A 133,466-nucleotide genomic window follows, 5' to 3' on the forward strand; every position below is an offset into this window, starting at 1 on the left:
CCACCTCCTCCAACTGGTGGTGTTCCTAGCCAGGACCCCCCCGGATTTTTGAGTTATGCACAGGCTGCCAGCATGCCCCCAGCAAGTAGCAATTTGTACTCGATGGAACAGCTAGCTACGCTGTTTCTTAAACTCGATCAGCAAACAAAGGCTTGTCGCACCAACCAGGAACAGATTGCGGTCATGATGACTTTTTACTACCGTCATGGAACCATTCTTTCGAATCCTTAACTGGAATGCCCACTCTGTGGCCAACAAGAAGTTAGAACTTCTACATTTTCTGAACACACAAGCCGAACATAAACTTCTGCCTGCCGGAACACTCGGTAGCCAGACTGGACCGCACAACCTCAGCTGGGGGCGGGGTTGCAATCGCCATAAGGAGAGGACTACCATACAAATCACTACCGAGTTTCAACACAACCTTTGTCGAAGCTGTAGGAATCGAAATTACCACCACTGATGGACGACTCACATTTATTGCGGTCTATTGTCCGAAGCAGTCTCGACGGGCAAATTGAACCACGGTGAAATTGAAGAACGACATCCAAAAGCTGTCTAGAAGAGGAGGCAATTTCGTCATCACAGGTGATCTCAATGCTCGCCACTCCGCTTGAGGTGACTCCAGGTGCAACTCAAATGGTAACATCATCGTAGAAGATTCCGAAGCTGGAGATTACTATCCCGCTCATCCGGAATTGCCAACTTACATCTCTCCTGGTGGTGTAGGCTCTAAGCTTGACATTTTTCTGACCAACATCACCGATCGATTTTCGATTCCGAAAACCATAACAGAGCTCTCCTCGGATCATCTTCCGGTCATCGCTGAGATTGGTGCTAACGTAAAGCGGCGTCAAGTTCAACAAAGAAGAAATTACCATCGTGCAAATTGGGTTCAGCTGCAGCGGTATGTTGAAAACCATCTTGATGCGGACATCACTTTGAACAGCACTGGAGACATCGATCGTACTCTACAGTCCATGATAGACGTCATCCAGGAAGCAGAGTGCCGCTACATCCCATCTGTTCCAGTGACATGTAAGTTTGCGCAAATCGACGATAACACCAAGCGCATAATTTCCTTGCGAAACTCGCTGAGAAGGCAATATCAACGTACCCGTAACCCAAGGCACCGATTCTACGCTAGACAGCTGACAAAAATCGTTCAAGAACGTCTGGAGAAAGTGAAAAACAGACAGTTTGCAACCGAATTACGTAATTTGCCCAACTGCTCACGGTCATTTTGGCGTCCCACATGCCCCAAAAGCTACCGTCTCATCAGTCTGCTTTCTGCCCTCAGCAAGGTATTCGAACGATGCATCTACAGCCGTATTCTGTGCCACGCAGAAGTGAACAACAAATTCCTGGACGAACAGTTCGGTTTTCGCAGAGGCCATTCAACAACATATCAACTGCAGAGAGTAACAAAACTCATCAATCGGAACAAGGAGCTATCTAAAACAACTGCCATGGCCTGCCTGGACATAGAAAAAGCATTCGACAACGTGTGGCACGACGGGCTTATCTACAAGCTACAGCGCTACAACTATCCCGTTTATCTAGTGAAGATTGTGCAAAACTATCTTACGCTGCGCAAATCTCAGGTCTGTGTGCTGGGTGGCCTGTCTGACCCATACGACGTAGGAGCTGGTGTTCCACAGGGCAGCATCCTTGGTCCTGTTCTGTACAACTTATTCACATCAGATATTCCTGAACTACCCAATGGAGGCATCCTGTCGCTGTTTGCTGATGATACCGCCATTATGTACGAGGGCAGACAGATCAACCAAATAGTTAAAAAGCTGCAAACTGGGCTTAACGTCTTCGTGAATTACCTCACCTCATGGAAAATTTGTGTGAATGCAGCAAAAACTCAGACCATAGCCTTCCCACATCGGAATAGTCAACGTTTGGTGCCGACAACAAAGATTCGGTTGAACAATGTGGATATTCCCTGGTCGTCAAATGTTCGCTACCTTGGTTTGACCTATGATCATAAGCTACTTTATCGCCCCCACATTGAGCAAACAGTAACGAAAAGCTTAGTGCTAATGAAGAAGTTGTACCCGCTAATCAACCGAAAATCGAAATTATCCGTCGTGAATAAATTGACGGTATACAAACAGGTCATCCTGCCGATGCTTCTATACGCCTCGTCGATCTGGAGAACCTGCGTGAGAACCCACCTGCAAAAAATTCAACGGATCCAGAACAAGTTCCTGAAAATGATCTTGAACGTGCCCTTCGGAACCCGAACATCAGAAGTGCATCAAATAGCTGGTATCGATATGACCGAAAACATAATCTCTGCACACGCTGAAAACACTAAAAACAATGCACTTAACTCTAGTGCGGTGCTCATTCGTGAGCTTTATTTATAAGTAGCTAGGTATATTTATTTAATAATTAAAACTCTAATGTCGAGCATTAAAATGTAAATCATGTACGTAGAAAAGGAAAAAGTAGTAACACTTATAGTACATTAAAAACATCAGAGTTGAAAAGTTGATAAAATTGAATCTCTCACAATGTTCAAAAAACAAATGTATAATGAAAAAACCGTAAGAAAAATAAAGAATATTGAATCCAAAAAAAAAACCGGAGCCGCTCATAATAGTTCTAGACAGCGACAACAGCAGTCGTTCTTCCTTAGCAGTAGCACCAGCTCTGTGGTTGGTCACCACGTCTCAGGAGCAGCGCGGTTTTTCTCAGCGTGTGTACAGCGACAACAGCAGTCGTCCTTCCTTAGCAACAGCACTAGCCCTGTGGTTGGTCACCACGTCTCAGGAGCAGCGCGGTTTTTCTCAGCGTGTGTCGCCAGACAGCCATTATTCCCCCCGTGTTGGGGCAGCATGAAGATTGCCATCAGGAAATCCAATTTTGGAAATCAAAATGCCTTTTTGAAGGCAAATAAACAAGTCATTGAAAGTTAATAATTCTGTGTTGCATCCTAACAATTTAAATTTGTCGCACCCGTCTAATTTACTGAATGTGAAATAGCTTCCACAGTGCATGTTGTCCGTGTATCTTAATTCCCCCAATGTTAGGGCAGCTCAAAGGTTGTAATAAGCAACCGATTTTGAACCGCAACATGCTTTTTTCAAGGCAAATAAGAAAATAATTGAAGGTTAATAATTTTCTGGCATCAACACAAGCAGACATTCTGTGCGGGATGCAATCAAATTCAGTTGTAGTTGTCTAATTTTCACTTTATTTAGTGAACCCCCCACTGTAGGGGCAGCGCAAAGGCTGCGATCAGCATAACCGACATTGAATAATAAACTGCCCTGTTAGTACGCATTCACAAAAGCAGTTAGTTCGACTATGCAGAGCTAATATGAAGTCGATTCAATCAATCAGCATAAACAGAATTTCGTCGTCTCCCAGCTGCCAAGTTGCAACATGATGCAACACGCAACAGCGAGCAAACGAAATCGCTTGATGTTACAAACCGCAATAAGATACGGGTTAAAACCGTTGCGTGTGTGAGAGCACCATCGGTGTTTATTCGCTGGATACACTATCTACTGTCTACTGAACGCAATAATCTGCTTACATGCGACATGGGGACGGGAGCATTTTCTTCAACCAAGCTGCACAGCACGACACAAAACATGTTATTTTGTTGCTTCAATGAGAGTGCTATCGGTCCGGCTCGACAGAATGTTCACAAGAAATCATTTTTGTGCATCCGTGCTACGAAACTGAGGAAAAACTTTAGAAACTGAAAAAAGAGGTGGAGCTTATCAAATGATCGCTCTGAACCAGAATGAAGTCACACATATTTTTCAAGTTATATCATTCCACCACGTACGTAAAATAATTCATTCCTATTTTCTTCCCTATATAAGAGCCTGTTTTAATCGAAGCCGCTCATAGTAGTTCTGAACAGCGACGACAGCAGTCCTCTCTTAGCAGCAGCGGGAGCGAGCAGTGGGTACCATCGATAGCGGATAGCGGCCACAACTGTGGCATGGCTGCGAATAAGCGTAGCAGTTTCAGCGGATCTCACCATCGATAACAGCAGGGCCAGCAGATGCAGGTACAGCGGATACCAATGGCGGCCACAACTGTGGCATGGCTACGGATAGCGTTGCAGGTGCTCAGCAGTTGGGCCAGCGTATGGCGGCCACAACTGTGGCATGGCTATGCATAGCGTAGCTGTTGCAGCGGGTATATCAGCATCGATAGTAGCAGGGTCAGCTGATGCAACGACACTCCCTTCACTAAAATGCTGTTTCAGTGTGGTAGCGGGGAGCATCAGCAGCAGGCTTGCATGAAGTGAATACATCAGCCAGCAACTTTCTCTAAGGCCTCTGCCATAGTAAACGCGAAAAGCGGCGCGAACCGATTCGCTCGGCCGTAGGTTGATGTACAGCTCTACTGATGGCTGTACATTAACCTACAGCTGAGCGAATCGGTTCGCGTCGCTTTTCGCGTCTATTATGGCAGAGGCCTAATGGGAAAGTTGTATCAGTTTGTTTAAAAGAATATTATTGTCGGTAATATTACAGAGATGCGATTGCGTAAATCCGATTTTGAATTGAACAATTGTTCTTTTGAGAACAAATAACACACTTATTTGAAGAGTTAAAAGCTTTTGGTACCAATAGCAGTATAGTGACAGCCTCAGCGGTAGATGCAGATGCAGCCGGTACTTCCCTGAGGCCAATGTAAAGGTAAATGGGAGCAGCACGGCGAAACAGTTCGGGTTATGCTTAGACGCGCGTCATTTTTCGTTGTTGATATTCCCCACATGAAACGACGCGCTTTCGTATGATAGCGGTGGTATTAGCGGTAGATGCATTTGCCAACACTTCCTCCAGTAAAGCCGTGTCTAGTTTTCAATGTGAAAACACTTTTCTCATTGTGTTGACCGTGCGCCTTAGTCCTCACTATCAAGGTAACACAGAGATGTAAGATAAACACTACATCCTATGATAAATTGAACAATTGTCCTAATAAGGACAACAAATGAATTAATGAAGATTTAATTTTGAATTAGAATACTTCTCTCAGGAAGTTCGGCTACATAGGGATGTAAAATGAAAATCTAAAACTGAAAAAAGTGAGAAAAATTTCAAATGCTAATAAATCGGTTAGTTTTCGATGGATTTCCATCGTTTTTGCAGCAATCGATTAGAAAATCTTCTACCAGATTCCTACCAAATGCATGAAATTGCAATTTTATCATTCGAACTATTGTACTATTGAAAACTCTTAAGCCTTGTCAAAACACAAAATTCGACCTCTGATTGGTCGTTATACCGCACTTTCCCAAGCACGGTCGGCAGAGTTATGGATCTAGTAAATTGGGAATGCATCATTTGGCCTATATAAGAGCTTCATCAGATAATAAACATTTGAATCATCATCATAATCATTCTCTGCTAGCGTGTTGAGCAGTACAGTTGTTTATTTTCGCTCCGTTCACTTTGTACGTTCGTTCGTAAGTTTTTATTTTCGCGTTGGAAACCGACGCTACGGTGAACCCTGACATGGGTAAATCGAAAACCGGTTCTAGTACGGGTAAACGGCCTCGACCTGGAAATGCCCCCGATTCGGCGGCTAAGAAGCTTTTGGCCAACAACAGATTTGCTGTCTTGGAAAACTCCACGGACCCCGAAATAGTGAAAAAAGAGAAAATTCCACCCTTCTATGTGAAAGGATTTCCAGAAGGTCTTCGTGAAGCAATTGTCTTTTACATCGAGAAAAGACTGAAATGCACTATCCGTATGTGCACTGACGGCTACAAACTGATGGTTCCGGCATTGAATCACTACAAGGCGGTGCAAGTAATACTGCAGCAGCGTAAGGTGGAATATTTCTCCCATGACATTGAAGCAGAAAAACCGCTCAAGGTTGTTCTCCGTGGTCTTCCAGACATGGAAATTGACACTCTGTTAGAGGAACTGAAGGCAAATGGACTCAAGCCAATACAGATCCATGAGATGTCACGCCACAACAAGACTCGGAAGTACCGCGACCAATTGTACCTTATCAACCTGGAGAAAAATTCAACATGTTTGGCGGATTTGCAGTCCATTCGTGCCCTTTTCCACATCATTGTGGCCTGGGAGCGCTACAAACCAGTTCATCGAGATGTGACCCAATGTTCCAATTGCCTGTTGTTTGGACATGGGACTAAAAACTGCCATATGGCCTCCCGCTGCATCAAATGCGGACAAACGCACGCACCCGACGCCTGCCAATTGATGGAAACTGCCGATCCTGTCTGCGCAAATTGTGGAGCTGATCATAAGGCGACCAGTCGTACCTGCCCAAAGCGGGCGGAATTCATTGAGATCCGCAAAAGAGCCTCAATCAACAACCAACCCGGTCGGAGAAAAGTCCCAGTGCCAGTGAATAACGAGCAAGATTTTCCAGTCATCACATCGCGACGTGCAATCCCAGTGCTTCCACCTCTCCCACTGAATAATCGGCTTACAACCTCGTTTGCCGATGTCGCAGCATCGAGCCGTTCCTCGCCTCCCCCGGGACTCCCAGGGCTTACAACTCCTGCCACTGGAATGAAGTTCACCCGCACAGACGCCGAAGAAAACAACGCAGATTCCCTTCTCACTACAGAAGAGTTCGTGCATCTCCTGGCCGAAGCATTCGTAGCCCTTCGCACCTGTAAAACCAGAGCTGAACAGCTGCAAGCAGCAGTTTCCATCCTCACCAAATATGGCCCGTGAATGCATCAACATCGCTAACTGAAACGCTTGCTCGTTAAAGAGCAAAGCCATCGAATTCGCTGATTTCCTCAACGAGCGGACTATCGACGTAGCTATCATCACCGAGACACATCTAAAACCTGGCGTCAACATCTACCTCCCCGACTTTCGAGTTGTTCGGCTCGATCGTACTCACTCAGCGGGTGGAGGCGTAGCCATCGCGTTGAGGAAGAACATCTGCTGTAAGCTGCTGCCCAGTTTCAACTTAAAAGTCATCGAAGCGGTTGGGGTCGAGGTTTCTACCCCTGTCGGCCCTATTATTATCATAGCCGCCTACTGTCCGTCGCAAGTCAGCTCAAGGAACGATTCATCCTCTAATCTGAAACAAGATCTCGTCAAGCTTACCAGACATCGGCAAAACTTCATCTTGGCTGGTGACCTCAATGCCAAACATCAAGCCTGGGGCAACACTCGAAGCAATCCAAATGGCAAAGTCGTCCACAATGACCTACAAGCATCTTCGTACATCATCCTGAGCCCAGACTCCCCCACCCGGTTGAGTCGCTCTGGTGTCCACTCGACCATCGATTTTTTCATCACCAACATGGCAAACCTTTCGAATCCGATCGTCTACCAGGAACTGAGCTCCGACCACTTTCCAGTGGTGGCCGAAGTGGGCTACTCCGCCAATCGATTTCGTGCTCGTCGTCGCAACTACCATCGTGCTGACTGGCCACGGTTCCAGCAGTTCATCGACGCCAACATCCGCTACAACATCGAGCTTGAATCGACGGACGACATCGATCAGTGCTTGCAGATCATCGACGAGGCTCTATCCTTAGCCCGTGACCAACACATCCCTGCTTCTGACCTGGTGAGTAACACTCTGAATCTAGACAGCCTAACTAAATCTTATATAAGACTTCGTTACACAACTAGGCGCCATTATCAACGTACTGGCCTGCCTCACTTAAAGTCTTACTGCAATCGTCTTAATAAAATCATTAAGGCCCGGTTGGTGGATCTCAGAAACAAAAGCTTTGAAAGTCATATTCGCTCTCTCCCAGATTGTGCAAACCCCTTCTGGAAATTAACTAAACTTCTGAAAAACAAGCCGAGACCCGTCCCTCCTCTCTCCCATTCTGATCAACAAGCTGGCCAAGTTCAGCTAATAACACCAGCTGAAAAAGCTAATGCACTTGGCCAGTATTTCGTAAATTCTCACAATCTTGGTCGTTCTCTGGTGAGCTCCTTTGAGCCTGATGTGGCAGCTAGAATGTCCAGAATCGCTGTGACCCCTCTAGTTGTCCCAGAGGAATCTATAATTTCTGCAGACGAGGTAATGGCAGCCATCAAATCATGTAAAAATATGAAGGCCGCGGGTGTCGATGGGGTGGTCAATCTCGAATTGAAAAATTTGAGCGTTGACTTCTTTCATCACCTCGCAAAGATCTTCAATAAGTGCTTGGAACTTGGCTACTTCCCGTCCCGTTGGAAGGTCGCCAAAGTTATCCCCATCCATAAACCTGGGAAGGATCCCACTGACGCTAAAAGCTACCGGCCCATTAGCCTCCTTTCATCTATTTCGAAATTGTTCGAAAAACTGATTCTGAGACGTATACTAGAGTTTGCTGATCAGAACAACATCTTCCTTAGAGAGCAATTTGGGTTCAGGAAGGGGCACTCCACTGTGCACCAGCTCACCCGGGTAACGAACATTATCAGGCGGAACAAGTCTGTTTCCAAAACAACTGCCATGGCGTTGTTGGACGTTGAGAAAGCGTTTGACAACGTCTGGCACGATGGTCTTGTTTATAAGCTGCATCGGTGCAACTTCCCGATCTTCCTTGTGAAAATCATCAAAAATTATCTGTCGGGTAGATCATTTAGGGTCTGCTTGAACAACTCCCAGTCTGATACATTTAATGTGGATGCTGGGGTCCCCCAGGGTAGCCTCTTGGGTCCTATTCTCTTTAACATCTTTACGTCAGACGTTCCTCCCCTTCCGGATGGTGGTGTACTGTCCATGTTCGCGGACGACACTGCCATCATGTACAAAGGGCGAGTGATCCGTTCGCTGACTAGAAAACTTCAAGCAGGCCTGGATGTTCTATCCGGCTTCTTCAACAACTGGAAGATTTGCATCAATGCGGCTAAAACACAGGCCATCTCATTTCCCCACTCAAACTCACGTCGACTTGTTCCGCCTGACGACGTCAGGCTTAAAATTAATAATTCACCCATCGAATGGTCGAGAGAGGTGGGATACCTCGGTCTTATTCTGGACAGCAAGCTTATATTCAGATCACATGTGGAAAAAACATCAATCAAAGGCAACATCCTAATTAAATCTCTATACCCACTGATAAACAGAAAATCCAAACTGTCCCTGAAGAACAAGCTTGCTGTCCATAAAATGATTATCCTGCCAGTATTAGGATACGGTTTGCCAATCTGGGAGAGTTGTGCCAAGTATCACCATGATAAATTACAGGTTATCCAAAATAAGATCCTAAGGATGATCCTTAACAGTCCTCCAAGAACGCGTAATTCTGAGATCCACCAACTAGCCGGTCTAGATACACTTTTGGTGCGCAAACAGGCAATTCTGTCTAGATTCAGGGATGCTTGCCAGAGGTCAATTCAGGAGGCAATTCGATCTTTGTCAATTTAGTTTTTAAGATTAAGAGTATTAGTTAGGTAGGTTATTCAATTTTATTTAAATTCATAAACTCACCGTGCCATTAAGGCAAAGATGTAAAATTAATCTTCAAGATAATTCAAAAAACCAATCTAAATGCACTACTACGAACAAAGATGACGAGCCTTTAGGGCTGACCAATTATCCTGTCATAAATTATACCTCTGTAAACAATTTCATAAATAAAAGACAATTCAGCAATAAACATTTGAACAACTGAAATTTGAAGAGCACAAATGATTATTTGAAGAGTTAATATTTTCTCGTTTTGCGCTATAATCCAAAGTTAATTATCTTCATTATCTCTGACTATTATTACGTGTTTGCGTCGCTTAGTGTTTGGCTACGGTCATGCAGAACGCAAATAACGGCGCGATGCGATTCGGCAAGACGAAATCTGTTGAAATGTATAGCTCTACTTCGCCTTAAAAAGAGCTGTACATTTCACCACGGTAAGGCGAACCGCATCGCGCCGGCATTCGCGTTCTGCATAACCGTAGCCTTTGTTCCGTTCCCGTTTAATGATGTCGTATTAAATGTGCATATTACAATTCGGCAGCACTTCAACTTCTCATTTGCACAAAATTTTAAAAAATCCAATGAACTTCATTCAAAATATCAGACAAAAAGAAATTACAATACTGCCAATGAACGGTCAACGTTTATTTACTAGAAAAAATGACTGACACGCAAGCAGCCAGGTTATCTGTCTTGTAAAAGTATTCTACTTCAACCTTGCGGTCGTGGCTTTGCATACAACCTTCTTGTGATTTTTTTTTAATAAAAGACACTTTCATCGCACATCAATAAATGTTTAATCAGTCTCGTTTTTTTCCAATAGGGCGCTTAGTACTCAGTATTATTGCAAAAGAAAAATTTTATTTCGATATCTTCCGTGTTATAGATTCAAGCTTTATTCAATGCAATGATGCAACCGGTTACGGAACACCGGAACCAAGCTGAACGCGAAAGACGATTCTGATGGAATTTATTGTAGTGAATACTTAACTGGGTATGGGGCTAACAGCAAAGGCATGAAAACGCTGTTAGATGCACCCAAATTTATGTTTCTTTAATTGGTTTTTACTGATTATGCTTTGATTTGAAATAATCCACCTTGTAACCAACCTGATAACCTGATTTTAAAATACCTAATCGTAACAAACTCGGTTGACTAACCGTTTGCTCAATTTATTTATTTAAGTTGTGTGCTTGACGGAGAATCCGGGTGCCTTTTCAGGTTCCAAAAAACAATATTTCATTTTTTTCACCTTAATCTATAGTAATAGAAATTAGTGACATCTCAGAACTCGTTGAAAGGCAACTCTGGATATTAGTTTTTAAACAGCAGTAGAGGGAGGGGGGAGGGTCTAGCATGAGGGACTTTTTTACTCCTAACGTGACCAGTGGGGTACCCGTGTACCCAGAAATTTAAAATTCTTGTAACGTTTGCAATTTTTATCCGATTTAAATAGTTTTAGCACTAAAAGATTCAGCGTCCGGGTTTCCCGTGGGTATATTCCGAAACAAAGGAGTTCTATGAATTTTTGAAAGGAATCTCACACTTATTGGTTCATTGTTTATGAAATTACTTCGACAATCTATTTTCATGGTTTCGGGTGTTTTTGGTGATATACCTCCAATATGGTCCTCGTTTTGTTCACTGAATGATTACTCTAGAAAAGCCCCATGGGAAATTTGTTCCCGAAATGGCTTGCTGGAGTTGATTCATGAATTGGCTTTCATAATATAGCTATAATATCGTCAATTTTTTGGAATAAAAAAAACTTTAGGGGGAACACTAACGACTTTGAAAGAAAATAAGTTGCCGAATCTTTTAGTGGTTTGGAAACAACGTTTATACTGCGTTAAACTAACTATATCATTCCGCGTCGAACACTCGACAGAAACGGACGTGCAAAGTGGTCGTTCTATTACAATCCGGTCCGTGTGTACGAATAGCCAATTAAAAGAGTGTATTATTCGCGCTAAAGGCCAACTAGATTGTGAGTTGTGTCGATACGTTCTGTACCCGGCTCACAACTTTGGCTGTATTGGTGCAAAATACCAGCTGCAGTTTTGATCTGTGCACCGTGAATAGATCTTTTTAATCCAAGCCCATCAGTTGACAGTCGAGTCCGTGTCGCTGTGCTGAGTGATCTCACACCCGGCTCACTGCTGGTGGCTGTATTGGTGCTGCTGTACTGGTGCTGCTGGCTGCTTTGGGTGCAGCTTCGAACGATCGGACAACCACTGCTGGAAGGAAGAAGTAAAGAGGTACGTGTTCTTGTCGGCGCTAGTGCGCTAGTGCGCTACATTTAGCGCAATGGATATAGATCCCTCGCCTCCCGTGCCACCATCCCCGAACCCCCCTGACCCTGACCCTTCTGTTACCCCCTCCCCTGTTCATTCTCCAGTCCCCCCTCGCCCCAGGCTTTACCCAGACGGATCTCAACAGGGCAGCTATACTGTTTATTTTCGTCCAAAGGCAGGAGTGAATTCAAAGCGTTTAAACATACTGCAAATTGCTAAAGACCTGACGAAGGGGTACAAGGCCGTGACCGAAATTTCCAAGGTCCGACCTAACAAGCCCGTGTCGTGGTCAGTGATCTGGCACAGGCCAATACTATCGCTTGCTCTGAGCTCTTCACACGCGAGTATCGCGTCTACATACCCGCACGAGACGTGGAGATCGACGGTGTCATAACCGATTCGAGTCTGTCTGTCGAGTGTATCCTAAAAAGCGCAACCGGTTGCTTCAAAAATACCGAAACACAGGCGAAGTTTTTGGATTGTAAGCAATTGCGGTCCATGTCTCTCGTTGGCGGTAAAAAAGTTTACACTCCGTCAGACTCGTTTCGCGTTACGTTTGCCGGATCTGCACTCCCTAGCCACGTCTCGATCGACCGGGTTCGTCTGCCTGTGCGATTGTATGTACCCCGTGTTATGAATTGCACTAATTGCAAGCAGTTAGGCCACACAGCCGCCTACTGCTGCAATAAGGCACGATGTAGCAAGTGTGGGGAGACTCATGCGGAAGATTCTTGCAGTATTAATGCTGAAAAATGTATTCACTGTGGGGAAAACCAGCATGAGCTCTCCACATGCCCGGTGTACATGCAGCGCAGAGATAAAATCAAACGGTCACTTAAGGAGCGTTCAAAGCGTTCTTACGCTGAGATGCTGAAGAAGGCCGTGACCACTTCTACCATAACATCGAACCCCTTTGATCTGTTGCCCTCTGATGAAACCGATTCTGACGATTCATCAGCGGGAACATCTTATGCCAATCCTGGGGAGTCTAGGAAGAGGAAAAATGTTTCTTCTCCTAAACTTCCCCGTAAAGGTCCTAAGATTTCCCAAAGTGTAATGAAAAGTACGAACAAACCAAACAGTGCTGCGGAAAAACCGAAGCAAACTCCTCCTGGGCTTGCAAATTTAAAGTCCCAGAAGGAGTTCCCAGCACTGCCAGGAACATCTAAAACCCCAGTTGTTCCTTTTGCACATCCAGTTGATGAAACAAACTCTGGATTAGTGAAATTTTCTGACATCGTGGACTGGATTTTTGAAAATTTCAATGTACCCGATCCAATTAAAATTTTTCTTACAGCATTCCTCCCAACAGTTAGATCATTTTTGAAGCAGTTGACTGTCCAATGGCCCCTCCTTGCAGCGATTGTATCCTTCGACTGCGTATATGAAGGATTCTATCTCTGTCTTACAGTGGAATTGTAGAAGTATTTTACCAAAAATGGATTCGTTTAAAGTTTTGATAAATAAAAACAAATGCGATGCATTTTCCCTTTGTGAAACTTGGCTTACTTCAAATATTGATCTCAACTTCCATGATTTTAATATTATTCGCCTTGATCGAGACACCCCATATGGAGGAGTACTTTTAGGGATTAAAAAGTGCTATTCTTTCTATCGTATTAACCTCCCCTCGATTCCAGGCATCGAAGTTGTCGCATGTCAAATGACAATACAAGGTAAAGAGCTTTGTATTGCCTCAATATATATTCCTCCCAGAGCACAGGTTGGGCAACGGCTGCTCTTTGATTTAATAGAACTTCTTCCCTCGCCACGTTTGATTTTGGGAGACTTCAACTCTCATGGCGTGGCTTGGGGTTCCCCATACAATGATAACCGCTCCTCTTTAATATATAACCTTTGCGATGACTTCGACATGACTATTTTGAACAACGGTGAAATGACACGTATCCCGAAACCTCCAGCGCGCCCAAGCGCTTTGGATCTATCCTTATGTTCGACGTCGCTACGGTTGGATTGCACATGGAAGGTAATCCTTGATCCTCACGGTAGCGACCATTTGCCTATTCTTATTTCAATTAATAACGGGTCGACTCGCATGCGACCAATTCACATTCCGTATGACCTCACACGGAATGTCGATTGGAAGTTATACGAGGAAATGATTTCAAAAGCGGTCGAGTCGATTCAACATCATCCACCACTTGAAGAATACAACCTCCTCGCGGGCTTGATTCTCGACGCCGCGTTGCAAGCCCAAACGAAGAAATATCCCGGCGTAACGATCAAAGAACGGCCTCCCACTCCGTGGTGGGACCAAGAGTGCTCCGATGTCTACACGCAAAGATCCGACGCGTATCTGACCTTCCGGGATACAGACGATGCTGACGACTTTAAACGTTATTCGGAGCTTGATACCAAGTTTAAAAGCTTGACTAAGGCAAAGAAACGCGGATATTGGCGTCGGTTCGTAAACGAGACGTCGAGGGAGACATCAATGAGCACTCTTTGGAACACAGCCCGAAGAATGCGGAATCGCGTAACGGTCAACGAAAGCGAGGAGTCTTCAAGTAGGTGGATATTTGATTTTGCCAGGAAAGTATGTCCGGACTCTGTTCCTGAGCAAAACATTGTTCGCGATGCGTCTCCGGGCCACGACGCGATTGAATCACCTTTTACGATGGCAGAATTTTCAGTTGCCCTCCTGTCCTGTAACAATAACGCGCCTGGGTTAGATATAATCAAATTCAACTTGTTGAAGAATCTACCCGGCAATGCCAATAGGCGCTTGTTGAACTTGTTCAATAAGTTCCTAGAGCAAAATATTGTACCGCAGGATTGGAGGCAAGTGAAGGTGATCGCCATCCAAAAACCAGGGAAACCAGCTTCTGATCACAACTCTTATAGGCCGATTGCAATGCTATCCTGTATCCGGAAATTGATGGAAAAAATGATACTCCGTCGTTTAGACCATTGGGTCGAATAAAATGGTCTACTATCAGATACTCAATTTGGCTTCCGCCGTGCCAAAGGGACGAATGATTGTCTTGCGTTGCTTTCAACAGATATTCAGCTGGCGTATGCTCGCAAAGAACAAATGGCGTCTGCGTTCTTGGACATTAAGGGGGCTTTTGATTCCGTTTCTATTGACATTCTTTCGGGTAAACTTCACCGACAAGGATTTTCTCCAATTTTGAACAATTTTTTGCACAATTTGTTGTCCGAAAAGCACATGCATTTTACGCACGGCGATTTGGCAACTTTTCGCATTAGCTACATGGGTCTTCCCCAGGGCTCATGTTTAAGCCCCCTTCTTTACAACTTTTATGTAAATGACATCGACGAATGTCTGGCAAACTCATGCACGATAAGACAACTTGCAGACGACAGTGTAATCTCTGTTACAGGAGCCAAAGCTGCCGATTTGCAAGGACCATTGCAAGATACCTTGGACAATTTGTCTGCTTGGGCTTTACAGCTAGGTATCGAATTCTCTCCGGAGAAGACTGAGATAGTAGTTTTTTCTAGGAAGCATGAACCTGCTCAGCTTCAAACACAATTAATGGGTAAAACGATTTCTCAGGTTTTGGTACACAAATATCTTGGTGTCTGGTTGGACTCTAAAGGCACCTGGGGTTGTCACGTGAGGTATCTGATGAAAAAATGTCAACAAAGAGTGAATTTTCTTCGTACAATAACCGGACAATGGTGGGGAGCCCACCCAGGAGACCTTATAAGGCTTCACCAAACAACGATATTGTCTGTTATTGAATACGGGTGTTTCTGCTTCCGCTCCGCAGCAAACACACATTTGATCAAACTGGAGCGAATACAATATCGTTGTTTGCGTATCGCCTTAGGTTGCATGCAGTCGACCCATACGATGAGTTTGGAGATCTTAGCTGGAGTACTACCATTGAAAAACCGCTTCTGGAGCCTGTCTTCTCGTATTCTTATCAAATGTGAGGTCTTGAACCGTCCCGTGATTGAAAATTTTGAAAGGTTAATCGAACTTAATTCTCAAACCCGTTTTATGACATTGTATTTCAATCACATGTCCCAAAATATTAACCCTTCTTCGAATATTCCAAATCGTGTCGACTTATCAAATACTTCTGATTCTACTGTGTTTTTCAATACATCCATGATAGAAGAAACTCGTGGAATCCCGGATCATTTACGCGTGCAGCAGATCCCCAAAATTTTTTCCAATAAATATCGAAACATCAACTGCGACAATATGTACTACACTGACGGATCACTTCTTGATGGGTCCACTGGCTTCGGTATCTTCAATAACAATTTAACCGTCTCCCATAAGCTCGATAATCCTGCTTCTGTTTACGTCGCAGAATTAGCTGCAATTCAGTACACCCTAGGGATTATCGAAAAAATGCCCACGGACCATTATTTCATCTTTACGGACAGTCTCAGTTCCATCGAGGCTCTCCGATCGATGAAAGATGTTAAGCACTCTCCGTATTTCCTGGGGAAAATACGGGAACATCTGAGTGCTTTATCCGAAAAATCTACTCAGATTACCTTAGCGTGGGTCCCTTCTCACTGCTCGATACCGGGTAATGAGAAAGCGGACTTTTTGGCTAAGGTGGGCGCAACAAACGGTGATATTTATGAAAGACCAATTGCCTTTAATGAATTTTTCGCATTTGTACGTCAGAATACGATCATCAGTTGGCAAAATTCTTGGACCAAGGGGGAACTGGGAAGGTGGTTACATTCCATAATCCCCAAGGTATCGACGAACCCGTGGTTCAAGGGGTTGGATGTAGGTCGGGATTTCATTTGCGTGATGTCCCGGCTTATGTCCAATCACTATAGATTTGACGCGCATCTCCGTCGTGTTGGGCTCGGGGAGAGTGGTATCTGTGCCTGTGGTGAAGGTTATCACGACATAGAGCACGTTGTTTGGTCATGCCCTGTATACCGTGACGCCAGGTCTAGATTAATAGCTTCCCTGCAGGCCGAAGGTAGGCAGTCGGCTGTTCCTGTTCGTGATGTCTTGGCAAGCCGTGACCTATCCTACATGTCCCTTATATACGTTTTCCTGAAATCCATCCACGCCCCAGTTTAGTCCTATCCCCTTCCGCCTACATCCAACCAAACAACAAGAACACGTTAAGACCCCGGAACCGGAAACAGCAACTAGACCCGCACGATACTCTCAGGCCCCGAGGGAGACAACCCAATATGCCAGTCCGTAATATCTTGGCCCAGCAGCGGAACATATTCAATATGCAGCTTACCTATGGCGATGGAAAACCATCCAACAACAAATCAGTGCTTTTCATGCAAAACATTCTAGCTTAAGTTAGATTTAGTTTCAGCTCGTAGTCGGCAGCGAGGATAAAAAATTTGCTTTTAGTTATTAAGATACTTTAGAAAGTAAGCTACCAGATATAATTGGCGCCGTTAAACATTGAATTGTATTTGTGCCGTGTCAAATAAACTATAGATGAGGAAAAAAAAAACTAACTATACGATGCGATTAGAAGGATGTTCCATAAAACCGGTAATCTAACGTTCGTGTCTATAAGAACTAAAGAATCGTTCCTTGAAAAACTTCAAATGCATATATGCAGCATTTGAACAACACGTGCAGAATAACAGTCGCCAGGCTGCCGTTTGAAATGTTCAAATCGCTCTTGTTAGGCGATAACGCCACTGATGAGCGGAGACCTTTCAAGCGCTTTAACGCAGCACATATTTATTAATGTTGCTAATAATCTCTTGCAAACGTTTGAACAACTTCTGTTAAGCTGGAGTTCCACTATTGGATTAATATATGAACAAAGAATGCGGCAACGTTTGTACAACAAATAATTCAACGCGTTGTTTATTCAGCACCGGTTGCATCTACACTGCTCTTATTCCACATTTGCTTTCATGAAGGCTTCCAAATTGTTCCTTGGGTAATTCGCGTTGACGGTGTTGCTGATATTTGTTTGGTTTTTGCATGCGAAAAAGAAGGAAGGAAATATTTTTGCTTTTGTCATCACGCACATTTTGACAATTACATATGAGTGTTCACGTAGGTGCGAACAGCCTTCAAAATCTCTTTCAACGCGAATAACCCGAATAAGTTGAATCATTGCCGGACTACTTCGTGATTAGGGTGAATCTTACAATGACTACAAAGCTCATAAAAGACAAACAAAGTTTTCAATCAAGAATTCAAACCCTAAACAACGGTGGAACAAAATATTTGTCATCCAAATACTCTAATAAAAGAATAATTGTTCTGGCTTTGTACATGGTAAACCTCAAACTTGAATTTCAGTCGCTTTACATTGTATATTGGAGAATTTGTAATTTCGCCCTTTACTATGCAACTTTTTCGATCTGCTCGAAAGTATCGCCATTTACTTTGCGCCTTATTTAGATCTGCTCGACAGTATCGCCCTTTACTATGCGCCTCATTTTCATTTGCTCGACAGTATCGCCCTTTACTATACGCCGTGTTTATGTTATTGTATTGGAATACGCCCTTTGTTTTTAATGTTTATTTTGTTGACAACTTTGATTCCGCCCATTCATCAAGACGAAGTCAAGTTTCTCCTTTTACTAACGTAAACAACAAAAAGGGCGTATTCCTAATTCTATTTCGTTTTGATATAAAGTAGATTTCGCCCTTAACAAACATCGTACTTTTTAATAGTTAGAAAACGAGGGAATGTGCTATGGGTTATAACATCGAGTACAACATAGAAACTTCAAATCTGATGTTTTTGCTCTTTTCTGTTTTTTTTTGCTTGTGTTTGCTAGAGATACCAAAATCTCGTCGCTCCTTTATTTTCGAACGGAAAGCTCATATATAAGTTATAAAGAGTTTTTAATAAAGAGTTTTATCACTTTTTTGGATAATAACCAGGTTCACGGTGTCTACTTAAGAAGCGCAAGGGCTAAGTCCCAACCGAAACAGCAAAATAATGAAAACAATCCGACCGATATTGACGTTTTCGTATCAGGTTTGACGTTTTCGTACCTTCGATGTTTTACTCTGTCAAATGTACAGCGAGGGATAGGAAAAGGCATTCCCTCGTTAGAAAAGAGATACATTATTCTTTCGAAGTCTGAAGGTAGATAGTAGCTCACTTCATACGTTTTTGGTAAAATATCTGTTTGCTTACAGTTTGTTAGATTCGTCCTCATCACGAAGTACTCCGGATTTGACAAAATAATTAATAAAATTATACGGATAATTAATCGTTGTCATCATTTCCCAGTGGAATAAAGAAATTCGCTAAGTATCGCTAGTGTCGCCGCTCATCTCCCGCTTTGAGTATTTCTATGCATCTTGTACTCTTGAACAGCCCTGAGTCTTTTTTCGTTTTTTTCGCTTAACTCGTTTGGTTCTCTGACATTGACAGTTCTGTTGTAGATTTAAAAAAATTGCAATACAATTTAGTACTGTAGTAGAAGTCTTTTTCTTTGTAAGTCAATAATCAACATTCAAATATAGTTTTACGACTGTGCACTCGTTTGGAAAATTTTGATACAACAAATGATTGTGAATTCAAAAATATTCTGAGTGTTTGTTGAAAGTGCGAAGCTGATAGTACTGTTATTAAAGATTGTGGTCTTGATATTTTTCAAGATTTTACTACCTTCGAGTGAAGTGAAAAAGCAACCAAGTGCAAAAGAGAGTCGGCCATTTTGTCAGACCGGCAGTATAACTGAACAAAATCATACAATTTGTATAAATCTACAGCAAATTTTTGCGTCCACGTTTGCGAGATCAAGTTTGCCCCCCATCATTAAATTTGTCTACTTCGAATAACCTCATTGACGGTGAGTTGAAATAATATGAGAAGAAAATGTTTTTGACAACACGAGAATGACCACACAGCTCCCACCCATTATATTGGCTAGAATACATTCAGTTCTTGCAAATAATTATAAATCCAGAAATTTAATAAATCGATGAAAAACTATTGTTTCGTGTGGTTGTATTGCTTTTGTGTCGCAGATTTTATAATCATTTGATCAGTTCGGACATATACAGCCGCACCCCAGGCTGTTTGTCAGATCATGAGACGATTTGAGAAAAAATTGCTACGTCAATGTTGAAATGTCTAGATAACATAATGTGTCTAATCAAGTTTAACAAGAGTAGCTTATGCGAAATCATAATTAAATAAGTATCATATAATAGAAATTAATGTTTATGCTGTGAGTTTTCATTCTGTCATGTGCAAATTGTGCAAATATGTGCATTGTATAAACATCCACAAACTAACAATGTATAAATTTGAGATTTTTTTTCATATCAAATACACGATGTTACCTTTTATTGTTTTTACTTCTCGTACTGTTTTTCTTTTTATTACCTAGTTACCTGCTCAACGATAGTATATTTTTTGGATTCTTTGCTTCTTCAAACATAATCCATACACAATACGCATTCCTATTCGATTATGCATCTTACTTAAAAAAATGGTTCTGTTTAAAAGTGCATTGCGATGATGAGTTATTAAAAAAATAAAATTGTAAGTTTTTTCAAATGAACTTTCCATTTTCTTTTTATGTTGCATCGAATTCCTTACATAAAAAATATAACCGGTAATTTCTTAATACCTACAGATAGCATGAACTATTCAAACATAGTGTGAAATCTAATTTCACTAACTAAAAAAATTCTACATTCATAATTCAACTCTTCAAGTCATAATTTAAATCGTGATTTTCTTGCTGATTTCCCGTCAGACTAGCTGTGTTAATCACCGACCCGGGGAGGTGACTGTATCCAGGGTCTCAATAACTTACTAACTACTTCCTCGAAAAAGGGAAGGCTTGATCTTACACCACTGGTTGTATGTGAAGGTGCTACGCCAATTAAACATTCGACCGCGTTAATTCGATTTCGTGTCGTTGATATCTTTATTACATATAATGAAATTGGTAAACTTCGAACACAAAGTTGGGTATTTCAGATAATTAAAACAAACTAAACGATGCTCTTCAAGACAATAGTTTTTTTTTTGTTCAAGTCGTGTTTCCTTAGATCTTGTACTACAAAAGTAAGTAGACATATATTCTGTACTTACAAAGTTTTCAGCTCAAAACTACATTAGACTTAATATTCATTGTTAATTGTAAATATTTTCTATTGAAACATCCTTATGATTCAACTATTCGAAATGTTTGTTATCACATTAGTTTAAGTCTATGTAGACTCATGAATGCTGAGGGCTTATGTTCCTGCTAGACCTTCGTTTTTTTTCAAGTGTCACTGTTTATTTTTTGCATGATATGTTATTTAAAATAAAAGAATTCTTAGTTTTTGAGTCAAAATATAATGGGTTCTTTTGTAGAAACCTATTTTTTCTTATCCGTTGTGAGAAAATGAACATACGCAGAAGTCGATTGCTGAAACATGTCCTGCAAATTTTAAAGGCAAGTGAAGTCTTGAAGATTCGAGATTTTTGTTAAACCTTCAATGACAACTCTAAATTGCGTTTAAAGGAGACAGCAAAGACTAACATGACTGAAAACAGACGAATAATTATATCTATATTGTCAAAAACATCATAACTGCTAGTTTAATTATAATAATAACTATTATCTAATGTATATTTCGATTATGAAGATTCGTTTATCAATAAATTATTACAGATATGTTTACTAAGCGCTGCTTTTAAAATAATCGAAATACACGTTTACCATAATGACGTATGACACCGGTGGTCGGGCGGTGGAGCCTCCGGTAGAACCAAACGATTCCCACACGACTAGTAATGCAGAGCAGCACGAGCCGTAAGTACACCAATCATAAGATTTTCATAATATTTTCGGTTTTTTTTTTCTATAACCCAGAAGCACCGAGGAACTGATTTCCAGTTTTCCGGAAGAAAAGCTATCATCGCTAAACATCAAAATTTCCAGCTCACGCTGGGTAGTTCCGGTGCTACCGAACCAGGAGTTAGAATGTCTATTAAATGCTGCTATCAAACTTTCGGAAGCTGGTAAGTTCAATTCTAATTACTGCTAGTGATGCTTGAGTTTACTATTAATTTTGTGCATACTCTTGTAGGAGTCGATAGCCAATGTGAGCCATGTGTAAAATTCTACCGTGAAGACTTGACAACATCGTTTATGAAAATTTTAACCGATGAAGCAGTTTCATCGTGGAAATACAATATTCATCACTGCATTCTTATGTCTTGTAGTAAATTACTGCATTTGATTGCATTACACATGAAAGACGACAATCTGCATTTGCTCAACTTGCTAGCGGTTGTCTTCGACCCAGAGAATAAATTCCATACTCAAAACGCTTCCCGCCAGTTGGAGCTACATTTGGCTTTAAGTGATCCACTTCCGGATGGACTAACTTTTGCCCAATCACCCCCTGAACCTAAAAACCCGCGTGGTTGGTTGGTAGATTTAATCAATCGTTTTGGAGAGCATAAGGGATTCGATAACTTTCTGGATCGCATGAACATTGGCATCGAACTGTTTCAGAAGCAACGCGTTGCAGGAAGCTCACTGAGAACATCTCAGATTGACCCATCGATTGAAAACGTTCCATCAGAAACAAATGTAGTAACTAGTCCAAGTAGCGCTGCATCGAGTAACCAAGGAAAACTGACTTTATCCATGTTGTACACATTGCTACGTCCATTTGGACAATGTGCTGAACTACTAACAGTGTCCACAGTTGAGACATATTTTCTGCCTATATGGGATGTGGTTTTAGAAATTTTAAATACATTATCTGACGACGAACTAAAACGTGAGGCAAAGTTTGATGGGAAAAATGATATCATTACGGGCATCGTAAAATATGCTCGTTCTTTAATTGCTCGCGTCCCAAATCAGGAAAACTTACAGCGTACTTTCGAGATGTGTCGTCTCAAAATAATCCTGCGCGTTTTACAGATTTCAAGTTTTAATGGTAAAATGAATGCATTAAATGAAATTAACAAGGTGCTCGGTTATGTATCATACTACCCGCATCGCCAAATTGCGGAAGAAGAAATAGATGCATTGAACGCAGAGAAAATGGCTGTAAGTATTACATACTGCACTTTCATGATAACTATATACTTAACACTTTAGATTCTTTAAAACAAAATTGCAATAATATCTATATCAGGTATAATGGTATAACTTTGATTGTTGAAGATACTATTCACTGTATTACTCTACTGATCAGTGTTACAGTATTTCTCATATATAGTTACATATAGTTGTACATATAACTAATATATATATATATATATATATATATATATATATATATATATATATATATATATATATATATATATATATATATATATATATATATATATATATATATATATATATATATATATATATATATATATATATATATATATATATATATATATATATATATATATATATATATATATATATATATATATATATATATATATATATATATATATATATATTGTTATGAGTAATTAAAGTTAGTTTTTGTTTTTTAGAAATGGATACGCGACAACGATGTTTTAGGAATAGTATTGAGAGATTCACTGCACCAACCACAGTACGTCGAAAAACTGGAGAAAATACTTCGTTTCCTTATCAAAGAAAAATCACTAACTTTCGATGATCTGGACGCAGTTTGGCGTGCGCAAGCTGGTAAACATGAAGCAATTGTGAAGAATGTTCACGACTTATTAGCCAAGCTTGCATGGGATTTCAATGCCGAGCAACTAGACCATTTGTTCAAATGCTTCCAGGCAAGCATGAAGACAGCAAACAAAAAGCAGAGAGAACGCTTACTTGAATTAAACCGACGTCTGGCCGAGGATGACAAGAACGGTGTTATGGCACAGAAAGTTCTTAAGCTGTTCTGGACATTGGCACACAGCGCAGACATTCCACCCGAAGTTTTAGATCAAGCTCTAGCCTCTCATGTGAAAATTTTGGATTATAGCTGTTCACAAGAAAGAGATGCACAGAAAACAATGTGGCTTGACAAGTGTGTTGAGGAGCTTAAGGCTGGTGATGAGTGGGCTTTGTCTGCTTTACGATTGATCCGTGAAATTTGTATGCTTTATGAAACAACATCAACTCATACACCTAGAGTCCATCAAATGCTAAATAGGCAACAGGTTATCGATCGACTTCAAAACGAGCACACACTTGTGATTTTAGTAACGATCAGTTTAACGAAATATATGGAAAAAGTACGATGTCATGTTAAACAAAACAGTAACCTTAATCCAATGCATTTAATGTTGGACAAACGCTACCCACATCCACAACAGATACAAGAGAGATTAGAGTTCTTAAAATTTCTTCTGAAAGACGGGCAGTTGTGGCTTTGTGCCGAACAGGCCAAACAAATATGGCAATGTTTGGCGGTGAATGCAGCGTTTCCAAGTGATCGAGAGGAATGCTTTCGATGGTTCGGGAAATTGATGGGTGATGAACCAGATTTGGATCCTGGTATTAATAAAGATTTTTTTGAAAACAACCTTTTGAAGTTAGATCCAGTACTGCTAACAGAAAGTGGTATAAAATGTTTTGAGAGGTTTTTCAAAGCTGTCAACTCCAAAGAGGAACGCTTGAAAGGTAAACAGCGTGGATATGTACTTGATAATGAAGATCTGATTGGAAAAGATTACCTATGGCGGATCATTACCGATGCAGAGGAAGATATAGCGTGTAAAGCAATCGATCTGTTAAAAGAGGTATCAACAGCTCTTGGTCCTAGGTTGCAAGCAAATCTACATCAGTTTCATGAAAGTTTCATCAACGAATGTTGTGATAAGCTGCAAGATTATTACGAAACTATAAAAACGTTAACTAACCTAATTGAAGAAAACTCCAAGCTTGTTGAGAATGATATTATTAGCAGAAGGCTGCAGACGGCAGAAAAGATGTGCCGCATAGTGAAAACACTTTTAGAATATATCAAAGAATGTGATAGAAATTATACTGGCGACAGAATGCTTTTACCTCTTAGCCGAGCTTCGCGTGGAAAACACATAAACTTGTACATACGTTTTCAAACCCCTAGTCGACAGTTGGAAGATCTGGAAATGATAACTCATAATAACGAGACAGTTTTTTCCTTTAAACGTAACTTGCTGAAACGAATTAAGGCAACCACAAACAATTTAAAAATTGACCTGTACAACTGCAATGGAGAGCCAATAGAAATAATTGATGATCGCCACCCTCTGTCTAATTACAACATTCGCGATAAAACATTAATCACGGTGAAACTCACTCCAAGTGGCTCAGGATTGGCCAGTTCTCCTGATAGTTCAAGCGATAGTAGCTCTGGATCACCACCTAGACCTTGCCCTGATATGCTTCGGTCGGAATCTGAGGATATGTTACCAGGGGTTATTATTTCACGAAAACCGACTTACACGAGTTTCTTCCTCAAGATTTATCAGCTGGGCAGCGACCTGCAGCACGGTTTACTTCGTGACAGTTGTATTCTCCTGCTACATCTTTTGCCTTTAGACAGTCTTACTATCGCAAACATTCAGGCCATGTGTAATCTCAACAACTCGGATATAACAAATAACACGATGGTCGAAGACATTAGTGGCTCGCGCACTCCTGAAGCTCTCTTTATCGACCCCAGCCCGGCACGCGTTCTATACAACCTGGAAGTTCTTCATGCCATGCTTATACCAGCACTGGATCCTATAAGCGATGTAACTCTTCATCTTCAATCAAGTTGGTTGCGTTGCGGAGCAGCACATTTTGTTTTAGATTTATTGACGAAAAATAATTTCCTGCCTACTGCAGATATGCACACTAAACGTGCGGCCTTCCATTGTGTGCTTAAACTAGTCAAATTTTTCCTCTATATTATTGGTTGCATTCTCAGCAAGGTTGGTAATGACCCAGCACATTTTCATCCTGAAGCAGACCGTTCGCAAGTTGAAATTGTAAAGCAGGTTATCCAAGCCATTCCTGGTAATTCGGAGTTGACCATCAGATCGATGGCAGTAAAATTAGCGCAGAATATCGCAGATGAGATGCTGTCGACAAGTCCCGAGGGCGATCGGTACCGCACACTTTTCAATTCCTCTCTTCTCTGGAATTTACCTGATATGCCCACTATTAGAGCTATTGTGAATCTCGCGTGGGCTGCGTCGGGCAATAACCTTCAATCAATAGGGTCTTCCGTGGACTTCAGCCAAAACATTACTGCCCCAGAGCTTGCCGATTACACGGTGTGCAAAGAAGCCTTAGAGGTATTTTGCATCGCTTTAGTTTTACATTACAATGCTTATGATATACTTAGTCGCGATTCGGCGTGGTCGAGTTTTATACAATCACTAGTACTCACAAACCCATCACGCCACATCAGGCAGACTGCCTACGAACAGCTGTTCCTTATTAGTACTTACTGTGCATCTGATAGGCGACCTTTTCTCTTCATGGTAAAATTGCTGGTAAAAATGTTACACACAGTGATTTCACAGCACCAAGAAACTTGTGCGGACTATTTCCAATTATTTTGTCGAATTCTCAGCTATGGAAGCTCATACAATTGGCCCTTACCTATATGCGAGGAACTGTTGGTGCAAGAAATCGATTGGCTGCGCGCTGTACGGGAAAGTGTAAAATCTACTGGTGGCACCCAAGTACATGATGATTTGCTAGAAGGACATCTGTGCCTGACGAAAGAACTGATGTGCTATTTAAGCCCAGAGACTAAATCTTCACGCAGTGAATTAATCATGGTAAGTTGATTCAAAATCAAATATAGAAAAAATTAAATTGTTTTTCCATTAAGTTCTGCTGTCAACTTTCAAGTAAATAATGAACCTACTCGTACGTAGATACGAATGTCGATTACCACTTGTAATGTTCTTCAGTGCATATTTGAACCAATGCGTTCAAAGATATTTTATCGATTTAAATTATACAGTCAGGTTTTCTTACGCGGGTTGCCTTCTTCAATAACTCAAAAACAACACCAGATATCGACCTTATTCCAGTCACGCTTTACGTTTTAGGAAAAAATATTAGTTTTCTAAAAAATACACAATTTTTGGTGAAAATGTTCAAACGTTTTGGACAGTTTTCGACGTCATTTTTATCAACTCAATGCAGTTTAGTTTTCCACGCGCTTCCATACAAATTTGGAATGCATTCCCGCGTGAAAAAACCTGCCTGTGTTAGGGCTTGTTGAGTTTCCCGCCATAAACTGTGTATCTTCCATTGATGTGCCGCGAAATCTGTATATATTCAACAGAAGGTCATGATCCGATTGCGGAATGTAGCACCAAGAAGAAGAAAAAGAAGATTTTCCGGAAATCTACTAACACTGTGTATATTCTGATGTGTACATAACCAACAACTACCCATTGCCGGTTCCTGAGAAAATTTTCGCACAACTGGCAGGAAGTCAAGTCTCAAGTATGATCGATCTGTCTGACGCTTACCTGCAGTGTGAAGTTGCCGAAGAGTCGAAGTAGCACGCATAGAGGTTTGTTTCGATCAACACCCTTGCCCCTGGAGTCAAGTCAAAAACACGGACGTTTTAATAAATGATGAACATTTTGTCCGATGGTATTTTTGGAGTTCGCCCATTAATCGATTATGTCATTGTTTTCGGCAATAACTGGAAGTCGCGTGCAGAGTCCTGAACAACTGTTCAGAAGGTTAAAAAAATCAGGATGTCATTTTAAAGATCAGAAACGTAAGTTTTTCGAAACTGAAGTACGGTATCTAGGTTACATCGTCTACTGAAACGGCATTCAAACCGATTCGTAGAAGGTGAAAACGATTGCAAACATTCCTGCACTGACAAACGTGTTCGAAGTACGGTAATTTCTTGGCGCTGTAAGCTACGGAGAGATGCCAGAAGGGACCGTTGTGCTAATTGTTAGTGTTGTTCAAAGCAATTCAAAGATGTGCTGCAATCAAACCTACTACAGCCTGGAACAATCGTCGTTGTTGCGGACGCATTTAAAACCGGTGTTGGCGCTGTCATTCTCCACAAGTTACCGAGCGGAAGCATGATAGATATTCAACACGCATCACGTTTTCTCACTCCAGCAGAGCATGCATACCAACAACCGTCTGCTGAACTACGTTCTCAGTCTGCTCAATTTCGATTTCGACAACCAATCAGTTTTAATGCTTTCCCGTCTTATCGACCACAAGTGCCAAAGTGAAAAAATGAAAATTCGTTTACCTGTCATTCCGCAAAGTTTAAACTGAATTTGATCGAACCGAAATTTTCCGTTCCGGATTTATCTAGGGGGACCGTGGGGTAAGTATCCTTCCAGAGACACAGGCTAGATTAAAAACGGTAGCGAAACCTTGCTTGCGACATATTAACCTTTAAATTTTTGCAAAACAACACTATTAACGATCGGTATTTAGCCTCGAAATCGAAATCGAAGACATCGTTCGAAGAGATGCAGTCATTGTTTTATAGCAACTTATGCTCTAATCAAGGCAGTACCGAAACCATGGCACATTCCAGACAAGCCGTGGTCCTAATCTGCATCGACTACGCTAAACCGGTCGATAGTCACTATTTCAGTGATCGTCGATCCTTTTACTAGATGACTTGAGGTGAAGCAAAACAAATTAACGAAAACCAAAACGACGATCAGACTTCTTAAGCAGATATCTAAGTTTGGCTTTACTGAAAATATTGTGTCCGACAACGGATCGCAGTCCACGAGCTACAACTTTGAGAAGTTTAGCGAGTCTTTGGGAATCCGCCAAGCGGTCAGGCGGTTTGACTGAACGCTTTGAGCAAAAAGACTAGTGGAAATTATACTAGCGCTTCTAAAACCTACAATCAACAACCTGGCAACTAGAAGAATGCCCAGGTGATACAGCCAGAAGAATGACCAGATGATACACACGCTCAAGCACATCACGCCAATTCATGAAGTTGGCTCAAGTACATCACGTCCATTCATGAAGTTGAGTGTCTGGTGTCATCGCCGAACTAAAATGTGCTATTGGGCGAAACTTGACGACTAACTCGTTCGCATACAAACCAGTTGCGAAGCAGGACTGTAACAAAGTTACAATCTTGTACCAAATCATCACTTAACGTTTTTACGACGCAGTTGGATTTCAATAAAGATAACGCAAATCTTGGAAATTCATGCTCCTGAAGATGCTGGACATGAAAAAGTACAAGGAACCGTTACCCGTACACACTTAGATTTTATTGCCGAGAACTCAACAGCTGATAAATTCAGCGAACTGTTTTACAAGTTTTCGGTAGAATTTTCATGAACTTCGGCAGACGAGATGTCGTAACTTGCTGGTTCACGGTAAATCGATATATTTGCTGAATGTTTGTCGAAATGTATTGCTGATATTTGTTAAAAAGTTCGCCGAGCTCGATCAGCTGTTGGGAAGTTTGCCGAGATGAATTAAGTGTGTAGAAGTTTCACAACTACCTATGACTGAAGAACAATAACTTCTCGTGGCTGCCGAAGAGCAACCACACGAAGAAGAAAATGTTCTACAGCAGGCTTTGATCGACCTAGACGGCTTACTTCGTTACCTTCCATATTCCAAGGGTACTGGTTGTTTAAAGGGGAGGTGAATTCAAGACAATCCGTGGAAAGTTGTTCCAGATAGCAAAGTAATAATTATCATTTTTTCTCATTCATTCTTTGTCCAACCTCGAAAAGAGATAGATGCTCCTCAGTAAAAACGCTCAAGTTTATTCATCCTTTTGACATACCAAGAAGCAAGGTACATGGGTCTCACATGTGATGAAGCTATATAAAATGGAAATATGAACAGCTGATCCAACGGCACTTAAGGAAAGAGGTTGTTGCATCGGATAGTAACTAAAAAAAAAATCTCAAGCGCAGAAAATCGTGGGGTTTGTTCGGTCATGCATCGACATCAACACCTTAGCAGCATATATATGTGAGAAAATGATCATAGTGGGCATAAGGTGGGATTAATTAACTGCTTTATTTTGGAGAAACCAGCTTCAAATAGAATCAATAACATTTTGTTCTGGCTCTGTGCTATCAAGTTTTAACTATTCCATATAATGATGAGCCACGCACAGTAACGACATATAGTGCGGATGTAATTGGAATAATCGATAGTTTCTACAATTCTTCACGGGATTAGAGTAATTCCAGAGTACCTAATATTAATTATTGATTCCAGCTTTTAATATCTAGAAAATTTGTGTTAGAACTAGCTATAAATATGTTTGTTTCAATCAATTTAATTTATACATTCAAGTTTGTTTTTAAATAACGTTTGTTTATTTTCGATATAGGAAATTACAGATGACTACCTCTTTAGTGCTTCGCGTCAGTACTTATACCTACGCCGTAATGGACAAATATTGGACATCAATGCTCCTCCGCCTGTGTGTCGCAATCCGCATACGATTTCTGCAGCGTGTGATTTGCTCGTAGCACTTTGTCAAAATTCTGCTGAAAATATGAAAATACTGGTTAAAACTATATTGGACATGTTTTGCACAGATATTGAACCGCTTCGCGAATGGGAATATTTGCCTCCGGTGGGACCAAGGCCACCCCAAGGATTCTGTGGGTTGAAAAACGCAGGTGCTACCTGTTATATGAATTCTGTTCTACAGCAGTTATTTATGGTGCCATCACTGCGAATCGGAATATTGTCAGCGCAAGGTGCTGCCACCGATCGGAATGAAGACTTTAGTGGAGAATTAGATTCTCAAGTACGCATATAATTTAATGAAAAAGATTTTTATTAATATTAGTGTATTATTTCAGACTGTTCAAGAATGTGATGACATCGTTCGAAAGAATTATCATGTAGGGATCTTAAAATATGTGCAAGCTATTTTCGCTCATCTAGGCCATAGTTCGTTACAGTTCTACACTCCCAGGGGATTGTGGAGCCATTTTAAGTGAGTAAGAATTATGAGACAAAATATACATGTAATTTATTACCTGTTCCATTATAGACTTCAAGGCGAACCAGTAAATCTTCGTGAACAACAGGATGCAGTTGAATTTTTTATGTCCCTCTTCGAAAGTCTGGATGAGGGCCTTAAAGCATTGGGCTATCCCCAACTGATGGGTGCTACGCTTGGTGGATGTTTCAGTGATCAGAAGATTTGCCAAGATTGTCCACATCGCTATAGTAAAGACGAGCCGTTTAGTGCATTCAGTGTAGATATAAGAAATCATAGTTCGCTAACCGATTCCCTAGAGCAATATGTTAAGGGAGAAATTTTAGAAGGCGCGGATGCTTACCATTGTGATAAATGTGATAAAAAGGTACGTTTTTTGCTATTACTAAATCACGAAAAGTTTATGATTCGATATATTTCAGGTGGTTACCGTAAAACGGTTGTGTGTGCGTAAGCTGCCACCTATTCTAGCTATTCAACTTAAGCGGTTTGAGTATGACTACGAGAGAGTGTGTGCGATAAAGTTTAACGATTATTTCGAATTTCCTCGCTCGTTGGATATGGAGCCGTATACAGGTAAACGGGTTTTGAAGTTTGGATTTGAATATACTTCCGATTTAATGAAAGCAATTGTACTGTCTTAGTTCCCATGGACTTTCATATTGACATGAGACAGCTAGCTATGCGTAGAGCGGCAGTGTATGAGTTAACCATTATAACTTTAAACTAATCTTTAGATATCGATCTACTGGCTGTTAAAACGTCAGAATTCCAAAACCAAACGATAACATGATTTCAAAGTAGGGATGTTACGGATATCCGCATCCGTAAATGCGGAACAACTACATGATGAATGACATTTGCATCTGCATCCGCATCATGCATCACGAAATATCATGTGGATGTTGTAAATAGGGATACCATCCGTCCTGATTTAGTAGGACATGTCCTAATTTTGAGATCATATTTGGGTGTTCTGATTTATTTTCATACTCTAGAATTTGTCCTGATTTTTTATAAGACATGCAATTATCTTCAATCACCAAGCTTAAGTTTTTAACAGAAACGTGAATGTTGCCTGATATTAGAAATAGTTGGAGATTGCCCAGTATTTGTTTTTTTTTCATTTCTGGTTGCCAGTTCGAATTCGTCGCTGGTAAAAGTAAAAACAAAAGGACATTTTTCTCCGATAAAAATCTTAAAGTAACATTTTATGAGGTAAAATTGTAAAATTTGAAGTGATGACCGTTTTGCGGGCTAAAGGAAATAAAAAGGCCTATTACAGTCAACAAGGTGAGCAGCGAGTTACTCGCCTGACCAGTTTAGATATAACAGATGATGAGTCGGCTGGATCTCGGACGAGTAGCTCGTGTGCGAAACTGCTCCACTCAGCTGTCACCAGCCAAGTTTCACTCGCGTTTCCTAATACAACATTTTGCTCGTCAGTGACTTTAGGCGAGGCAAATTGCTCGCCTCGTTACCTGTAATCGGTCCCAAAATCAGGAAAAATCTGCATTATTTTTGAAATATCTGGGAGATTAGACATTAGACCTGTCTATCTTGATACATGTTCAATAAAATTGTATAACAATTCCCCGAAAACCATTATCCCGAAACCCATTTTCCCGAAAGATATTTCCCCGAATGTACCGATTCCCCGAAGATCATTTCCCCGAAAGATTTTTTCCCGAATGTACTAATTCCCCGAAAATTATTTTCCCGAATGTAACACTTCCCCGAAAAATATTTCCTCGAATGTAACACTTCCCCGAAAAACGATTCCCCGAATGTAACATTTCCCCGAAAAATAATGTATCATTATCCGAATGTATCATTTTCCCAGAGAATGTTTCTCATACACACTTAATTTATTTCGGCAAACTTCCCAACAGCTGATTGAGCTCGGCGAAGTTTTTAACGAATGTCAGCAATATATTTCGAAGAACATGAAGCAAATATATCGATTTACCGTAAACCAGCAAGTATTAACGTTTCGTTTGCCGAAGTTCTTAAAAATTCTGCCGAGAACTTGTAGAACATTTCGCTGAGTTTATCAGCTGTTGAGTTCTCGGCGATAAAATCTAAGTGTGTATGACGTCGTACACAAATTACGTAACGCATGAAGAGGGGGAGAGGGGTTGAATCTGCATTACTTATTATTACGTAGGGGGGAGGGGGGGTAGTAAAAACAGTTACGTAATTGTGATGTTTGCTCGAAATTCAAAATTTCAGAGGAGGGTCAGCCTGATCAGCGTTACGTAATTTTAGATGGGGGGAGTCATGTCGAACGTTACCTATCGTTACATAGGGGGAGAAGGGGGTCTGAAATCTACATTTTTAGCGTTACGTAAATTATGTACAACGCCTATGTACTATTTTTCCGGAAACCACAACAGAAACGTTCTACTGTAATTTATGTTTTCCTTCTGTAAGGTTTGTAAACTAAGTTTGATGGGTATGATTTTAAGCCGCAAAACGGTCAAAATATGCTTAGTCTGTTACCCGTTTTAACGACGAAGACAATAAACTTTATGGCCCAAACAACTCGCAAGTCTATCTACACACTTTACTAAAAAACCAAAATTTAGTTAAAGAACTACCGTACAAAACGCACCAGCGGATTAAGAGCGCCCATACTATTGCTTTTGGTAAATATGCTGCATATTTTGATACGAAAACTGAAGAAAGATGGGTTTAGGGGCGTTTCTCGCTTGAAAATGCGTGGCGGCACCAACTTTGAAACCCCATATCTTTTGAACAAAAAATATCACCAACTCGAAATTTCCAGGACAGTTTCGAAATTTGGTCGAAAATACTTGGGATTTTTTTCAGATTTTTCAGTGCCCCAGAACATTGTTTTTTAACATATTGTTTCAAGGAGTTACTATTAAAAAAATATTTTTTTGTCCAAACAAAAATATTTTTAGAAACTGAAACTTAGGATGCATCTGCTGTGAAAATTTCATTAAAATCGATGCTTAGACAGCTGAAACTTATGGAATGCTCCTAACTAGTGGAAATAAACCATTTTCCACCATTAGTCTGTTTGTAGAAACAAGGGGGGTCGAAGGGGGGGGGGGGCTTCGAAATTTTTTACCGCGTAAGTACTCGGCAGGGTACCCGGGTACCCACAAAATGAAATGCTTTTTGCTTATTCATTTCACTCTATTAATTTTCTTGTGCCAACGTAAGAACAATCACATACCGCGACGACGCGAGACAGGACATAACACTTATTATTCTTACAAAACATAAAAAGGAGTAAATTTACCTTTTTCGTCGACCGGTTTCGGGCTACGATCTTGCCCATCAGCTGGACGATGTCCGACTAGTTACTTGTGGTAGTTTCCGATCCTGATACGCAGAGAGTTGTACTGTATTTACAGCTTCGTTAGATGGAAGAGAGGGGACGATATTGGGGGGTCCTCCTCATTCATTAGTGGGTGGTCAGTGGTAGTGATGTACATGGATTCCCATGCATTTAAGTGTGCGGTTTTTTGTACTTTTTTTATCAGTTTAACCTTTTCCCAATCAACACTATGTTTTTGGGATGTAGTGTGTGCTGCCACACTTGAGTCATTGACTCGATCGTTTTCTACTGCAGTTTTATGTTCTCGCAGTCTAGCTTTAAGTTTACGCCGAGTTTGGCCAATGTAAACAGCGGGGCAGTTTTCGCAGGGGATTTCGTATATGCCTGATTTTTCCTCCGGAGGCACTTTGTCTTTAAGATTAACCAGCAGATCTTTTAAATTGTTATTGCTTTTATATGCAGCGTGGAAACCATGTTTTTGAAGTACGGATTGGATAGAATTTGTCAATTTTGGATAAAACGGGAGGCTGATCCAACGCTTTTCTTCTTTCTCTGGCTGTAGTGTTGTGCAGTTCTGTCTGTGTTTTTTCCTTTCGTGTTTCCGGAGAATTTTGTCAACGAAAGTTTTATCGTATCCATTCAGTTCGGCAGCTTCATGTATTCTATTTCTTTCGGTTACAAAGTTTTCGCTCTCCATCGGTATGCTGAAGAGACGGTGTACCATCGAATGGAAGGCTGCTTGTTTTTGAGCACCGTGATGGTTGGAATCTGAGGTAATGTATCTGTCTGTGGATGTCGGTTTTCTATATATTTCGTACTTTAGTGTATCATTTTCTTTTCTGTTAATTATAAGATCCAGGAATGGTAGCTTCCCGTCGGATTCTTTTTCTACCGTAAATTTAATTGTACTATGGCGGGAGTTTAATAAGTCTAGCGTTTGTGAAAGATATCGTTCTTTTACCACTGAAAAGATGTCGTCGACATAGCGCCTCCAAACTCGCGGGAAATATTTTTCTTTGAGCAATCCCATTTCAAAGTCGCTCATAAAAGCTTCTGCCAAAAGTGGTGACAATTTATTGCCCATGCTGAGCCCAAATGTCTGTCTGAAGAACCTACCCCTAAATGAAAAATAGTTCTGGTTCATACAGGTTTTTGTTATCAAGAGATATGCTTCGATGTGATTGGGGGGTACACGTTTCTGTTCTAGATGTCTGCGCAGACTATCCAATGCATTATTCACTGGTACGCTGGGGAATAGAGCAGTTACATCAAATGACACCAAGATTTCTCCCCTTTTCGGCTCTATATCTCGCAGTCTATCCACTAACTCTACAGAATTTTCCACATTCATGCCATGGGTTATGGGGTATTTTTTCATCTCTTCCACCACCCAGGCAGCCATCTTTTCCATCGGTGTACCGATATTTGACGAAATAGGACGCATTGCTAATGGGACTTTGTGTATTTTTGGGAGGCAGTACAGCGCTGCAACTTTTGGATTGGGAACGTGAAACTTACGTTCCAGTTTATCCTCTCCCAACAGGTGCGCAACTTTCTGCCGAACGGCACTCGCTTCTTCCGTCATTGCATTGAGCGGGTCTCTGGGTTTGCCATTTTTAAATTTGTGTTCCTCGTACGGGCCAGTGTTGATCATATCAAAGACTCGAGCATCGAGCATCGTTATTCATTTCTTGACCGATTTTCGATCTTGGCCTATCAAAAGATTGGAAAATCTGTCTACTTTCAGAATCTGTAACCACATCTGGTTCCTGTAAATCCGGATCTACGGGAGCATGTTCCGGTGAGACAAATTAGTACAATTGTCAATAAAACCGAACAACATTGGTATCAAAATTCTTGAAATCACTCCAGGAATCGATCTACATCCATTTCGAGTCCAACTGGTGAGTTGTTCTTGAAATGGTCTTACCGGAGCAGATTCCCGTGGGGCCCTAAATGGCCACCAACATGAGTGGATAGAAACCCTAGCAATATGCATATGAGCAAGTTATTGTCAAAGAACTCGGATCAAAAACTGCAGCTGATACATCTACCTCGGTCAAACGAGACTCAACTGGAAGAGTCCCACAAGCTGGCGTCTGCCACATTTGCAAAAATTTGGACAATAAACGCAGGAAGACAAGGAAGACGTGTACAGCATGCTGCAAGCCAATATGCAACGAGCAAAGCAAGGACATTTGCAACGATTGCTAATTTTGTTATTTGTTATTTTTTTATTCATATTACTTTTTTTATATTTGTTATGTTTCAGACTTAAAACGACTTGTTATTCGTGCAAAAACTCGTGAAATAATAAATGATTTGCAATGGGCCAGAAAACTCTAAATAAAAATATAAAGCCTTTATCATTACATTCTGAACTGAAATAGCTTTGAATAAGTTTTTGAAATAGCCTTCTGGAGACAAATTGACAGATGAACTCAAAAAAGATTCCTGGAGTGATTCAGGAATTTTGATATACATATTGCTAGGGTTACTATCCACTCATGTATAGGGCCCCACAGGAATCTGCTCCAGAGTGGTCATTTCAAATATAACTCGGAAAATGGACTCAGAATTTATAAAAGTCAACTTCTGGAGTGATTTCATGGATTCCGATACCAATATTGTTTGGTTTTATTGCCAATTGTTAAAATTTGTCTCGCATCTTGAACCTGGCCCCGGAGATCCGGATTTGCAGGAACCACATGGGGATCAATGGCTTTTTAGGTCCCGTATACTGAAAATAGACAAATTTTCCAATCTTTTGACGGATCAAGATTGAAAATCGGTCAAGAATTAAATAAGTAAGAAGCATTTCATTTTGGTGGTTACCCGGGTACCCTGCCGAGTACTTACGTGTGTTAAAATTGCCGAGTACATAACGGTTAAAGATATGTTTATTTAAAAACATGTTGGCCTAAATTTCAAAGACAATAACAACTTTAAAACTTACTCAAATTCAGTAAAAATTGAAAAATCAACTTCCTGGGTGAAACTCTTGAAGTTTTTGATATTTATTTGAAAAAATGAGACATCGCGATTTTTAGTGATCCGTTTCACGAATTCTGACCCTATTTTATCTTCCGGTCTATGAGAACTTTCAATAGCTCAATTTCTTCATTTAAATAAGTGTACAGTAAAAACTACATATGATGCAACACACTCGTGGCCTTTGGCCAACTCGATTGTCCGGGGTGAATGCTGTCCTTACTCGCTACCGCTCGTTCGGACGTAAACTAGGGAATCACCCCTATGTTTGGAATAGACCTAGGAAATCCAACAGATCAGTTGTTTAAGTGCACGTGGCCGCCGCTTCCGACGGCGGGTCGGGGGCCGGCTCGGGCTGCGGGAGCAGTGCCGGCCTTGGGGGCCGCCACAGTCCCTTGCCCTCGATTATGCGGCAAAGCCGCATCAGGTATACACCTATGGGTACGAACATACCTATGAATAGTAGGGTGGGGAAAAGTGATCGACTTTACAAAACCAAGTTTTTTTGGTTCCTTTTGGGGCCCCAAACAACCCTAAACTTACCTGAAGTCGATTGGTTTTGTCTCCATCTGGCGCATTACATTTCAAATTTGTATAAAAATTTATATGGGAAAACCTACTTTTTTGTATTTACCCTCCTAGAGAGCTCAATAATGCTCTAACAATGCACTACATTATGTTAAATTATAGTATTTTAGATACCTAACAACTTTGCAGAGGACACTGAAGAGCTAGAATGTCCCTAAGAAGAGCTATAGCTGTTCAAAGTTGAGTATGTCGATTTAAATGCAGAAAATCTTGTTTTTGTGCCAACATTACCAATTGTCCGGCGTCAGTAGTATTCCCATCAGAAGTAACCTGTCGTTACGAGTTTGTACACTCAGCTGGATCAAGCAAACAAATTTAGGTCAATATTCTAGGCATAGAAAGAATCTACAACATGTTTCAAAGGTTACTTCTGATGGAAAGCTGACTGACGCCGGTACACTGGCAGTGTTGGCAGAAAAATGATTTGCAACATAAATTTCGAAATACTCAACTTTGAACAGCTCTAGTATTTTTTTGAAACACCCTAGCTCTTTAGTGTCTTCGGCCAAGTTGTTAGGCATCAAAAAACCTACCATTTGAAGTCATGAAAGCTGTGGTTTGGGCCATTTTGAGCTCTTTAGAATGAAAAATGCATAAAAGTTGGTTTTTCCATACAAATCTCCATACAAATTCGAAATGTAATGCGCCAAGCGGAGACAGAACCAATCGACTTCCGATAAATTTAGGATTGTTTGGGGCCCCAAATAGAACATAAAAAACTTGGTTCTGGCTTTCTGCTATCAAGTTTCGTTTTTCCATATAACGATTCTCCACCCTAATGAATAGGGACATACGAAGCGGTAAATTGCCTAGTTGAATCTTGACAATAGTTCGATGATTTATCTCAAACTGTCAACAAAATAAACAAAGCGCTGAAGAGTTTTAATTAAATCGAACACCAATTTTCGCTCTGGTTCAGTTTTTGTTAACCTTTGGATAATTTTATTAAAAAACACAAGATTTAAACTCTCGTTATTCAAATTCGTTTGAGCATACAAAACGCTAAAAAGTTTCAAGTAAATACATACATGAATTTTTGCCTTGAGCTTTTGTAAAATAGATGACTTTCTAATATTTCAGCTCAGCTTGGACGCGTTGCTCTCGCATCGATGAAATCGCGATACATATACTCATCATTAACATTTGTATGTCTCTCATACTCTCATACTCATAAATTAACTCTGGGGACGTGCGACCTTCGCTGCGCGGTTTCGTCATGAATTAATTCGTTAACATAGTTTTGGTTGGGTAGATGGTCACGCGGTGCTCTCGCATCGATAGAATCGCGCAAATGTCTTATATATCAAAGTCGCTTTTCACGCGGGCCGCGTCAAAAGAACCCGCGTGAAAAATACGTAAAAAACCGCATAAAATCCGGAATACGCGTGAAAATAGCCGCGTAAAAAAACCTGCGTAAAAAACCGCGTAAAAAGTGACCTTAGTGTATTACGAAAATTTCATGACCTATAAGAAAGCGTGATTAATTACTTACACATCATTTCGCACCTGCATCGTGAAACAATAAACCGAATTTCTTGGGGGAAAATCCTAGTATTGCTTAGAACGCGCTTTCGGGGAATAAATTTCGAGGAAATTTCACACTCGGAGAATCAAATTTCGGGGAAATGTTACATTCGGGGAATCGAAATTCGGGAAAACGGTACATTCGGTAAATCGAAACTCGGGGAAATGATACATACGGGGAAATGAATTTCGGGGAAGTGGTACATTCGGGGAAACAGTACATTCGGGGATATAACATTCAGGAAAATATCATTCGGGAAGTTGTGTTTCGGGAAAAAGACTTTCGGGGAAATGTGACACAACCGTTCAATAATGGTTTTGCTTTATTGATATAATGTTTTCTGACATATTATCGATACACACAAACACATCGTCTGAATCCAAGCAGAACAAAATAAAATTGATTAATAGGTAAGGGCAAATTATTATTGAATGATGCTTCTGTTTAAATGTATTTATTATATACACCTCCATGTGATTTGTAACGTCTACCTAAGTGGCTAGCATTCATTCATTAGCCTTATAATGAGTTATGAATATTGTCACAAGTTTTTTTTTTATTTTGAGAAAAATACCGAAAATACCGGTTTTTCGCCTCTCCAATACCGGTATTTCGGTCATGAAAAAAATATCGGTTTTACCGGTTTCCCCGGTTTTTGTTTTACCGGTAAACCACCCTATGCATAGGTTTCTGGGAGAAAACAAACACATCACTAGACTACATCAGCTCTGAGAAGCGATCCGCTCGTTGCGTTTGTCTCTCCATATGCCGGTCGTTAGTGGAAGAAAGGATATCAGCAGGAATAACATGTCGCTTGGAGCAGCAGTAGTGGTGTGGTGCGGTTAAAGGGAAAGTGTGGGGGAACGGACTACTTCGGCAGCGGTTGAGTTGAGCGAGAGTAGGAGAGCACACGCTGTAATTTTCTTTCTTTTTCTGACAATAAATCATATTCATGAGTCCAATGAATAAGAATATAACAAGATCTGATCGCTCTGTGTAACAGAGACGAATAACTTCATATACCGGGTTGTGCACATTGAGTACCACTTGTTGTGGTGTACACTAATGAATAGAAATATATCGTCGAAAGGAAAGCGAGGAGAGTGCATCAGCGCCGATACTTTGTTTTTTGCCTACTGACGACGATATCAACGCATCTTAGGCTTTTGTCATGCTGAATGCCAACGCGAGCGATCGGGCGAGAAGCTTGCCGTGGGTCAATGAACAGCTCTACCTACTCTACCTACCTACGAAAATCGGGGAATGTCAGGGAATCAATTTTTCGATCAGGGAAATCAGGGAATATCAGGAAAAATAGAAAAACAATCAGGGAAATCTTTTTAAGCGAGACGCGATTTGTCATTAAAACGACTCTTTAGCGCTAAAACGGATTTTTCCAGCATTAAAGGCTAATGCGGGACTTCTACTGTTTGGTTTCATATCCAATCGATGTTTTGCCTTTCTCCTAGAAAGGTATAGCAATCACTGGAAAAACCAAAGGTATAAAAGTGGTCCCAATGGCCGAATGTCATATACCACTCGACCCCTTTCGACGAACTGAGCATTTTCTGTATGTATGTATGTATGTATGTGTGTGTGTGTGTGTGTGTGTGTGTGTGTGTGTGTGTGTGTGTGTGTATGTATGTGCAACTTTTTTTTCTCACTCACTTTTCTTAGAGATGGCTGGACCGATTTTCATAAAATTAATTGCAAATGAAAGGTCTAGTTGCGCCATAGGTTGCTATTGAATTTCATTGTAATCGGATTTTTAGTTTAGAGGTTATGTATCAAAATGTAAAAATCACGAAACATCAATATCTCAGAAACCACACAACCGATTTCAATAAAACTGGTTTCAAATGATCGGGCTGTCTCCAGAACCCTTAACTTTTGAATGTCGTAATGATTGAACATATGGTTCAAAAGTTATGTAAAGAAAAGTTATCCTGAGGTTGTTTATACTCACTCATTTTTCTCAGAGATGGCTGAACCGATTTTCATAAAATTAGTGTCAAATGAAGGTCTAGTTGCCCCATAGGTTGCTATTGAATTTCATTGCAATCGGATTGTAACTTTGTCCGTTGTTCATGAAAATGTGAAATCACATAATGAAAGTAAACATATTGACTTCCTTCTAACGATCACTGGCTAATTAAAAGGTAGTAAAGTGATCCAAATGGCCGAATGTCATATACTACTCGACTCAGTTAGACGAATCGAGCATTTTCTGCATATAAGCATGTATAGGTGTATATGTTTGTGTGTGGGTGTGTACGTGTGTATGTGCACCTTTTTTCGCACTCACTATTCTCAGAGATGGTCTGACCGAACAGATTTCAATGAAATTAATTGCAAATGAAATGTCTAGTTGCTCTATAAGACCCTATTGAATTTTATTGTAATCTGATTTCTAGTTTAGAGGTTATGCATCAAAGTGTAAAAATCACGAAACATCGATATCTCAGAAACCACACATCTGATTTGATTAAAATTAGTTTCAAATGAACGGGCTACCTTAAAAACCCTTAACTTTTGAATTTTATGAAGATTGAACATGTGGTTCAGAAGTTATGGAAAGAAACGTGTTCTGGAGACTATTTAATCTCACTCATGTTTCTCAGAGATGGCTGGCCCGATTTTTATAAAATTAGTGTCATATGAAAGGTCTTGTTGCCCCATAAGACCCTAATGATTTTTTTTACAAACGGATTATTACTTTGCCTGTTATGTTTAAAAATGTGAAATCCAGCTATGAAAAGAAACATATTCCAAGACAACTTACGTGGACTCACTCATATTTCTCAGAGATGGTTGACCCGATTTCCACAGAATTAGTATCAAATAAAAGGTCTACCTACCTCATAACACCCTATTGAATTTTGCAGTAATCGGACTGTAACTTCGTCTGTAATGTATCGAAATGTGAAAATCACGAAACTTCATTATCTTAGAAACTACACAACCGATTTGAACAATATTGATATCAGATGAACGGGCTAGTTAAGGGTTAACTGATGAATTATGATTGAACACGTGGCTTCAAAGTTTGGCTGCCCCATACGTTACCTTTTCATTTGATTGTAATCAAACTTAAGCAAGCGTTATGTTTAAATTTGTAAAACAACGAAAGTCTTTTATCTCAAGTATTACACGACTTATTTGAACATAACTAGTATCATACAAATGAGTCATCTCTCAAACTTACAAATAACAAACTTCATAACAATTTGATATGCTGTTTAAAAGTTTTAGAAAGAAAAGAAATTCAAAGACTATTCAACACTTTACCTGCTTCGATCAATATATATGGCCTCAACATGATTTAAATGTGGTATCGTACTATCTGAACGTTCCCGGCATCGCTCGTGATTAAATTGTTCGAAATTAAGAGTCATTGCTTTTATTTCGCTATTTCTCAAGTACTAACATTACGTCAAATTTCATATTTTATACTTTAATTACAACATCAATATTTTAGAACCCAAAAAGTGGATAAGGGAATTTTATCAAGAGTTTTTTTCCTGCCATACTATACTATTTTTTTTGGTTTGAACTCTTTTTGTTTTTGAGCCAATATCACATATTGTATATTTTGTAAATCGCGATACCCATTCCAGTGACTGCATTCCGACTATGTTTATCCGACTAATACCTGTCCTCATACTTAAAATTGAATATGCGCATTGCGACCATTTTATTTGCATTTTGTTCAAATCACGATATCAATTTCTGTATCTCAATAAGGGTAACGGGGGTATTTTGGCTCGCTTCAGGAAGTGATTTATTGATTAAAAAAAATGATTTTTTGAACATGAATACATGCTCTATTATTTATTGTTCATTGTTGGTCTTGAATCATCTGTCTATCATACCATTGTTAAGAGCTATGTGTCTACTCTACTACACATCGTTCAACTTAGCAATCTATTTCTTAAAAATATATTTCTTAAAAATATCAAAATTTCTACGATATTTTGAGCCATCAAGTCAATAGCCCACCTCTATATTTAGAACCGTGTGCTGAAATATTTTGGACTGATGGACTATTTTAGATCATGATTGATCTTTTTAGAGTAGAAATAGTGTATTTACGATACCATCCTTCTATCGGGAAGTTTTCGCATTTTTAGGTATTTGAAAATAAAAAAAAACATCGGGCTTATATCAGTTTTGCAGGCATTTGCAGCTAGTTTCATATCGTTAAATTAATAAATAAAGGAATTATAACCTGCAGATTGCTACAAGCTGCTTCTCCGTTCAGCGCGCAACGGCCGACAAGTAAATAAAGAGCTGTCTACCTTGGCAAACATAGTCCGGCCATGCCATTTTTACTTTTTTCCACCTGTTAGAGTATAAAAACTGTTTCTATGGTATTCAATTGATATAGCTACAATAATAAATAGTTACAATAGCATATTTGTTACAATAGCTTTCCAAAGTTAGGCTGAATATCACCACTTTTTCTTGATTTTGGGTTGACTCAGGCATGATTTTTAATAACTAAATTCTAAATAATACTACCTAGACTCAGTGTCTCGACGAAAATGCATAGTGCTATATGCTTCTTAGGTATGTTATTTTAATGATGCACACATTGTTTCCTAATATTCATTGAATTTATCAGATAAAGTGCGTAAAAAGTTCACGAGTGGGTCAAATATGTAGGTGGACCAAAATACCCCCGTTGTCTTACAACAGCTACTACATTCGCATCTGCGGATGTCTGAAAAATCATATCCGTTGCATCCCCATTCTAAAGCCTGTATCAGACTTACCGTTGTAGCGGTTGACCGCTACCGTTCCGTTCTTTTTCGACCAACCAGAGCACAGCGGTCGACCGTCGCTTGTTGTTGTTGCAAAAAATAGAATCTTTTCTATTTTTGCCGCCGACCGTTCCCAAAGGTTGCCGGCTGCTGTCATTGACATGGCGAAGGCAAACGAATCTCTTCACACCTACACAAGATCACATACAGAGACTTGACAAATGAAAATGTGTGCTTCTCTTTTTGGCACACACGACAGCCAGTCAAAACATTGATAGCACCGGCAACGCTGGTTGGCGATGTCAATTTTCGACCAACGCACACTGGCAAAAATGAATCCAAATTTCCACTAATTAAAAGCCGCTGGGCTGGATACCTTCAATATAGCATTTCTTATGTAAAATTGGTCAACAAATTGATTGGCGATGGTTTTATTTTGGACAGGGCACGGGAAATGGTCTTTTTCGCCTCTTTTCACCCTATTTTTGCGTATTTTTGAAAATATAGACCCTTTCCCGTGCCCTGCACAGAATGAAAATATCATCTATCGATTTATTGGGCAATTTCACATGAGAAATGCTATATTTAAGGTATCCAGCCCGGCGGCTTTTAATTAGTGGAAATTTGGATTTATTTTTGCCAGTGTGTGTTGGTCGAAAATTGACATCGCCAACCAGCGTTGCCGGTGCTATCAATGTTTTGACTGGCTGTCGTGTGTGCCAAAAAGAGAAGCACACATTTTCATTTGTCAAGGTTCTGTATGTGATCTTGTGTAGGTGTGAAGAGTTTCGTTTGCCTTCGCCATGTCAATGACAGCAGCCGGCAACCGTTGGGAACGGTCGGCGGCAAAAATAGAAAAGATTCTATTTTTTGCAACAACAACAAGCGACGGTCGACCGCTGTGCTCTGATTGGTCGAAAAGAACGGAACGGTAGCGTTCAACCGCTACAACGGTTAGTCTGATACAGGCTTAAAGGTTTATGACTGTCCTACTACCATCTCAACCATCGATACTTGTTAATTCATGAAGTAGGCAATGTATGTGATTTTTTCGAGGATGCGAGGGTGTGATTAAGACTTAGAAAATTTTTTTGCGGGTTTGAATCCTGTCTGGACGAGGATAAATTTTTTTTCGTAGCCGCAAGGTTACAGAGTCCGCTTTGATAAGCGGGTGGTGGTGGTTGTTGAAAGGACTTTAACATGGGTTTATTCTCAGGCTTTCCACTACATACCCTTCCTTCAATCAGAATTCTATACTACCCCTGCTGACTTTCATCCTAACAAAAAATAAGTCCCTCTTATAATAAATCTGGTTTGGGTAACGCATAAATAGTTCTCTTTAGTGGATTGTAATTATGGCGCGGTCTTGGTTGGAGGAACGAGGTTTCGAAAATACTGCTTTCTCTTGACAAAATAAGTTCTTCTTATAATTAAACTGACCTCAGGAATATTTATTCCCTCCAGGGAATTTTGATTGGCGATACAGTAACTGTTCGCTAACTGGGCACGCTTTAACTGGGCTTCTATTTAACTGGGGGCTCGCTAACTGGGACGATTCCCAGTTAAAAAAGACAACCAACGTCAATGATCAAAACGATCGGGTGGCATGCGAATGGGGAACACTAAAAGATGATGATGCACCTTAATAGTTTCGCGGTCATCTTTCTAGTTTGGCCTTCTAGTTTGGGATTTAATAGCAACATTAACAATAACAAAACTGATAGAACTTTTTGTTTGGTGACCAACTTTAACATGAAAATCTTTTATTAAAGTGTCGTGAAGCAGTGTTAGCCTGCTGTTCATCGAAATCCCCCTCAACGTTTATTTACGTTTGAAATGACATCCCAGTTAGCGAGCCGATTTACTGTATTAGCACGGGGAACGAGGTTTCGATAAGACTTCTTCCTCTTGACATAATAGGTCCCTCTTAGAATTAACCTGGCCAGAGAGGAACGTTAGGTGTAGCCTCACTCCAGGGAATTGTAACTTGGCGATATAGGTAGGATAGAAAGAGGCTCGGTATAGTAGAGCAGTAAGATTGAAACGAAAGGTTAAACTCTCACACACGCATGGATATAAATAAAAAAGATTATCATTCACTTCAATAGTGATACTGATAATAATATAAAGTGCGGAATACAGAAAACACCTGTCCACACAGGAAAAAAAAGTCATAGGACAAAAAAATGTAATTACAGTAACTATTCGCTAACTGGGCACGCTTTTTTTTCGTGTTGGGTATTTTCGTCACTGCGACCAATTTTTTGATATTTTGTGACATATTCCCCCTTTTTAATTTCGCTAAGTCAGGATAACGTATCACTATTGGAAGTGGTCGTTACAGTCTGGCCAATAGCATTAGTCCAGTCCGGTATTATACTTCGTATGAAGCGTACAACCGTACTGGGATTTGTTCTCCAGATTTCAGAGGGTTCCAGAAGACCTCTCTCGAAGAACTTATATCTTTTGATAAAAATTGCCGGACATCGGCATAACAGATGTTCCGAGTCTTCTTTTTCCATGCCACATACTCGACATGTATCATCTTGAAGTTTTTTCATAACCTTCAAATGATAACGGCTCGGACAATGCCCTGTTATTAAACCAGTATACGTGCTTAGATCTTTTTTTGAAAGATCCAGTATTTTACGAGTCATAGAAACGTTCGGAGTGATGAAACGTTTCGACTGCCCACGGATGAAGGTGTTTGTCCAGTTGGATTCCACTTTCAGTGGGAAACGCTTTTAGTTCCATTCTAAGGGAACAAGCGGATAGACCACAGGGTCGCATGGGCACGCTTTAACTGGGCTTCTTTTTAGCTGGGCGCTCGCTAACTGGGAGAATTCCCAGTTAAAAAGACCGCAACCGTCAAATATCAAAACGAACGGGGGGGCAGGTGGACTGGGAACGAAGATTAAAAAATTCAGTTTTTTTGAATCGAGCATATTTAAAATACTAAAAAAATAATATTGCTGACAAATGTACCCGCTATATAAAAGTAAAGTTTAATATCTTTATTTGAGAGATAAATTTGTAGGCGTGGCTTCCCTATTTGGTGATCAACTTAAGAACGAAAATCTTTTATGAAATTGTCGCGAAGCAGCGTTATCCATCGAAATCTCCCTCGGCGTTGAGATGATATTCCTGTTAGTGAGCTGATTTCAATAACTGGGAAGTGCTCGTCGCTTAGTTAGCGAACAGTTACTGTAGTTCATGAATAACCGATACTTGGTTGGTGTCTCCCAACTCGTCTCGAGATACGATGCTGGTCTTACAGACCAGTCCTCGTATGGCCGAATACTGGCTCGGGGTAGATTATTAGTGTCATGAAGGATTGTAGCGTTATCCCCGCAATTGTTCTGGTCTGTGCAAAGTTTAAGTCCAACAGAAAGCTCAAGCTCCGACAACGGAATGTGAGCACCTGGGCTTGTAATTTTTCGTTATATTACGATGATTTTTCTTTTGCAGTTTCTGGATTGGCCAAACTTGAAGGCGAAGTGATAGACATTGACGACAGCAAGCCTGATGATTCAACTGAAACATGTTATCAATTAACAGGGATTGTTGTGCACAGCGGGCAGGCTTCTGGTGGACACTATTTCAGCTATATATTTCACAGGTTCGTTTCGAATACGCTATTATAACAATTGCTTAAAGAAATTGTTTCTTAGGGGACCAGATGGTTCTGAAAAATGGTATAAATTCGACGATGGTGAAGTATCAGAATGCAAAATGCACGAAGACGAGGAAATGAAAGCCCAATGCTTTGGCGGTGATTATATGGGTGAAGTGTATGATAATAATTTGAAAAGGATGCAATACAGGCGTCAAAAAAGATGGTGGAATGCGTATATGTTGTTTTACACGCGTTGTGATCATGCACCGATTACGTACACAAACTGTGTAGAACAATTGTCCCTAGCTGAAAGCAAACATTGTATCTTACCAATGCCGGCACCGATAGAACAAAGTGTAAGGTATGTATATCTATTTCATACGTTTCATGAATTGCTTTCATCCAGAAGCTTTTGAACACTAGTGAGTTATCCAAGAAGTTATTTATATTACTAGTGAATTATCCAAGTTATTTTGCAAGACACCTGTTCAGTGACGAGAGAACGACAATGGGAGCAAAGCGTGGCGTGCGTGAAGACATTTCACAACTTACAATATTCGTACCTCTATGTTGTACCCAAATCCGGACTTAGCAGCACTCCAACATCTTCAACCAACTTGAAATGTATCGTGTTACATGCAGCGTTGCCAACCTTCCAGTGTTTCCTGCATATCTCCATTTTTTTTCAAGATCGCCAGCGAAACAGCTGAAGGTTGAATATTTCCAGTTTTTTGGAAATTGTTCTTGTTTTATCCAGTTTTCTGTTCATTACCACATTTTTTGAACTCATTCCCATTACATGTCTGGTCTTTTCAGTATTTTGTGCATTCATACCCCTCGGTTTAAGATTTTTACGAAATCCAATTTTAAGTACGCCAGTGACTATAATCTCCATCAGCAAAAAATGTTCTTTCAGCCTCTTTAATTACATGCAATAATACGGTGCAGCATTTTTCAACCGAAAATCAAATAAAAGCTTCAAATTTATATGTCCAGTTTTCTCCAGTTTTTTATTTTGAATTTCTCCAGCTTTTTATAAAAAAAGGTTGGCATCGCTGGTTACATGAATTATTAGTTCAGGTTTTTAGAGTCCATGTCCAGTGATAGAACTCAAATCTTTTTGACAACTTACACCCAATCATATGCCGAATTCGTTTTTGCGGCCGGCCTACACCGAAATTACACCCCACGTGCTACTGTTATTTTTTTATATGTGATTTGACAGCTGCAACACGTGGGGTGTAGTTTTGGTGTAGTCCTGCCTCAAGAACGAATTCGACAATAAAGTGTGCAGGTTTTATTGCGCAGAAATCGTTGGGATTGGGATCTTTTGAAATAGGTGTGAGTGAACGCGAGTTTGGAATAACCTCGATTTTACCAAAAATGTCGTTCTGTTTTCATATCTTTTGGTTGCTTTTCATCTTGAATTATGGTGTCGTCTTTGGCACTTTTTGAAAGATTTTTCTTCGCTACGAGGTTCTTCTATTCAATAACCGCATTTAAAAAATAAGAACTGAAATATTTTTGTTTATTTTCCAGCTTTTTTTTTAATTTTAAAAATTCATTGAAAATGTGCAGATTTTTTTTCATACGGGGTAATCCCGCCCACCAGCGGAGTAAGATCGCCCACCATTTTTTTTAGGATTTTTAGGGCCAAAACGGTTGATTTGATCGGTATAGTGTCTTTGACAAAGTTGTAGATGATATTTTTTTTCTTTTTAAATAAAATATACACTGTGAAAAATCGGAAAAAAAATTTGTTTTTCTAAGTTTTAACTTATTTTGTTTTTTGATTATTCAAGTTCAAACCAATGTTTAGATAATTTTTTGTGGTTTTCTAAATAAATAGATTTTTTAGAATTGGAAGATATTCAATTTATAATATATACCTGTCTTTGAGCTAAAAATAAAAACTCATTAAATATGTCTGTATGATTCTTTTGAAGACTTATTATGTATAGAGCAATAATAATAATAATTAATTTTTTATTCATATTTTCAATTCTTTTATGTTTTGTTTTTCAAGAACAAAATTACCAACGACTCTATACATCAAAAAAACCGTCCAAAAAAATTTATCACAAAATTTGAGCTATTAATATTTCTATTGCTCCATGATCCGAAAACCATCAATAAATTTAAAAAAAATATTTTTAATTTTAGTTTTATATCTTTTCTTTAATTTTTTTTACAGTGTATACTTTTTTCGGAAGTAAAAAAACTACTATTTTCAACTCTGCTTGAGACGTCATACCAATCAAATCAACCGTCCTGGCTCTAAAATTCTTTTTGATCATTGATATTATTTTCACACAAGTTTACAATTTTCAATTATTAGTCTTGTTAAAAAAATATTACTAGAAAAGCTTCAACCAAATCGTTAATGGCCGATTAACATCGATGGCTTATGTGGCTTGAAATTGCTTCACTGATCCTGTAAATAATCCCTTTGTAGTGTTGAGGCATTTGGATCTTGAAGTAAAACAACAAATGGTTGTATACGTGGCAGTTTTACCCCATGTATAATGGGAACATTTTCATATTCCACCGAAAAAGTAGTCAAAATTACAATATTACTCACGGCCTTCGATATTTCCATTTATTTTGACACGTTTTTCATGTTCTATTGTTAAACAATTAATTGAGAATGCTCCAAAGTTGCTTCATCACAGTGATTATTAACTGGTGGTTCACAAATCCTTTATACGGTCTACAAAATAATGATGATAGTATATAAAATTAAGCATAAACATAAAATTTGACACCTTCACTGTCTTTGTGTTGCACTTTATTATGTTCTAGGACTTCCACCGTCACCATCAGTTATACGAGTCGAATAAAAAAGTTGCAGGGGGCTCTTGTGGCTGTTAAATTCCATACATTTTCCATCTACCTCTCATTGATTCTGGTACCAGCGTTTCTGGTACCCACTTTTTGGTTGGTTTGCCCTAAAACAAGTGGAATAGAGTAAACGTCCCATTTTGTCGGTAGACTTATTCTCGAGTAAATGTCGTTTTAGATGCGAAAAAACAAGAGCTCAACATTTGGTTTTAGTACAATGTGCACTTTCAATGAATAAGATAAGTTTTGTAAGCATTTGAAATGAAATATTTTTCCGCCGTGAAGAATTTATGATTGGTAGGCAAAATGTTGACGTTTATAGGCCCCTGGCTGGTTGGCTGAATCTGACATTTTGAACCCTTGCAACCGTTACGTAGAAAATGCGACGAGATTATTTTCTCCTAAGACAAGACGCGACAGCTGGCTTCTTATTTTTCTTTTCGTAACGGCCGTCATCCCCGTCGAAATTTTTTTGAACGTTCCATACCGTTGATGCCAGAATGATTATTTTTTAAAAACTTCTCTCGGTCAATGAATATAAAACAAATTAAAATTGCAATATATAGGCGAATAATACTCAATTTTTAATCATTATTTTATGTTCAACAAAGCATACATCTACTATCGAATTTTTTCTTCCTGAGTTTCTTGGTACCCAAATTTTTTCTTCCTAATTTTCTTGGACTTCAACCGAAATAGTAAAAACCGATTAGTCAATGCATTTTTAAAGTTATAACAGTGAAATATATTACTCGTTAATATCATGTACCTTGCATACTTTTGCATCATTATTTATGAACAATTATAATAGCTAAATTATGACTCTCTAGCATCACTGCTTTACAGTGAAAAGTAACCTCGTTGTATTTTCTACCTGACGATTGCGTTATCGGTTCAAATTGGTTGCATGTAACGGTGACCAGCTGTCGCGTCTTGTCTTAGATTTTCTCACTGTAACGCAGTGTTGCTGGAGACGCATTATTTGGCTTTTATAAATGTTCATGAATAATAATGCAAGAGTATTCGAAATACATTCCTGAGCTTATGTTTCGTGTGAAAGTGTTGAAATAACAGTCTATTATATAAAAAAAAGTTTGGGAAAGAAATAAATTCTATACGCACCCACTAGGAAGAAATACAAGTGCCGTTCCGATATCGTTTAAAGGAGCAGGGTTGAAACGTGGAAAAAAATATTCAAACGAATCCAGCCGATGTATAGGGGTAAGCGGGGTAAGACCGCCCCCTTAAGCAATTCTGTTTATAGAAAAAAAAGTTGCGGCTGCGATTTCATTTTTTCTTCGCTAAGAGGTTCTTCTTTTCAATACCCGCATTTAAAAAATAAGAACTGAAATATTTTTGTTTATTTTCCAGCTTTTTTTTAAATTTTAAAAATTCATTGAAAATGTGCAGATCTTTTTCATGCGGGGTAAGCCCGCCCACCAGCGGGGTAAGATCGCCCACCATTTTTTGAGGATAAACAATATTTTTAGGGCCGAAACGGTTGATTCTATCGGTATAGTGTCTCTGACAAAGTTGTAGATGGTATTTTTTTTTCTTTTTAAATAAAATATACACTGTGAAAAATCTGAAAAAAAAATTTTTCTAAGTTTTAACTTATTTTGTTTTCTGATTATTCAAGTTCAAATCAATGCTTAGGTAACTTTTTTGGTTTTCAAAATAAATAGATTTTTCAGAATTGGGGTTTTTCAAGATATTGAATTCATAATATACCTATCTTTAAGCTAAAAATTAAAACTCATTAAACCTATCTGTATGATTCTTCTGAAGGCTTATTATGTATAGAAAAATACTAATAATTATTATTTCTTTTATTTATATTTTCAATTTTCTATGTTTTTTTTTGAAGAACAAAATTACCAACGACTCTTTACACCAAATACACCGTAAAAAAAAAATCTTCACAAAAATTGAGCTATTAATATTTCTATTACTCCATGATCCAACAACCATAAAATTTAAGCTTACCTTTTGTAGATTTTACAGGCAAAAACATGTTTTTTTCAAAAAAAAAATTGAAAAAAAATATATTTTTAATTCTATTTCTATATTTTTTCTTTAAATTTTTTTAGAGTGTGTACTTTTTTCGAAAGTAAAAAACTACTATTTTCAATTCTGCCGGAGACGTCATACCTATCAAACACACCGTCCTGGCTCCAAAATTATTTTGGTTCATTAACACCATTTTCACACAGGTTTACTTTTTTCAAAAATAAGTCTTGTTGAAATATATTACTAGAAAAGCTTAAACCAAATCGAAAATGGTCGATTAACATCGATGTCTTATGTGGCTTGAAGTTGCTTTACTGATCCTGTAAATATTCCCTTTGTAGTGTCGAGGCATTTGGGTCTTGAAGTAAAACAACAAGCAGTTGGATTCGTGGCGGTTTTACCCTTTGTATAGTGGGCGACTTTACTCCCAGTGGAACATTTTCATATTTGACCGAAAAAGTAGTCAAAATTACAAGATTACTCACGGCCTTCGATATTTCCGAAAGAAGATAGATTCAGGCGAGCGATTAAACGTATATTCACGAACAAAACAATAGATTTTTAGACTGAAAAACCTTAAGTCCCGTTGCCGCAAAACAATAGCTCATTGACTGGTTGCCAGCTGAAAGGTTGTTTTTGATTATTTCTGCGACCGTTCATGCACTATCAAAACAGAAAAACGTGCAAAATGTTATGTAATTATACTGTAATAGACACGTTAATAAAAAAAAAATTCAATTATTTTATAACTTGGTAGTAAAACTACGGTGGGCGGTCTTACCCCGCAGGGCGGTCTTACCCTTTGTACCCCTACTTGAAAGTTCTGCAGGATGTTGTTGCCCCGTGGATGAAGAAGGTTGGTGCTAGCTATCATTTCAACCTCTAACAAAAGGGACCATCACTTCGAAGGCGATAGCAGCCCTAGCTAAACTCTAGACGTTAGACAGTCGCCAACATATCGAGACTATATTTATTCATTATTCTACCATGTTTCCAGTTTTCAAAAGTGGTGATCACAGCAACGTCAAAAATAACCGTGGCATTACTAATTTATCTGCTGGCTCAAAACTTTTTGAATTAGTCGTAAGTGCAGCTATTCTACGTAGCACTAGACACTACATTTCCTCTGACCAGCATGGTTTCGTGACTGGCCGCTCGGTGACTACGAATCTTCTAGACTTCACCTCTAGTTGTATTAATGAACTGGAATGTAAAGCACAGGTGGACGTGATATATACGGATCTGAAAGCTGCCTTCGACCGTATTAATCATCGAATACTGTTGGACAAAATCCTGCGAATGGGTACTTCGCGACAGTTCGTAAAATGGCTAGGCTCATATTTGTGCGATAGAGTTATGCGAGTAAAACTGGGATCACAATTATCGCCTCCTTTCACCAATAAATCGGGTGTACCTCAAGGCAGCAATTTGGGACCACTGTTGTTTATTTTATTTTTCAATGACGCTGCAGCTGCACTTGGAGTGGGCTGTAGGTTGTTTTATGCTGACGATCTTAAAATATTTTTGACGATTCGTTCCATCGAGGATTGTCGACGACTACAGGATATGTTGAATTCGTTCGCGTATTGGTGTAAATTAAACTGTTTGACAATCAGCATTGCTAAATGTGAAGTAATGACTTTTCATCGCATAAAATCGCCTATATTATTCAGCTACCAAATAGATGGTCAAACACTGAATAGAGTTGAATACGTAAAGGATCTTGGCGTGACTCTCGATCCTAAACTGACTTTTGATCGTCATCGCGCGATAGCTATTTCGAAAGCTACCCGTCAGCTAGGATTCATTTCAAAAATCGGACGCGACTTTAAAGACCCGTACTGCCTAAAATCACTGTATTGTGCTCTTGTCCGTCCTGTCCTCGAAAACGCAAACCTTGCGGTACATTTTAGCTTAGTCCGAAAGACAGTAAGCCTTCCGTTGAAAGAAATGAAAAACAGGTAGAGTATAGAATCGGGACACGGCCGTCCGCCGTTGTCCCCCAAAAACAAGACCATTTGTAAAGAAAGCAGGAAAGATCTTGAAGAAAGACCGCGAACGGTTCTGCTATGCAAGCGTTGACGAAAACACTTTGCCTTCCGCGATGAATAGTCACTAAAGCCACCAAGACATTGAATAAACAAAAAAGAACCCGACAAACGGTAGCGTCGCTCAGCGTCGCCCATGCTCACGCGCGGGTTCTTAGCGCTTACGCTGGCGCACGTGTTTGGAAACACATGCTATGGCGCTCTCAATCAGAATGCCCAAAATATACTAATTGTTAAGCACAAGAAAGAGACAGGCCAAGAAATGCCATAGGCCAGTATAGAACAGCTAGGTATGTGGTGACCGGATCGAAGGGGAAAAGCCTTTCGCTCTGAGTTACCTGTAGGGTACTATTTAAGCTTTTGTGTAAATAAAGTAAGTTTAATCTACCGCTCAAGTCTCGAGTTGTAATTCCGTGCCGACGGCACGTACAGGGTTTTCTGGAGAAAGTCCTGGTAGGTTATACCCAGGATATAGGTATACCTACACAGATGCCTCACCAGCTCCATTGGATTCTACGTATAGAACGTGTGCAGCGAAGATTCATACGTATGACTCTTCGGGACCTGCCTTGGCGACAACCCAACAATCTGCCCCCGTTCTCAGACCGTTGCTGCTTGCTCAACCTAGATACTTTGGAACGTCGCCGCAAGATGCAACAGGTGTTGTTTGTGGCAAAGCTGCTAAATGGTGAAGTAGATTCTCCCAAACTTCTTTCGTTGTTGAATTTCCGTGCACTACATAGAGCCTTACGACCTGCATCACTATTGACAAACCGTTATCATCGCACGAACTTTGGTCGCAATGAACCCATTGCCACATTCATTAGTATGTTTAATCGAGTGGAGGAATATTTTGAATTTGGTGAACCTTCGTTTAAACTGAAGAAGAAGCTAGCACGCATATGTTTTTAACATCATACATTAGTTTTATACTAGTTCATTAAGACTATCAGTCAGATGAATTTTATACACAAATAAACAAATCAATGATCAACTAGTATTGCTCGCTGTGTACCATTTCTAGTGCACAAAATGAAAAAATACATGTGACCCACTCTACCATACGTTAACTCTGGAAATCAATGAGTGATGCGAACGAGAGGCATAAAACAGATCAAAAACCTCTCTGCGCAGTACACAATATTGTTATGTATCTACATACAGAGCGTGTACGCGTGTGGCCAGTGGATTTTGTTTGCAAGACCGATGTGTTAGTGTTGATTCCGTGCACTCCCGTCAGTGAACTTGAAGAGATGAGAACAAACACGGAGAGCGTTGAAATTTGACAACATTGTACACTCTCTGCAAGTCGCATGCTGCTTCATTCAAGCATTGAATGCAGCATTATTAGAGAAGGGGTAGGTGGGAAACTGAGTGGGGCCCTCGCCATGCAGTATGGCGCGACAAGTGTCTTTTTTCACGGTGAGGAATAATATTGACAATGAAAACGATTACGCGCGTCCAAGCACATCCCCGAACTGTTTTGACGCTATTCGCGTCTCGCCGCATTCTGCATGACAAAGGCCTAAGGCTACTGACATACTGAGGCGTCAAATGAAGCGAAGCAAGAAGCGTCGCAAAAGCGTCCGAGCTACCTCTTCGAACGTCTATATGAAACGCTCAAACCGGTCATACTGGAGCGGCAAAGACGCGTCGATAGAGGCGGCGAAACAGAACGAGTAGTGTTTTGACGCGCGTATATGTACGCGGTAATACCATATTCAGACTAAATCTTTTATCGCCAGGTGCTTTATATTTGCTTTGTTTTGGTTTGGTAATTGAAAAAAAGCTAATAAAATACATTTTCGTTTAGAAAATGTTAAAATGTTTAGAAGAGGGTTGTGCAGTAAATCCATGTTCAGACTAAACCTGATATCGCCAGGTACTTAATATTTGCTTTATTTTGGTCTTAAATCTTAAAAAAGAAAAAAAGTAGGATAGAAAATACTATCGGGAAAAATTTTCGTATATAAGGGACATGTAGGATAGGTCACGGCTCGCCAAGACATCACGAACAGGAACAGCCGGCTGCCTACCTTCGGCCTGCAGGGAAGCTATTAATCTAGACCTGGCGTCACGGTGTACAGGGCATGACCAAACAACGTGCTCTATGTCGTGATAACCTTCACCACAGGCACAGATACCACTCTCCCCGAGCCCAACACGACGGAGATGCGCGTCAAATCTATAGTGATTGGACATAAGCCGGGACATCACGCAAATGAAATCCCGACTTACATCCAACCCCTTGAACCACGGGTTCGTCGATACCTTGGGGATTATGGAATGTAACCACCTTCCCAGTTCCCCCTTGGTCCAAGAATTTTGCCAACTGATGATCGTATTCTGACGTACAAATGCAAAAAATTCATTAAAGGCAATTGGTCTTTCATAAATATCACCGTTTGTTGCGCCCACCTTAGCCAAAGAGTCCGCTTTCTCATTACCCGGTATCGAGCAGTGAGAAGGGACCCACGCTAAGGTAATCTGAGTAGATTTTTCGGATAAAGCACTCAGATGTTCCCGTATTTTCCCCAGGAAATACGGAGAGTGCTTAACATCTTTCATCGATCGGAGAGCCTCAATGGAACTGAGACTGTCCGTAAAGATGAAATAATGGTCCGTGGGCATTTTTTCGATAATCCCTAGGGTGTACTGAATTGCAGCTAGTTCTGCGACGTAAACAGAAGCAGGATTATCGAGCTTATGGGAGACGGTTATATTGTTATTGAAGATACCGAAGCCAGTGGACCCATCAAGAAGTGATCCGTCAGTGTAGAACACATTGTTGCAGTTGATATTTCGATATTTATTGGAAAAATTTTTGGGGATCTGCTGCACGCGTAAATGATCCGGGATTCCACGAGTTTCTTCTATCATGGATGTATCGAAAAACACAGTAGAATCAGAAGTATTTGATAAGTCGACACGATTTGGAATATTCGAAGAAGGGTTAATATTTTGGGATATGTGATTGAAATACAATGTCATAAAACGGGTTTGAGAATTAAGTTCGATTAACCTTTCAAAATTTTCAATCACGGGACGGTTCAAGACCTCACATTTGATTAGAATACGAGAAGACAGGCTCCAGAAGCGGTTTTTCAATGGTAGTACTCCAGCTAAGATCTCCAAACTCATCGTATGGGTCGATTGCATGCAACCCAAGGCGATACGCAAACAACGATATTGTATTCGCTCCAGTTTGATCAAATGTGTGTTTGCTGCGGAGCGAAAGCAGAAACACCCGTACTCAATAACAGACAATATCGTTGTTTGGTAAAGCCTTATAAGGTCTCCTGGGTGGGCACCCCACCATTGTCCGGTTATTGTACGAAGAAAATTCACTCTTTGTTGACATTTTTTCAGCAGATACCTCACGTGACAACCCCAGGTGCCTTTAGAGTCGAACCAGGCACCAAGATATTTGTGTATCAAAACCTGAGAAATCGTTTTACCCATTAATTGTGTTTGAAGCTGAGCAGGTTCATGCTTCCTAGAAAAAACTACTATCTCAGTCTTCTCCGGAGAGAATTCGATACCTAGCTGTAAAGCCCAAGCAGACAAATTGTCCAAGGTATCTTGCAATGGTCCTTGCAAATCGGCAGCTTTGGCTCCCGTAACAGAGATTACACTATCGTCTGCAAGTTGTCTTATCGTGCATGAATTTGCCAGACATTCGTCGATGTCATTTACATAAAAGTTGTAAAGAAGGGGGCTTAAACATGAGCCCTGGGGAAGACCCATGTAGCTAATGCGAAAAGTTGCCAAATCGCCGTGCGTAAAATGCATGTGCTCTTCGGACAACAAATTGTGCAAAAAATTGTTCAAAATTGGAGAAAATCCTTGTCGGTGAAGTTTACCCGAAAGAATGTCAATAGAAACGGAATCAAAAGCCCCCTTAATGTCCAAGAACGCAGACGCCATTTGTTCTTTGCGAGCATACGCCAGCTGAATATCTGTTGAAAGCAACGCAAGACAATCATTCGTCCCTTTGGCACGGCGGAAGCCAAATTGAGTATCTGATAGTAGACCATTTGATTCGACCCAATGGTCTAAACGACGGAGTATCATTTTTTCCATCAATTTCCGGATACAGGATAGCATTGCAATCGGCCTATAAGAGTTGTGATCAGAAGCTGGTTTTTGGATGGCGATCACCTTCACTTGCCTCCAATCCTGCGGTACAATGTTTTGCTCCAGGAACTTATTGAACAAGTTCAACAAGCGCCTCTTGGCATTGCCGGGTAGATTCTTCAACAAGTTGAATTTGATTCTATCTAACCCAGGCGCGTTATTGTTACAGGACAGGAGGGCAACTGCAAATTCTGCCATCGTAAATGGTGATTCTATCGCGTCGTGACCCGGAGACGTATCGCGAACAAAGTTTTGCGCAGGAACAGAGTCCGGACATACTTTCCTGGCAAAATCAAATATCCACCGACTTGAAGACTCCTCGCTTTCGTTGACCGTTACGCGATTCCGCATTCTTCGGGCTGTGTTCCAAAGAGTGCTCATCGATGTCTCCCTCGACGTCTCGTTCACGGACCGACGCCAATATCCGCGTTTCTTTGCTTTAGCCAGGCTTTTAAGCTTGGTATTAAGCTCCGAATACCGTATATAGTCGTCGGGTATACCTCCCTTCTGGAAGGCCAAAAACGCGTCGGATCTTTGCGTGTAGACATCGGAGCACTCTTTGTCCCACCACGGAGTTGGAGGCCGCTCTTTGATCGTTACGCCGGGATATTTCTTCGTTTGGGCTTGCAACGCAGCGTCGAGGATTAAGCCCGCGAGGAGGTTGTACTCTTCAAGTGGTGGGTGATGTTGGATCGACTCGACCGCTTTTGAAATCATTTCCTCGTATAACTTCCAATCGACATTCCGTGTGAGGTCATACGGAATGTCAATTGGTCGCATGCGAGTTGACCCGTTTGTAATTGAAATAAGAATAGGCAGATGGTCGCTACCGTGAGGATCGAGGATTACCTTCCATGTGCAATCCAACCGTAGCGACGTCGAACATAAGGATAGATCCAGAGCGCTTGGGCGCGCTGGAGGTTTCGGGATACGTGTCATTTCACCGTTGTTTAAAATAGTCATGTCGAAGTCATCGCAAAGGTTATAGATTAAAGAGGAGCGGTTATCATTGTAAAGGGAACCCCAAGCCACACCATGGGGTTGAAGTCTCCCAAAATCAAACGTGGCGAGGGAAGAAGTTCTATTAAATCAAAGAGCAGCCGTTGCCCAACCTGTGCTCTGGGAGGAATATATATTGAGGCAATACAAAGCTCTTTACCTTGTATTGTCATTTGACATGCGACAACTTCGATGCCTGGAATCGAGGGGAGGTTAATACGATAGAAAGAATAGCACTTTTTAATCCCTAAAAGTACTCCTCCATATGGGGTGTCTCGATCAAGGCGAATAATATTAAAATCATGGAAGTTGAGATCAATATTTGAAGTAAGCCAAGTTTCACAAAGGGAAAATGCATCGCATTTGTTTTTATTTATCAAAACTTTAAACGAATCCATTTTTGGTAAAATACTTCTACAATTCCACTGTAAGACAGAGATAGAATCCTTCATATACGCAGTTGAATTAGGCATCGAAGGATACAATCGCTGCAAAGAGGAGCCATTGGGCAGTCAACTGCTTCAAAAATGATCTAACTGTTGGGAGGAATGCTGTAAGAAAAATTTTAATTGGATCGGGTACATTGAAATTTTCAAAAATCCAGTCCACAATGTCAGAAAATTTCACTAATCCAGAGTTTGTTTCATCAACTGGATGTGCAAAAGGAACAACTGGGGTTTCAGATGTTCCTGGCAGTGCTGGGAACTCCTTCTGGGACTTTGAATTTGCAAGCCCAGGAGGAGTTTGCTTCGGTTTTTCCGCAGCACTGTTTGGTTTGTTCGTACTTTTCATTACACTTTGGGAAATCTTAGGACCTTTACGGGGAAGTTTAGGAGAAGAAACATTTTTCCTCTTCCTAGACTCCCCAGGATTGGCATAAGATGTTCCCGCTGATGAATCGTCAGAATCGGTTTCATCAGAGGACAACAGATCAAAGGGGTTCGATGTTAAGGTAGAAGTGGTCACGGTCTTCTTCAGCATCTCAGCATAAGAACGCTTTGAACGCTCCTTAAGTGACCGCTTGATTTTATCTCTGCGCTGCATGTACACCGGGCATGTGGAGAGCTCATGCTGGTTTTCCCCACAGTGAATACATTTTTCAGCATTAACACTGCAAGAATCTTCCGCATGAGTCTCCCCACACTTGCTACATCGTGCCTTATTGCAGCAGTAGGCGGCTGTGTGGCCTAACTGCTTGCAATTGGTGCAATTCATAACACGGGGTACATACAATCGCACAGGCAGACGAACCCGGTCGATCGAGACGTGGCTAGGGAGTGCAGATCCGGCAAACGTAACGCGAAACGAGTCTGACGGAGTGTAAACTTTTTTACCGCCGACGAGAGACTTGGACCGCAATTGCTTACAATCCAAAATCTTCGCCTGTGTTTCGGTATTTTTGAAGCAACCGGTTGCGCTTTTAAGGATACACTCGACAGCCAGACTCGAATCGGTTATGACACCGTCGATCTCCACGTCTCGTGCGGGTATGTAAACGCGATACTCGCGTGTGAAGAGCTCAGAGCAAGCGATAGCATTGGCCTGTGCCAGATCACTGATCACGACACGGAGCTTGTTAGGTCGGACCTTGGAAATTTCGGTCACGGCCTCGTCAGGTCTTTAGAAATTTGCAGTATGTTTAATCGCTTTGAATTCACTCCTGCCTTTGGACGAAAATAAACAGTATAGCTGCCCTGTTGAGATCCGTCCGGGTAAAGCCTGGGGCGAGGGGGACTGGAGAATGAACAGGGGAGGGGGTAACAGAAGGGTCAGGGTCAAGGGGGTTCGGGGATGGTGGCACGGGAGGCGAGGGATCTATATCCATCGCGCTAAATGTAGCGCACTAGCGCCGACAAGAACACGTACCTATTTACTTCTTCCTTCCAGCAGTGGTTGTCCGATCGTTCGAAGCTGCACCCAAAGCAGCCAGCAGCACCAGTACAGCAGCACCAATACAGCCACCAGCAGTGAGCCGGGTGTGAGATCACTCAGCACAGCGACACGGCTCGACTGTCAAATGATGGCCTTGAATTAGAAAGATCTATTCACTGTACACAGATCAAAACTGCAGCTGGTATTTTGCACCAATACAGCCAAAGTTGCGAGCCGGGTACAGAACGTAGCGACACAACTCACAATCTACTTGGCCTTTAGCGCGAATAATACACTCTTTTGTTTGGCTATTCGTACACACGGACCGGATTGTAATAGAACGACCACTTTGCACGTCCGTTATGTCGAGTGTTCGACGCGGAATGTCTCACATGGGTTATTGAAATCCTAACAGATATTATAAACTAGTTGAACGTTGCTCGGGGTCAACGGGTTTAAAATTCAGAATAATTTCTTATATTTTTTACTACGTCTGTAGCGCAACTCACTTCAGTAATATTATTTTATTTCATGAAAAAATCTCTATGTTTACTAAAACGTAATTTTCCGTGCTTGAAGAAGCAAAAAAATCTTCATTAGACGAATTCATATTTCCTTCAAACAAAACCGCTACTGGAATCTAGGAATATGACAACACAACGCATTTGCGACGCTCGCTCCAGTATGTCATAGGAAGCTTCACCCAACGCTTCTGTTTATTCCGCTTCTCAAACGCTCAACGCTTCGCTTCATTTGACGCCTCAGTATGACAGTAGCCTAAGGCCGGTGTTAGTATTGGCTACTGAAAATACGCTCGGTGGCATTGTATGTAACACACACGGGATGTTGTATTGCCTACCACCCAGGCATGAAATGATTTTCTTTCAGTACTTTTCAAGAGGAAAATGCAGTACGTTAAAATAAATATGGAGCCAGATCTTGTTGAAGACATTCTAGTCAAGCCATTCTTAAGACGAACTGTAAAAGAAAAGCTTTTGATCACAAAAATTCAAGTTCCTCGACCAAAGCTAGAAAATCTCAAGCAGTGTTGCGAAATTTCGACACAGAAAAATGAAAGTGATTCAACAGCAGTTTCACTCTCACTCACTTCAAACTGATATTGAGTGTCACTCAAGTCAACTATCAGTCAATAATCATGTCAGTCATATAAAAGATATATCTTAATTAATATCGAAATTATTTTATCTGAGCCAATCTATTGCATGAAGTCAATGGAGTAGGTAGGCACCTTCATCCTACACCGCATAAACATCGCTAGAGCAACATAGCGTGTGCGAAATCGCAGTAATGCTGCTAGTTAGCATTACCACTGTCAACTGATTGGCGCTGGAAGCAATTATCACTGTCAGCTCGTTCGTGTTGATACTGATATTCGTAGTATTCAGTTTCAACTGAGAATTTATCACTGACAGTGAAAATTTGCAACCCTGATCTCAAGTCAACGTTTGTCAGCGGTGGAAAGACCATTACACGAAAATTGAACGTGAACGCTTATGATGCAACGTGGCTGTGCGGCTCACAGACACGCGGTAAACAATTTTGCTGGCCGTGTCTCTTGTTCCAAAATCCTAGTGACAAATGCGTGTGGATAAAGGATGGATATGGGGATTCGAACCATCTTTCCTCGGCCATAAAGGGGCATGCAGCGACTAAAGAGCATATCAACAACGCTATGGCACACCGCAAGAACGAGAATTGATGGGGCGCTGGATCATGCACATGAAATTGCAAGGAAAAATCATAACGCTCAAGTGAAAAGAAATAGGGAAGGAATGACAACATTGATTGATTTAACATGTTTCCTTGGCTCGCATGGTCTAAGCTTTCGAGGTCATAACGAACAACACGATTCCGTCAATAGAGGCAATTATAAGGATCTCTGTGAATTCATAGCATCCAGAGACGTGGCATTCGCTGATTTCGTCAACAACAATTCAGTGTTTTCGGGAACATCCGCTTCCATTCAGAACGAGCTTATAGAAGTCATTGGATCTTATATGATTGAAGAAATCTTTCGGGAAGTGCAAAATGCTGAATTTATTTCTGTGATGGTCGATGAAACCACTGATGTTGCGAGAAATTCTCAGTTGGCTACGACTTTTCGATATTGTTTGAAAGATGGTAAGTAAAATTAATAGTATTTTTCGTGTAATGAAAAGGATTGAGTTGAAATGCATTGTTATCTTTGTGAAACCCGTCTGTAGGTACGCCCGTTGAAAGTTTCGTGGATTTGTGTGATGTAAGCAACGACAAAACCGCTGTAGTCCTTGCCAGAGAAGTAGTTTCGTTGTTGGAAAAATTCAACGTGACCCCTGAAAAATTGGTAGCACAGACATACGATGGAGCTCATATTATGTCGGGTGTTACTGGCGGAACGCAAGCGATCGTCAAAAAGTCATACCCTAATGCCGACAACATACATTGTAAGGCCCATGTTTTAAATCTTGTTTTGCTGCACGCTTGCAACCACCAAGATACAAGAAAGTTTTTCACTACACTGGCTTCGTTCTTTACTCAAGGTCCTAAAAGAGATTCAGAATTGAAAAACTATATCCAGCGTAAAATTCCAAACGTTTGTAAAGTGAAGTGGTCATATACATCCAGAATGGTTAATATTGTAGAAGCTCACTATTCTGAACTAACCACTCGACTAGGACACGGTTATATGGGTAAAAAGCGATGGTGTTATTTTTTCGCTGCCATGCACTTTTCGTGTTCCTTATGGGTCTTATAACAACTGTGTAACTTTTCAGATCGATCGGTGAAACGCCCGATTTGCGCCCGATTTTTAAAGCTTCCATACGATTTTATATGGAAAAAACCACTTTTGCAAAACTTTTTCTATGGAGATGTCCAGTTGGCTCCTAAAAATATATCAATACATGTTATTTATAGAAAATTTTCCAGGGAAAAACTCTTCTGAAGACCGCAAGGCGCTACTTTGCTTGTGAAAAAAGATATTCACCCCAGACTGAATGAATATCTAACGAACGGCTCACCATTGAATTTTACTAGCAATACTGCTGAAGCATGCTGCTGTTGCAAATTCAACCATGTGATAAGAAACGATATCGCTTAAATTTATCTTGGAGGCTTCCCCGAAGATACTATGGGCAAAAATCACACTTTGAAAATTAATTCCACGCGAAATTATTTCTCATACTTAACCCTCTAGTGCCCAAATTAATTTTTAGAAGGACTTCGAAGAAATCACTATGAAGCTTTATGAACATTTTTAAGTTCTATTGAAGATTTGTAGAAGTTCAACTGAAGACCGTCTGAAGGCGGCACTGGGCACTAGAGGGTTAAGCAAGTTTGCAATAGCAGCATGCTGTATTAGTGTTGCTGGAAAATTTCAATGGTAAACCGTCCGTCAGACATTCAATCAGTTTGGGGTGAATAGCTGTTTCTACAAGCATCGTGGTTCCCGTGGCTCTGTGGTTAGCGATGTCGGTCGGCTAGCTCTCCCACACGGTTGTGATATCGGGTTCGATTCCCGATCGAGTCAAGGAACTTTTCGAGCTGGAAATTTTCTCGACACAGCACTGGGGCACGGTGTATCGTTGTACTTATCCTACACATGCAAAATGTGCCAAAAACAATATCGATAACGAATCTCTCAACTATAATCTAGTTGATCGAGACCGCTATTAGCCCCAAGGCTAAGCGTGCGATATTGTTTTTACAAGCATCGTAGCGCCTTACGGTCTTCAGAAGAGTTTTTCCCAGGAAAAATTCCTACAAATGTCATGTGTTGATATACAGTGCTTTTTCGCTTTTATCAACAGTCATTTTTATCACTACTCGCCAAATTCACGCTCGATTTTCTCACGATTTTTTTTTTTTCGATCAAGAATAATATACTTCCAGTTGCAGAAAATGTATTCGAGACATCATTGCCATGTGTGCCTTGTGTCCTTGCATGTGTATAGTTTTATGAACTCAATTTAGTTGATCAATTTTCTGAGGCAATCAAGTGTCATATCTGTTACAAATAGTTTGTGCCATAATTATGAGAAAAATGAAGCGTGAAATACGTATTTCATTGACTTTGAAGAAAAAACTACGTATTATTCGAGCAGTTGAGAAAAAAGATCTGTTAACAACTGAAAAATCCCTACAGTTTGGTCCTCATAGAGCGTGGTTTTAAAAATTATAAAATCTAGTGGTTCCACAATTTCACATAAACAAGCATTAGACTCTGCTGGCTATGCTAAAACATGAGCAGTACAAATCATATTGATATTGCATGTATAATAGCCATGAAAAAGTCCGCGAAAATTCAATGGAGAAAAATATCAAAAACTAACCTTTTCTTGTTTATTCATTTGTATCTTGAACTTATATTCCATTTAACTATGCAAGTGCATCATTTTACTTGAAATATCATAAATTTCAATTGAATCCAACACAAAAAATTCAATTTTGATCATTTCGCTAAATTCACTGTTTCGTAAAAATTTTTTTGACCGTGATAAAATCGAAAAAGCACTGTATTTTTAACAGCCAACTGGACATCTCTAGAGAATAAGCATTGAACAAGTGGATTTTCCCACATAAAATCGTATGGAAACTTTAAAAATCGGGCGTTTCACCGATCGATCTGAAAAATTATACAGTTGTTATGGGACCCATAAGGAACACGAAAAGTGCATGGGAGCTAACATTTATTTTTTTGTCCTGCCCTGCTAACCACATGTTTGGGCGAAATGTATCTCGGAGGCGTTCAATGGGACGGCGAAACTTGTTCCCTAGCAAGGGAGTTACACAGTTTCATGCTTGAATTTGACACCATCTTCTATTTGAAAGTATTTTCGGCAGTATTTTCGTTCACTGATATTTTATATCAAACTCTTCAAATGAAGGAACTTGACTACATTGAATGCGTTAAAAGCGTGTGAAATACTCGTGAAAACTTTAGTAATTTACAGACGGACAAGAAGTACAAAGCGATCTGGAATGCTTGGAAATTACTGGTGAAACATACGACGGAAATCGATACGACCAATACTTCAAGAAATATAACGCAGTGATCACACGCATAATTTTTGAATTGGACCAACGTTTTGATGACTTAAACAAGCGGAGCTATTTGAGTCTGCTGGACTGTTTTAAGTTTAGCGGATATTGCGAGCAGTTCCATAAGGATTTGGTTGATGCTATCTGTTCTCGGTACACTGATTTGGCAAAATGAAACTGGGAAACGAACTTAAGTGCAGTTGATGTTTCGATATTTATTGGAAAATTTTTTGGGGATCTGCTGCACGCGTAAATGATCCGGGATTCCACGAGTTTCTTCTATCATGGATGTATCGAAAAACACAGGAGAATCAGAAGTATTTGATAAGTTGACATGATTTGGAATATTCGAAGAAGGGTTAATATTTTGGGACATGTGATTGAAATACAATGTCATAAAACGGGTTTGAGAAGTTAGCGGCGTCGGTAGGGAGACGAGAGGAATACAATGATCTCCGTTGCCTGCAATGTGTGCACAAAAAGTATTGATACTGAGAGTGATAGAGCGCTTTTGGACATTTGTCGACAGACGCAGACGGCATATGCTCCATTATGTTTCCGGCGTTCAAAAAGGGGGATAAGCGTGATGTATCTAACTACCGTGGTGTGACTTCACTAAGTGCAGGATTCAAACTGTTTGAGATCCTTGTTGGCGATGAATTGTTTCGGTCAGCAAAATCATATGTTTCCCAAGACCAACATGGTTTTTTTCCGGGGAGATCGACAGCGACAAATTTGGTGCAGTTTACTTCTATCAAAAGTCAATGGAACAGGGATCTCAGATCGATACAGTCTACACGGACCTAAAGTCAACATTCGACAAAGTTAATCATCGGATTCTCTTAGCAAAACTGGACCGTCTAGGCGTGGCAACGAATGTCATTAAATGGATAGAATCGTATTTGACTAATCGACAACTGAAAGTCAAACTAGGAACTTCCGGGTCAGCGCCGTTCAGCAATGACTCCGGTGTCCCCCAAGAAGCATCCTGTGGCCATTACTTTTCTCATTATTCTTCAACGACGTCTGTCATGCTGTTCCTCAAGGTTGCAGGTTAGTTTACGCCGATGACTTCAAAATTTATTGGCTGGTGAAGACACTAGACGATGGTCGAAAGCTGCAGCAGATCATCGATATCTTCGCAGACTGGTGTGAGCGAAACTTTCTAACCATAAGCGTGAAGAAGTGTATGGTTATATCGTTCACTAGGAAAAGAATACCTGTCCACTGGGACTTTCGCATTGGAACTGAGGGGCTGGAAAGAGCTAAGGTCGTGAAGGATCTCGGTGTCTTGTTGGATTACGAGATGAGCTTTCGTGAACACTACGCCTACATTCTCAGTAAAGCCAGCAGAAATTTGGGATTTATTTTCCGATTAGCCTCTGAATTCCGTGATCCCTATTGTTTACGCTCACTGTATTTTAGTTCAGTGCGCTCCATACTTGAAACAGCAGCTATAGTCTGGACCCCTTTTCACAACGTCTGGATCAGCAGAATCGAGAGAATTCAAGCGAAGTTCGTAAGGTACGCCTTGCGATTTTTACCCTGGCAAAACACTAGCGATCTTCCATCTTACGAAAGCCGTTGCCGCTTGCTGGGTATGGATACGCTGCAAAAGAGGCGAAAAACCCTGGGGACCATCTTTCTGGCCAAGGTCCTCCCAGGAGACGTAAGTGCATCATGAATTATTGCTCAGATTAATTTAAACATTATTCCTCGACCACTGAGACAGCGAAGCTTCCTGCGACTCCAACAACATCGAACTGACTATGCACAGCACGAACTAATAAGACATATGTGTTTTCTGTTTAATTCATGTTATCATTTGTTTGATTTCAATATTAGTGTTAGAGTGTTTCATGATCGTGTAACAAATTTTACCTTCTAACCATTCTTAGTACGTAAGTGTTCATTTAGACAAATATGTCCGTGAATGTAAATAAATAATAATAATAATTTGTTCTTTGCGAGCATACACCAGCTGAATATCCGTTGAAAGCAACGCAAGACAATCATTCGTCCCTTTGGCACGGCGGAAGCCAAATTGAGTATCTGATAGTAGACCATTTGATTCGACCCAATGGTCCAAACGACGGAGTATCATTTTTTCCATCAATTTCCGGATACAGGACAGCATTGCAATCGGCCTATAAGAGTTGTGATCAGCGGCTGGCTTTCCCGGTTTTTGGATGGCGATTACCTCAACTTGCCTCCAATCCTGCGGTACAATGTTGTGCTCTAGGAACTTATTGAACAAGTTCAACAAGCGCCTCTTGGCAGTGCCGGGTAGATTCTTCACCCAAGTAACACACGTTGTTATAGAACAGTTGGGATAACTCCTCTAATACAACCTTCAGTTATAGATTTTAGTCTCTGGCATCTCTTTCTTACATGCGTAGTAAATCGCAATGTCGTTCTTTTTTTCTTGGGTAGATCTGCACTGACCCAGTGCAATAAAGAAATTCGCGATTTCGCGGGTCAGAATTCTCGACTTTGTCGACTTTGTGATAAGGTCGTATGTCTAAAGGTAAATAAAACGAGTGAGAGTTATATCCCTTATACTTCATAAGCACAAATCATATCTCACTCGTTTTGTTTACGTTTAGACATACGATCTTATCACAAAGTACTCCAGAATTCGCCATAACAAAGCGCATGCGTAAATGCGTTGCTATGCCATCATTTACCCAGCGCATGCACAAATGTATTGTTACGCGCAGTGCAACTAGATCGATAATCGTCTCGTCAGTGGCACTTTCAATCAATTATAAATTGATTATAAAAAGCAATGTACAACCTTTGAAGATGGATTGATTCTGCAGCTTGAATATTTAAGTTGTTTTCGCATAGTTTCAACGTTATCTAGACTTAAAATATAACAAAGCTAGAAAACATGGTTAAATATACGGTAACACAAAATGAAATGATATTGGTTGCACTGCAAGCGTTTTGTTTATCTTTTTATGGCACATTTTGACCCACCTCGAATAGTTTTATTGAAATCGTTCAAATAATTTAAATAACAATTTGATCAAGTAATTTCAAGTCAAGTAATCAAGTAATAAGGAAAGAACTTTGCAGGTACGTACTATTTGTTATTAGGCGTGTAATATTGAACTGGTGCGGCTGTCCTGGCTGGGCATTTCATACACAGTTTTTCTAATAGTGTAAACATCTGGAAGATAACTTGAAAACAAGTGCCATCATGTAATAGTTATTGTTCGCTTGACCCATGCTTTTGAAAAACATCTCCAGAACCAGGAAAAACCGAGCTTTTTTTCGAAATGTGGTTGAATCACTGATGAAAAACAACTTCTCGCAAATGATGTATTTTAAGTTGCTTTCTGTGCAGTTTTGATAACATCATTAACACAAGTTACAGACGAGCAGCGGCAGTTTATATTCAATAATCTATATAATACAGTTATGCTGTAAGAGAACATCACGAGAATAAGAATAAAACAACACAAGTTTTCAATTGCGCCTCTAGTACTCTTATATGTCTGCTGTCATTGAGAATTCTTTTCTAACATGTTTTGTGTGTTACTTGGGCAGCATGTTGAATTTGATTCTAACTAGCGCAGGAACAGAGTCCGGACATACTTTCCTGGTAAAAACAAATATCCACCGACTTGAAGACTCCTCGCTTTCGTTGACCGTTATACGCGGCTTTCGTTGACCGTTATACGTGGCGTCGAGAATCAAGCCCGCGAGGAGGTTATATTTTTCAAGTGGTGGAAGATGTTGAATCGACTCAACAGCTTCTGTAACTATTTCCTCATATAACTTCCAATCGATATTCCGTGTGAGGTCATACGGAATATCAATTGGTTAGTAAGTAGTAATTGAAATTAGAATGGGCAAATGGTCGCTACCGTGAGGATTAAGGATTACATTCCATTTGCAATCCAACCGTAACGACGTCGAACAGAGGGATAGATCCAAAGCACTTTGACGTGCTGGAGGTTTTTGAACACGTGCTATTTCACCGTTGTTTAAAATTGTCATGTCGAAGTCATCGCAAAGGTTATCAAAGAGGAGCGGTTATCATCAGGGCTGCCAGGTATACAGATTTTTCTGTATTATATAGATTTTTTGACCACGATACAAAAATGATAAAGAATACAGAATGTATACAGAATTTTGATTTTTAATACAGTTTGTACAGAATTTCAGCAGTCGATTTTTTTAAGTTTCGGTTTGGAATTCTGATGTTTCATAAAGTGTTTGAACTAAAGAACTGGTAGGTCGGCCTAATAAATATTTCATCCGAACAATTCCGAGCATTGGTCGGGATTTCATTTGCGTGATGTCCCGGCTTATGTCCAATCACTATAGATTTGACGCGCATCTCCGTCGTGTTGGGCTCGGGGAGAGTGGTATCTGTGCCTGTGGTGAAGGTTATCACGACATAGAGCACGTTGTTTGGTCATGCCCTGTACACCGTGACGCCAGGTCCAAATTAATAGCTTCCCTGCAGGTCGAAGGTAGGCAGCCGGCTGTTCCTGTTCGTGATGTCTTGGCGAGCCGTGACCTATCCTACATGTCCCTTGTATACGTTTTCCTGAAATCCATCCACGCCCCAGTTTAGTCCTATCCCCTTCCGCCTACATCCAACCAAACGACAAGAACACGTCAAGACCCCGGATCCGGAAACAGCAATCAGATCCGCACGATACTCTCAAGGCCCGATGGAAACAACCCAATATGCCAGTCCGTAATATCTTGGCCCAGCAGCGGAACAAATTTAATATGCTGCTTACCCATGGCAATGAAAACCATCAAACAGCAAACCTGTGCTTTTAATGAAAAATATTCTAGCTTTAAGTTAGATTTAGTTTCAGCTCGTAGTCGGCAGCGAGGATAAAAAATTTGCCTTTAGTTATTAAGATACTTTAGAAAGTAAGCTTCCAGATATAATTGGCGCCGTTAAACATTGAATTGTATTTGTGCCGTGTCAAATAAACTATAGAAAAAAAAAAAATTCCGAGCATCAGTTTTCAGTTTTTAGAATGCGTTTCCCACATAGCCGCTAAACTGCCCGATTCGCATAAGGCAATCCACGGTTGGCGTTTCCCTGCTTGTAAAAATCTAAAGTAATATTTTATTATTTAAAGGATTGCCACTGCAATTCTAGAGCAACTGATCGGACAACGTTGGTTTTTTCACGCTTTTCGATCCGGGTTGCATCCAAGTTGCGATCTCTCGAACATACCTGAGGCTGTCAAAAGTTGAAAACAAACTGAAATCAGCTGATCGCAACTGTCTCGTGGATTGTTTTCGTGAAAGAAAAAGAGAGCAATATTTTTTCGGTTTTCACAAGCAGACTGTTCCGAATAGGAATTTGTACAGGTGCGAGCAGGCTTCTGTTTTCTTCGTCCAACGTGGAATATCAGCCGCAATGATTGTATTTATGTTGTATTTTTGTATTGAGCTATCATCGGATATCACCTCGACTACATGATATCGCGGATATCATGTCCGAAAACCAATAAAAACCAGATTTGTAGCAGTTGGCAACACGACCCAAAGACATTTGACGCAACCCTACAAATTTCAAAATTCGCGTTGCATGCGAAAAAGAGCGGAAATATCTTTGCTCTTGTCATCCCACACATGTTGACAATTCCATATGAGCGTTCGCGTTGGTGCGAATCAGAGCTGACATCTTTACCCTACACTGAAAAAAAAAAATCGCAAACCGAAGTGTAAGACACTTGATTTTGTGCTGTGGAGCGAAACGCAAGTTAGCCGTGAGATAAAGAGGCGGATAGCAGCCGCAAACAGGGCCTTTTACGGACTACGTAACCAGCTAAGGTCCCGCAGTCTGCAAATCCGTACTAAACTTGCACTCTATAAAACACTGATTCTTCCGGTGGCTCTCTACGGCTATGAATCATGGACGCTGAAAGAGGCTGATCGGCGAGCTCTTGGTGTTTTTGAGCGTAGGATTTTGCGTTCAATCCTTGGCGGCAAACTAGAAAATGGTGTTTGGCGCAGACGCATGAACCATGAAGTGTACCAGGCATACAAATCGGCGGATATAGTCAAGCGGATAAAACACGGCAGGCTTCAGTGGGCTGGGCATGTAGCGAGAATGCCGGATGAGCGTCAAGCGAAGGCTATATTTAGCAGGAATCCCGATAGAGGTCGTCGACTTCGAGGTAGACCCCGCACTCGTTGGATGTGTGCTGTCGACGAGGATGCACGCGAAATAGGTGTTAGGGGCGATTGGAGGATAGCAGCCCAAGACCGAGGGACATGGCGACGCATTCTGGATTCGGCACTGGATCGATAATCGGTCTGTCGCCTTAAAACTAAAAACTAAACTAACAGCGAAACGCAAGTCCACTTAGATATGAAATGTTTCATCTATTAGCACAGAAGTAAGTGGAATCCACTAGGCAGTAACGTGTCGATTTTTTATAGTGTAATTGCATTTCTCTTGTTGTCTTGTTTTTACTTTGACCTGTTTTTGTTTTCTTCTCTTTTCAATTATCGAAGCAAATGTCTAACCATATCACCTCACTGTAGTGTGAACTCTCGAGGTGATATCCGATATCATCTGGTGATATCAGGTGATATGCTGCGTAGTCAGAACAAGGCATAAGCGGGAAATTGTCTTTTTTATTTCTTCTGGACATCCAACATTTGGCTAAGCGTGAAAACTGTGGAACAAAAATACCTGATTCGATTGCTTCCGAAGGAAAAAAACACGGTTATAGACCTGAGTTTTCTTTCAGAAATTTCAATCAACCTTCTTACGGTTTCAGGCAAGGTTTAAGGTTGGATTCCAAGCCCAGTTACTCCAAATCCGAGCACTTGTAGGCAGACGAACAAAATACAGATTTTTTTAGGGGTGCATACAGATTTTTTAAAATAAAATCTGGCAGCTCTGCTCGACCAGCACAGTTCATCGTTTTCACCATGGGTGCTCTTTTGTTCTTGTAATAAAATATCTTGCGTAAACATTTGTACGTCTTCTAGGGTTGATTAGATATGGACACGCGTCGTCGCTCTCGCTATCGATAGAATCCCCTTATATACACCCATAGGCTATATGATCGCATTACTTACCATGGTGAATCCTGAACCAACGTTTTCTCTTCCCGACTAACAAAAAAAATCTTCCTGTGATCTTCGTGGAAAAGCAGTAGTATACCCGGTCTCCGAACAGCAATTGTACCAATTAAATATCTCTTCCATCTTCCCACCTGATTGCAAAGACGTGGCCAGTGTCATTGAAAAAGTATTGAGTCACTTAAACTTGTACAACGAGAATAGTTGGTCACTCCCAGTCCCGCTCAGTTCACTGTGGCATTTTACTGATTCGGATCAATCACGGAGTAGCAACCATTGATATGTGCGATCAGTCAAGCTAAGCTAAGCTTAATAGAAACTGATTGGGAAACTCTTGATTATCTTCAACACAGTGAAAAAGGATGAAGATACGTATATTTGGTTTTATTCTAAACGAATACTCTAAAAGCTGGAAATATGTTTCTTCTTCAAAAACAATTTTTTTTTTGTCAAAAACAAAATTGGAAAGAAAATCTTATATAGGGGTACTGGGGGTAAGCCCGGCCCCCTAAGGAAAATGATTCTTTAGTAGCACTTGATGGCGAATATTGTTATATTTCTTCCACAGAATCATTGCCCAGGTTGTTTCCTACAAGATATGAAGGTTTTCAGTACTTTCAAACTGTTATTTTACAAGGAGTAGTGAAGTTTTGAAACTAGGATAAAAACGACGTTTAGCAATCAGTGCGGATGAAACCGGCACCCTTTGGGGGTAACACCGGCACCTAAGTTTGTTCATGAATTAACTCAAATAACCTGAACCAATTTGAATACGGAAACCACTGAATGAGAGATCTTACATTTATGTATGTTACTGTTGAATTTGGTTGTTGTCGGTTAGCTGGTTCTGGGCAGATTGCCGAACAAGTTCCGGTGAACATTATGTATAAACAATGAAAGAATTTGATACTCGGCAAGCCTATCATGTGGCACTTTAAATCATATTATTAACTAGTTTCATTGAAGCCAGGATCACATTGACCACACCCGAGCATATTTCAAATACCACCGAGAAAGCCGTCAGTTTTGTGACTTGATTCAGTACATTTGACATCTCTAATAACCCTTGGAATCATTCATAAATCACAGAAGAGCTTGAGTGCATGGTTCTAAGTCGATTAATTAATTTTTTTATCAGCGAGACATCGGTAATAGATGAGAAATATGTGTCAGTAACATTCAACTAGCCTCAGACCATGTCAGGCTTACCTCACTCACTGGGTGACGGTGTTACCCCGACAGCACACATTTTTTTAAAAAGAGTATTTCTACAAATTTATCGCTTTAATTTACCTCATATCGAATTCCTGTGATTGCTAACAATACAGGCAATAAATTGTAGAGCAACGAAAAATTATTTTAGTCTTTTCAAATGAATAAAAGCTTAAGTTTCACTCACGAAAAATTACATCCGTTTACGCATCAGCATCAGTAGCGTATGTTTTGTTTATTATTTTGACGTTTGACGTTTCACGGTGGCTTTGATGTGTCTTAAAATGTCTAAAATATTAAATACCAACACTTCACATATTTTAAAACACAGTTAATTAGCGTTTTGTAGTAAAATTCTAGGGGTGACGGTCTTACCCTCAGTGCCGGGCTTACCCCCAGTACCCCTAGGCTTTTTAATGCAAAATTGTTCTAAGCCTCATCATGGAGGACTGCAGTCTACATGAGCACTGATGATGGTTATATGTAGCAGCCGAAATACGTACGTGTCTGCGGACGGTATAAGAGGGTATTCGATCTTTATGGCAGTAGAATTAAATGGATACATGCCCTATTCTCAATATTCAATTCTATTTTATCATTTTATCGTTTTTATACAGGTTTAATATTTAAGGCACATTAGTACGAGAATTACGTCTAATGACGAACTAAACACCGATAGCACAAAGGATTTATATCCATAGCTGAAGATCACAGAAGGACTGGCAAGTCATTTCTTTTTATACAAATGAAAAGTAAAATGACCTGCTCTTGTCTATGGTCTAATTAACAATGACGGCTCTGCCGTCGTTTTATTGTCTTTATCTATATAGCGTAACTTAGGGTTACGCGGAATAATTTTTCAGAAAGTCGTATACCACACTACTAATATGCTAGAGAAGAGATTTATTTTAGAAATAACATGATATTGCATAAACAGTAGCGGAACTAGACCGACGGAAAATAAGCGAGAATAAAAAAAAATGATATTGCATAGTTTTCATCGATGAAACGATTTGGTATAGTTTAGAGTATGTATATGACGTAAATGTCATTCACAGATTAGCAAACCAATGCAAATCTTTTTTTTGTTGATACGTTTTCTGGCAGTGGTGGGCACTATTCCGCTAATTCGCTAATCACTAATTAGCGACGCTAATACTCAGTTAGCGATTTAGCGATTTCGCTAATTTTTGAGCTGGTTATCGAAACTGTTAGCGTCGCTAAAATTTTGGTCTTCGAAACGCTAATTGCTAATTCGCTAACTTTTGTAGAGAAGCGACAATTGAACTATTTAGAAAAACTGTGAATTGCTCATGGCGTACGTGCTTCGAAAGATGAACATACTTTACTGCGAAAATTATTTTTGTCAGTTTTTTACCCTAGAATGGAGTTCCAATTATCGTACAAGCCACAGCAGCATTTTGAAGAACAAGCTCAAGGTCGGGATTGAGTTTTGGGCGCACCAAGAACTTTTGTAAATTGTAATGCGCTTGAAATTATGACAACTTTGGTTCTACTGTTTCGATTCAGATAATAATTGAAATTCCTAAAATATCTACCGTAAAGCGCCCTATTTCTGCGCGGTTCCTAATTCTGCGCACTTCATATTAAAATGCTAAAAATATATCAATTTAAAGCAGATTTAAAAAAAAAATGATGTTTGGGAGTGATTTCCTATATATCAATCGTAAACTTTCTGCTTATGTTTCCTTTTTTACTAAACAACATCAACATTTTGATACTATGTGCGCAGAATTAAGAGCCGCGCAGAATTAGGGCGCCTCATGGTTCTTTTAATGCAAGCTAAATAACTTCTGTTACTCCTTGTTTTTACAAAACCAAGTAGGAACACCGTTTTGTGAACCTCTTATTGTAAATAACTCTAGAAAGTAACTATTTTCGTTTGTTTTACTACAAAAGATCAAAGTGGTCCAATAGATGAAAAAAAAAAAATTTAAAGTGGTCCAAATCTTACAAAATACGAGCAATATATATAGCGATACATACATATTTAGAAGTTAGCGATAAGCGAATAGCGAATGTTCCGCTAATGTGGGTTTAGCGTTTAACGTTTAGCGCTTAGCGAGCTAAATTTTTCGGTTAGCGGCTTAGCGGTTAGCATCGCTAAATTTTCAGTTGGCGGTGCCCACCACTGTTTTTTGGCAATAATAATGTTTGCAAACTAGAGTTAAATTTCAATTGAACGTTGCATTTATACTTACACTATTTAGAATTTAGTATTTATAATAACTTAACATTTCTGCACTGCTGAATTCAAATAATATTGTTTTCAACTTTCTTCAGGACACAAAATATACGCTTTCTTCATGCGAAAAGTCTATTTTCGGTAGAGTTTTTTACATTCATCAAAAAACTAGTTAGTTTACCACAGCTGCAGAGAAGTGAAAAAATTGAAAAACTGGTAAGCTATACAATGGATTAATTTTGAAACATGTTTCTAAAGACTCACCTATTTCAGCCACCATCCGCTGAGGAACTCTCCCTACAAAGTATACAGCTAGCATCACAATTTTTGTTTCATTCAGGATTTCGCGCGAAAAAAACTATTCGCGGGATGGCTATTGACTGGTAGGAATGCACTGTATTTCATTTTATCTTCAATTATACTGTAGAATGTGAATAGCACTGAGATACTGAGATAGGTTTTTTAGTTTCTGATTTACTCATTCTATCTTTTGGTTACTCAACACGATATATTTTAGCGTTTTCAGGCCAAATAATCTGAAAATATCTATATAATATTGATCTACCATTTCTGATTTGACGTGGGTTTTTGACGTATTTGGCTTAGTAAACTAAGGGATCATTCATATAATACATAACGCGCTTAGAGGTGGGGGAGTATTCATCGAAGCGTTACACTGCGTGTGGCAAACATGTAAAATTGCGTTACGTGGGGGTGGGTGGTATTGAAAATTGCCAAATTCCGCGTTATGTAATATTTGAATGGTTCCCAAGTAGTTTTCACAGGTGATTTTTCTAGGCTCAAGAGCAATCTTTCAAACAGACGTATGCATTTTGGTATAGGTTTTCATTTCATAGCATTCAATGTAGTGTAGCTGTACCTTTGGTTGTATGACAAAAAAAGCTGTCTGAGAATGAATTATAGGGAATAATTCGAGCCTTTGGCATCCCTATACCGAGTAACAGTGAATGACAATGAACTCATGTCCTGGGCTCAAATTAATTTGTGCCCGCTGTCAGCAGTAAGATGAAGATGTATGAAAAGAAGCGGTGATGTGCTATCTCGTTTACACATATGTTGAGATGTTAGTCCTTGAAACATAGCGTGATGCCAAAGGGGTGGAATAAGGCAATCCACGACACAGTTGCGATCAGCTGATTTCAGTCTGTTTTCAACTTATGACAGCTTTATGTATGTTCGATCCGTTCGATCGGTCTCAACTTGGATGCAATACGGATCCAGAAGCGTGAAAAACAAATGTTATCCGATCGGTAGCTCTAGTATCGCGAGTGCCAATCCTAAATACAACAATATAAAATCACTTTTGATATTATTGCCGACATTAAAAGATTTCGGTTTTGGTCGTGTTTTGATTTTGCAGCTTGAAAAACAGCAACAATAACAAACGTACAAGCAAAAAAACGTCACCCGTGGATTGCCTTATAATTGCTTTGTGAAAATAATACACTATACATTTTTTCAACTGCAAAATTTTCAAATAACACTAAATTTTAATTTACAAAAAAAAGAGTTGAATTTTTTTATAATTTTTTTCTCAAGAAACTTGAATTGTTATAAATTCTTTTGGTAAAAAGTTTACAAATATTCTCGAAATATATGCATTTTAAAAAATTGTGTGAAAAGCAACTTTTAAGTGAAAATTTATGAAATACAACTTTTAAGTTCGAAATTGATCCTTTTCTAAACTGAATTTTTAATAAGAAAATGATTTTTATTTATCCTTCCTGGACTTTTAACCAAAAATTTTGCTATAACTTCAAGTTAAAAAAAAAATTAAAAAACTTCAACTTTTTTTTTGTAAATTACAATTTAAAGTTTATATAAAAAAAATTATAATATTTTGGTAAAAATTGTTCTTTCACGGTATATATATATTTTGTAAACCATTATTAATCCCTACAATTCGTTTCCAGACAGCTTATCTGTACAACCTTCTGAGCTACATTACTTTGAATACAACTTTACTAAATACTTACGCGGTCGATTAATCTTTGCGTATTTTTAATGCATTTGACATGGAAACGCTTTTGAGTGTTCCTTATTTTTGACATTCTTAAATTTGTAGTTTACATTTTCGGTCTTCGAAAATCAGTAAAATGAGTTAGGTATTTTTGTCTTAGTGCATTTTTGTGATCGTATATTATTTCATAGATTAGATCACGATTTAAAGATCACTATCTGGTTTCTTTTTCCAAGGTATGAAACATTGTGTCAGCATTTCCGAACATCAGCGGTTGTTAGGCAATGGTTCGCGGGAAATGTACTACTCGACCCGCCCACAAGGCTAAGTGAATACATCCTTGCAGCACCATCGCCGGAAATTAGATCCGTGTTTGGAAAGTTAATCGTATTTTTCTGTCACTGTGCAGCAGAAGACGATCCTTTACCTGGTTATGAAGGTACTAACCTATGTGAACAAGTGCTCATTGCCGTACTATCATTGCTAAAAGGGGATGTTTCGGATTACGGCAAACATTTACCACAATATTTTAATTTATTTAGTCTGTTTGCCGGGCTTGGAGTACACGAAAAGCAGCAATTAATTAGGGTAACTAAATTAGCATTTGATTACCTTGACCATAAAAAGAAATAAATGTATTTTAGCTTAATGTTCCTGCCATTTTCATGAAAGTAGTTCTGGATGAAGGTCCAGGTGGTCAAATAAAGTATCAGTATCCGGATCTGAGTAAACTGCATCACGTCGTCTCGCTTTTAGTTCGCTCATGTGATGTATCGAGTAGATGCCAAAATTCCGTCAGTGCTGCAGCCGTAAAACCAAACATCTATATTGATCCGCAGATTACTTATGATACGTTAATGCCGCTTTCACCAGAGTGCAATGAATATCTCTTTAATAGAGTAAGGTAGGGTTGATTCGTCAATAGAACTTAAATTTGTTTGTTAAAAAACTATCGCTTTTATTGTTCAGCTATGTCAAACGACTGATTGAGGACACCAATATTGGTGAAGAAGGTGTCAAACTTTTACAGTATTGTAGTTGGGAGAACCCTCATTTCTCTCGGTCACTACTTGCGGAATTATTATGGCAATGTGGATATGCGTATTGGCACGATATGAGACATCACACAGAACTGCTACTTCACATACTGCTTATTGAAGATTCTTGGCAGAACCATAGGATACACAACGCTATCCTGGGTAAGTTTTTTGCTGTGTACTTGGAATTTACAGATATATCATCGGAAATTGACTTTCAATCATTCAAATTGTTGAACTAATTCCATTTCTCACTATCCTTTAGGTATCTCAGACGACAGAGAAGGATTGCTAGATATAATTCAGCAAAACAAAATGAACTACCAAAAACGCGCTTATCAGTGCATAAAATGTATGGTCCAACTTTTCAATCGAAGCCGGATTGCATTAAACATGCTTCATAACACGGTACAGTTGGGACGTCAGTGGGCTCTTGCTGTAGAATGGTTGCAAGATGAGCTCGATCGGCACAGGGGATCAGGCGGACAGTATAATTACAATTCATGGTCACCCCCAGCGCAGAGCAACGATAGCACAAACAGTTTTGTTCTTGAAAGATCTCAATCTGCCAAAAGTGTACTACAGATGGCTTTTGAGCTATGTCCCGAAGAAGTATAGAAATTAATTAGCATCAAATGGTTTCGCACTAACTTTTTTGGCTTGTTCGCAGGACCAGGAGGATCAGAATGAACATGAACTGGAAGAAAATGTCGAGGACGATCAAGTGGTTACATTGGCAGTAACCTCAGCCATAAATGACACAACGAAACATGTTTGTATACAGAAGCAACCGTCGTCACTAAATGCATCCCGTGAAGGAAATCAAAATTCTAGTCCCTCTTCAGTAACTAATGTCAGTAAGCTATTATCTAAAGTAAACATTCATGCGGATATGGAGTGCGATTCGACGGTGAAAGCAAACCCTCTTAATATGGTAAGATATTTCATATAATGTATATAGTTTGACATATTTGGCGAAGAGCTATAATTTCGTTTCGAAAATAAGCTTATCAAATACGGTGCGTAGAGCAATGTTGCATTTACAATTCGTCTGAGCTTCAAAAACTGAACAGCAATGATCCGAAAAACCAAAAACATCTATTAGAGCATCAGCTGGACCGGTTTAAATGCTCTTCCGCACATTCCGAGAGGATCACATTCCATTTCATCGCTATTGGATGTTATCCTCGTATTTTGAATCAATTTTATACAAACCAATTAAAAATAGTTATGCATAAAATTTGTGTTTTTTTTTTTCTTCATCTATAGTTTATTTGACACGGCACAAATACAATTCAATGTTTAACGGCGCCAATTATATCTGGTAGCTTACTTTCTAAAGTATCTTAATAACTAAAAGCAAATTTTTTATCCTCGCTGCCGACTACGAGCTGAAACTAAATCTAACTTAAAGCTAGAATATTTTGCATTAAAAGCACAGGTTTGCTGTTTGATGGTTTTCATTGCCATAGGTAAGCAGCATATTAAATTTGTTCCGCTGCTAAGCCAAGATATTACGGACTGGCATATTGGGTTGTTTCCATCGGGCCTTGAGAGTATCGTGCGGGTCTGATTGCTGTTTCCGGATCCGGGGTCTTAACGTGTTCTTGTCGTTTGGTTGGATGTAGGCGGAAGGGGATAGGACTAAACTGGGGCGTGGATGGATTTCAGGAAAACGTATATAAGGGACATGTAGGATAGGTCACGGCTCGCCAAGACATCACGAACAGGAACAGCCGGCTGCCTACCTTCGGCCTGCAGGGAAGCTATTAATTTAGACCTGGCGTCACGGTGTACAGGGCATGACCAAACAACGTGCTCTATGTCGTGATAACCTTCACCACAGGCACAGATACCACTCTCCCCGAGCCCAACACGACGGAGATGCGCGTCAAATCTATAGTGATTGGACATAAGCCGGGACATCACGCAAATGAAATCCCGACCTACATCCAACCCCTTGAACCACGGGTTCGTCGATACCTTAGGGATTATGGAATGTAACCACCTTCCCAGTTCCCCCTTGGTCCAAGAATTTTGCCAACTGATGATCGTATTCTGACGTACAAATGCGAAAAATTCATTAAAGGCAATTGGTCTTACATAAATATCACCGTTTGTTGCGCCCACCTTAGCCAAAGAGTCCGCTTTCTCATTACCCGGTATCGAGCAGTGAGAAGGGACCCACGCCAAGGTAATCTGAGTAGATTTTTCGGATAAAGCACTCAGATGTTCCCGTATTTTTCCCAGGAAATACGGAGAGTGCTCAACATCTTTCATCGATCGGAGAGCCTCAATGGAACTGAGACTGTCCGTAAAGATGAAATAATGGTCCTTGGGCATTTTTTCGATAATCCCTAGGGTGTACTGAATTGCAGCTAATTCTGCGACGTAAACAGAAGCAGGATTATCGAGCTTATGGGAGACGGTTAAATTGTTATTGAAGATACCGAAGCCAGTGGACCCATCAAGAAGTGATCCGTCAGTGTAGTACATATTGTCGCAGTTGATGTTTCGATATTTATTGGAAAAAATTTTAGGGATCTGCTGCACGCGTGAATGATCCGGGATTCCACGAGTTTCTTCTATCATGGATGTATCGAAAAACACAGTAGAATCAGAAGTATTTGATAAGTCGACACGATTTGGAATATTCGAAGAAGGGTTAATATTTTGGGACATGTGATTGAAATACAATGTCATAAAACGGGTTTGAGAATTAAGTTCGATTAACCTTTCAAAATTTTCAATCACAGGACGGTTCAAGACCTCACATTTGATTAGAATACGAGAAGACAGGCTCCAGAAGCGGGTTTTCAATGGTTGTACTCCAGCTAAGATCTCCAAACTCATCGTATGGGTCGATTGCATGCAACCCAAGGCGATACGCAAACAACGATATTGTATTCGCTCCAGTTTGATCAAATGTGTGTTTGCTGCGGAGCGGAAGCAGAAACACCCGTACTCAATGACAGACAATATCGTTGTTTGGTAAAGCCTTATGAGGTCTCCTGGGTGGGCTCCCCACCATTGTCCGGTTATTGTACGAAGAAAATTCACTCTTTGTTGACATTTTTTCATCAGATACCTAACGTGACAACCCCAGGTGCCTTTAGAGTCGAACCAGATACCAAGATATTTGTGTACCAAAACCTGAGAAATCGTTTTACCCATTAATTGTGTTTGAAGCTGAGCAGGTTCATGCTTCCTAGAAAAAACTACTATCTCAGTCTTCTCCGGAGAGAATTCGATACCTAGCTGTAAAGCCCAAGCAGACAAATTGTCCAAGGTATCTTGCAATGGTCCTTGCAAATCGGCAGCTTTGGCTCCTGTAACAGAGATTACACTGTCGTCTGCAAGTTGTCTTATCGTGCATGAATTTGCCAGACATTCGTCGATGTCATTTACATAAAAGTTGTAAAGAAGGGGGCTTAAACATGAGCCCTGGGGAAGACCCATGTAGCTAATGCGAAAAGTTGCCAAATCGCCGTGCGTAAAATGCATGTGCTTTTCGGACAACAAATTGTACAAAAAATTGTTCAAAATTGGAGAAAATCCTTGTCGGTGAAGTTTACCCGAAAGAATGTCAATAGAAACGGAATCAAAAGCCCCCTTAATGTCCAAGAACGCAGACGCCATTTGTTCTTTGCGAGCATACGCCAGCTGAATATCTGTTGAAAGCAACGCAAGACAATCATTCGTCCCTTTGGCACGGCGGAAGCCAAATTGAGTATCTGATAGTAGACCATTTGATTCGACCCAATGGTCCAAACGACGGAGTATCATTTTTTCCATCAATTTCCGGATACAGGATAGCATTGCAATCGGCCTATAAGAGTTGTGATCAGAAGCTGGTTTCCCTGGTTTTTGGATGGCGATCACCTTCACTTGCCTCCAATCCTGCGGTACAATGTTTTGCTCCAGGAACTTATTGAACAAGTTCAACAAGCGCCTCTTGGCATTGCCGGGTAGATTCTTCAACAAGTTGAATTTGATTCTATCTAACCCAGGCGCGTTATTGTTACAGGACAGGAAGGCAACTGAAAATTCTGCCATCGTAAATGGTGATTCTATCGCGTCGTGACCCGGAGACGTATCGCGAACAAAGTTTTGCGCAGGAACAGAGTCCGGACATACTTTCCTGGCAAAATCAAATATCCACCGACTTGAAGACTCCTCGCTTTCGTTGACCGTTACGCGATTCCGCATTCTTCGGGCTGTGTTCCAAAGAGTGCTCATCGATGTCTCCCTCGACGTCTCGTTCACGGACCGACGCCAATATCCGCGTTTCTTTGCTTTAGCCAGGCTTTTAAGCTTGGTATTAAGCTCCGAATACCGTATATAGTCGTCGGGTATACCTCCCTTCTGGAAGGCCAAAAACGCGTCGGATCTTTGCGTGTAGACATCGGAGCACTCTTTGTCCCACCACGGAGTTGGAGGCCGCTCTTTGCACGTTACGCCGGGATATTTCTTCGTTTGGGCTTGCAACGCGGCGTCGAGAATCAAGCCCGCGAGGAGGTTGTATTCTTCAAGTGGTGGATGATGTTGAATCGACTCGACCGCTTTTGAAATCATTTCCTCGCATAACTTCCAATCGACATTCCGTGTGAGGTCATACGGAATGTCAATTGGTCGCATGCGAGTCGACCCGTTATTAATTGAAATAAGAATAAGCAAATGGTCGCTACCGTGAGGATCAAGGATTACCTTCCATGTGCAATCCAACCGTAGTGACGTCGAACATAAGGATAGATCCAAAGCGCTCGGGCGCGCTGGAGGTTTCGGGATACGTGCCATTTCACCGTTGTTTAAAATAGTCATGTCGAAGTCATCGCAAAGGTTATAGATTAAAGAGGAGCGGTTATCATTGTATGGGGAACCCCAAGCCACGCCATGAGAGTTGAAGTCTCCCAAAATCAAACGTGGCGAGGGAAGAAGTTCTATTAAATCAAAGAGCAGCCGTTGCCCAACCTGTGCTCTGGGAGGAATATATATTGAGGCAATACAAAGCTCTTTACCTTGTATTGTCATTTGACATGCGACAACTTCGATGCCTGGAATCGAGGGGAGGTTAATACGATAGAAAGAATAGCACTTTTTAATCCCTAAAAGTACTCCTTCATATGGGGTGTCTCGATCAAGGCGAATAATATTAAAATCATGGAAGTTGAGATCAATATTTGAAGTAAGCCAAGTTTCACAAAGGGAAAATGCATCGCATTTGTTTTTATTTATCAAAACTTTAAACGAATCCATTTTTGGTAAAATACTTCTACAATTCCACTGTAAGACAGAGATAGAATCCTTCATATATGCAGTTGAATTAGGCATCGAAGGATACAATCGCTGCAAGGAGGGGCCATTGGGCAGTCAACTGCTTCAAAAATGATCTAACTGTTGGGAGGAATACTGTAAGAAAATTTTTAATTGGATCGGGTACATTGAAATTTTCAAAAATCCAGTCCATAATGTCAGAAAATTTCACTAATCCAGAGTTTGTTTCATCAACTGGATGTGCAAAAGGAACAACTGGGGTTTTAGATGTTCCTGGCAGTGCTGGGAACTCCTTCTGGGAATTTGCAAGCCCAGGAGGAGTTTGCTTCGGTTTTTCCGCAGCACTGTGTTTGTTCGTACTTTTCATTACACTTTGGGAAATCTTAGGACCTTTACGGGGAAGTTTAGGAGAAGAAACATTTTTCCTCTTCCTAGACTCCCCAGGATTGGCATAAGATGTTCCCGCTGATGAATCGTCAGAATCGGTTTCATCGGAGGGCAACAGATCAAAGGGGTTCGATGTTATGGTAGAAGTGGTCACGGTCTTCTTCAGCATCTCAGCGTAAGAACGCTTTGAACGCTCCTTAAGTGACCGCTTGATTTTATCTCTGCGCTGCATGTACACCGGGCATGTGGAGAGCTCATGCTGGTTTTCCCCACAGTGAATACATTTTTCAGCATTAACACTGCAAGAATCTTCCGCATGAGTCTCCCCACACTTGCTACATCGTGTCTTATTGCAGCAGTAGGCGGCTGTGTGGCCTAACTGCTTGCAATTGGTGCAATTCATAACACGGGGTACATACAATCGCACAGGCAGACGAACCCGGTCGATCGAGACGTGGCTAGGGAGTGCAGATCCGGCAAACGTAACGCGAAACGAGTCTGACGGAGTGTAAACTTTTTTACCGCCAACGAGAGACATGGACCGCAATTGCTTACAATCCAAAATCTTCGCCTGTGTTTCGGTATTTTTGAAGCAACCGGTTGCGCTTTTTAGGATACACTCGACAGACAGACTCGAATCGGTTATGACACCGTCGATCTCCACGTCTCGTGCGGGTATGTAAACGCGATACTCGCGTGTGAAGAGCTCAGAGCAAGCGATAGCATTGGCCTGTGCCAGATCACTGACCACGACACGGAGCTTGTTAGGTCGGACCTTGGAAATTTCGGTCACGGCCTTGTACCCCTTCGTCAGGTCTTTTGAAATTTGCAGTATGTTTAATCGCTTTGAATTCACTCCTGCCTTTGGACGAAAATAAACAGTATAGCTGCCCTGTTGAGATCCGTCCGGGTAAAGCCTGGGGCGAGGGGGGACTGGATAATGAACAGGGGAGGGGGTAACAGAAGGGTCAGGGTCAGGGGGGTTCGGGGATGGTGGCACGGGAGGCGAGGGATCTATATCCATCGCACTAAATGTAGCGCACTAGCGAACTAGCGCCGACAAGAACACGTACCTCTTTACTTCTTCCTTCCAGCAGTGGTTGTCCGATCGTTCGAAGCTGCACCTAGAGCAGCCAGCAGCACCAGTACAGCAGCACCAATACAGCCACCAGCAGTGAGCCGGGTGTGAGATCACTCAGCACAGCGACACGGACTCGACTGTCAACTGATGGCCTTGAATAATACACTCTTTTGTTTGGCTATTCGTACACACGGACCGGATTGTAATAGAACGACCACTTTGCACGTCCGTTTCTGTCGAGTGTTCGACGCGGAATGAAATTTGTGTTTTGGCGTAGGTAAATATATCACTCTTTTTAAATGCATATTATCTTGAAACCGCTGAACGAATTTTGAACGCCGAAGTTTTTGAAAAGGTGAAGATTGCCATAAACTTGTGGTTTTATGATTGCTAAATTTTGCAGAAGTGAAATAATAAAAAGTAAAGTTGAAACTCAACTATTTTTAGTTTAGTTTTGTAGCATTTTAACCAATCACTGGCTCGCTTCCACAGAAACAGAACAAAATGGTATATATGTAGTACGTACTAAGGCGTGGTACACAAATTACGCGGCACGAGTAGGGCCCTTTCTACTTACTGTTAAACGAGAATGTGCGAAAGTTTAGTCGTTTACTTCATTTTGGTAAACTTAAGATAAATAAAAAAATATCGTTCAATAAAAATTCGGTTCTTTGAAACTGCAAAGGTGGCACATTTCCCCTCGGTTAGTAACGGAAGGCTGAAACTCAAAAGGCTGAAACACAAAAGGCTAAAAAGTGTGTATCATATACGAAAGGCTGAATGCACAAAAGGCTGAAGTCACAAAAGGCTGAATCATAAAAGGCTGAAAGTTTTGTAATCGACGGCCTAGTCTCCAAACCTCACCACCCCTAGACAATCTGCCACTTCGTATGCCCATACCCATAGGTATTCGTATTCTCGTACCCATAGGTGTTATACCTGATGCGGCTCTGCCGCATAATCGAGGGCAAGGGACTGTGGCGGCCCCCAAGGCCGACACTGCTCCCGCAGCCCGAGCTGGCCACCGACCCGCCGTCGGAAGCGGCGGCCACGTGCACTAAAACAACTGATCTGTTGGATTTCCTAGGTCTGTTCCAAACATAGGGGTGATCCGTCCGAACGAACGGTAGAGAGTAAGGACAGCATTCACCCCGGACAATCGAGTTCGCCAAAGGCCACGAGTGTGGTGCATTATATGTACTTTTAATATAATCTTATATTTAAATGCAGATATTGAGCTATTGAAATATCTCATAGACCGGAAAATTTTCGGCGGTAATCATCGCATGTTGGCGACAGTCTGATAATCAACACAAATAGTTCATACAAATGATGAAATCGAAAAAAAGAAACTATTTGAATTTTCAGCCTAATGATTTTCAGCCTTTCGTGTTTTTCAGCCTTATGTAGTTTTTAGCCTTTCGAGTTTCAGCCTTACTTGTTTCAGCCTTTCGTAGTAGACCCTTTCCCCTTGGTGATTTTTTAACTAATACACACCTCGCGAGAATTTTACAATACCTCACCCAGTGACCATAGACTCAGAAAATTCCTGTGGTGAGTCAGTGCGGTTCGAGCTGTCCGATTTCGGTTGCTTGCGGATTGGTCTTTGACTACCTTTAGCTTGGTGATATATGATAGTGCGTTTTCAAAGACTACCTTAAGGTTAGTTCACCTAAGTCTTTTTCAACATTACCTATTTTGAATTTAAAACTTTTTTGGTGTTACCAGATATGACAGGGTGAAAAAAAAACACGCATCGCTACGAGTGCTGGGACTATCCTGATATCAGGCCTCGGATACTGTGGAAAAAGCCATTTTTCGCGTTACATTTTATTCGAATGACCTTTCAAAGACAGAAAAAAGTATAGTAAATATCCGGATATCCGACTGTTCGATAATCCGTATCCGAATATCTGGATAGTATTCGTTTACCTATTCGTGATTCGAGCTTCGAATAACCGGATCACGAATATATGCGGTTAAAAGTCCCAGCACTAATCGCTACAAACAGAAAGAGGGAGATATTTCTTTCTGGCTCTAGAGTTTGCAATGAGAATCTATTTGATATTTTACCTGAACAAAAAGCCGGCCAAATTGTTATTGATAACAGTTTAGCATGATATCACTTTCAAATAAGAGAAAGTTCCACATGTTGCGGTAAATATTTCGTCCTAATTCTTTTTTTTTTTTAAAAGAAACTTTCAACATTTGTTCGACGTGAAAGTAACCTTCTAAATTGGTCGTTGAGGCGTATGCTGCTTAGTGGCCGAAACATTGAAGGATTGGAATCGTTTTATCAAGTAATCAACTGATAAGATGCACACAATTTTCATCTATGACACTACAAACACCAAGTAGTTCAAGGTTATTTTGAAAGAACTTAAAAGCAAAACCTTGGGTGCTACATTCCGATTCGGAATTTGACCTTCTGTTTGTTATACACAGACTTCGCAGCCACCTGTTTAGTGTAAAGGCCCATTGCGGGGCTAGCGCTACGATTCCACTGACACTAACATTCTCTCCCGAGTCGAGAATCGAACATACGAAGACTGGCTTGCTAGGCCAGCATCGTACCTCGAGACCATCTGGGATAGATAGAACTTACCAACCATTAAACCATTGAAAAGATCAAAACTACATTGACAGAATATAACTTTATAGCCCTTCCCAAGTGTTTCTTATGAAACAAAAATCACGAAGTGAAACCAGTCAGAGAACTGGGGTTTTCCTGGTTAAATATATAATTTATTTTGACCGTACTCAAGTTAACAATTCAAAAACATAAAAGGCATATTTTATGTACTTGTTCGGGTGAAGTTGGAGTTATACAGGAACTTCGGCGGAGATTGATTTTTAGAAATTTTCACAAAAAGGACATATAGCCAGTGGGAGAGAACACCAATGGTATGCCAACTGCAGCCACAACCAAACATGGCAAGTTTAAAAAAATGTCCGTCCCCCGCAGTTTAATTGCTCAAACCACCATGCCAGAGACAGGGAGATTGCGGGTTTAAATCCTGTCGGGATATATTTTTCCAAATTTGTATCATATTTCCAGTTCGCTTATTATTCGCTTCCCCTGCTGCACACATTGTCTGCTAAATGAACTTGAATGTCCGGTTCATTTAGTTATTGTTTATGTATAGTTAAGAAACTAATGTAACCAGTCTACATATTATTGACGAAATAAATAAATAAAATTAATTTGTTTCATAAGAGAAGACAGGGTAAATAAAATTCTTCCGAAATCAAAACATACCGCCAATTATTTGCAAACGTAACGTAATAGGTAGTGCGGACGTGTTGCCAGAAAATCCAGGTAGTTCGGAAATGACCGCTGATGCAGGTAATTAAAATACTACAAGGTATACAGCCCTAGTGTTGTATGAAATGGTGACGTGGGATCGAACACTGTAATTTGAGAGATTTTTTGTTACAAAGGTTACAGAATCTGCAGACAAAATTAATTCGTTTGTTCAGTGACTTGCGTATTTTCTATGTCATCTATGTTCTATGTATAGTTGTTGTTGAAGAAGTTCCAAGAATTTCGCGTATTGCGTCTAAATCAAAATTGACTCTATTTCCTCAAAAATCAAATCCAGTAATAATTACGTTATCATAATGAATGGTTTTGTTTTATTTAACCAGTGATGGCATGAACTCGTGCAAAGTTGAACTGAGTAACACTTCCAGATTTGAATCCAACTTGAATCTGCTTCCTCTCGATAGTTTGAGTTTTTTTGCACCCCACACTCTGATCGATTGAGTTTAAATGCATGCAGTGCACGATGTTTCCAACGATGTAGGCGATTATGTGACGCGATAAGTTTTGCTTTTAGATCGAAAATATGCTTTCAAAGGACAATGCAACAAACTGTTGCAGCCGACGCGGCGCGAATTTCATTGCAATTCGATTTTTATGCAATTGTTATGCAGTATTCAAACTCAAATCTAACTCAAGTGTAATGCACTGTTAGTAGGGTTAAGGTGCAAACCGAAAATAAATGTGCAAGCAAGTTTTTAAACTCACTTGGATACAGGGGCGGACGAAGGCTGATTTGAGCTGCAGGCGAAGACTGATTTTGCCGCCCCCCCCCCCCCTCAAGTTTTTATTTTATATGAAACGCATTTTCTATAGACCCGAAAATTTGATTAGACAGCATGTGTTGTGTTAACAATTCAAAAATTACCTTTTCATGCTTTCAATGTTGCAAATTTTTTAATCGTTTCCGACATATCAATTTCTTGAAGCACCTGTCTTTCTATCGATATTATCGCCAAGCCACACAAACGTTCTTGCGACATGGTCGATCGTAGTTACGTCTTTATAAGTTTTAATTTTGGAGACTTCTCTCGCCACTTGTTACTTACTTACTTTACTTTGCTTTACTTTTAAGGCGACAGACCGATTATCAATCCAGTGCCGAATCCAGAATACGTCGCCATGTCACTCGGTCTTGGGCTGCTATCCTCCAATCGCCCCTAACACCTATTTCGCGTGCATCCTCGTCGACAGCACACATCCAACGAGTGCGGGGTCTACCCCGAAGTCGGCGACCTCTATCGGGATTCCTGCTAAATATAGCCTTCGCTTGACGCTCATCTGGCATTCTCGCTGCATGCCCAGCCCACTGAAGCCTGCCGTGTTTTATCCGCTTGACTATATCCGCCGATTTGTATGCCTGGTACACTTCATGGTTCATGCGTCTGCGCCAAACACCATTTTCTAGTTTGCCGCCAAGGTTTGAAAAAAAAAACCCTACGCTCAAAAACACCAAGAGCTCGCCGATCAGCCTCTTTCAGCGTCCATGATTCATGGCCGTAGAGAGCCACCGGAAGAATCAGTGTCTTGTAGAGTGCAAGTTTAGTTCGGATTTGCAGACTGCGGGACCTTAGCTGGTTACGTAATCCGTAAAAGGCCCTGTTTGCGGCTGCTGTCCGCCTCTTTATCCACCGGCTAACCTCGTTGTCACATGTCACTAATGTTCCCAGGTAAATAAATTCGTCGACTACTTCAAATGTTTCCCCATCTAGCACCACCACAGCACCAACCTCCAACGGACTACCACGCACTCTGCCAGCCACCATGTATTTCGTTTAGGCAGAGTTTATGACAAGCCCTAATCTCGCAGCTTCTCGCCTGAGAGGTCCGAAGGCCTCTTCCACTGCACTACTATTAATACCAATAATGTCGATATCATCCGCAAAACCTAGAACAAACAACAATATCGCACGCTAGCCTGGGGCTAATGCGGTTTCGATCAACTAGATTAGTAGAGAGAATTCGTTATCATTATTATTTTTTGGCACATTTTGCATGTTGTAGGATATGTACAACGTCACACCGTGCCCCAGTGCTGAGTCGAGAAAATTTTCGCTCGAAAAGTTCCTCGACCTGATCGGGAATCGAACACAATATCACAACCGTGTGGGAGAGCTAGCCGACCGACATCGCTAACCACAGAACCACGGGGACCACCTAGAAGCATGTGCCATTTCGTAATGATGGTGCCGCTTCTCTGCACACCAGCTCTCCGTATAGCACCTTCCAATGCGATGTTGAACAATAAGTTCGACAGCCCATCACCCTGCTTCAAATCATCTAACGTCACGAATGGGTCCGATATCTCACCGCTTGATGTAGAACCTTCAAGGGTGGCACGAATGAACCTAATCAGCTTTGTTGGGAAGCCATGTTCGAGCATGATCCGCCATAACTCATTTCTCTTAACTGAATCGTACGCTGCCCTGAAGTCTATTAACAGATGGTGCGTCTGTAAGTTGAATTCTCGAAATTTATCGAGGATTTGTCGCAAGGTAAACATTTGGTCCGCCGTGGAGCGTCCTCCTCGAAAACCGCATTGGTACTCGGCAACAAAGGTCTCCTGCAACGGCCTCAGTCTGTGGAACAGGATGCGGGAGAGAATTTTGTACACGGTATTGAGAAGAGTTATGCCCCGATAATTTCTACAGTCCAGGCGATGACTTTTTTTGTAGATCGGGCATATGAGACCCTCCAACCAGTCCGAGGGCAATTCTTCATTAGACCACACTCTCAGCATGATCCGATGGATGGCACGATACAGCTGTTCGCTCCCGACTTTGAAGAGTTCGGCGGGAATGCCGGCCTTCCCAGCTGCCTTGCAGTTTCTCAGCTCTTTCACTGCTTTCTTAACCTCGTCCATGGATGGTGGATCCACAGCTTGACCATCATCCTCAATAGTCATCCTGCTCCATTCGACTCCACTGTTTCCCTCACCGTTCAACAGCACACTGAAGTGTTCCTTTCAACGCCTGGCCACCTCTGTTTTATCGGTTATCAGGTTCCCCTCCCTATCGTTGCACATGACAGGAGCTGACACGTTTCGATTAGTAATTCCGTTGACCTTCTTGTAGAAGCTCCTCGAAAAGACAACTTTTCTCTAACTGATCTGTACTACAACCCATTAAACTGTGAATATCATACAAGAAGCTGAAATTGTCACTGTGATTTTTCATTAACTGGAATCGATCATCGAACGATGCAATAGCTACATCCAATACGGAATAGAAGGAATTCACTTTGAAAGAGAGTTTTTTCGATGTAATTGGTTCATCTGACTGTTCGTATGCAAACTGTTTCTTTATCATTCTCGGCCGATTTCGTGTTTCTGTTTGAAACTCCGGATTTACTTCTAAAATGTCGGCACGTTCTTTAGCATCAGTAATGACGCTATTCAAACCTTCATTTCTCATATGTTTCAAAAAGTTTTAAACGCTTCCTATCAAGTCTATAGTGTTCTCGAGACTGCTATTTATTTTTTGAAGGTACTTACTAAATTGATTTCAAACAAAATTGAATGCCAAGCTACTAAACTGCATAAGAATTTGATTTTTTTATATTTTTTTGCTAGGCTTTTTGCAGTATTTCTTGCAAACGCATCTTGCTTCAGATCCTCGATTGCTTCATATAGGGCATAATAAATTTCTCCTATATCAAACCTCAAGGGAGTGACAGCATCAATTCGACTTTCCCAACGCGTTCCACTCAGAGGCTCTACCGTAAGAGAAGTAATGTGTTTTTTAAACGATGAGTTGAAGCAGAAAAGAAGTTGAAAATTTCTCGCACGAAACTGAAAAAGTCTATTGCATCAAAACATGACTTGGCACCATCGCTAACAACAAGATTGAGAGAATGGTTGCTGCATGGAACGGATTGATTTTTACAAAAATTGATTCTCACAAAAAAAGTTTAAAATAATTAGTTTAAGAGATTATGACAGATCTCGACGTTCATGCATTTCTAAGACCATTTTTTTTTTCAAAATCGAACATTTTACGAACTACCTCTGCATTTTTTATCGGCCGAAAAAGTGAAACTTTGACCGCTTCGAGGCACCACTTTTCGAAGTCCGACTGAGCTGAAATTTTGCAAGAAGACTGTGGCATGTGGAGTGTTAGTACAACGTTAGTACATGAAAATGTGTATTGTCGCGTCGCACGTGAATGGAAATCCTGCTAGAGAGAGAAAAAATTTCATCGTCGCTTAAAAAATAAACACACGCATTAGCCGTCTGTTTGCCGCCCCTCGATGATTGACGAGCAGGCGACCGCCTGCTTCGCCTACGCGTTAATCCGCCCCTGCTTGGATACGAGTGCAAAGTCACACTGCCTACTCTGTATTTAACCCTTATCAAATCAAATTTATTATAAAATCTCACTCTGAAAATAATTTCGAAGCTGTTACATAGGTTCACTAATAGGGAAACATAAGAAGATATGTTGAATGAAATAATCAACAGCAGAAAATCGTAGCAATCAACAATTAAAACGATGGTTAAGTTCAAATTTTTGTTTTTCGCTCGACAAGTTTATTTCATTTACAATTACATTCACATGTATTATTTGTTTAGTTAAAAATGGAAAAATATTTTCGAACAATGTTCAAATGTAAAAAAGGGGTTTTAAATTAATCTTGGTAAACGGATAAAAAATTCACAAGCATTCGCCGGCTTTTATTCTTCTCCAAATTTGTATTTTTAATAATTTACTATTTCGATATTATGCCGGTCACGATTATTTAGTGAATATCGAAGATAGAATGAAATAAAAATAACCATAACCGGTGCAAAAATGTACAACTCTTGTTGAGTAATGGTAATTATATTCATGAGATAAACTTTAAATCACAATCAGCAGCAGCATCGCAGTTTTTTCTCGATTGCATATGAATAGAAATGTACGAATATAAGTGAACCGCTGCAATACGAATAGTACTGCTGCAGTACGAATAAAAGTGTACCGCTAAAATGTACGAATAGAAGTGTACCGCTGCTATCATACACGACGAGAGACCTGCGGTACTCTGCTCCCCATTTACTGAACGGTATTGTTGCTTTCACCAGTATGTTTTCTTTCAAGACATCAGTTTTTATTACGCTCTAACAGCAAGTTCAGAAATTGTTCAAAGAAATGGGTTGTTTCAAACTTTTCGAAAGATCTTTACCTTCGATACATCAATTTAGGCTAAGTTCATGGAAGCAAATATAAATTGACCTGTTGGGATGGGGAAACTCTGTCATTTTTTTATATTGATACAGAGAACATCACAGGAAATGGTTGGTGTCCATTCACATCGTCTGTGCTAGGAACGCTCGCATGTGATTGGTTCATTGTTCGCGTATATGTATCATTGAAACTTTTTATCAATTTTTACCGCATAGCAAAGAAATAATAATGATAACTAGCGTATTACAAAATTAATTTATTTAATAATTTATCTATCCAACAACATATTGGTTATTGTTATCTATCATGCGGTTATGCTGTTATCGTTTGAAATGTGACGCATAATTTGCCAGTTTCATTTCCAATTTTACATAATGCATATCAGTATAGAAAACAAAGACGTAATCCTACGCAAGTAAGAAAGAGATGCCAGATAATTGTTTACGAACTTACCACGTGCGGTGGTGGGTTGAAGCTGACAAATTTTACAGTGCGCTTCGGGCAGCACGGCAGGTCAAAACTGGGTCAAAATCGAGCGAATAAAGAAGGGTTTTGACAGCAGTTAGTGCGCTTCCAGGTCAAAACGAGGTGAGCTGGTGGAATAAAGAAATTCGCTATATGACTATTTGTTCTAATATTAACCGCCTGGGATCAACTACAGCAGGTAAACTATGTTTTCTGCAACAGGCAATGATTGATTTTATGACACAATGATGACGGGTGAGGCAAATTGCTCGCCATTGGAACAAGTTTTAACAAAAGCTTTAAACCTAAGCATTAAAAATCATCTAGTCAGATTCTGCGAAGATTTGTACAGAGTACTCTTCTTAAAAAAGAAACAGTATATGTTTGGACAATTCGGATTTCAAAATTGTAAATTAGAATTGCACACTGCAAGATGTCCGCAAAATAAAAAGATGACTAGTCTAATAATAACATTTCCAAACATTCTAATATAATCAATCACACTTTTTTATATATTAAACGCAAAGTCGCTCATTTCGAAGAACAAGCTGACCAAGAATGTGTCTAAATTTCATTACTTTATTTTCAGAATTCCACCTCCAATACTCGACCAGAGACAGTAGCCGAAAACGAATCTATGGTGATAACACCCGAAAAGCATACATCCGAGTTTAGTATTCTCACTAAAAACGCGTCATCTCCAGCTTCACCAACCACTAGCACAACACCTAACAATGCGTTAACGTGTAGTATGGATTTGCAGACCTAGGATTTACTAACGCTTTCATTATGTTTCTATGTCCATATTACGATAAATCACACTATTATACCTACGCTAAGAGAACGAAAAAACCCGAGACAAAGAGAATGGTGTATAAATAATCTTATTTATATAAATTATTTAAAATTCAAAACCAAAAATAAAAACAATGTAATTTAAAATCATTTTGTTGGTAAAATTCGTAAATGGTTGAATCTTCCTGTACAAAAAAAAAATAGTTTGATTAAAAAATTCTTTAATCAACAAATTTTATTGGTAAGGGTAGGTTACGCTTTTATTAATCAAAAAACGAGAAAATTCAGCTTATTTTCACAGTTTGGCTCTTTTCACATGTTTAGTGAGATTTTCCAACCTTTTTACTTCGAAGTTTGAATTAAACTACAGTAAGGTCGTTTTTTACGCGGGTTGCTTTCCTCCATTACTCAAAAACGGTACAAGATATCGACCTCATTTCAATCACGTTTTCCGTTTTAGGCCACGAGTGATCATAAATCAGTTTTCAAAAAAAATCACAATTTTTGGTGTAAATACTCAAAATTTAAAATATTGCATTTTGGTCTCTAGATTGGCCACTATCATATTCAAACGAGGTTTAAACGTTTTAGGACGGTTTTCTTCGTTATATTTGCAACTCAAAAAAGTTTTTTACGCGTAAAAAACGACCATAGCGTAGATGCAGCCTTTTAATTTAGTTTGTTGTTTCGCTATACTGTAGTATTTCTCGCCAAAAATTCGAAAAGGACTTTTGTGACATGTAAGTATGCGGTTCTACATTGTTGCTATCCAAATTTATTGTTTGCTTTCTCGAAGATAATTGTACTCAGCGTTGCCAGGGATCCAGATTTCTCTGGATTATCCAGATTTTTGAACATGTATCCAGATAGATTCGATGTTCAATTTCCCAGATTTTTCATAAATGCTCCGGATTTTATCCAGATTTTATTGTCATCACTTCAAATTTTACGTAATGTCTTAAGTCGGTGCATACTTGTGTTTTCATACTTGAAATGGTCATTAAATAAGAATCTAAATCTGAGCAAAATTCTAATTGAGAAAATAATGGTAGCGAAGTATTTTAAAAGTGTTTAGTAGTTATTTCGTGAATTTCGCCATAGAAAATTTTAGGGCTTTTATTTTACAAAATTCTTCGCTGGCATTGCTGAGAAAAAATCAAGTAGGGTATCGAACGTTTTCGTCAGTGGTTTTCTTCGGCCCCCTTTTGCATAATATTGCTGCAGAAAACCACTGACGAAGACGTTCGATACCCTATGTAAATAACTTTAAAAATATTTTAAAGCAATTTTGTGGGATTTTTTTCCTTCTGTAGTACAAAGAAATGTTTTAGCATTGTGACTTTGTTTGGATATTTACTAGCTGAAGTATACATATATTCCGCTCTCTACTGCAAAAATCTCCAGACAAGATATGAATATCAGGTGGCAATCCTAGCTCGAATATTCGGCGCAACTCTACTAAGAAAAACGAAATTTAGCATACTTATTTTAACTTCTAATTTTCAATTGAACATTTCAGAACCGGAAATTAGTCGCTGCTACAATTCAATAGTAATCGCGCCAATCATCGACGCGCGGGGAGATCTGACATCTAACTGTAGGAGATCGGCGCAAACGTTATTATTTTCTCGCATGATATTGCCAAAGAATTTTTTGTCCCAGGAAATCTGGTATCGACTAGGATTGTTGAATGTATGTTGGTATTGGGATTCGCGAATTCTAACCCCACCATCGTGTTAACAATAAATACCAAGTCGAGTTATTCGCTGGTATGAGCACACGAAATTCTGTAACATATATGAAATGTTCGACCTTATCATTGTACCGTTCTGGTCCAAACTTCGAACACATTTTACTATACATTAAATAATTGCAGCTAATGTTATAAAAAGTATGATTATTATACGCCGGTTCCTTCATTGGAATGTACTTTACTGACTTCACCCAACGATGTACAGAAAGGTCTTTTTTACGTTTTTTAAATAATCTGTTTTTTACGTCACACTTACAGTAAGTAACAATAACGGTAATAGACTACAGTAAGGTGTTTTTACACAGTTACAATTTTACACGTTTGTTTTGCACCGTTCGTATCCCTCGTGTAAAAAATACTTAACTGTACACATTTTTGCTATATGATCACTTGCAGGAAATGGCAGGCGTTGAAAAAAGAAATTAGGTATAAGGGTAAAAAATATTGAGACGTTTCTCTTATTGGAATTGTTCGGAATTTGAAACAAAGCCGAATTCTAAATCCTCCTTGGTTTACGTACCAAACTGTGAAACCTACACAAATAACACTTTATTATAGCAGCGAGAAACGTTTTAGTTTACGTGTTCGAAATTTGATACAGTCCGGTGGTTGTGTGTGAGAACTCCCGAGTTTCTCTATTTAGATAGATTAAGAGACCGTCTCATTTAAAATGCATGATTGAATCGACTCGACTCGTATTCCGTGACAGAGCTCATATTTTACAATTAGTGGTAAATGTAAATCGGATACGTATATTGTAAATAATATCATAGAAACTGGTAAAAGCTATCAGTTTGAACTGAAGCTTTGTTTATTCATATTGGTTCTTTTGTCAGGCAGCTTACAATAAACACATCAATTTTAAGTGTCGCCGAAATTGGACGCATTTATCATGCAACTTCACGAAAAGAAATTTTTTTGACATAGTATTCATTCGACGTGGTTTTAAGTCACCACATTATTTCGAGCTGCAACATTATGCTTGCTAAAGCGTCTAAGAGAACAAACATGTAATGGGGAGTTTAAATGCTTCGATCGAGATCACTTGTATAATGTCGGTTATAAGAGCTATTAAGTACTGTTTCCCAAATCATAGCTGTTACATAGGTATATGATTTGGCATGAACCGTATACAATAAGGTAATGTTCTTTGGTTAACAGTGAAGTTTGTGAATAAAAAGTTTTGAAAAGGTAAAATATAAGAATAATAGCGAACGATAAAATTAAACAGGTAGATATTTCAAAATGCATGACGTTCCAGCGGGCCCTAAAAGGGTGTGATGCAGTGTGCTTTGCTTATATATTTTAGAGCTTTAAGCTAGTTTTTACCATAAACCTGAAGAAAAACCACCGGGAGGAACACGTCCGCGTCCTCCTGCGGATTGCGAAGCATCTTGTTCTTTTGATTGATCCGAATGATTCGCCTTCAATTGTACAGAATTTACGGAGGCTTCTGCTTCGACCTGGTAATGCTGTATCTGCTCTACTTTGATATTTGGGTCAACCGTGCCCATAACGCAATTCATATTGGAAGAATTCTGTTGATTGTATTTCGGCCGTGGAGGGTTTGCTTTAACTTCTGGAGAACCGAAAATATCAGAATGCCCACCGCCTGGAGGCTTCAGAACTCTGCTCGATGTTTTTTCGTCGGTGATTCCAATGTTAAATTCGGTGGAACTCATGTTTCAACTGTAAAAGTCAAATAAAGTCAGATTTCGGATAGACAAACATTTAAGAAAAATTTACAAATGAATTTGGAAATAGCTACCTTTTTCTCGTAAATTCACAAAAACTAACAAACGGTGTCTACCTATGAATTGCGATTAAAGTTGTCAGAAAACTTCAACCCCACCTTTTGTTAAAGCGTTAGATGTAGATCCTCTCAACAGAATAAAGCAGGGATGCCAGGTCATTTTCCCGTTCACGTTCCAATAAAAAATGTCTTCACATGTCTTCCAACTCGAGATGGCTCGTTAGAACCACGGGGATGGCATTACTGTCAGCTACCATACATTTGACGCGTTACCAACATCACTGGCACTGGCACCCGAAAAATGGTCAGATTAAACCCTTCTCTTATGTTTTTTTTTTTTAAACTCTAATATTTATTTAGGCCCAACCGCGAAGCATAACGGGGCCGAATATCTTTTGGAGTAGGGAAAAGCCAGCTTGAGTAGAGCCTGTATCCCGACTGCTCCTCCTCAAACGCATAAAAACCCTCTCATCTTTTCTCTTTCAAAAATACAATTTAAAAATACATGTCATTTAAGCCTACGACTAACATTAACATCAAAGTTTTTCTCTTTATAACTAAATACTAATCCTTACTACTATTCGTTGAGGGTGATGGTTCCTTATCTCTTTGAAATCAAAACATATCTAAGTTCGGTGGATCATGTCTCTCAAAAAGAAGCGATGATTCATGTTTCTATAAAAAAGATGAACGAAAGAAAAAAGAAAAAAAAACAGAATTAGTGTGAAACTTTTTAAGATTGTTGTGTTGGGAGAAATTAGGAGAAAAAGCATAGAGATAATCAAATTCGATACTTGATATCTCTTAAAAAGTCGTAAATGAATATTACAAGCGCGGGGTTGCGGCTAGCAAGCACATCCCGTACTTGCATTGTAAACGTCACTTTCTGTTTCCGGAGAGAATCTATAAGCTTGGCCCTTGCTCTGTGGTACTTAGGGCATACGAAGACTATGTGGTCAATATCTTCGTACCCTCCACATTCGCACAGATTACTATCGACTAAGTTTATTCGATAGAGGTGTGCGTTTGCAACATAGTGATTGGACATTAGGCGCGAAATAACTCGAATGAAGTCACGAGTTAAATCTAACCCTTTGAACCAAGCTTTTGTAGACACTTTGGGCGAGATCGAGTGCATCATCGCCCAAGGTCGTCTTTATCCCACTTTTCCTGCCAGTTTTCCAGAGCCAGTTGTCAGGGCAGATGAAAATACTCGGTATGGGTGATCGGTCTATCAAATATCTCTCCTTTTATGGCACCCCTTTTTGCTAATAAATCAGCTTCTTCATTGTCTGGGATTGAGCAATGAGAGGGGACCCACACAAAGCAGATAATGAAAGACCGATCAGCCAGCACTTCTAATATCCGTCTAATTTCCGGAAGGAAATAGAACGGGTACTTGACCGGTTTAATCGATCGGAGAGCTTCGATAGAACTGAGGCTGTCCGAGAAGATGAAGTAATTGTCTGGTGTCTTGAGCTCGATAATTCGCAGCGAATTGTGTATGGCAGCTAATTCAGCTACGTATATGGAGCAGGGCTGTGCCAGTTTGCGAGATATGCGATGATCTGTGTTGAAAACGCCATATCCGGATTGTCCATCCATCACAGATCCGTCCGTGAAAAAGGAATTCTGTTTTGGGAGGTGGCCAAATTTTGCCGAAAATATTGATGGCACAACTGTTGGTTTGAGGTGATCGGGAATTCCATGGATTTCTTGTTTCATCGTCAAATCAAATACAACAGAAGAATTGTTGAGCGATGTTGAAATCTCATGGGATGGAGCAACAACCGAAGGGTTTATCTCCATGGACATGAACCGCTGGTATACTGACATACAGGGTTTCTGAACAACTTCCAAACATTTCTCATAGTTCGCAATAAGCATTGGATTTGCTATTTCCGATCTAATGAGGAAACGAAAAGCCAACTCAAACAGCCTCTCTTTGAGTGGTAGTATTCCAGCTATGACCTCTAGAGACATGGTATGTGTCGACTGCATGCAGCCTAGAGCGATACGCAAACAACGGTATTGTATCCTCTCGAGTTTCAGCATGTGTGAAGCTGCGACACCTCTGAAGCATATGCTGCCGTATTCTATTACGGGCAGAATCGTGGTTTGATAGAGTCGTATCAAATCCCCTGGATGGGCTCCCCATGATGTTCCTGTTACCATTCGAAGGAAATTGATCCTTGGTTGTCATCTTTGCTTCAGGTAATTGACATGTTTTTCCCATGTGCACTTAGAGTCATACCATACTCCGAGATATTTGAAGCTAGGTGACTGAGTGATGGGTCTTCCGGACAGAACTAGCTCAAAACGAGGTGATGGTCGCTTTTTTGAAAAGACTACCATCTCCGTTTTTTCAAGCGAGAACTCGATTCCAAGACAACTGGCCAAAACGGTCAGATTGTCGAGCGTGTTTTGCAGGCTGTTCTTCATGTCTGCGGCTAGAGACGCCGTGACTGAAACTACACAGTCGTCAGCTAACTGGCGCATCGTGCAGCCGTCCGTCAAGCATGTGTCGATGTCACTGATGTAGAAGTTGTACAACAGCGGACTCAGACAAGAGCCTTGGGGGAGACCCATGTAGCTTGTTCGTGTTATTGTTGAAGAACCGTGGTTGAAAAGTAAATGCTTTTCAGACAGCAGGTTGATCAAAAAATTTGTCAATATAGGGGAGAATGCTCTTTGATGCAGTTTCTCGGAGAGTATTTCGATTGAAACTGAATCAAATGCGCCTGTGATATCCAGGAAAACCGAGGTCATTTGTTGTTTGCTACCAAGAGCCATTTTCGCTTCTGTGGCTAGCAATGCCAGGCAATCGTTAGGGCCCTTGCCCCTACGAAAGCCGAACTGGGTCTCTGATAGTTGGTTAGTTGACTCTGCCCAGTTGTCAAGTCTACGAAGGATCATTTTTTCAATCAATTTGCGTATGCATGAGAGCATCGTAATCGGCCTATACGAGCGGTGATCTGCGGCAGGTTTATCTGGCTTTTTGATTGCGATAATCTTAACCTGTCTCCAAGCTTTCGGGATCATATTGTTCCTGATAAGCTTATTAAACAGTTTAAGAAATCGCATCTTGGCCGAGTCCGGCAGGTTTTTCATCAAATTAAATTTGATCCTGTCCGGTCCTGGAGCCTTGTTCTTGCAAGACGCGAGGGCAATTGAAAACTCCAACATGGTAAATTCTGGTTCTTCAAAAGCCGTTGTATCGCTGAATCTTTGCTGTGATGGGACAGCGTCTGGGCATACATTTTTTGCGAAATCATAGATCCAACGTTCAGAGTATTCATTTGCCTCATTACTGTCGGACCTATTGCGCATTTTTCGAGCCGTATTCCAGAGATAGCTCATAGAAGCATCTCTGGGTAACGTGCTTATGAAACTTTGCCAGTATGATCTTTTTTTCAGTTTGTGCAGCTTAGACTGTTTTATTTCCAGCTCCCTAAACTGATCATAAAGCTCAATTGAACCACCATCCCTGAATGCTATGTATGATGCTTTTAGAGCTTTTTTCATCTCGGTGCATTCTTTGTCCCACCATTGCTTGTTGGGACGAATTTTCAACTTGTTCTCAGGGGCAGGTCTCTTCTGAGATTGCAACGCGCTATCTAGCACTAATGTTGCAAGGAAGTTGTATTCGTCGGATGGAGTAAGCTCATCCGTTGTTTCGAGACCCTGGGATATTGTGTACGAGAATTTTTCCCAATCAATATTCCGGGTAAGATCATACTCTACTTCGACTGTGGTAGCAGAATGGAGCCTGCTCATAATCGAAATACTGATTGGCAAATGGTCGCTACCGTGGGGATCATGAATAATCTCCCATTTGCAGTCCAAAGCCATTGAGGAGAAACACATCGACAAGTCTAATGTGCTCTCTCGTATTGGAGGCCTTGCAATTCTCGTAGCTAACCCAGGTATGTTCAATAAGGTCATATCGAAGTCATCGAGAAAGCTTTCAATAAGAACAGCGCGGCTATCATCCCTGGATGCGCCCCACGCCGTACCGTGAGAATTGAAATCTCCCAGGATGAGGCGTGGAGTCGGAAGAAGTTCCGTTATTTGCGACAGCTGCAACCGGTTAATAACCGCTCTAGGCGGAATGTAGACTGATGCGACAGTGAGGCCCTCCCCAGCAATTGTTATATGGCAAGCAACAATTTCTATTGCATCAATTGCTGGGAGAGGAATACGGAAGAATGGGTAGCATTTTTTGATACCAATGAGCACTCCGCCATAAGAGTTTCCTCGGTCTAAACGGATTATATTGAAGTCTTGAACGGCTAGTGTCGTATCAGTTGACAACCATGTTTCAGATAGCGCGAAAATATCGCATTTGCTATCGTGAAGTAGGAGTTTAAATTTATCTAATTTGGGGATCAAACTTCTACAGTTCCATTGTATGATCCTTGTTGTCGATTCGTCACTTCGGCTGTCTGAATTAGACATCGAAGGATACGAACGCGAGGAGGGGCCATTTGGTGCTTAGTTGCTTACCCAACATGCAAATTGTTGGAAGCCAAGCCGAAATCATACTCTTGAGGGAATCAGATAGACCAAAAGTGGTAAATATCCATTCAACAATCATTTTGAATGAGATACGTCCATCAGTGGTCGGTATTTCAGATTCCGATGACTGTGTTTTGGCGGAAGCAGATTGTTTTCCTGGTAATTTGGGAAACTCTTTATCGAAATTGTTAGCCTCAGCATTAAGTTTGAATCCTGGAGGTGACGATTTTGCGTTGTTTTGCTTAGGAGGGGTTCCTCTTGGAGTGTCTGTAAGCGTCTTTTTCTGCTCCTTTCTAGGAAGTTTAGGAGAGGACGCGTTGGGCCGTTTTCGCACTGCTCCGCTTGACGGAAGCGGTTGATATGTCTCTTCATCATCATTGGATTCGTCATTTTCCAAGCTGGAGTATGGATTTTCCTGTTGCTGTAAGGCAGTCTTTAGCATCTGTGCAAATGACTGCTTACAGCGTTGCTTGGTCGCTTTTTTCAACGCTTCTGAGTGTGATTTATATGTTGGGCACGCTTCTGTTTTATGTGGTTCACCTCCACATAGACAGCATTTTACGTCCCGTTCGCTACAAGTGTGGTTAATCTCGGAGATTTCATCACACTTGGAGCACTTAGATTTCTTATTGCAGTGGGTTTTCGTGTGCCCTAACTGCAAACAGTTCGTACACGTCATGACTTTCGGAAAAAAAAGTCTTACGGGTAGTCGAAGCTTGTGGAGCTCGACAAAATCCGGGAGTACTTTTCCCTCAAAAGTGACTCTAAACGAGTCATTTGGGGAATATTTGCCCGTATTATCCTTGGAATACATTCTCCTGCATTCAAGGATCTTTATTTCAGGAAGGGATGGATTTTTAAAACATCCAACACCTTTCATGACATCTTCTTCAGTGAGGTCAGCCTCGGTAATAACCCCTTCTATTTCAACAACGCGTGCCGGTATATAACGCGGTACTCGATGTTGAAATTTGGATCCTGGACGACAGCATTTGCTTGTCGAGGATCGGAAAAAGTTGCCTTCAGCTTGTCCGTTTTGACTTTAAAAATCTCAGTCAAGCTGGTGTAATCTTTCTTCAGAGTTTTGCATATCTGCATAACTCTGAGAGGTTTATTTTTGGGTCGGAAAAACACGACCCAACGAAGACCGGGTTGGTTCACCTGGTACTTTTTGACCCGTATTGGCACATCATCAGTGGATGGGACAATCGGGGCAGTTTTACGGGGCCTTTTACGCTTCTTTACTACGTCAAAGAAAGCGTTGTTGTCATTTATGGGAATCTCGGCAAAGTCCATGCCGGACTCTTCAGCCTCTGAGGAGGATGAAAGGTCCGGTGGGGTAGCCAGACCCCCAACCGCCATTCAACGGCTGCGCAATGTATCAAATATAATAATATGTAATATACTAATGCTAACAAGGTAAAAAAAAGTGATTATATGTATGTATAAAAAGAATGAAAGATGGATCAGTTATATATATACACAAGTGGGAGAGAGAGAATAAATAAAAAGTGTCACTTATCTTTGTATGTAGTTGTAATCAGCACTAGCGGTTCGAGTTGCATCGACTGCAAAACGGCGCCGCCGGTTTTTTCCTCTGTCAGCGTACGCGCCAAAAACTAGCACGACACCTTCCAGCACAGTTGCGATGTTGCACCGTCTGAGAAACGGCGTCACCGCCTCCTTTACCTCGCCGGAGCTTCGATCGAATCGCCCTGTTCTTCTGGGAGAAGAAGCAAACCAAAAAACAAGCGCCGCACCTTCCAGCACACGCGCCAAAAGCAAGCACTTCACCACTACCACACACTGTTCTTCACCAGCGAGCGCTAGAAAAAACGGTAAATTAATTTAAGCGAACTGCGGAGCGCACAAGAAAATGAACTTTCCTCTTCGGCTGCCGAATAAGCAATGATCTCTTATGTTGATTCGGGCATACCGGCTAAATGTTGACTGCAAATATTGATAGCATATCAGACTGTTTTGAACAATTTCTTAAGGTTTTTACATGGTATGTGATATTCTGAGTGATATTTAGTACATTAATTGTTTCCCAAAACAAAGTGAAGCAAGCTGTGACAGCAGAGAAAGTAGTTTTGGGATAAACGGTACAGAAATAGATGTTCGTAACGCTTGAAGGCTACCACAACATTCCCTTGGTTAGAACCGACCAAAGACTAAAAAAATTACCGGCAAATCGAGAGCTGTCGAGCAAAAAAAAGGTCACCATATGTGCAAAATGCGGGTCATATTCACATATTTTCTTATGTCTTCACAATGTCTTCCATTTGTCTTCACAAACAAGGATGTCTTCATCGCAGGATAAAATTTAATGTCTTCCATTTGAAGACATGTCTTCCAATCTGGCATCGCTGGTGATATTGCATTGGTATCGAAAAATCGATACTTTTGAAGCGATATTTCGATTGTTTAGATAGGGGTAAATTTGTATATTACATAACGCACTCCGGGCAGGGGGGTATTCAGCGAACTGTTACACTGCCTGAGGCCATGCATGCGAAATTCGACAGATTACAGCGGACACAAATGAGTTTGAGCCCAGGACATGAGTTCATTGTCATCCACTGTTAAGCCTGTAGTACACTCTTTGTCTAATGGTCAAATATTTGACCTTCTGACATAATGGTCAAATTTATTTGACATCATGGTTGTTGTTTGCCCGTGTTTGCCCCATGTTGAAATTGGAGAGTGACAAACAATTATCTTTGACCAAATTTTTATCTGTCAAAACGTGACAAATATTTGACGCTCGGTCAAAGAGTGTAATACAAGCTTTACTCGGTATCATCACGGTAAAAATTTCACGTTTATATCAAGAGATCTTACATTCGACTCTATTTATAACAAAGCATTACGCATTAAAGTGATTTCGTGTTGATTTCCATTCCATTTACATTTTGCAGAGAGCAATTCTCGCTGAAACTAGGCCACTAGGTGCACAAGGTCTTTCAAATTTAATATAAATGCACATAGTTATTAGAAATAGAAAAAAATGATAGTGCCATTTTTGTTTGATCGAATTTGTCGACCCCTTGGTCACCAAGGGGCAGAACAGTTTTCAGAAAAGTTGAAATTTTAGCAATTCTTGATGTATTATTCGAGCTATATCTCTAAAACTCGTTATGTAAAGTACTACAAGTAGCACTTTTCTGTAAAGAGGAATGATAGGGCTTTCATTTGAAGTGATCAGAATTTAGGACGCCATCTTGAATTTGGCCGCCATCTTGGATTATATCAGAAAAATGCAATTTTGACCGTGTTCGCAACTACCGATTTTCGCTCTGAGACCAGCATTGGAAAGCTGAGAAAAAATGCTATAAGATGCAAGAAAAAATCAGTGAGCATCAGTGTTAACCCATCAATTGAAGCTATTTTCCATACTGAGTTTCAAAATATTCATCGTACATCGCGCGATCAAGGTAGTAACCTGTCTACTGAGACCGAGTGGATGCACATGTTATGTCCATATTTGTCCATATATCATAATCGATTGATGCTATAACTAGTACGCAACTACTGTTTTTATTTTAAGTTTAGTGAGAATAATGAGTACAACACAAGCATGTGTGATACTAACAAAGCGATAGGTTTTTTTTATTACTGAGCAGTTCCACAAAAAATGTCCTAGTTTAAATATTTTATTTAAATTGTCATTTTTAATTTGGCAGAAACTCTGCATAGACGTTTCTATAGGCAAAAGATGCCATTCTGTGCTAATGGTTTAATATTTTGCAACAAGACTCATTTTTGAGAAGCTATCGAAAAATGCTATTTTGGGAAGGTATTTATGATTTCAAATATTTTCAGGGCCAAAACGGTTTGATTGATCGGTATGACGTCTTCTATAAAGTTGTAGTTAATATTTTTGTCCCTCCGAAAAAATATACCTTTATAATGTTTTTTTTATTGGAAAAAAGGTAAGAGAAAAATGTAAATGTATCGTCAGGTTTTAGCTATTATCGCCCGGGGGGGCAATGAAGACATAGAGAACTAATCTTTTGCAGGAAGATAATCTGCATTATAAAAAACCATCATGCAAAAATTCAACGCTCTAGTACATCATTGACCCTACGGGCGATAATTGGTGAAATCTGACGATAATAGAGCCGATATCTATCTAAAAAGCTCATTTTTTTTAAATCTATTTTTTTTATAAGAACTACAAAAAATTACTGAAACAATGCAACCAAAAAAAAAAGTTATAGAGTGTACATTTTTTTCGAAAAGACAAAAGTATTATCTACAACCGCAGACAGACGTCCAAGCTGAGTTCCAAACTTGTGTAAAGTTTTTTGTAGTAGCAATCCGTAACCAGATAGCGCTACCAGTACCAGTACCGTACACCAGCAAAAAAAAAAATTATTGTAGCGATAAGGTCACCAGGCGGCGCTAGTGTACAAGTGATTTATAACGCAATTTACTTTGAAAATTTACACGGAAATTTTGATCAATGTTGTTCTTGCTTGGACGTCTGTCTGTGCTACAACTTTATCGAAGATGTCATACCGATCAAACAAACCGTTATGGCCCTAAAAATATTTGTAATCATAAATACCTTCCCAAAATAGCATTTTCAGTAGCTTCTCAAAAATGAGTCGTGCTCCAAAAAATTAAACCAACACGCTCATTATTTGTTACTCTAAAGTGAGTTAGATATGACCCATTTTTGAAAAAAGTGGAGGTACCCTAATTTGAGTACTTTTACGGTTACTCACTTCTGAGTAAGGGCGTCATACGTCAAAAACTGATTAGAATCTACTCTGTTTATGCAAACCAGGAATTAACGAAAATGAGTACAAGTTACCCAGTTTGCCTAAATTTGGAAATTTGATGATTTCTTGTTTTTGTAAATCTGACTCAATAAATAAAATAAACTCAGAACAATCAAAATCATAGATTTATTTTTCATCGAAACATTATAAAAGTTTTAAATCATTCACGTGTCTTTATATAATGCGGCAACCAACCGGTTCACAGTTGCCCGTGAGCTGTGGCTCATGTTTTTGTACAGTACGCACACCAGAAAATCCGTCATCATCCGTCACCAAACACTGCGAAGGATTTAAATTGTATAGATTGCATGCATTGGGCACTGTACATCGATACAAATGTTTCCGTTCATTATCACGAATAAAAGCCCGACTTAAAACGGCATCGCAGGACACACAACATGCGGTTGTTCATTTTGAAGAGATGTTTTTTATGTTTTCAAATCCTCTGCAGTAATGATTGAGCTGAAATTGTTATGGAATATTGTTACATGTTGTTTGTAATGTAATTGATTAGGAAATTATTGATTTGATGAAAGATCAAATACTTACTGCTAGCAAACGAATGAAAAGCGTCACCAATTGTTCTTCGGAAACAGATAATATCGCTGTTGAAAACTTTTGACATATACAGTAACTGTTCGCTAACTGGGTGCTGTTTAACTGTGCTGCTTTTTAACTGGGCGTTCGCTAACTGGGCTATAGCCCAGTTAAAAAGCAGATGAACGTCAAAAATCAGCGTTTGGCATATTGCTGTCAAAACGAGATAGGGGCACATGAATAGTGAATTGAGATAGATTTTTTCAGTTCAATGGATTTTGGTTGTCATCACACATGCGATCCACTAGATGTTTATCTATTCGTTTCCAGGTCAAATAAATGTTTTATGAAAAGAATATGTTTCCAGGCAACGGTAAGTGCATATAAAGCACACGCAAGGCTAATAATTTATTTTTTCTCATTTTCTGTTCATCAGTCAGGATTCTTAGTGTATTGATTTGAAACATTTTCAAATTTTCGCTGAAAGTTTTGCCTAGCGCCATTACATCGAAGTCCCCCTCGATATTTGACGACATTTGAAATGTCAGCCCAGTTAGCGAGCGACATTCGTTAACTGGGCTAGGCCCTCAGCCCAGTTAGCGAACGAACAGTGTACATATACTCAGGGGTGAGTAAACATCATGGATAATAACTCAAAACTGAGTAAACATGGTAATTATGAAAATTCGGGTAAATGTTACTCAATTATCCAGTACCCGATAACTCACTTTTTGACATTTTGCATAAGAATACCAAACTGAGTAGATCCTAATCAAATTAGAGTTGAAATAAAGCAGCGTGTAAATAACTCATTGTCTGAGTATTTTTTACTTAATTCGCTATATGAACTATTTTCGGGGCTATAATTTTTTGTTTTTTGCATGAGAAAAAGAAGAAAAGATATATATATATATATATATATATATATATATATATATATATATATATATATATATATATATATATATATATATATATATATATATATATATATATATATATATATATATATATATATATATATATATATATATATATATATATATATATATATATATATATATATATATATATATATATATATATATATATATATATATATATATATATATATATATATATATATATATATATAGAAACGTCTATGCAAAGTTTCAGTCAAATTTAAAATGACAATTTAAATGAAATATTAAAACTGGGACATTTTTTGTGGAGCTGCTCAGTAATAAAAAACCTATCGCTTTGTTAGTATCACACATGCCAGTGTTGTTGTACTCATTATTCTCACTAAACTTTAAAAAACAGTAGTGGCGTACTAGTTGTAACATCAATCGATTATGATATATGGACATATATGAACATAACATGTGCATCCACTTGGTCTCAGTAGACAAGTTACTACGTTGATCGCGCAATGTACGATGAATATTTTGAAACTCAGCTTGGAAAATAGCTTCAATTGATGGGTTAACACTGATGCTCACCAAATTTTTTTCTTGCATCTTATAGCATTCTCAGCTTTCCAATGCTGGTCTCAGATCGAAAATCGGTAGTTGCAAACACGGCCGAAATTTCATTTTTCTGATATAATCCAAGATGGCGGCCAAATTCAAGATGGCGTCCTAAATTCTGATCACTTCAAATGAAAGCCCTATCATTCCTCTTTACAGAAAAGTGCTATTTGTAGTACTTTACATAACGAATTTTAGAGATATAGCTCGAATAATACATCAAGAATTGCTAAAATTTCAACTTTTCTGAAAACTGTTTCGTTCTTTGGTGACCAAGGGGTCAACAAATTCGATCAAACAAAAATGGCATTATCATTTTTTCTCTATTTCTAATAACTATGAGCATTTATATCAAATTTGAAAGACCTTGTGCACCTAGTGGCCTAGTTTCAGCGAGAATTGCTCAGTAGTTGAAATTTATTCAAAAGAAATCACTTTTGAGTTGCAATGCATATCACTGGAATTTGCACCACTGCATAGTGGTTTAAAAGTCTATTTCGACGCGCTTTATTGATAAGGGGCCATCCACATACCACGTGGACAGCTTTGGGGGGGGGGGGCTTTGGCTAATGTCCACGGTCCGTACAATTTTTTTAGAATTTATACGGGCAGTTGTCCACGGAGGGGGAGGGGGGGGTCAAAATCGTTAAAAATCTGTCCACGTGATATGTGGATGGCCCCTAACTCCACGTACGTTGGATATAATAACGTCTTCAGCAAAATTGATCGTATGACCTCCTGCATTTTTTGGTGCTTTGAGATTTGTGATTAATCTCCTAAAAAGGGAGATGCAAAATCAATTTTTTTGTTTCATCGGGTTACAGGGTTGATGTCTTTGGTAAAGTTATAGCGCAGACAGACGTCCAAGCTAGAACAACATTGATCAAAATTTCGGTGTAAATTTTCAAAGTAAATTGCGTTATAAATCACTTGTTCACTAGCGCCGCCTGGTGACCTTATCGCTACAATACATTCATTTTCGCTGGTGCACGAGGCTGGCGGTACTGGTAGCGCTATCTGGTTACGGATTGCTACTACAAAAAACTTTACACAAGTTTGGAACTCAGCTTGACGTCTGCCTGCGGTTATAGGTAAAACCAATACGACCAATTTTGTCGAAGACACGAAATTCGTATCTCTTACTCAAATTAACTTAGAGAGTTTTTATTAAAAAAAGACATATCAAAACACATTTTTCAGTGAAATATATTTTTTTCTATTTTCTAGGCCTTCACTATGTTCTTCAAAGTTGTTAATAGCATCAATATACACAATTGCCTGGAAGATACTATATTCTTATTGTTTGAAATAATATGAGTTATGGACTATTTTTTAATTTTTTATTCAAATCTCTGTATCATTCTTAGGGGCACATAGGTGCAGATTCAGTAATCAGTATATGAAAGTAGAACAATAGAGCTTTCAAACGCAGGTGGTTTCGTTAGTCCACGACTTTCTGCTGATAAGTTATGTTCATAACAAAAGAAACTCGTTTTTCTCTCTTCATTGATTTAACCAGGTAAAAAACTAATATTATAAACTAAGATACCACGTAATATGTTCGTATCTATGGTAACCATCCCACCAAGCCTGGTTTAAGTGTTTCAGAACATGGAAATTGCGTAAGGTAAAGCAGCTCAAATCAAATTGATCACGAATTGCTGCTAGTGACAATTATCAAACTTGCGCAGAAGGTTGGTCCCATGAACCGCTATATATACCCAATAGTCTCGTATCCTGTTTTTTGCATGCTTCCAAATAAATGGACTAGGGCGTTATACCTTGTTGTTTTTGGTTCACCTCGAAGGTTCCCATTCAAAAACAATGAAAGTGCTATTCTAACACTAAGTTGATAACTGTAAACAAGCAAAGTTGCCGTGAACCTCTAGCATGTTCTGAGCCTCTTCGGAAACACTAATCTACTGTTGTGCAACTGTGCATCTGCTGGTAAGTTTGTACCCGCGATATTATCTACCAGCAAGTGTCAACAATTTATTGATGCATAGGTTGGCCGTAATCAACCACTTCAACGTTTCAATCAGCCAGTTTTTAGAAGAGGCTCAGGAAGTAACGGACAAGGAGGATCGTAAAGCTATTAGATAAACTGCCTGCTTGCTTCATCAGACCCCGTAGTAAGGCGTCGTACACAAATTACGTAACGCATGAAGGAGAGGAGGGGGCTTGAGTCTGCGTTAATTGTTGTTAAATAGGGGGGGGGGGGGGGGGGTTGTTACCCAGCCAACAATTTGGTTCGTATATTTCAGCTGTTGTTGAGATATAAGCACCCTTGTACAATCTGATAAAGTTATATATAATGTTCTATATGAGCTTATAAATACCAAAGTGGAGGCAATATGCGTACCAAAATGGTTCGCGCAGTTAAAGATATACAACTTTTTGTTCCATTTTTTACAATTCTATAAAAATTACCTATTGCATAAAATCTGAGGTATGAACAACTCTCTTTGCTACTTAGTACGATTTTCTATTGCTATAATTCAAGCATACATACAATTCCGTTTCACCCGTATTATGATTCTACCACGATGCTCTACGAACTTAAACGCAGCAGTGTGCAACCTGAACTGCGAATAAATTTTGCATTATATACAACCTAAATTTTCCAAATAATAAAAAAAAACATGAAAATGAGTTTTATATTTATATTTTTTTTTAAAGAGAAGTATGCGTACCATTACATTCTTTGGTATGTTATTGATTATTGAGTTTGGATGCGGCATTTTTCTTTATTATATTTTGCAAGGCTGTGTTCAGCCTCGAACCCCCAAACGTTCCGATCACTGCCCTTATTCCCTATCCTCAGAGTCATTTTACGATGCTGCATGTCAACGAATTTTATCTAGTACTGTTGAATGCCTCAAATCGTATGAACCTGTAAATCGTAAATAATGTCACTTATTGTCTTCAATATTGACCCAAATCTATTTATAGACTCTGATGTCAATGTGTAACTCAATCTTGCCTCATATACGAAGGAATAATAACATGCGATCTGCATTGACCTTCTTTTTAACTGTTAGGCGATTCAAGCAAATGCAATCAACGAAGATTAAAAATCTATCAAGGCGTTGCCCATGTTTATGTGAAACCCGACTGTATGTGCCATTTTTCTGGGTGATTTTTCTTTTAGTCAAAACTGCGCTCATGATTTATACCCAATTCTTCAAATCTTTTAGGAACTAGATTTTAAAAACCAGAGTTGCTGAAAGGGACATTTTAATTTAAATTAAATTTGACATAAAAATGGTATCATTCTATGCTATTCAACGATTTCGTGTTTCAAAATAGACGATTTAAACTGTCACGAGATAGTACATTGTATAAAATTGATTATGCAATCCTCTTACAACTGTTATAGGAGTTTTCAAGGAATATGAATATCAACGTGGATCACATAAATTAGAAATCCTACAATTTTGCACTGCAATTAAGTTTAGCACTGTAGGCAACTCTACTGCGATGAAACCTGATTTTTTGTGTACATTTATACGAGGAACAATATGCAGTCATAAATCACGGACTGTACGACCCATATATGACGAAAGATAACTTGAACTGGTTATAACATAAACTTTATACAATTTCGATTGAAACTGGATGTTGTACTTTCATATGTTGATTACCGAATCTGTATCTATCTGCCCCTAAGAAAGATACAGAGATTTGAATTATGGCAAAAAAAAAAATATAGTCCATAACTTATAGTTTTTCAAACAATACGAATATAGTATCTTCCAGGCAATTGTGTATATTGATGCTACTAACAACTTTGTAGAACATAGTGAAGGCCTAGAAAAAAGAAAAAAATATGTTGAAAAATGTGTTTTGACAGGACTTTTTTTGATAAAAACTCTCTAAGTCAATTTGAGTAAGATATACTAATTTCATGCCTTCTGCAAAATTGGTCGTACTGATTTTACCTATAAGTTTACCAAAGACATCGACCGTGTATCTCGAAGAAGCAAAAAAATAAAATTTGCATCTCCCTTTTTGGGAGATTTATCACAAATCTCATAGCACCAAAAGATGCAGGGGGTCATACCGATCAGTTTTGCTGAAGACGTCATAATTTCATATCCAACGTACGAGGAGTTATCAATTGAGCCCTTCAAAATAGACTTTTAAACCACTGTGCACTGCACACTGGGAAAAAAATTAGTGGAAATGTGGATACCGGTTATTCCACTAAATAATCGTCGCTGGAGTGGCAACCTGAAACATAGCATTTCTTATGTAAAATTGGTCAATAAATCGATTGGTGATGGTTTCATTTTATGCAGGACACGAAAAATGGTCTATTTTGTCCCTTTTCCCCTATTTTTGCGTATATTTGGATATATAGACCTTTTCTCGTGGCCTGCACAGGATGAAACTATCACCAATCAATTTTTTTGATCCATTGAGCGAACCAGGCAAACACGCCACAAAGGTAAGCGTTTTTTCTAAATTATGTCAAACCTATTCTACAGCGTAAGTATGGAATAATTGCGATCGTATTTAGAATAATAAAGAATTTGTTTCCAGATCATGGAATCGGACCGACAGACGACAGCGGCAATAAATTGTTATTAAAACACAAAATCGCCACCATTTTTTAATTAGTTGGATACATCATAGTTTTGTGTGGATCAAACGGATGCATATATTCGCCGGCCGATCCTGAAATAAAGATACTCTACAACTTTGAACTTCAATCATACAATTTTAGTTACAAATTTAAAAAAAATAATAATAACGATAGCATACAATAAGACCTGAAGTTTAAACAAATCCATGTTTTCAGAAAACCCTTTTATTTATGATCAATCCGTTGAACCACATACATAAGACATACGTAATACTGGCGTTTTTTTTTCTGGTACACGTTGCCCCATAGTACTCCGTACCAGGGATACCGAATGTGCAGATTTGTCTGCAAAAGGCAGATTTTTGGAGTCCGTGTGCGGATATTCATTAATTCGCAGATATTTGCAGTTTTTCCACGGTTTCTGCAGATTTTTGTCAGAGTCTCCTTATATTTGCGCAGATTTTCTTAAAATGTGTCCAGATTTGTACAGACTGTTACCTGTGCGAGCGAAATTTTTTCGGATCACGGATAGATTATTTTCAGATTTCGAGACATTTTTCCGGTTTTTCGAGCAGTTGCAGACATTTTTCAAAAACACCTGGCATCTCTGCTCCGTACCTCGTCCTGTTAAACTGCTCGATAAATAATGAACAAAATGAATTTTCTTTTTCTCGGCTTTATCGAGCCCCAAAGAAAATCCCATGGGGAACTGTCGAAAAGTTCTTCACAAATCAATGCAGCATTAAAGAACGAGACAAATGCAGGTACAACGCCTTCATAAATTACTCAAACAGTGGTTTTATTCAGAGTATGGTACCATTCGAGTAGTTCATTTTGTACCAACTTGTTTGGATGATTTCTTCCTGAGTGTTACGTATGTCTTATGTATGTGGTTCGCCCATGTACCAACTGGCATTGTAGCGATCTAGAGCGATTTTTATTCTTCATTCCAGATAAACATTTCAAAAGGTCCTATCTGCTTTCATCATTTTTCCGGAGCATCTTTTCATTTTGGTAATAGTTGAGTTTTAGTAACTCTCCCAAGTGTGGTTTTCGTTCAGGAGGCTAGAGTGATCCCTCTTCTATCAACTTGTTCAAATAACGTGTCATAAAAGGTGTTAAATAAGTTGTTGTGATTGAATGAAAGTGATCGATCAAAGCAGATAGGACCTTTTGAAATGTTTCTCTAGCATTTAAAAATCGAAAGACCATAAAACTTTTTATTAACTAGTTTTAATCTCATGCTGATACGTGTAGCAACATATTGTTCGACCCTTTCTTGAGACTCTTCGGAAATTGCTTTTTAAAGTTTGAAATTGACTTTTTTAACATTTTCAACATCTTCAAACACGGATATCTTTCCATTTTACCCACCATTGTGAATCCATGCGTTCATGCGATTCGATAAATCGAACCATTACTGGTTTGATCCAAATCATGCCAATAACAACTGTACTGCCGTAATCTCGCAGACTGACGTAAGCGCCATTTTTTCAAATATGGGGTTCTTATGCCAATTTGTTCGTTATTCGAAGACCCATCTTTTGGTATCTTTCTTTTAGCTGCAACTTATTCGTACGTTGCATAAAATCAAGAAAACAAAATGACGTATGCACCATTTCATTACAAAAGTGACAAGTTACCCGTTCGTTTTTGGGCCGTATGGAAAAACTGACGTCATAACGTTATATCACGGCAGTGTAGCAGTCCGGTCCATTCAAATTAAATTTCTTCTCGTCAGAAAACATGACATTACGCCTTCTACTCCATGTATTTCCTTGCGAACTTGAGCCGATTCTGCTTATGTATGGGGGTGAGTTACGGTTTCCCTTAAAGCATTAAAGCGAAATTCAACTTTGAATTTTTATTCACCTAGTAGATTGAACGGTGTTGAGTCGAAATGTACTGTAAACCACTTAAAAAAAGCCACGATAGTTGTACAAAAGCAAATATTTCACATGCCTAGGCTAAACGGTTTTTTTCTGGACGAAGCGTCACAACGAATATGTGAGAGTTTACATCCTACTGTATTCAACAGATAGGAAAGGGACGACGAGTGGATGCAGTTTATACTGATACTAAGGCGGCATTTGACAAGGTGGACCATTCTATATTGCTAGCTAAACTGAGCAAAATCGGATGCTCTTCTGACTTCGTTGAATGGCTACAGTCGTATCTATGTGAGAGAAAGTTGGCTGTAAAAATAGATGGATCATCTTTACGCTGGTTCACTAATAGTTCGGGTATGCCCCAAGGTAGTAACTTGGGTCCTCTTCCGGTTTCGCTATTCATAAACGACGCAATTGCATACCTTGGAGATGGTTGTCTTGTTCATGCCGACGATCTGAAGCTGTACATCACTGTCGACAGCATTGAAAATTGCCACAGGCTTGAAGCTTGGCTCGATAAATTTTCAAAATGGTGCAAAGCCAACGAGATGAAAATTTGTATATCCAAGTGTTTTGTTATTAGTTTCCATCGCCAGAAAAATTTTGTGCCATTTCATTACGACACCAACGGAGAACGGTTGAACAGGATGCAAAAATTTCGGGACCTTGGCGTTACTTTAGACAGTTCCCTTACGTTTAAGAACCACCATAAGGACATCATCGACAAAGCCTGCCGTCTACTTGGCTTCGTAATTGAAGTTTCTAGGGACTTTAAGGATCCACACACACAGAAATCCTTATACGTCAGCCTCGTGCGGCCTATACTAGAAACTGCTTCGGTAATTCGGGACCCTTACCACGACTCTTCTGATGCTCGGATTGAATATGTCAAAAAAAGGTTCATAAGATTTGCTCTACACAACTTACAATGTAACGATCCGCAAAACCTGCCACCAAAGAAGAAAACGTGCTAAGGCATCGTTCATTGCTAAGATTAAAACCGGAGACACTGATACGCCAAATCTTCTCGAACAAATACAGTCAGGTTTTTTTTACGCGGGGGATACGTACCTCGTTAAAGAAACCGCGTAAAAAAAACCGCGCTAATTCAAAAATCCGCGTAAAAAAAACCGCATTTATTCAAAAATCCGCGTAAAAAAAAAACACGTTTTTTTTTAAATCCGCGTAAACCTGGACTAGTTTACTTAGGGCTTTAGAAAAAACCCGAGACGCTCTAGAACCAGTATTTAAAATTGTCCTCTTTGACGGTCTTTGACGGTCATTCCGGATCTTTCGGTGGGCGGAGAGTATTTTTTGGACTAAGTCTTTTACTAGATAAACACTTAAACATTTCTGGTTCCAACCCACATTAATTCGGAAATTCGTGAAAATTTTTTTGAATTAGTGCGGTATCGCGTAAAAAAACCGCGCTAATTCAAAAATCCGCGTAAAAAAAAACCGCGTTAATTAAAAAATCCGCGTTAATTCGAAAATCCGCGTAAAAAAAACCTCTTAAAAAAAACGCGTATAAAAAACCGCGTAAAAAAAACCCTGACTGTATGCCTAAAAATTCCAGGATACTCCCTCCGCAGAGCCTTATTTCTAAGATTACCATTAAGTCGACAAGACGAACCGATTCGATCGATGATGGACGTTTTCAACAATGTATCACATTATTTTGATTTTAATTTGACTTTTAACGAGTTTAAAACTAACCTATCGCAATTTATGTTAAAATAATTGTTTTTACAATTATATTTATATTTATTAAGACAATATGTCGGATGGAATAAAGACAAATAATAATAATAATAATAAACGAATGTCTAGGACGAAAACGCTGCTCAAATGTTTATAAACTGCATACTGCAAATGTTTGTAAACTGTATACAGGTGAACGGATTGCCGCAACGCTCAGGTTGATTTATCAAGCAATAAATTCAGGTTTAAAAAAACAAGCGTTTGTATCATATCGGTTTGTGTCATATCCTTTGAACACGATAGAACACGTTCTGTCACAGTGACGGCCCTCTAATTGGTCGATTTTATACCAGGCACTGTTGAATTTTAATATTAGTGGGTACGGCTAGCCGTGCTGCAAAAACTATCATTATGGGTATTCATGTCGAGCTCGTAAACAAATACCCAGCCGTAAAAATACTCACCTCCATTGACGAGTAATGGAAGATACACAGTTTACGGCTGGGTATTCGTATACGAGCTCGATGTGAAGGACCCTATTATTTTTCGCTTTCACTATTTGTTTCTGCTTACGAAGTGGGTAAACTAGCGATTTTTTTTTATATATAGGGGGGAATGTTTGTAATGATTTATTTATGTACTAAAATCTATTCAGAATTAATATTGTGTGTTCTGCCACAAAGTGAGCTAATCGTTGCAATTGAGGATTGCAACGATTTTTGTCGGAATTTGTTGATAATTTGGCTTGACATATTTTCCAATGTTTCTACATTAGTGAGCCTATGTAGCTAGTTCGTGCTAAACCAGGGAGGACGCTTCAAAATCATTTTCAAAAGTTTATTCTGAATCCTTTGAAGTGTCTTCTTCCTGGTTGTACAACAACTTGTCCAGATGGGAACTGCATATAACATTGTTGGCCTAAAAATTTGTTTGTAAATTAACAGTTTGTTCTTAAGAGAGCTTCGTAGCCGCAAGGTTACAGAGTCCGCTTTGATATGCGAGTGGTCGTGGGTTCGAATCTTAGTAGAATCAGGCCATTTGGTTGTAAAAGGACTTTAACATGGGTTCATTCTCAGGCTCTCTACTACATACCCTTCCTTCAAGCTGAATTCTATAGTACCCTTGCTGACTTTCATCCTAACAAAAAAGTCCCTCTTATAATAAAACTGTTCTGAGTAACGTATAATAGTTCTCTTCAGGGAATTGTAATTATGACGCGGTCTTGGCTGGAGGAACGAGGTTTCGATAAGACTCCTTCCTCTGGACAAAAATATAAGTCCTACTTATAATAAAACTTACCAGAGGTCAGGGAATTGTGATTGTGACGCGGTGTTGGTAGGAGGAACGAGGTTCGATAAGACTCCTTCCTCTTGACAAAATAAGTCCTTATAATAACACTGATTTCAGAAATATTTACCCTCTACAGGGAATTGTAAATGGCGATAGTGGCACGAGGAACGAGGTTTCGATAAGACTCCTTCCTCTTGACATAAAGTCTCTCTTAGAATAAACCTGGCCAGAGAGGAACGTTAGGTGTAGCCTCAGTTCAGGGAATTGTAATTTGGCGATATTGGTAGGATAGAAAAGAGGCTCGGTATAGTAGAGCAGTAAGCTTGAAATAAAAGGGTAAACTCTCACACACAAGCACTGATATGAATAAAAAAAATAAGCGTATCATTCACTTCAATAGTGATACTGCCAATAATATGAAGTGCGGAGTACAGAAAACACCTGGGCAATATCACAATAGATCAAAATGTCTCTGGTCGCAGTGATGAGTCCACACAGAGGAAAAAAAACAGTTTATTCTTGAGACAAAGTCTAGAATTACTGTTGATAAGAGGATATAAACATTTGATATACTTATTGCACTTTGACTGGATATTTTCAATGTGCTCCTTGAAAGTAAGATTCTTATCATAAATCAGCCCTAAGTATTTAACTTGATCAGACCAATTTAAGACCACACCGTTCATCTTTATAACGTGGTTATGGGTGGGTTTGAGAAATGAAACTCTTGGGTTATGAGAAAAAATAATTAACTGTGTTTTAGAAGCATTAGGGGAAATCTTCCATTTCTGCAAGTATGAAGAAAATATACCTAAACTTTTTTGTAGCCGACTGCATATAACACGAAGGCTTTTTCCTTTTGCGGAAAGGCTTGTATCGTCACAAAACAGAGATTTCTCACAACCTGGTGGTAAATCAGGAAGATCAGAAGTAAAAATGTTATATAAGATTGGGCCCAAGATACTCCCCTGAGGCACACCAGCTCTAACAGGCAATCTATTAGATTTACCATTTAGATAGTTAACTGAAGAGTGCGGTCAGTTAAATTACTTTGTATCATTTTTGTGAGGTAAAGCGGAAAACTGAAATTCGACATTTTAGCTATTAAACCTTTATGCCAAACACTGTCGAATGCCCTTTCTATATCTAGAAGCGCAGCTCCAGTCGAATAGCCTTCAGATTTATTAGTTCGAATCATATTTGTTACTCTAAGTAACTGATGAGTAGTGGAATGCCCATGGCGAAAACCAAACTGCTTATTTGCAAAAATTGAGTTCTCATTAATATGTGTTATCATTCTATTGAGAATTATTCTTTCAAAAAGTTTGCTAATAGAGGAAAGTAAACTGATTGGTCGATAACTTGATGCCTCAGCTGGATTCTTTTCGGGTTTTAAAATTGGAGTGACGTTGGCATTTTTCCATTTCGTAGGAAAATGTGCTAGTGCAAAGCATCTGTTAAAAACTTTTACCAAGAAATTTAAAGAGTTTTCAGGAAGTCTTTTGATGAGGATATAGAAAATCCCATAATCTCCTGGTGCTTTCATGTTTTTGAATTTTTTGAGAATAGTTCGCACCTCATTTAAGTTTGTTTCCAATACCTCTTCAGAAAGAAATTCTTGGGTGTTGATCTGATCATACTTTTGGTTTACTTCATTTTCAATGGGACTTACTACGTTCAAATTGGAGTTATGAACACTCTCAAACTGCTGAGCAAGTTTTTGAGATTTTTGTTCATTCGTTAGAAAAATGCAATCACCATCTTTAAGGACTGGAATTGGCTTCGAAGGTTTCTTAAGAACCTTCGAAAGCTTCCAGGAAGGCTTTGAATAAGGTTTTAGTTGTTCAACTTCTCTCATGAAATTCTCATTTCGCAAGAGAGTGAATCTATGTTTATTTCCTTTTGTAATTCTTGAAAAATAATTTTCAAAGCAGGATCACGAGATCTTTGGTATTGACGTCTCCGTATGTTCTTCAAACGTATAAGAAGTTGAAGTTCACTGTCAATAATTGGTGCATTAAATTTCACTCGATCCTTAGGAACTGATAAATTCCGGGCATTGAGTATTAAGCTGCTAGATAATTTTAATGCTCTGTCAATGTCAGCACTATTTTGTAAAATAATATCATCATTCACATTTTCTTCGATCGTAGAACGATATCTATCACAATTAGTCTTGTGATAATTTAACACAGATCTATTTGGATTTAAAATAGTTTCATGGGAAATAGAAAATGTTATGGGAAGATGATCAGAATCAAAATCAGCTCGAGTTAATAAATCACTGCATGAATGACTTTGATTTGTTAGTACCAAATCAATTGTAGATGGATTCCTAATAGAAGAATAACATGTAGGACCATTTGGAAATAAAACTGAATAAAATCCAGCCGAGCAATCATTAAACAATATTTTTCCATTGGAATTGCTTTGAGCATTATTCCAAGATCGATTTTTCGCATTAAGATCACCGATGATTAAAAATTTAGATTTATTTCTTGTGAGTTTTTGCAAATCTCCCTTGAAATATTTTTTTCGCTCATCAGTGCATTGAAAAGGCAAATACACTGCGGCTATAAATAAAATGCCAATACTTGTCTCAATTTCAATTCCCAAACTCTCGATAACTTTGGTTTCAAGATGGGGTAAAACACGATGTTTTATTCGACGGTGGATAACTATTGCAACTCCACTACCGGCAACATCAATTCTATCAAACCTATGAACTATATAATTTGGGTTCTTTTTTAATTTAATATTTGGCTTTAAAAGCGTTTCAGTCACAACTGCAATATGCACATCGTGGACTGTTAAAAAATTGAAAAATTCATCTTCTTTCGCTTTTAAAGAGCGAGCATTCCAATTTAGAAAATTTACAGCATTATTTAAAATCATTGCTGAATTTCAATTTCATAACAATATTAGTTGTAAATTTTATACCTTCTTGAACAGCCTCGTACATCGAGTTACAGTTCAACAAAACGGACATTAGCTGCAGCATGGATTGTTGTAGGTATTCAATCTTTTCTGGAGTTGGACTACCTAAATCAAAAACTGGCCGACTTTTCAGCACCAAACACGAATGGTTTGTTACTGTTTGAAGTTGAAATATTACCTGTAAGGACACTGGCATATGAACAGCCTGGTGTTGCCTGAAAAGGATTTTTTGCCTGAAATTTGTTATCTGAATTTAAATGATTACCTACAGACACACCTGCTAATGAAAGTGCTGGTGATGCCTGAACAGTATTGAAAGTCTTTTGTATACCCACATTGACAACAGGTTACTTGGTTGGGAGCAAAACCAAGTGATTCTGACAAACATTCTTTAATTTCATCAATAGTTTGGTCATTTGAAAGACATTTTGAAACAGCCTTAAACGGTCTCTCGTTTTTGGCATCAAAAGAATAAAATTTATACATCTTTTCAGTCAAATACTGTAAAAGATGTTTATGGCCATCAAAGATTCGGCCAAAATACGAATTTCGCCTTGGCGGCCAATTTGAAAATTAACTTTCACATCCGACAGAAATGATGAAAGTTTTGATCGAAATGTCTTTAAATTTGCTACAAATACCACAATAGGTGGAACTTTAACCTTCTTCATAACAGCTTTATGCTCAGTATGAGAAGTTTGGATTTCTTGATCCCCAATGGAAGAAAGAATATCATACCTGTTAGTCGAAATTTCAGTGTCACTTGGAGGAGATGCCTCACGTTTCCTTGAAGCCGCATCAAAGCGAGCTTTTTTATTTTTTCCAGGCATAACCGGAAAACTTCACTACACTTTCACTTCACTATAGAATTTAAGTAGAAATATCTCAAACCAAATTTACTCACTAAACACTCGTTAACGTTAGAAACAAATTTATTACTTTGCGTTTCAACAGGTAGTCTTTCAAGAAGATTGCCTATTGAAAGCGAAAAACAAAGTTTCAATATCTCTCGGTAATCTAAGACTTAGCCTCGAGCTGTTGGTAAAATGCGACCGTACTGTAGGACAATTCAAGTCGATCTGGGTCAGTGCGTCTTGAACTGTCCTACAGATCAGACGTTTTTTCGGTTGCTTGTGGACTGGTCTTTGACTGCCTATAGCTTCAAAGTTTGTGTTTTGTCAGTGTGTCTTTTAAAGACTACCTGAAAGTTATTTCCCATCAGTCTTTCTCAAGACTACCTACTTTTGAATTTAACATTTGTTTTAACTTTTTTCGTATCACCTGAAATGGCTGGACGGAAAAAGAAACCTCGCATCGCTGCGGGGAGGAAAAGAGAGGCATCTCTTTCTGACACTTCGAGTGTCTGTAGTGACAATCCTTTTGATATTTTGCCTGAGAAAGAAGCTGGTGAAGTTGAAGTTACCAATAATGAAACTATACAAAATATAAAATCTTTAAAAAAGGAGAAAGTTCCACCTATTTTGGTAACTATTTCTGCTGAATTTAATATATTCAAAAAGGAACTTTCAACGTTTGTTTCTGACGTTAAAGTTACCTATCAAATTGGCCGTAGAGGTTTATGCCGCTTATTAGCCGACTCAGTAAAGGGTCGTGATCGTCTTGTTCAGTATTTAACTGACAAGATGTACAAATTTTTCACATATGACACCAAGAACGCCAAGCCGTTCAAGGTTGTCTTGAAAGGTCTCACCAACGATCAAACCGTTGATGAGATCAAACTTACTTTAACAGAATTACTTGGCATAGCCCCTACCCAAGTAATTCTAATGAAACAAAAATCACGAGGCGAAAACATCCAGAGAAGTGGAATTTCCGTTGTTAATTATTTAATTCATTTTAACCGCAATGAGGTTAACAATTCAAAATTTTTTGAAAAAGCACATGCTTTGTATAATGTGCGTGTAAAGTGGGAAATTTATAGGAAGTATGGCGGAGGTGAAAAGCATATCACCCAATGCCGTACTTGCCAACGTTATGGCCATGGTTCCAAATTCTGTAACATGAACCAAAAATGTCTTAATTGTGGAGACTCTTCTCACAAAAAGGACACATGTCCAGTGAAAGAGAGTAAAAATTTTCGCTGTGCGATTTGTAACGGCAACCATATGTCAAATTTTTATCAATGCCCAGTCCGTTTAGCAATTGTTAAGGCAAGGCAAGGTAAACAAAATTCAATTTCTCAATTAAAACCAACTTCAAAACAAAATTCTCCAAGCGTACCAGTGACGCATAGTTTACCTACTCCTTTGCATACCCGTTTAACTTATGCACAGGTTACAGGTAGTTCGAACATTATACCGCCTAGTGTTGGTAGTTCGAAAATGACCGTTAATATGGGTGAGCAAAACACGCTAGAAAATAATTGTACACCTATTACACCAGCTAATATTGCTGCCGAAAATATTTTTTCTAATGTCAACTGCCAGGGGCCTATTACGGCAGGTAAACTTTCTTTTTTGCAACAGGCAATGTTCGATCTTATGAACGCCATGTTGCAGGCAAAATCAATGTTTGAAGCCATTCAAATAGGCACAAATTTTACTATTAAAGTTGTTTCTAACTTTAAATTTAGCAATGATTTTAAATGAAACAATTAAAATATTAAATTGGAATGCTCGCTCATTGAAGGCCAATGAGAATGAGCTTTTTAATATTTTAACAGTAAATAATGTGCATATTGCAATTATTACTGAAACATTTTTGAAACCTAACATAAAATTAAAACTAGAAAATCTATAACGAGCGTCTTAGCAGAGTGATTGGGATCAATCAAAGAAATAGTTATCGGTTTCCGTTATACTCTACTAAATTTTTTGGAAATAAATATTGAAATTCAGTCCGCAAATATATATTTCGACTGTGACGTACAGGCTTCCTCAGTGCTTATGTGGACTGGTAAAGAGCAAAGCGTAAATCCTGTTTTTTTATTTGTAGTAGGTAATAATGAAAATTTAGCACCCTTAATTGGAGTTAGGTAGGGAATTATGCGGTCGATTGTTTACCGTACCATGTCTGGGGTTTTTGGGAAGCAGATTGAATAGCCATGAGGGGTGATTACCTGCGTCTTTATTGAGAAGCGTGCATGAGTGTTGTTTATAAATTTCTAAACTTTCAGCTACGTCTAATTTCCATAAATTATTAACGGGGCGGAGGAGGTGAATGTTATCCGAAGTTAGTGGATGTTCCTCGTTAAAAATATGTTCAGCCACTTTTGATTTGAAATGGTGTGGTGGGGCATTTGTTGAAACTTTACTTGCTTTGGTCACTTCTGCGAAATGTTCTTTGAAACGTATCCCTAGGTTACATTTAGTTTGTCCAATGTAAACCATGTCACAGTGACTGCATGCAATTTTATAAATTCCAGCTTTGTTCAGGGTATCAATAGGGTCTTTGGTAGACCCTAATTTTGTTTTGAGTTGGGTATTTCTACTAGTGTAGACAATATCCATCCCAAATTTTCTAAATTTTGAACGAAGTGGGCGTGTCAAGTTAACGTCATATTCAACGGCTACCCTTTTCAGATCTTCTGTTATTGGGGTGAGTGTTGTTGCATGAACCTGCTCAGCTTCAAACACAATTAATGGGTAAAACGATTTCTCAGGTTTTGGTACACAAATATCTTGGTGTCTGGTTCGACTCTAAAGGCACCTGGGGTTGTCACGTTAGGTATCTGATGAAAAAATGTCAACAAAGAGTGAATTTTCTTCGTACAATAACCGGACAATGATGGGGAGCCCACCCAGGAGACCTTATAAGGCTTTACCAAACAACGATATTGTCTGTCATTGAGTACGGGTGTTTCTGCTTCCGCTCTGCAGCAAACACACATTTGATCAAACTGGAGCGAATACAATATCGTTGTTTGCGTATCGCCTTGGGTTGCATGCAGTCGACCCATACGATGAGTTTGGAGGTCTTAGCTGGAGTACTACCATTGAAAAACCGCTTCTGGAGCCTGTCTTCTCGCATTCTTATCAAATGTGAGGTCTTGAACCGTCCTGTGATTGAAAATTTTGAAAGGTTAATCGAACTTAATTCTCAAACCCGTTTTATGACATTGTATTTCAATCACATGTCCCATAATATTAACCCTTCTTCGAATATTCCAAATCGTGTCGACTTATCAAATACTTCTGATTCTACTGTGTTTTTCGATACATCCATGATAGAAGAAACTCGTGGAATCCCGGGTCATTTACGCGTGCAGCAGATCCCCAAATTTTTTTCCAATAAATATCGAAACATCAACTGCGACAATATGTTCTACACTGACGGATCACTTCTTGATGGGTCCACTGGCTTCGATATTTTCAATAACAATTTAACCGTCTCCCATAAGCTTGACAATCCTGCTTCTGTTTACGTCGCAGAATTGGCTGCAATTCAGTACACCCTAGGGATTATCGAAAAAATGCCCACGGACCATTATTTCATCTTTACGGACAGTCTCAGTTCCATTGAGACTCTCCGATCGATGAAAGATGTTAAGCACTCTCCGTATTTCCTGGGGAAAATACGGGAACATCTGAGTGCTTTATCCGAAAAATCTACTCAGATTACCTAAGCGTGGGTCCCTTCTCACTGCTCGATACCGGGCAATGAGAAAGCGGACTCTTTGGCTAAGGTGGGCGCAACAAACGGTGGAATTTATGAAAGACCAATTGCCTTCAATGAATTTTTCTCATTTGTACGTCAGAATACGATCATCAGTTGGCCAAATGCTTGGACCAGAGGGGAACTAGGAAGGTGGTTACATTCCATAATCCCCAAGGTGTCGACGAACCCGTGGTTCAAGGGGTTGGATGTAGGTTGGGATTTCATTTGCGTGATGTCCCGGCTTATGTCCAATCACTAAAGATTTGACGCGCATCTCCGTCGTGTTGGGCTCGGGGAAAGTGGTATCTGTGCCTGTGGTGAAGGTTATCACGACATAGAGCACGTTGTTTGGTCATGCCCTGTACACCGTGACGCCAGGTCTAAATTAATAGCTTCCCTGCAGGCCGAAGGTAGGCAGTCGGCTGTTCCTGTTCGTGATGTCTTGGCGAGCCGTGACCAACCTAAATGTCCCTTATATACGTTTTCCTGAAATCCATCCACGCCCCAGTTTAGTCCTACCCTCTTCCGCCTGCATCCAGCCTAACGACAAGAACACGTTAAGACCCCGGATCCGGAAACAGCAATCAGACCCGCACGATACTCTCAAGGCCCGAGGGAGACAACCCAATATGCCAGTCCGTAATATCTTGGCCCAGCAGCGGAACATGTGCTTACCTATGGCAATGAAAACCATCATACAGTAAACCAGTGCTTTTAATGCAAAATATTATAGCTTTAAGTTACATTTAGTTTCAGCTCGTAGTCGGCAGCGAGGATGAAAAATTTGCTTTTAGTTATTAGGATACTTTAGAAAGTAAGCTACCAGATATAATTGGCGCTGTTAAACATTAAATTGTATTTGTGCCGTGTCAAATAAATTAGAGATGAACAAAAAAAAAAAACAATCGTTTTTCGCTTTCTGCATTTCTTCACACCACTTGCAGCAACAGTTGATCTGGCATGGACGGTGCTTAATCGGCTGTTTCGCAAGCACTTACAGCCTTTTGACGTATAATCGAGCCAGAGAGCCAGAGAAAAACGGCTTCAAGCGAAATGTATGGGGATGACGTTCGTGACAGGGATGTGAGGACAGTACGTGACCGTTACGGGGAACCAATTCCGATAATGCTGCTGATTGGCTGAATCTGACATTTTAAAACCCTCGCAACCGTCACGTTGAAAATGGGACGAGATTATTTTCTCACTGTAACACAGTGTTATTGGAGACACATTATTTGGCTATTATAAATCTTCATAAATAACGATGCAAGAGTATTCGAAATAGAAAAACATTCCTGAGCTTATGTTTCGTATGAAAAGTGTTTAAATAACATGGTAGATTAAGAAAGTTTGGGAAAGAAATGAATTTCTCACGTACCTACTAGGAAGAAATTCAAGCGCCGTTCCGATATCGCTGAAAGGAGCACGGTAGAAAAATAAAAAGAAAATACAGTCGTCGTTCGATAACTGCAACATGTTTACATTGCAGTTATCGAATGCCGTTTAATAACTGTAACACTTGCCACATGCCAAAATTTCTCGGGCTCGGGCGAAGATAAAGTTCATCACTACAATTGATCATTTCACGAGACGTTTCTGAAACTCAATTCTTGAATGAAATTTAGACAGAAAGCTCGTAACCGCTGACATAACGCAACATCAATGTCAGCAGGATCAGTGACACCTGTTAGTTCGTAAAATGGTCTATTTAACGCTAGGCCACAAAATCTTGTTTGTGATCTACTATGTACTGCTTCATTGAGTAGTGCGAGCTAGCCAAACAATGCACAAAGGATTTGTTCTCTTATAGTAATTCCGGAAAGTAAACCACATAACATGGTGATTTTGCTTTATTGATTAATAGTGGAGATCCATAATCTCCCATCTAGAAAAAATGACAACAAGTAAACGAAATCGAAAAAAAAATCTAGAGAAATTGAAGAGTCCTTTTGAAATGTTTCCAGAGATTCAACAATTTTCATTTTCGAATGCATTTAGAATCCCCCCGTGAGATCTGTCGCTTCAATGTCAAATATGACTTTGACATCAAATTTGACGGGTTTCGGTCCGATAACTGCAAAATTGTTGCAGTTATCGGTCTTGCAGCTAAAAAGCGTTGCAGTTAAAAGTCATGCAGTTATCGAACGGCGACTGTAGTTCCGATATGTTGGCGACTGTCAAACGTGTAGAGTTCAGCTAGGGCTGCTATAAGGTTGAAATGATAGCTAGCAACCACTTTCTTCATCCACGGGGCAACAACCTTCTGCAGAAGTTTCGAGTATATTGTGGATTAAAATAAAAATTATCAAAACGCCGCTAATAATCTGGCAATCAGGCCCACTTCCGGTGGTTATTTTTGTTGTTTTCGCAACACTGCAATCATCCCAGTTGCCACAGCGCTGTCAATTCGCGACTACGAAATCGAAAGAGATCTTAAAGGCTGTTGGCCCCTAGGCAACAACTGTCAAAATGTGTGTGATGACAAAAGCAAAAATTTTTCCTTCCTTCTTTTTCTCATGCAAAAACCAAATATCAGCACCTTCGTAGTCGCGAATTGCGTTTACTGAAACCATCCCAGCCGCCACAGCACTGTCAATTGTGTTTACAAAAACAAATACATTGAAATCATTCACGCAGTCCATGTTGTGTGAATACGCATTGTTTCATGTGTTTGTAAAGTCGGAAGAAAGTTAGGAAGTCACAAGTCCGACTTCCGAACTTCAATTTAGTGCTAGCGCCACAGTACATCGGATGAATTTAAATATATTTAAATATTTTCTTTTTTATTTTTCTACCGTGCTTCTTTCAGCGATATCGGAACGACACTTGAATTTCTTCCTAGTAGGTACGTAAGAAATTTATTTATTTCCCAAACTTTCTTAATCCACTATGTTGTTTAAACTAGCAATACTCAGAGGGAGAGATATGCGAAGAGAGTGTTGTGAGCCAAACGAACATGTCAAAATTCGAGCCAAACGAACAAGAAAGGTACACATTGAAAGGTATTGCAATAAGGTTCTATAAAGAATATATTTATATTTACACGTTTTTCATGTTCTATTGCTAAAACATGAATTGAGAATGCTCCAAAGTTGCTTCATCACAGTGATTTTTAACTGGTGGTTCACAAACCCTTTGTATGGTCTACAGAATAATGATGAAAGTATATAAAATTAAACATAAACATAAAATTTAACACCTTCACGGTTTTTGTGATGCACTTTATTATTCCCCAGGACTTCCACCGTCACCATCAGCTATACGAGCCGAATTAAAAGTTAGTCAACATTGCGCTTTGAGAAGAGATCTGGCACCTTTGATATGTGAAACCTAGTTGCCAAATCAGCGGTTTTTTTCATAGCTTATCTCTCCCTCTGAGGATCTCTAGTTTAAACACTTTTCATGCGAAACATAAGCTCAGGAATGTATTTCGCAGGGGCGGACGAAGGGTAATTCGAGCTGCAGGCGAAAATTGAATTGGCGCCCTCCTGCTCATCATTGTTAAGTTTATGTTATGGGCATTTTTAAAGAAGTAGGCACTGCCAGGCAGTCCTTGACAAGTTGATAACCTGCCGAACATTTAAATTATTATTATCATCGAGTTTTGTTTTTTCAAATTTTTCGCTCACTCATTAGGTGTCCTTCGATGATTGAGCAGGCAACCGCCTGCCTCGCCTTCGCGTCAATCCGCCCCTTGGTATTTCGAATACTCTTGCATCGTTATTTATGAACATTTATAATAGCCAAATAATACGTTTCCAACAACGGTCACATACTGTCCTAGATCTAACATCAAAACGAATAAGCTATTTAGTGCTGCCAGATTTTTTTTTTATTCTCGTTCATTTTCCGTAGGTCTAGTTCCGCCACTGGTGTTGTGCCAATCACCGACGCCCGGGGAGGTGACTCCACCCAGGACCTTAACTCACGACCCGTAGATTAACGGATAGGCGCCATCGGCTTTACTTCCTCATGCGATGGAAGGCGTGATCCCAGAGATTTTTCACCTCAGAAAATCTCCCGGTGTCGGCTAGGATTGAATCTAGACCAGTTGGATTGATTGTGAGTGGATCACGCCACCTCACAACCATCGACACCTATGCCAAATATATCTGTGGGATGAATGGGTTATCCCTCGATTCATTAAAGAGAAGAAAAACTTTTTTCAGTGTGCGTTGTTCTAGATCCTAAATCCAGTCGAGTTCAAGTTATATTCTCGAGCGCTCATACATTTCAATCGCTGAACAATAACTGCAAATAAACACATTTTGAGAGATTCTCGCGTTCATTTTACTACTCCGAACCGTTTACTCTTACATGGGGGCTCGCCCGGGAAAGAGTTTCAGTGAAATGCGCGTGAATTGAAGTGAAATTAGATAATCATTTTTGAAAACAAGTGTGAAGTTAAAATGGCCGATCCGGTGGTAGACTTGTGTGCTACATTCGCCAAAATTGGGCTGGAAGGCGAATGCATTAAAAGAAGGCTGTCGACGAAAGGCAGCAAAACAGAGATGGCAAGACGGATTGTTGCCCATGACCCAAACATAGCTACGAACGACGTACGCCAAAGCACCAACGACGAGGTACATGGCGGTAGCCACGGTAGTAACGATTCTGATACAGCCAACGTTGAAAAGACGAACGACGACGAAGAAGCCAACGACGACGTAAGCGACGAAGGAAAACGACCAAACGGCGATCATGCTGACGACGACAGCAACATCGACAGTTTGTCGGATATTGGTAACGACGATTTTGTTGACAATGGAGAGCAGAGTAGCGGGGATGATTGTGCTGGTTTCTATACAGCTAAAGGATCGACACCGAAGCCACCAAAGTCCCGCAAACAGCCCCTGCCTTATTCTTTCCGTGATGTAGAGGAGAGCATAGAATCTTTCAGCGCCGAAGAATGCCAAAGTGTGAGAGAATGGTTTCATCAGTTCGATGAAATATCAGCAGCTGCCTATTGGGACGATTAACAAAAACTGATTATGTTGAGAAAAAAACTAACGAGTACAGCTAGGCGGTTTGTATTCACCCAGCGCAACTTGAACTCATATGCCAAATTGAAGAAGGCGCTCATTGCCGAGTTCGCTCCATTCGTGCGTGTCAGTGATGTGCACCGGCAATTGGCGGTACGCAAGAAAAAACCAAACGAGCCAGTAAGAGACTAGACTACATCTACGAGATGCAACGTATTGCGCTTGCTATCGATCTCGACTAGCCGAGCCTGTGCGAATATATCGTTGACGGCGTGACCGACGACGAGTATCACCGTTCTATACTGTACGATGCAAACACCATCAAAAAG

At 39.7% G+C, this 133,466-nt stretch overlaps 2 protein-coding genes across 3 annotated transcripts; one reads left to right on the top strand and one right to left on the bottom strand.

Moving 5' to 3' along the window:
• The first annotated feature begins 19,051 nt into the window (after positions 1-19,051).
• Positions 19,052-96,418, top strand: LOC129721021 (probable ubiquitin carboxyl-terminal hydrolase FAF). Of its 2 annotated transcripts, none has more exons than XM_055673055.1 (19): positions 19,052-19,458; positions 21,283-21,423; positions 21,484-21,632; positions 21,701-22,677; positions 23,127-26,360; positions 29,903-30,328; positions 30,384-30,520; positions 30,578-30,893; positions 30,949-31,102; positions 47,172-47,322; positions 47,375-47,680; positions 76,863-76,980; positions 77,038-77,147; positions 78,982-79,333; positions 79,390-79,649; positions 79,715-79,944; positions 80,048-80,394; positions 80,453-80,716; positions 96,066-96,418. In XM_055673055.1, the coding sequence occupies exons 2-19, from the start codon at positions 21,335-21,337 to the stop codon at positions 96,243-96,245; spliced, it is 7,800 nt and encodes a 2,599-aa protein (XP_055529030.1). In that variant the 5' UTR covers positions 19,052-19,458; positions 21,283-21,334; the 3' UTR covers positions 96,246-96,418. The 2 variants fall into 2 exon arrangements, with proteins under 2 accessions (XP_055529030.1, XP_055529031.1); XM_055673056.1 differs by having other exon boundaries at positions 21,487-21,632.
• A 2,378-nt stretch (positions 96,419-98,796) lies between these two features.
• LOC129721028 (uncharacterized) lies at positions 98,797-99,949 on the bottom strand. The gene is made up of 2 exons (XM_055673070.1): positions 99,793-99,949; positions 98,797-99,713 (listed from the first exon to the last, which is right to left on the bottom strand). The coding sequence occupies exon 2, from the start codon at positions 99,704-99,706 to the stop codon at positions 99,350-99,352; it is 357 nt and encodes a 118-aa protein (XP_055529045.1). The 5' UTR covers positions 99,707-99,713; positions 99,793-99,949; the 3' UTR covers positions 98,797-99,349.
• Between the last annotated feature and the right edge of the window lie 33,517 nt (positions 99,950-133,466).

The sequence above is a fragment of the Wyeomyia smithii genome, chromosome 2 (assembly GCF_029784165.1).
Source record: "Wyeomyia smithii strain HCP4-BCI-WySm-NY-G18 chromosome 2, ASM2978416v1, whole genome shotgun sequence".
Taxonomy (NCBI): domain Eukaryota; kingdom Metazoa; phylum Arthropoda; class Insecta; order Diptera; family Culicidae; genus Wyeomyia; species Wyeomyia smithii.

Bases quoted from the DNA above. Each gene is read 5' to 3' on its own strand.
- LOC129721021 (XM_055673055.1), top strand. From the start codon at position 21,335: ATGACGTATGACACCGGTGGTCGGGCGGTGGAGCCTCCGGTAGAACCA. The intron at 30,521-30,577 runs GTGAGTAAGAAT...GTTCCATTATAG, and splicing joins GGATTGTGGAGCCATTTTAA to ACTTCAAGGCGAACCAGTAA. The intron at 31,103-47,171 runs GTAAACGGGTTT...TTTCTTTTGCAG, and splicing joins GGATATGGAGCCGTATACAG to TTTCTGGATTGGCCAAACTT.
- LOC129721028 (XM_055673070.1), bottom strand. From the start codon at position 99,706: ATGAGTTCCACCGAATTTAACATTGGAATCACCGACGAAAAAACATCG.